General features: G+C 42.5%; 1 protein-coding gene and 1 long non-coding RNA gene across 5 annotated transcripts; both read left to right on the top strand.

The window, feature by feature from the left end:
• On the top strand, positions 20,765 to 57,859 carry DOK5 (docking protein 5). 4 transcript variants are annotated; one of them, XM_021416881.1, is made up of 9 exons: positions 20,765 to 21,036; positions 37,997 to 38,104; positions 47,241 to 47,355; positions 47,435 to 47,575; positions 48,183 to 48,372; positions 49,240 to 49,375; positions 54,377 to 54,439; positions 54,665 to 54,785; positions 57,169 to 57,859. In XM_021416881.1, the coding sequence occupies exons 1-9, from the start codon at positions 20,971 to 20,973 to the stop codon at positions 57,234 to 57,236; spliced, it is 1,008 nt and encodes a 335-aa protein (XP_021272556.1). In that variant the 5' UTR covers positions 20,765 to 20,970; the 3' UTR covers positions 57,237 to 57,859. The 4 variants fall into 4 exon arrangements, with proteins under 4 accessions (XP_021272556.1, XP_021272558.1, XP_021272559.1 ...); XM_021416883.1 differs by having other exon boundaries at positions 20,767 to 21,036; positions 47,456 to 47,575; positions 57,169 to 57,857; XM_021416884.1 differs by lacking the exon at positions 54,377 to 54,439 and having other exon boundaries at positions 20,767 to 21,036; positions 57,169 to 57,857.
• Positions 69,160 to 87,249, top strand: LOC110408289. The gene is made up of 3 exons (XR_002444276.1): positions 69,160 to 69,230; positions 79,748 to 79,875; positions 86,217 to 87,249. It is a non-coding gene; the product is annotated as an uncharacterized LOC110408289 (long non-coding RNA).

Below are 119,523 nucleotides of genomic sequence, written 5' to 3'. Positions count from 1 at the left end.
CTGAAATGTTAGCAAGGTTGTACTGCATGGGAGAAAACGTAACTAGGGTTGGTTGACTTGGGTTACAATTTCAATCAGTAACTAAATCATAGAAAACCTGACACTTTTCTAAGCGAAAAAGCCTACAACAGTGTTCTTTTCCTTCTTCCATGTGCTCCAGACAATGTTTTCCATTGTCCCCATTTTCTTCCCTTTCAAATCTATTCCTTAGTGCTTTTCGGATACGAAGTAGTTAATTTTTCTAGGGCATTTGAAAATACAATTCATTATTACCAACAGCCTCAGATTCTTCAAGCTAAAGATGGGAGAAAACTGATTATTTTTTGCTAAGCCAGTAATTGGAAAACTGATTACCTGTTAGCAGCCCCAGTTTACTCTGTTCAAGAAGAGGAAAACATTGACCTTTCTACCTGTCACCGTGAAGTGAGTCACGGCTGACAAATGCTTGAAGCCGATGTGAGCTATTTGCAAGATAAATCAGCATTGCAAGTCACCCTGCTTTATTTTTGTCTCAGTACTTCCGACGGGCCCACAGAAGAGCCTCAGGCTCCTCCTGTCTCATCCAATTACTCGCTGGGTGCAGCCACGCTGCCTCAAAATAACTTACCAGACCATTTCTTGCTCTTAAGGCAAACTGAGCTCCCACGACCGTGACCTGTGTCTCCCAGCCAGCACTCGGGTGAAGGCACTGGCTGGGCACCAGGGGAAGCTGCCGAGATGCAGCAGGAAAAGCCTCCCCAGTCAGCAGGGGTTGGGTGTGGGGCTGGCTGTGCTGTGCTGTGGCCCAGGAGCTCCTACTCGGCCTTTGCTGGGTGTCAAAATGGCGGCGGGCGGGAAAGCTGAAGGACACCAGTGCCACACACGGGTGTTTTTGCTGTCATCTCCCCTTGGGGAATGGATGTGGCTGAAAGTTTGGGAAATAACGGTGGCAGAACGTGCCTAGAGCAAGCTGCCGTAACTTGTCACCTCCAGGTGATGAAGCCACACCGTGTCTTACAAGCAGCTGATCTGAGTGGAGTGCCCTGCTCGATTTGGGGCAGGAACTTGGTTCAGAATGGGGGAACTTCCACATATGGTGCTCTGCTGAGCTCCTTTTCCCTCTCCCCACTTCCAGCCTCAGCTGTAACAGACAGTGCACCAATGCTCAAGACCTCCTTTTCTAGCCAAGGTGAAAGATTCCTTGCTTAGTTTCTTAAAATACAACTTGATTGCGAAGTATTGGCTATGACATTAAGTTTGGTTTGGAACTGATGGTACGGTAACGGTTTTAATTTTAACTCTCTGCTTGAGAAGACTGACTCGTAAACACTGGCTGACGGGCATATCTTTCATCTCACTGACAGTAAACCCATCTGTCAAAAATTCCAATTAATGTTCAGAGGGGGAGAAAAGTAATGCAATTCAAATTAGGTTAAATCATTTGAGTTAGAATTTGGAAGTTTTCCCTTTGAATATCTAAGATCTTTCTTTAAGATATTATTTTTCATAGGTGATGTCCAGTCGCAGTGAAGTGGTGGCTGTCTGAACGCTGCCTTTGTGCCTCTAGAAAGGAGTGACCGGTTCAGGACTTCTGTTTTTCATGTCCTTGTTCATGGTTCTGTCTTATCAGTCAGCAGCAATGCCTCAGGCTGGGAAGCTTCTTGTTTCTTGGGGTATGTCATTCACTGGCCTTTTTGCATTTCCCTCAGAGAAAATATATGTATTCCTTCTACACATTCCATTAGCTATAGATACTTGAGAGCTTCTTAATTACATTTTAAAAGACATGAAGTCAAATACACAGCAGGTCAGCAAGCACTTTGCACATTCTGAAGAGTGTTTTCAATGTTCACGAATGAATTTGTGTGGCCCCCACAGAAACGCCTGAATAACCACATTGCAATGCCATCTGAACGTGCAACTTTGACATGCACAATAAAAGCCAGACATTTTGCCCATAGAGATATACTAAACACATACTTGTGATGATAGTTCAGTTGAGAATCTTTCCTATTCACGTCCTCACTTGACACTTTTCAAAATCAATATTCTAGTCTTAATTTGACAGTTTAATAAATCAATAGGCAAACATCTTTGTCTCTGTTCACTTTCCTTTTGCACGAGCCATTGCTCACATGGACGTTGGAAACACCGCTGAGCTGACAGCATGAATGTGAATGGGTACATTTGTAGCTGGAAGTAGCTGGACTCAAAATGCATAGAACTCCTTTCCTCCTGCTTCTCAGTGCTCTGAGAGAAACGCAACTGCCCGATGTTTGTCAGCCCTAATTTAAGTGTTTCTGATAAGTCCTGGTTTGTAATGGGGTGTCATACCTTTGACTGTATCCATTTCAATGTCAAACGTGAAAGACTCAGTCACAAAAAACTGATATTACCAGCCAGTATTTCTCCAGTATGAGGCAGCTAATGATATGAGCTATGTGGCATTAGGTAAGAAATGACAAATGGATGCCCTTACGTTTGGATGTCTGTTATCTGCACAGTTGGAGCTTGCTTGAATGAAATTACTGTAACTGAAGAAAATGAAATGAAGTGTTTACTCCAAAGTGCATTTTATTGCCGTAGGAAAAACTGCTATAAAGTTTTCAAGTATTCTAAGGAATAGTTGTTTTTTTTTTTTTTTCCTTGAGATTTGGAGGTGTTAGGCTTAATTTAAGAAAAAAACTTTACTCTCTATACAGTATACACACAGTTGTCGTGATTCTTATATTAATATAGTGTGATGGAGGAGGATGATGTGCTAAGCACCTCGGTTTGACCTGCTTCAGACTTCAAGGATCAAAGGAAGGCTTCCTGGTGCTTTGGGAGAGGTTAAGTACTTAACAACAAAGCCAGCCCTTGTGCAAGGTTTACATATTGATTGCAGAAGTTTCTAGGCAAGAATTTTAGAAGCTCAGCTTCATTTTTTTTTTTTGCTGCTTTTTCCCTTGTAATGTTGTTCTTGGTGATCACCAAAGCTCTGCAGCCCATTACCCCCAGTCCAGACTCTGCATTACATTCTCAAACATCCTATCTGCTGTGAATGGAAGTTGGCCTTTCTAGCCCACAGACATATTGATGCAAACCCTACCTGTTCTGTGGTATGGAGTCATTCACCTTTGGGTGTGACACTGTAGCTTTGCTGTGTTTGTCAGGGATCTAATCACTTTGCCGAGCTCACATTTTTACATTTTTTTTTTTCTGAGCATATTTTCCATGCTGTCACATGGGTGAATCTTGCTCCTGTGGCATGCAAATGCCATTGGGCAGGTACCAGTCAACTTGGCCCCGAGGGCTATGCCCTGATGGGCTGCACCATCAGTCCAAGCATGGGTCCATTCTGATGCTGTGTAAAAGCCTTTTACTCTGCAGGTTTTTATAATAATGATTCTCTAGATGCCTCTTTTCTTCCCTTCTTTTTTCCATTTGATAGTGCAGCCCTGGTTCAATGCTCCTAATCAAGTGAACTCAGATTTGTTATATAATTAATTCTTCTTGCAAATTCAGAAAAAATTATACCTGGCAATGCAAGGGGAGAAGTAACAGAAATACAGTGTCCTTAGAGATATACTGGTGTGGTGATTTTCTTCACAACTGTAGCTACTGCTGATACAAAATATGAATAATGATTTAAAAAAACCCAACAAAACAAAAACAAAAAGAAACCCAGAAAATACAAACCCATTCCACTCCAGATTTTAAAACCCGAGTCTGCAATACATGAAAAAGTAAAAATGGGAACAACCAACACCTGTACTTCTGCATAATGTAGCTTCAGTAAATTCACAGAACAACTTACATAGAGCTTTCCTGTGAATCGATCTAAAATTCTGTATCTCTGCATCAGTACGCAGGTAGACTGGAAGATAAGCAAAGCTCCACTGAAAGAGGACTTTAATTTGCATGCAAATTTATTGATGAATAAAACAAAAACAAAACCCAGTAATTCTAGGTGTGAGACGAAAAGCATTTATACCTAGCTCTAGCATTAACGATGTCCAAGGTCTCCTACCGTTAGAGGGAAAAACAAGTGTGCTTCCTCTCTGTAAGGATGACCTGTTTTATTAATCATAATGGCTTCATACAAATGAAAATAGTAATTGATCTAATTTACATTATTAGTATGTAAATTATTCCTTAGTGAACTGCATAGAATGAAATTAGACTAGCCACTCGAAAGACTTGTTATTTGTCTGTGTGTGTTCCTGCCCTTGGTGTGAGATATTTGCTGTACAGCTGGCAAATTCTTAAATGATATTTAATTTCAGCAAAGAGCAGCACTCTGCAGATGACGCACATGAAAACAGCTATCCAGTGTTCTGTTTTGTTACAAAGAGCCTTCATATATTTCACAACACAACGTTCTTTGCTTTTAGCTTTCTCACACTTTATTTCTTGCTATTTTTAATTCTTATATGGAAGCTGGAAATTAACCTGTATTTAATCCTATCTCTTCTCTCATTTAGTAAGCACTTATTTTTGCTCTTCAGTGCAATGGCAGTAAAGCTGGATTGGCATTTAAGTTATTAGTCATTTGCCCTCTCAGGAGAAGCAATGTTCGACGCACCATATTTCTCACTTGTTCTCACAGACGAACATTCATCGAGGTAGGCTGGGTATATGCCTGAATAACTCTCTATTTCTCATTCATTTATCAGCTTTGCTGATGACTCAGTCCCATGGGATGATGGTTCAAATCAGTGGGAACTGAATGCCATAAGCAGTCTTCAGTAGCAGCCTGCATCCACGTGGATCTGCCCTTCTGCTCACCAGGGCTGCAGTTCCCTGCAGCTCCTCACCTGAGATCTGGGGCACTGAAAGCCAGTGGAGTACTACTGGGTGGCAGCTCCTAAAGGACATTCACAGATGAGACATATTTTAAAAGGGTGTTTTTTCCAGGGACCTTCCTATTACATCCAGTGTGCTGAGGTGTTTAAAATACACAGTAACACGGTGCTTTTCTATTGGGCTTCTCTTCCGAAGTCACAGAGGGCCTTGCATAATATTTGTATGCACCAAAAGCCTGCTGAGATAATGCCCTCCATCACCAGGTTGGGCTACAGCAGCTGTTTCACAGTGACAAGAACAGTGAAAGGTTTTGGGAAGAGAATTCAGAAGCATGTAATATTCAGCTGAAATTGTAAAGTAATTGTAGAGCAACTGAAGGCAGTGTCTGATCCAGTGCCCTGTTGTTAGTCGCCAAAATGGTGAAGAAAACCCAACGTTATGAATGCATTAACACTAAATGAAAAATGGCATTGCAAAGCAAAGTGGCGGGTGGATGCATTTGCTCATTATGTAATAAATAACCCAAGCAGTTAACGCCTTTGCTGGTTAATTGCTTTACCTTCCATTTTAGACCAGAAGTCAGATTTGAATGTAAATTGGGTTGCCATGTTCATCATGTACCATTTTTTATGACTCATTAACTTTCTTCTACATTTAAACCACCGAAGGCATTTGAATTTCAGACTTGCAAGCACAGTTCTCACCATTTAAAATTTCAGCAAGGGATCACAGATGATCTGAAATTCATTACTGGCCATTAAACCAATACTTCAGATCACTGAAGAACAAAGTGCTACTGCAAAGATTATTCGTTGTGTGAGTGCTTGCAGAGCTCTCTGCTATCTGCAGCCAGGCTAATGAAGTATGGACATGTTTACGAAGGATTGTTCATAAAAGATCATTTCAAGCACTCCAGTCAAATCTTTCTGTTTGGTACATTAATTGCGCTTTTACAGTAACAGTGGGGGTCTTAAAAGAATAATTTTGTTGTTGAAGATTCATTTCCAGATCATTTTCTCTTTTTTTTTTTCCTGTGAGTATCCACAAAGGTAGGTTGAGTTACTGCAAATGGTATAGCCTGGAGGAAAGCATGCATTTTTAACAAATTGTAATTGCAGAACACATTTCCACGACAGAGAGCTTTTGCACCATTCATCCTTTGAACCTATTTTCTTATTTAATATTTTCATAACAACTTTTTTCTGCTACAAATCCATGATGTTGAAAATCCTTTCAGGTGTACCAACAGCACATACCTTGCCACTCCTGGTGCCCGGCTTTGGTTGGCAGTGAGTTGCAGTACCTGCCAGGATAGGGAGGGCCTAATGCTCCACAGCACAGCGGTATTTGGGGGGAGGCAGCATCACCCAGGGGTCAGCAGTCAGCCTGGCCAAGCTTCCTTCTATTCTCTCATTCTCTACTGTGTTTGCTCTTGCAAATCCAGCCCCAAATAGAAGTGGCCTTAACCTGACACTTCTATTTTTCTGGCTTTCCTGGGGAAATTGAGGACATAAGGAGAAAGCAAACTCTTTTTGGTCTGTCTAGTCTGGTGCTAGCTCAATTCCATCACAATCTGTGCCAGATATTTCCAGGTGCATGGGACTCACCAACCTGCCTCGGTGTGCAGATGTTGCAGTGACTGCATGCCAACTTCCCGGGATGCTTTCCTTCTCGGAATGTGTTACTAAGACAACAGTTCCACTCAATTCTTTAATGCAAATTCATATTTTGAATGATCTTAACCAGTCCTTCTGCCACTCCTTGCATTTCTCCAGTCATTTTTAGCTCCCACATTGCCTCAGGGTAGTTGCAGGGTGCTGACTTGTTAATTATAACAGTCTTTCTATTCTCTGTAATGCCTGAGAATATGCTGGCAGATGCTGCTATACTTGTTCTCATTTAGAACTGGTATAGGATACTGGTGGGGAATGACTGCTTGATGGCCGTTTCATGGCTCAAAAGGCAAGTGCTGGGTTTCTGGTACATACTTATGTACATATTCATCAAAAGAATGTAGCATCACATTGTGGTTTCGAAGCATGATGATTCAGTTCACTGACACGCCATTCCTCATAACATGAAGGGGACTGAAAACCAAACAGTGGGATGAGAAGAATCAGATTTAAAGTGAGGAGAATTTAAGCTTACTAAAAAACCTATATATTAATGATCCTCAAAGAACCCATGAATGTAGCTCTGATGTAGCATTGCTGAAATTAAGCATTCATGTGGAATATTACCTTCCTGGGGATTTGACTATTGCTATAAATTTTGCATAGAAGGTGCTCCATGTTAACAAAGATGGTTGGCAGTAGAAAATCTTACGACAGGAAGAGAGATTAGATCAAGAAAACACCCTAATCGCATAAATCATTACTCCAGGGCAAAATGTAATGAGTATTTTTTTAAACATGAGCTGTCTGCACTGTGACATCCATTTAACACCGTACCATCACGCCACACCAATAATTTGTTAACTTTAATGAAATCCTTCTCCCCGCTCACATCATCCATGCTTTTGATTAGTCTGAAGGTATTCACAACAATACTCAGTATCGATTTCCCTATAAAGACTGTTTCTTGGGCCCTGGGGAAAGGCACGGGAGCAAGTGACACTTATTGTGACCGAACAGATTTCAGATTGATGGGCTGCTCTGCTATGACTAAAAGAAATGATAGGCACCTTGTGCTATTAATCACTTCATGACAGTCTGTCCTAATTGCACTATTTTAAAATCTGTATAGAAAATTCAGCTTTCAGGGTTAAGCCATCCTATTGCATATCATCCATCCTAGTAATGACATCTATGTTTTCAGGACAGAATGTTGAATAAAAATGGTGCAGAAGAGCAGATGCTATACTGAGGCAGTTTCCAAGTTTTGTGGCACCTTTGACTTTCGAGCAGACACAAACAAACTCCCACACAGAACATCATGACAGGAATGTCTCTGCAGTCACAGGTGAAAATCTGGAGCAAACAAAATAGCCTCATTTGAAAGAACGATTGCAAGAGAGGGATCTGTCTGAGGCACCATATTTATCCACTTGATGCATATGTGTGTTTACTTGCATCTACATAGGAAAAATAGTCTGACATATACAGCTTTTACTTCCCCATTGGGGAAATGCAAGTATCCATTTCACCAAATAAATTATGGCCATCTTTTCAACTGCTTACACCTTTTCCTCCCAGTCTCTCATTTCAAACTCAGTCCTGAACACCAAGGATGTTGATCACTGGAATTTTGCTAATTCCCCATGGGGAACCAGAGTTGCTGACTTCCAGCCTTATCAGCCCGGAGCCAAATGGAGCTCTTTGTCTTACTGTGTTCTCTTTTGTTCCATGAATTACAGGTTTGATCCAAATCTCATTTGACTCCCAGTGTGCATTGGATCATTTTCCTGTTGAAAACTGCTGTACTTCATTCTGTGAGCTGTTAGGAAGAGGTGAAAGCCTGCACCAGCTGTGGTCTGGGCTTGGTGTCATGCTCCTGATGCTCCTTAACCACTGATTAAAGGTATCTGCAGAACTGATAACACCAACATAGGGAAATCATACTAAATTTTTTTACCTGCATTTCTCTACTTGTAAATTGAAAAAGCAAACAAAGCCACAGCAATTTACCTATGTAGCAGAGGTATTACAGGGTATCACAGAATTCTTGGTGCAAAATATACTCTAGTTACTATGCAAGGCTATGTAGAATCATAGAATCATTAAGGTTGGAAAAAACCTCTAAGATCATCTAGTCCAACCGCCCGCCGTCCACCAATGTTGCCCACTAAGCCATGCTTCTTAGTACCTACATCTACACATTTCTCGAACGCTTCCAGGGACAGTGACACCCCCACATCCTTGGGCAGCCCCTTCCAGTTCCTGACCACTCTTTCAGAGAAGAGGTTTTTTCCTAATATCCAACCTGAGGCTCCCCAGGCACAACTTGAGGCCGTTCCCTCTCATCCTGTTGCTAGTTAAACATGTTATCATGTATACAGGTATGCGTTTTGCAATACAAATGGTGCTTTTAATTGCCTCGTACTCTTTTTCTGGCACTGGCAGACAATTATTCTGATACTTCTTGTAATCATACACATTCTGAAGCATAAACTAGGTATGTCTCCGTCATGTAGTGTTTCCTCTGCGCCCTCACTGTGTGCTGGAGAAAGGAAATGCACGTTCTTCCCTTGTGCAAACTCTCAGTCACCAAGAAGTTTGTTTGCTCTGTGTCTTTGTGGTGGTAGATCCCAAATGTTGACTCTGTTTCTGGCTCTCATTTTCAAACAAAGTACTGCACTGAAGCATCAAAAGGCTGTAACCTTTATAAGACCACAAAAATCAACACCTGCTTGCTAGTATTTGCACCAGTTTTAAGGTGGTGAGGTCAGGGCAAGAACCAGGATTCCTCAGTCTCATAATGATAAAAATAATGATGCAAGGGTGGTTCTGTTTTAAGGAAAGGCAGTGGGGTCTATCAAGTCTGCATGCGCGCCGTGGGGAGAGCAATCACATGTCCCCTTGGAGATCTGAGTGGCACTGGGAGATTTGAGGTGAATTTCAGAGCTGCGGGTGAACACTTCTGCTTGCTGCTTCGATGGGAAACCAAGAAAGCCGTGATAGCTGCTGATTTGCTGTTGCCACAGACTGAGTTAGTCTCATTAGCACACCATTTCATTAAGTTTTTCTCTTAATTGCTTCTTTGGGTTAAGCTTCAGTAAGCAACTAAGAATATTTTTCTCCATGCAGCAATAGAGAAAGTGGGAGATGTATAATATGCAATATTTATGTGTTGTCAACAGAATAGAGATGGGAACGTTTTTACTTTGACACAGCAGATTTTTTTTTTCTTGCTATTTATTATTAAAGAGCAACATCAATTGCTGTGACCACAACGAATGAGAGTTACAGGGACTTAATGTGAGAAAGAAATATTATTTTTGACCTTTTTTTTTCTCCTTAATTTCACCAAGGGCCCTGAAGTTTGATCACATTTGTCATACCAGGGGGAATCAAGCTGAATCACTGAAATTACAGTGGCTACATCTTAAAAAAATACTGCTTTTGGCTAACTGATTCTAAAATTCCTGCCATGGAAAGTATTAAGAGTTTTAAGCAGTAGTATAATATTTGCGCTTACCCGACTGTCATATACATTCTCACTTGCTCTGAGTTCATTTCTCACATGTATAGTAATTACTATTAACCATAAGAAATTTTCGGCTACTGAAAGGCACTGTCATTGTGGTCATTTGCAGTTATTCAGTTTCAATGAATCAAGAAGCCTAAAACCCTCCTTTAATCTCATGAGTTATTTCAGGAGCCCTCTTCAGCTTCATTGTACTGGGTTTGGCGTTGTAGTTCCTTAGCTTTGAGCAACTTTTTTTGGCCAAATATCCTTAGGAATAAATAATAAATATAATAATATTTATTATTATATATATATATGGGGAAAGCTATATATAATAATAGCTTTCCCTCTCCTGTATTTATTGGTAAAAATGCTTCCATCTTAATTCTTTCCTGACAGTACTTACAAGGTGCATGCACTTACAAGTTACTGTATGATGTTTACACGGAAAATGGCTTTGCTGGTCAGAAAGCTTTTTGTGCGTGGTATGGCTGCTCACCTCTGGAAAATGAAAGGCAGCAAGTTTTCTTGGCTTGGTGGATTTATGTTATCTCTACACGAGAACATTCCAATGTCTTTTCACCATCCTGAGCAGGTTAAAATCGCTGTCCTTGTAGCTGAGGTCTTGGACAGTATTGCCCCCAGCTCTGCCCTTCTGTCCATTATGTTTTATATATGACAGTATTTTATAGTTGCTAATGGTGCTTCTGCTGAAGTCTGGTGTTGCTAAGTACACACCAGCTCAGTTTTTCATTCTGCTTAGCTGGCAGCATTAGCTGACTGTCCTTAAACACTGTCAGAAGTCAACATAAATACATATAATAATTTTTTTGCCTGTTAAATTATTATTTTTTTCTTCTAGAACTCAAGGTTAAAGTAAAACATATTCAAAAATTACAGAAAGATAGTTGGAAAATGTTGTCTGGAATTATTAAGCTTGTCTAGGGCTGAGTTATCCATTAAGAGATGTGCAGACCTGGGTGAAAACCGAAATCAAAGCGCCAGTCATAAATCTTCTGACTCTAATCAGTAACTAAGAGATGGTGCAGAACGATCCCTGTTCTGGGTCACGTTATTACTCTGAAACTAAAAGGCCTAGAAAGGTAATTTACAAAACGAAAAAAATATTTAGTGGTGATATTAAGGAGGGAGCTGGGGCATTAAAAACCTTCAGATTCTCACAGCAGTTGCAATCCAGGCTTGAGAGGTGGCACCAGTCCCTGAACATATTTAAAATGGATTTACAGATTCCACTTGATGTGTTGTATTCCGCCAGTGTTTTCAAGGAGCTGTTTGCAAAGCTGTATAGTCAAGTTGCTTAATTTAAGATAGATACATACAGAAAAAAGCTCGCGGAGGGAAAATGCTGAAGAACTGTAGTCAACAAATTAGCAAGTGCTTACACTTTTGAAGCTAGAAATCTCACAACTGGACCTTTTAAAACAAGTAATTGGACATATGTGTTTTTCTCATGAAAATAACCAGTTGGCAAGCATATTTATGAAAACAATATGAGCAATTAGATTTGCTATTATACATTTTATTTTATTGGCAAACATTCCTTCTGCAGTTTGAAACAAAGAAGAAAATGTGATGAGTAGCTTTAGGATGACACTAAATATTACACATAAATGCTCCTTAGCGAATCTAGCCCAAGCAAATCTAATGGAAACCACTGATTTTCATAAAAGGAAATAACATTTGGTTAAAGTTTAATGTTAAGGAAATGAACTGTCACAAAGTATAAGGCTTCAACAGACTGAGAAGGGATGACAGCAACGCCTGTTCCAGGCCCAAATGCTGCTAAAATGCCATGGTAACACTCATGCATTATTTATTTCCATGACTAAATATAAGCACTTTTGTTATCCTGAACTGAACCACAATTGGGAATTAGAGGTTTTTGATTATTTTTTTCATAAAGCTCATCAGTATTACCAATCTATCAGTGTTACCAGGCAGGGCTTGCAATTCACCAAGTACTCTGACCCTCTCACGCTTCACGTTACCAGAGCTGTGCCAGGCCAGGTGATGGGGACACAAACCCATACCTGTGTTTCCACCAGGTGACAGATGCGCTGCTGGTCCTATGAGCAGTGGCAAACTCTTCCAAATAGAGGGAGCAAGCTGCCACAAAAAATTATTCGGTGGTGACACCTATCCAGATCTCTCCGAGGAACCTCCTTACAGTGAAGCTGGCAGAAAATAAGGTTGATGGCCACATGGGCTGCCCTGGCAGCTTGCAAGTCATTACTTGTGAACCTTCTGTATTCAAGTTTTAGATCTCATGTGAATTCCTGCAGTAAAAGGTTAGTTGTGGACAATTTCTTGATGTCCTAAATTTGCAGCATGAGTCGGGATTGGCAACCATGAGGACGTCTTCCAAGGCAAAATCTAAAGGCCAATGTGTCCACTAGTACAATATCATTCAGCTGAAGGGAATGGAATTCTGCCGGTTTAGATTCACTGAAACTCTAAACAAAAGCTTTTAATAAAATTACAATAAGCTGACACTGTTTCCTCCATGAAAAACTCAGAACAAGTGCTATTGATCGAGAATGAAATGGGCCTCAGAATTACTCATCTGTCATCCACAGAATTAGGCCCTGAAACAGGCACGGCCTGAGTACAGCAAGCACCACTACATGAGTCAGGCCATTAATTCATAACGTCACCATGGAGCTGCTTTACACTGAGTTCACAGACATGGCTCTTGGTGAGTCAGGGCTGTACTATCTTAGTGGTCAGGGTCAAAGGTCACCAAGAGAGGAGATTTGGAGATGTGCAAGACAGGAATGAACCCTTCCCACAAGAAAGCTCCGTGGAGGCCGAGCTGCTGTGGGGAGGTGGGGAGGGATGGGGCTGCAGTGCCTCCTTCCAGGGAAAGGGCTTCCTGGTCAGGCGGGTGCTTCCCTTTCTGCCATGCATCAGAGCCAGGCGCATTTCTGGAGCAGGGTGGTCCCTTGCCCTGCTGATGGCACCTTACAGCCCTGCCCAAAAACTCCCATGTCCACAGCAGAATGGAAAAATTCTGACTTCTCATCCTGTATGTTGCAAAAGCCTCCTTCAAAATGTAATAAACAGGCTCTTGGAGGAACCTGACAGCTAAGTACACAAATCTCACTGGAAATTCATTAAGAGTTGGCTTCCTTAATCTATTCTGGAAAGCCCAGTACATACCAACTATTTCTGAAGCATGAAAGTGATGCCCAGAAATTCTGCAGCAGCGCCCAGAGCAGAGCATGCTGCCAGGTTTTCACTCCTGCTTCAAGCTTTAGCAATCCAAAGGGACAGGTACTGTTGTTACAGCAAGATTAGACACCATTTAAAAATGACTTTTTCTCCCCCATTCATTTGACCATACCTTCTTTTGAAAGAAAAAGACTGAGGTTGAGTGTATAAATTCCTAAGGACTCACTCTGAAAGACAGCAATTTGCACTTCAATACAGTAAGACAGATGGCATGTTTAGTTTGATCATAAATTGTACATGAAATCCTTCTATCCAATTTCCTGTTGTTTACTAAAATGTATGGAAAAAGATCAATTAGGAGCTGAGTAGGTAATTATCAGGATGGTTGGTTATTGGCTAATGCATAAAATAGGGGAAGAGAGCTATAGCTGCCCAAACTACCCACGTTGTACAGGAATTCAGTAGTTAAGCTTTCAAAGAAGAAATTAATCTATTTAAAGGAAAAGTTAATGTAGTCAAAGAATGATCAAAACCAAAACATAGCAAAAGTGCATAGAGTACGTACTCTTCTTTAACTTTCAGATACTTATTTTGCAAAGCAAAGATACTTAATCTGCTGCCCCTGAACCTCTGGTTCCAAAGGTTTCTGTCCCAGCAGGTGGGAGCTGGAAGGCCATGGAACGGTGTGCCTGTGTGCTTGAGACAGCGCTCTGTGTGAGCTTAGCAAATGGTGTATTGTAACTCCTCAGTATTACGTTTTTTAATAACTCACAACCTTCTACCGTAGTGCTTTTTACCACTCAAATTCACATATTATTAATATCCACTGAACATTTTTTAATATTTTGGGAACTCCTTATTGAAAGAACGTTGAAATGAAGCAATAGATGAGTCCAGCCACAGATGCCAGAGTTAAATTTGATTTAATCTAACATTTAAATGTCAGTAAGGAAATAAATACGCTGCTGACAAGACGTGTTAATGTTGTGCATGTTTCTCAAGTTGTCTCTGTTGTTTTTGTTGATGAACGAGTGCTCTTTGTGTGCTTCTGCCTGGGCTGTTCTCCCCCTTCCTGCTCCTGCTAGTCACTGTGTATATCCCCATTTAGGAGAACAGATGAGTCCCCAGAGCCAGCTGAGCTGTGGCAAGCAAAGTCACCTGTGTTAATGAATACTCATTTGAAATAATTTACATGAGAGATGCAATTTACAATGTTTTCTGTGTAAATTGCATGAAAATCAAGGATAATTGGGCATTGAGTCATTCTCTGTTGCTCGGGGAAGTAACTGCATGAGGAAGGTCTGCGTATCCCACCCAATTCAGCCAGATGTTCAATTTATGGCAGCTGTGTTAGAAAACCTCATAAACTTTGGGCAACAGTAAACAAATTTTTTTAGTGACAGTCAAAAACCCTGACTTTTTCACATTGCTTTGGGGTGAGCTGACACATAATTGAATGTAACCCTTTGGCAGCCTTTTGTTATTTTAGACAAGCTACACCAGTGCTGGAATCTCCTCCTCAAAATCTCAAGCAACAGCAGTATCTCCAGCCCCTGGCAGTGTAAGCAGCACAATGAATTCCTGCTGTTGCTGACCCAGAGCCCAGAAACCTGTGAAGTCCTGTAGCTTTGGGAAGCTTTTCTCTTTTCTGTACCAGACTGTGGGTGCAGTTTAGGAACAGAGACTAGGAAGCATTGTGGCTCATATTGTCACTGTGTTAGGAACTGAACCCAGCCAAGTCCCCTTAAATCTTCAGCAAGGCTTTAGCTTCATTGTCAGTGCAAACGCAATTAATAAATTGTGTCTCACAAAGAAAGGTCACTAGCGATTCAGTTTGAAGCACTTGCAGTTGCTGAGCGGTTAGCAGAAATTTGCAAAATCTGTGTTCCATAAAGAACCTCTCACTGTGTGGTTATGGAGTTATGCAATAGTCTGGTGGTATTTCAGTAGTGAAAGAGAAATCCTAGATTTGTTTCTGTGTGATAAGAACAATGTGCTGTCCTGGTGTCTGCCTCGTTTGAGCTCATCTTTGTTCTGTAATGGCTGTTTTGAATTCCCATCTTCAAAGTTCATAAGGAAACCTGTAAATATGGGCTGCCCTTTCAAAGAAGTGGGAGCAGCTTCTCGTATGTGAGCTGAGGTTTCTCAGTTGCACGTGCAGGAGGGGGGTGACGCAGCCTTTTGTCTCAGCTCTCGTGGACACTCAGCACATCTTTGCAGCTAGCTGTCTTCTCCGATACTGCAGTGTAGAGCTACTGTGATTCAGCCATCATTCTTTCTTAGTAGTTTGTCTTTCTCATAAAAGGGAAGAGCTTGCTTTGACTTTTCAGCGCATCACAGAGCACAGCTCTTCTTTCACCAGCTCCATGCGAAGGGACTGACATATTGGGAGGGTGTCGCGGAGAATAGAATCCATCCCTCGTGCCTTCCCCTTTCAATAGCTCCAGCATGTATGGCTCAGCAAGAGCCCTGGCTTTTCCTACCTGCAAGTCATGCTGCAGTGCTGTATGACACTTCGTTTTGTCTTCATTCATTTTATTCAGGTGCCCGGTTCTGGTAAATGCTCACACAAATTTCACTGCATAACTGTACAACGAAATGTTAGAATCCGACCCCAAATCTACTGATTATAGAAGCCAGCACACAAAATATCAAACTCTGCATTGCAAACTGACACTACTTGGTATCTTTTCCAAATGCCATCTGCAAATACTATAATTAGAATATATAGTTATTTCTACCTCATTTAACAGCAACAAAAAGATCAAAAAAACTTTCAGGCATAAATTTTCAGTAGACATGCAGCAATAAATGCTTAAATACGCACTGAGACAAGATAAGAATTTGCCTTATAGACATGTTGTTAACATAGACATCAAATTATCTTGACATTAGCTCAGTAATTAGTATTTAGGGCAAAACAATGGAAAATAAGTTTCACTGGAATCAGTTGCTATTGGAATATCTACAAATATGTACATTGAAGTCAAATTTAGAAGCAAACAGCTCGTGTTAAAAATGTGATATAACGTAAAGAAGCTTCCATCTGAATTTTCAAGTGAAAGTCTTAATATCTGGGTTCTATCTGAAACTTGGAGGATGCTTTTCTTGCAGCAGTTTGAGTCTTGAGGAAGCCTTTCACTGTCTTGGAAAAGGCTGCCTTGTCCCAGGAGGAGTTAGTTTCCTGTCAGTGACGGCTGGGCCATTTAGAGCTTTTAGAGTGGGATTTCACCCCTTGACAGCAGAATGGGCCAAGAAATGGACCTTGGAGTTCTGAGCAGCTCAAGACCAAGCACACAGATGTGAACGAGTCTTCCCCGTGCCCATGGCACAGCCATGCCCAGTTGTGTTTTTTGGGACCTACTCTGGGAACAGCGTTCCTGTGCTGGCTGGTACAGGAAATACCAAGCAGGCAGCCAGGAAGGCTGCAATTACACAGCTCCTCCGCAGCCAAAGATCAGAGCGAGCTGTCAGGCCCAGAGCTGTGCTTTGATGCACTGCAGACTCTGATAAATTACATACAGGAACAGGAAGGATGGATGGTGACCTCGTGACCTGCCACTCTGTCCTGCTTAATCCCCCCAGCCGTGTTCTGCAGATGCAGGAAGGCCCCTTGATGTATGTCTGCAGGAAAGCGACGATGGAAAAGTTGCTTAAACGTTTGTAACTGTCACTGAAATACACAGCGAGCAAAATGAAGGTTGGTTGTTCAGTATCTAACATTGCCCTGCATTCGCTTGGCTTGCACATTCACTCCCTATATGTTTATTTCTATCTTAACATGCACTGTGTTGACAGTAATTTTGTGAGGGACAAAATATTGCAGTCAGAATCAGAGTTTCAGTAAACAGATGCATTTCATTTGCCGCTTCCCTCCTCTCGCTCTCTTTTCTGCCTCTCCCCACCTCGCTCTGCACGAAGCAGAATCACTGGAACGAATAGCACAGAGCCAAGGTACTGCCAGTGCCTGCTGCTGCACTGCTGCTATGCAAAATTACACGTTGGCCTGCTTCATGGATTATTTATTGTCATTAAATATTGATTATCAGTTGCTTATGCTGACAGGCACTTACAAAGCAAGTAGCTATACGCCCATGTTATGCCATGGTGGGGTGAACCGCTCAGTCTCATGAATGTTCGTGTTTTGGTCATTCTGCCAGCGCGTTATTTGTGCGCTGCAGGAATGCAACTTTATTCCCAATGGATTCAAGAATCCCTGTGGCCCAGAATGGCGCAGAATGGCACAGAATGGCACAGAGTTTTGTTACCCAGGCCCCCGCCCTTGGGGAGCAGGGAAGCGGCCTCAGGAAGCTCGCCCAAATTTGCTCAGGGTTCCTCCATTTGGTGGATTCCTCCTTGCTGTGCTGCCTTACTGCCCTGCTGGAAGCGAAGGCACAGAGCTGTGACAGTGCTGAAAAGTGTTGGAGACAGCTTTTAATTTCTGCAGAGTTCGCTCATTCCAAATCTGTGAGTGCAGCGATGTGCAAATGGTGGAGAATTGCGGAGCGGTTTTGTGCTGCGAGTCGGCTGCCTGGTTTCATCTTACCCCAGCAAGGGGACACGCCACAGCGAGACGACAAAACCAATCACACGTCTACATCGCAAAATACGGTCAATTCCAAATAAACCTATTTTCTTTTTTCAGAATTAAATAGGCTTAGGTTTGCTTAATGATCCAAGGCAACGCTACAAATCTTGCTTTGCATGAAAAGAAGAGGATTTCGAGGTTTGCAACAGATTAGTAAAATGAACAACAAAATCAAAACAGCAAACACTTTTTTAAGCAACTATCCCTTTTTATTTTTGCTCATTATCCGTTGCATTTCCTTGCAGCTAGAACTAGTCCAAATCCAGAATTTCAACCGCAAAACTAAAAACAAAATGTCAAAAATTTGTCTCACACCAAAGCAGAACTGGCCAAAGGAATGTCAAAATCTCTTCGGGGAGGTACTGCATGTGAAATATTGCATTCTGCTAACCTCGGAGTACTTGATAAGGTCAGAGCACTTCATTGTGACGTTATCATTTCTAAACTACTCCGAGAAATCAAAAGAATAGTGGAAAAATGTTGGCATCCTGACCTTATGGAAACAAAATGCTATGGGACCTTTTAATAATAAAAAAATATTGATGTGTGTTGTACGTTTCCAGAAAATAATCTCAGGGTGAACAAATCAGGACCTTTCTTGGTCAGACACTGCTTGGCTCGGGATGCATCCATGGCCAGGAGTACCAGAAAATGCTGCTTCCTTACAACGGCCTCTGCTGCTCCCCTCCTCCTGGTACGTCCCAGCCATGTCTGCCAGATGTCACCTTCAGGCTGATGAAACCACGTCGCGGACACAGGGGATGACATGCTGCACATACAGCAAGGTGAACGTAACTTCTTTTTCAAATGTCAGTATGGCATTTGGAAAAAACGGATCCCTTCATTTTCAGTGAAAATGCGTAACAGTGATTTCTGTTTTCAAAGCCCTCAAAGCCAAGCAGCTCATTGCAGGGCAGGACGGTGACACGTCACTGCAAGATGGGAACACAACTGTAATCCACTTAAGCTATTACCAGCAGTCTGGTACTTCAAAGTGACCCATGAAATAAGAATTATAAGTAAATAACATTGCCATTAAAAGCAAGGGAATTTACATCTCAATGAAAGCTTATTAAATAGGTTTTGTACAGTTTGGAATAAGGATAATGGGGCAGCACTTCCTTACAGGGAGTGCCCATGGTCCATAGGCCCCCAGGGAATGGGAAGGACTGCTGTCAACACAATGAGAGAACGCGATTGCATCAGTATTGAAAACCTGGTCAACAGTTTTGTTTTATAGTGATAGCAGTGGGCTAAAAAGCCGAACAATGGGATTTTCTGGCACGTTCTTGAAGCACGTTGCGCACATGGAAATTAAAATACATTTTCCCTTTGAACTATAGCATGTGCGAGGGATTTGGGTTGTTCAAAGTGGGAACATAAGTGGACACTAATATCCTAATTCATCAAAGAATGAGCACAGGATTAAGACTGCCCTTACTTAGCAGAGCTCTTAGGGATGTGTGTACCTGCAGGAGTGCACTGCAGCCGACCAGCTCGGCGGGACGCGGCTATGGGCACTGGGAGGGATTAGAAGCAAAGCCCAAACTCGCTGAAAAGACACCTCAAGTGGCTGTGTACGTTGTTTCCTGTCACAGATGACTTTGAAATCAAAATAAATGCTCTCTCTTTTCAGCATGCGCTCGATTCTTCCAGCATTATTATTTTTATGGTGCTTGAGATTGTGAAATATGTTTGCGCACTGAACGCACACTGCTCTGCAAGGAGCAGCAGGGTGGGAATCTTAACTCCTCGAGCATTCAGCCAGAGCTGCCATCCAACAGAATGGTGCCACGGGACTGATGGTATCGACGATCTTGGTTGTGTACAACATATTTTAGAAGATTACAGTGTCTGGCAAGTCTGAACTGAGGTGCATGTGTTTTGTAATATGCAATTTCTGAGTTCTTTAGGGACTCATCTCAGAATAATCTAATTTCTGGGGTATTTTGGTGCACAGATGTTGCAGTTTTTGTTGCTTCTAGCTGCGTTATTTTCTGTGCTCTGTAAATTAGTGAAAAGGAGAGCGAAGTGTAAAATGGTAAAGTAGACTTGAACAAGAACTGCAGAGTTGTCTCATTCATCCTGAGTGAATTAGCCCTTCAGCTAGAAAGACTTACACTCTATCTCCGTAACCACTTGGTCAATTAATATCTTGTAAAGCCTTGCAAAGCACAGTCTCCTCTTCAAGCAAGAGCAGAAAGCACCACACTGCTCCCACAGCAGAGCAACCAACACTGCTGTGGCTGCTTCCAAACTGAAGGAGCTGCGCGTTTAAACCAGAAAGGGGCCAGTCTTATTACAAGCGAGTTTTGTACTAATTGAGCAACCAGATCAACATGGGCATCGTTCCCACCTTGCCTGGTGCTTGGTTCAGCTGTGAGGTGCTCTCCTTGGTGAGCTCTGCTCTGCTGTGCTCTGCCTGCCTTCTCGCTGCCCAGTTTGTCATTTGCAGGACATGATAATTGTCAAAGTCATCTGGCTGACCTCCTCCTCAGCCTGCCTGTAATTGGGATGCTATTAAAAGAAGTGATGAAGAGATGAACGGTTCCTCTTTCCAGGACACAGTATTTATAGCGTACCACTAACAGGTAACCTACGGAGAGCAAGCAGGGTCACTGGAGCCCCAGCCCTTGACAATGTTAGCACGTTCCTGGAAAAGGAGAAGTGGGGCTGCAGGAGGCAACCCCCGGGCCCAGCGCCAGGAGCTCAACCATTACTGCAAGCACACACCGCCTGGAAAATGCAGCGCGTGCTCGTGTGACATTTCTAAGACATGAAGCGTGCCACGGGACACTGTCCTGAGCGCAGGACGCAGCTCCGGTTACCGGCCGTCAGGAGATGCTGGGGCTGAGCCGCTTGGCAGACTTCCAGGCATCTGAAAGACTTTCTGGGAAACCCACTTTCCTGGGGAAAACCGCAGGTCAGAGCGGTTTCCTCAGCGCAGAAGGGCAGAGCTGACCGCTGCCAGCCGACCCGCCTGCAGCCGGGCTTCCAGGGGCGCTGGGCACGGCGGAGCAGCGCGCACCACGCGGGCGCTTCAGCGCAACTCCCGAATAAAGGGACAACCCTCAGCGTTCCGCTGCCTAGAAACGAATTTGACAGCGGGGCTCAGAAGAGGAGCGAGGGAGGACGCGGGGCGGGCACTGCCGCAGCCCTGCCCCCAGCCCTGCCCGCCGTGGGGCCGGGGCGGGCGCGGTTTGCTCGGCGGCGGCTGCTGCTGCTGTTACCGGTGGGGCTGCCCGAGCCTCCCCGAACTGAGCCGCCCCGGACCCCTCCAACTTTCCCGGGGAAGGATGGCCTCCAATTTCAACGACATCGTGAAGCAGGGCTACGTGCGCATCCGGAGCAGGCGGCTGGGGGTGAGTGTTGGTCCCCTCCCGACGGCGCCTGCCTTGGGGATTTTTCCTTCTTCTTCTTTTTTCTTTTTTTTTCCCTCCCTTTTTGTGTAATTGTCTTTGTCTTGTTTTTGCAAACTGTGCTCTCCGAGTGTCTCCTCAGTGGCGGTAAAAATCTAGGGGGAGATGAATCAAGGCATCTTAAGTGCATGCATCTACGCGTCGCATACGTGCTCGTATACATACATATCTGTACGCATTTATATATGTTTCTGTTATTCCTCTCCCGGTGGGCGTGCTGCTGCCGAGGTGCCGGTACCCAGAGCCGGGCAATCGCCCGCCGCCAACTTCGGGCCGGGGCCGCTCGTGGAGGGAGCGCTGAGTGCCGGGAAGGAGGAGCAGGGGCAGCGGGAGGGGGATGGCCGAGGGAACGGGGCTGCAGGTGCCCTCAGGAACGGGACGTGCGGGGGAACTTCAGGCACGGAGGGCCAGGACTTTGCCTCGCGGTGCGATCTGCGGCTGCTGAAGTCCCGGCTTTCCTGGGATGGGGTTGCAGCAAATCGGGGTTTTAAGCTCCGATTAAAGTCTATTGCATGAGAGTTTCACGAAATGAAAAATCCCCACACCCCCATTCCTCCTTTAGTTCCTTGTTTCATTTTAAACTGAACTCTGTTCTTGTGCTTCCACGACGCGCTCCTGTGTTCAGCGCTCGCCGCCCGATAGGCGGTAGCAGCAGGTGCCCTCCGGGCATCCGCTCCATCCCTGCAGACCGGGGGCTGCTGCGAGCCACTGCCCCGGGCACAGCAGGGCTGCTCCTCAGCGCGACCTGCGGCTGCACCTCCTGCCCCTTCCTGGGGCTGCGAGGACCCAACCTGGAGGGAGGGAGGCTTTGTGCGTATCAAGTGCTGTAATGGATGAATCTGCATCTCAGGATAGGAAGGCAGCTTATATCTTGTGCTTACTGACAACTGGCGGGTTATTAGTTTGGCAGTTCTGAATTATTCGTAGCATGTGTTTTACATCCGGATTTATTATGGGGTGTGTTTGATCATCAGAAAGTTTTTGGTGATTACAAGTAAGCTTCATTCTCTTTGTGTGCCCATGATCAATAGAACTATAGAGTTCATCTCCCTGGCTTGTTTGGAAAGTGGAAAGCTTTTTAATGTGTTCCTGCAGGCAGCTCCAAAGGGAAGATGCTGCTTTTCTTGTACCTGTACTTCTGGGCATTGTTCATTCTTTAGGAACCACATGATTCAGCGACAGATGGAGATAACGTCTTTCTGAGAGAGCTTGTAGTAAATTTGGCAGGATCAGTGTACCGTGGCCATCCTTCGGCACTGAGCGTGCATTGGTATTCAGGCTGTTCCTGCGTGAATAAAAAGTAAGATTAAACTTTGACACATCCACTCATCTTTCCCTACCGTGACAGTGAAACCTAATGGGAGCGTGAACAAGGCACATCTACTCCGAGATGAGTGGAAGTCCTGTTAATGCCTCTGGCTTCCCTTTATTAAAGCTTTCCAAAGTGCTTTGAGGTGGTGGTGGTGAGCAAATGCTCAGCGTCCCCTCAGCAGAAGTACATTTATCACTTAAGTGCAAGACACTGAGGAGGAAACGGAGAAAGACATGGAGCCAGTGGAAACGGAACTAGTGTTAAGTGTTTTCTTTGCCTAGGCAACCACTTAATCTGATCTAATTTCTTCTTATTCCAGCGGTTTGTGTTATATCAATGGCTGGCATGTGTGGAAAGGGTGATGGAGAAGTGCTTTAGTGAACAAGTCCCAGAGTGACCATTACTTACAGAGCTTTTGAAATGAAGAGCCCAGAATTGGTTGTTCCAGGCTCCCCTTGGTTCTGGGCTTGCTGTGCCAGGGGCTTTCCAGCGCTGAGGGAAGCTCTCAGAAAGAAGCCAGTGGCTGTTACCTGGTGACTGAGGCTGGAGCTATGGGCGTGAGATGCCCTGTTCAGATCCTGGTGCCCCACTTGTCTGGCATTAAGTAGTTTTGTTGGCAGTAATGCTTTTTTCTCCTTGAAGTTTTCAGTTCAAAGTATTGCTCCTCTACTTACAAATAGATGTTTGAAATACAGCTGCAGACTTCCTCCTGTAACTTGCATTTCCTGTAAGCTGCTTAAGAGCCCAGTGTCCTGCTTTACGAGATCCAAGTGAAAGTAGGTACTTGGGTTAATTGTGATTAACCTGAGGTCTTCAGATACAGGATAAGCTCGTTTGCCTGAAACAGCAATGCAACTGCCAGCACCTACTTCAGAACACAGCCCCAGCTGACGTCTCCTCGCTCCTGCTGGCTTTTCCTCCTCAATCTGCTGTGGATGTGCCCAGCTGGTGCAGAAGAGGGCTGAGCTGCAGCTTGATTTTAGGGAGAGCTTGAGTTCAGTATTACTCAGTGGCAAAGGGGAGGTTGGCTCCTTCAGAGGAGAAGAAGCCGTGCAAACAGCTTGGTTTTTTGGGTAGCTACATTGGCTCTGCAACACCCATGGGCTGGAGATGGGAAACAAAAAATAGTGCAAACCTTAATCCACAAAGTAGGAAACTTTCCAACTTTCCTGTGCCCTGACAGCATCAGGAAGGACAAGCCTGCTCCAGCCCTGAGCACGGCTCCTGCTTGTTGGGAAGGGGTTTGCTGCTCTGTGTGCTGAGGTGTAAGGGGCAGTTACTAAAATGCGTTCAACGTTATGGTGGCACAGCCGCAATCAGTGCGTTGTCCTTTCAAACAGAACTCAGCTCCTGGGTTTTTCACTGTGATGTTACGGTAGTTTCATCACCAAGGGAACTAGAGCAGCACTTGTACCTACAAATTACCTCAAAACAATGACTTTTCGTATAGCAGGGGTGCAAGTGCTAGATTTGTGAAGGAAGGGGTGCAGAGAAGCAGCTTACTCAATACCGAGCCTCTTTTGAAGGAAAACTGACAATTCTGAGAGGCTCTACTTCGTAATTTCAAGTCAAATGTAGGCTAATTAGTTTTGTACCTGGACCGTTTGTGTGCGCTTCAAATATGTAAATTTAATATTATTTAATAGAATAGTTTCCATAGTAACATTTGCATCACGTGTGTCTTCCACAGAGCCAAATATATTCAGGAGAAAGAGCACTCTTCCCAATTCTTTCCATCCTTACAGGGAGAAAAATAATTCCCTCAGCCAGTGATGTCTCTCAGTTCTGTTATTAGCGCTGACATGGAGGAGATTGTGTTCTAGGAAACTGCTGACAGTGCAAAAGCACGACCTCAAGCTCTGTGCAACATAACAGATCAGCTTTGTTCTGTGGGCAGCGCTTCCACCAGTGACCGGCAGACCTGTGTTTGGGGAGAGGAGATGAGACGAGATGCTCTGCTGCACTGAGTGCTTTTGCCAGCCATTACCTTCCGCCTGATGAAGAGCTTTGTGTCTATTTGTGTGAAACACAAGTTGTTTTATGGCTTCTGAACCTGAAAAGACTTTTTTTTTTTTGTTGCTGTTGTGATTGTCGATTAAGGTCTTGTTCTGTGACACAGGTGTGGTCTTTTTGGGGGGGATTACATTATGGGGATGTTTTCTCTCTATGGCAAAAAAGCCAGTCCCCGTGTTCTCATTGTAAGGACATGTGGGTGTGCGGTGCCTGTGAATACACTTGGGCTTTCATTTTGTTTGAACTGGGTCCACTGAGCATTCAATTAACAAGTAAGACTTAGAACAGGAACGAATCTTTGAAATAAAGGACCTTTGTTGCACTGATGAGCCTGGCTTGTAGCTGCTGCTGTTCTCAGGTCTACCTGCTAGCCTGGCTTCAGCCTGTGTGCTCCCTGGGAAAGTCTTCCTCACCCCTGAGGAAGCAGACCGTGGTGCTCCAAAGATGTGGTGATGTTAGGAAGTGCAGGATATGGCAGGTGGTGCACGGGGAAGGTGTGTTGCTGGGATGAAAGCTTGCCCGAAGAGCTTTAAAAGGAAAAGGGCACTTGTTGCTCACCTCTCCCGGAGAGCCAGGAGGCTCCTGCCAGTGGTTTTGTTGCAGTCAGATGCTTTTATTGAGCACCCTGTTATTATGGCTTAAGCTGCCCTAGGGGTATCCCCTGCTGCTGCTGTCAGTGTGCAGGCAGTGGGAAGTGCTGGGGGCTCCCAGGGAGGCGGCAATGTCCCTGGAGCAGCATTGGGTGTGCCGATGGCACGGTACCAGGAGGTGCCCTCCTTCTCCTTGGGGCTTTGGAGACGATGCTGTTCCCCCTGGGAGACCCTGCAGAGCCCTCAGGCATCTGGGCTGTCCTGGCCTCGTGATGTATGGCAGACTGCTGGAGCGAGATGCCATGGGGTCAGCTGTCAGCCCCTGGATCTCGGTGTGCCAGGAGCGCACGTGGCGTGTCCTGTTGCATGAAGTGTCTGAGCTGCCTGCAGCTAGAAGTGCAATAGTGCTGATCAAACAGAAGCGCCCCAAAGGACCGGCTGAGATGTGCTGGTGGGGCACAGAGATGCCACTGATAAGGACTCATCCGTGGCCAAAACCATGCAGCATCCTGCTTGGCTCCAGTCTGTTGGCTGGAAGGCACTGGCTTTTGGAAGCCTTCCATCCTCAGGCTTTCTTGGAAGCTGCACACCTTTTTCCTAGTGGAGGGTTGTGCAGCTGTGTGTGCTGCTCCCAGGAGGGCAGTGCACCTTTCTGAGCAGCGTGTGGATCTTAAGCTGATACACGCAGGGCTGTACCTTTTCCTCCCAAGTTTTGTCTGCTAGGAATGCAGCTCACTTGTGTTTTTTATTTTATTACAACTTTGACTCCCAGGTTCCAGAAAGCACTGAAGATCGTGTGTGTCTAAAATCACAATGGAAAATACTGAAATAATTTGGGTTAGAACATTAAGATGACCCGTATTCTAAAAAGAGGATGCCATTTTATCCCCTCACAGATGCAGGGTTATTAAAATCAGGGCAGGCTGGGACAGCATATGCTGCCGAATACTACACGTACATTACTGCTGCATGACAGAAGTATTTAAAACAGTCCTCACAATTTGTGGCTTGTTGGAAAAGCCTTACGAAGTGTTTATCTTTCTAGAACACAGAATGCTGCTAAGTAGCTACGTTGGAGGTTTACCACCCGGAAAAATAATCTGCGCACTAACTTTCGAAATTGGCCGTTACTGGAAGTATTCTGATATATTTTATGGTTGCCGTGATGATATTTCCTGCTTATGGAGGTCTGGGAGTCAGCTCCACAGTTTGTATTACTATCGCATTATTACAGACTACTAAAAACGCTCATTTGGGAGGATCCATTGACTTTAATGGAGCTGTGCAAACAGCTGAGTATCTATTCCTAAAAAATGCACATCTCCAGAGAGGCATCCTGTATGTTTATCAGTGAATAAAGCTTCTGGAGAGGAAGGGAGGAGTAAAGTGGATTTTTTTAACCTAGCAATCTGTTTCTTGTACCTCAGTCTGGCAGAGAAGCGCTGCTAACAGCACAGAGTGCAGCGTCCAGTCTCAGAGGTACCCTTGCTTTGCACCAACCAGGCGTGGCTCAGAACTCTTCTTGCAGCCATATCTAATGAACAACACTTGTAATTAAATCCTCAGCCCGCTCTTGGAGCTGTGTGTAACCCCATCTGCTGGAGGCGCCTCCTGGCCATGCACGGCATGGTGAGCTTCCAGCGTCCTGCCCTGGGACCTCCATGGAAACCTGGGCCAGAGCCAGGACAAAGATCTGAGCACCATGGCAGCTTCGCTGGGTTTTAGCAGCTCAAGTCCAAAAGTGAAGTTTTGACAAACTTCTCTGTCCATGGAAGTTTCCCAAGGATGCTGGGAGCAGCCAGCGTCTCGCAGGGCTTTGCTCATGGCAAGTATGCTTTGTCCACATCTGGTGTGCTCGTGCCATCCTGTCTGGGGCTGTTCTCCTGCTGTCCTGCCATGGGAACGGATGTGTGGCCTTCCCTCCTCCGATCCTCAACCTTGCTGATGCGGCTGCGTAACCGAATCTTGCACCTTTCCAATCCACTTGGGTGTGGATAAATGATTTCTCATTACAAGGGTGGCCTTGGGCAACTGGTGAGCCTTCCCAGCAATGTGGTTGCTGGGTGGGACCTGCCTTCCAGGAGTGGAGGGGAGGGGGAAAATCAGAAGTTGTCCTTCTGAAGGCAGCGGTGTTGATGGCGTTGATCTCAGTGGTGCAAGGATCTCGTTAATGCAGGAGAAAGCATTTGTGTGGGTGCTGTGCTGAACACACTTTAATGCTGATCTAAATCAGTTTAACCAAATGCAGTGAAGTCCTAATGGTAGAGAAATTGGGGAGGTAAAACAGTGAAAGTGAAACGGGCTTTAATGAAATATGTGACTGCTGGAACTAGCGTTAACCTTGTCCAGAGAGAAACGAGACCCGTGTGCCAGTGCTTTGCTCGGTGGGTCTGACTTGTCCAGAAACTCTTAACCACATCAGTGCGAAGGAATGTGATATGAGTGAGTTCTCCAAAGCAGAACTAGGGCTCTCCTGGCGAGCCCCATAATAGGAACTTGTAATAATTTTGTTTTTAGAAGGGCAGAGAAGGGAGATGTCTGCTTCACAGCTTTTGTGACATGTTTCCTGCTTCTAGGACACAGTTGCTTAATAGCAAGCAGTCTGTACTGTGATATTCCTGGACTGGTTTGAAAACTCAGTGAAAAATAGTTTTTAGGTTTCTGCACTGCTTCTCACCTTGATTAATGCTTTACTTTTAATATTAGATACTTCTATTAATATTTAAAAAAATCAGCAAAAATTCACCTAAAATCAGGAAGGCTTTTCTCTCGTATGGACGAGTAGTGCCTGAGAAATTAGATGTTGTGTAGTGGCCATATGCTAGAGGGGAAAATGCAACAGTTTTGTCCTGTTGCACAAAAAACCCACCCACCAAGCAGCCTGCAGTCTTCATCTGGTGTAGCATGAATGCTTACAGCACGCACTTGCTGTAGAACCACAATGGGAAAACTTCTGATCGATGCTTAGAAGCTTGGAAAAACCTTATACAAAAGTTTTGTACTTTCCGTTTCTTAAAGAATTTTATCCGCAGCTGAAACTTTTGATTTTCAAAAGCTGAAAGAGATGAAGCTTTCAGCGTTCTCGTGTCTTGATTTTAATTTTGCTGATTTCTGTGGGAACTTCAATGAGAAGAGATTGGTGTTGAACACGGAAAATGACATGTACTTTTTGCTAGTTCTGCATAGTGGTGTTTCTGTGAAACCCTGTGGGAGGAGAGGTGGGACGGGGAGAGACAATCTGCAGGACTAGAACCATCTGGTTCGGAGACTGGCGCCTGGGTGAGTGTGCCAGAGAGTTAGCATGGGGGTTCAGAGAGAGAGCTGTGAAAACTGGAAACCAGAGTGATAGGGGAGTTGCAGGGGGCAGGAGAAGGAGAAGTTGTCTGCCTGTATCTGTCTGTGTTTGAAGCACATACTTTACTAATCAGACTCCTGTGTTCACCTATGTAGCTCCTATCAGTCTGGAAGCATTGAGACAGAATAAAACGAACAGATTTCAAATGCGCCAACTTCAACGTGCAAGATATTAAGCCTGTTGGATTTGTATTTTTAGAAGACTCTTAAATAAGGTGTTGGAACATATTCACAGATACGATTTCTTGCTGCTTGGAACTTGTCAGTGGTGGCAGGGATAGGATCCAGGACGTTGCTTGGAAAGTGTGAACTGCTGCCCTTGAGCTGGAAGGGAAGGAGTGCTGGCAGACCTCTGCCTGCCTGCCGGCCTTAGGCCTGGAGCCCAGGAGCAGTTCCTTTGGGTTTGGGGGCCTGGAGCATCTCCTTTATGAGGAAAGGCTGAGAGACCTGGGGCTGTTCAGCCTGGAGAAGGGAAGGCTGAGAGGGGATCTTACCAGTGCTAATCAGTATCTAAAGGACAGGTGTCAAGTGGATGGCTCTTTCTGTGATGGGCAGTGACAGGTTAAGGGGCAACGGGCTCAAACTGAACATGGGTGAAAGCTTTACTGTGAGGGTGACAGAGCACAGGAACAGCTCCCCAGAGATTGTGGAGTTTCCTTCTCTGGAGATACTGGGAACTGTTTTAGCAGGGTGTTGGACTCGATGATCTCCTGAGGTCCCTTACAATCCCTCTGATTATGTGAGGAACTTTTCCTGTGCTTTCCAGCATCTGTTTTCCACTAAGTAACTTTCCCTGTCGTTCTCTGGAAGATCACCTTAGGTTTTTAGACTTCAAACTCACTATTTTCCATAAACTGAGGTAACTGGTGAACAATGGGCTCTTACCCGTTTGCTGTCTTGTTCTGAAGATGAAGTTTTCCCTTTAACAAGCCCAGTGCAGACTGAGCGCAGTGCCCTTGTTTGCTTTTGTCTCAAACATTTCCCCCAGCTTTTGCCAGCTGTTTCCCCAGTTCTGTATCCTCACATTCGCTCCTTCATTGCTACACTGTACATTTTCTGGAGGTGATGGTGTTACTGCACACAAAGGGTATGCCAACAACAACTGTAAACGCAGCGACAGGAAAGTAAAACCCTGTTACAAACAGGGGAAGCTCTGTCCTTCCTGATTGCATTGCCTTTTCATCATCAGTCCATTACAACGTGAGGGCTCCTCTGCTGTGGGTATGGGCGTTCCTCTGAAGTTGCATCTGGTGTAAATTAACATTTTGCAGTGTTTTTGGAGACACTTGCAAGAAAGTAACAGGTGTAAGGTCCGCACCTGGGGCTGGCGCGGTAATGGGATGTTCCTGTAGTTTCAGGTATGCTCTTGAAGTTGATGGACTGTTTCCTTTATCTTCTTGTCTGACTTCATCAAGTGCTGTCAGAAATACCAGTGAAAGTTCAAGCGAGTAGAACAGGGTGGTTTTTTTTCCCTCTTTCTTTTACTGAGAATAATGTAACTCTTTCCAATTCAGGATGTCAGTACAGTGAAATCCGTGGGATTTCTTCCTGGTAACGTTAATGTAGAAGATTAAGCAGTTCCTTTCCTTACCAAGGAACATTTGTCTGGGGAACTTGTGCTGTCCTCTGATCAGCAAAGGAGAACTCCTCTTAACGCTCTCCCTAGTGGCTGTGCTGCAGTGAGGATGAACATTAGGTGATCGTGCTGCATTTACTGTGTACTGCAGAGTGGCACGCTCTTGACTCAGGGTTTATGGTGAGCTGATCTGACCTCCAGAGAGGTTGGGAGAATGAACCCCTGCTGCACAGTGTTGATGTTAGGAGTGAAAGAACAGTGTGGAACTCTACCTCATCTTGGGACTGTACGGGGGACCTTTAGGCTGAGTTGAGGTGTGTGGAGGATGTGTGTTGGGATGGGAGGTGATGCATGTTGTTTGTTGAAGCAAACCTGTGATGCTTTCTGAAGTTTGCAAGTAGATTAATTGGTGAATGGCAAAGAATGACAGCAGGCCAGAAATGGTCAGTTGTTGCTCGTTAGGGGCTTGCAGGGCATTTGTCATCCTTGGCTCTCCAAGCAGCACATAGCAGGCCTCATTAACTCCATTTCCAGGTGGGCAGGTGGCAGCAGCTACAGCTGAATTGCTCAAGTCACTCACTGATGTCCGGAAAATTAAAGCCCTTTTCTCATGTCCGGTTTTGGGTGATGGCAGCTTGCTGTTGAAGAATGTATTCTTCTGAGATAAAGGCTGCATTGGTGTGTACCTTCTGCATGTCTTCTCTCATTTTGTGCAGTCTTCAAATTGCAAGTCCAGCTGTGAAATGCAGCTCCCACAGATGACTGAGTGATATGTGAGGCTGAAGCAAAGCCTGTTGCTGGGAGTATGAGTGAGTACAGTTCATCTCCAAACATGGAACGAGTTCCCCTGTGCCTTCTGGACAGTGGAGCTCAGGAGAGCATCCCCCTAGCACTGCTTTTCAGCAGGAGCATGTTTACTAATTACAGCTCTGGGTACTTTGTAGCCTCTTTGCATCTGATGTACTAATTAGTGAGCTTCATGATCTGTTAATGAGCTATATCAATGCTATTTCCCCCTGTATTCCATGTAATTAAAGTAACCAAGCTGGATAGCGGGTTGGGGGAGGAATTCCAAATCAGAATTCACTGCAGCAATTTCAAGTTATTAAGCAGTTGTCTAATTCTGAGACCGTACTAAATGGTGTTAATTCACTGGGCTGCACTGATGGCCTGACCCAGTAAGGTGGCCTATCCAGCTTTTTCTCCCTTCAGTAGTAGAGTCCTAGGCTGATTTTTCACCTGTCCAGTCTCATGCCTAGAATTAACTGTGCTTATATATAAGCTTAGCAGATGTTAAAGGAACCAAATCAGATACTTAGCTCCAGTCTGACATTCTTAAGCTGTCGCTGGCAAGAGAGGCTTTCTGCTCTAAATGCATCTTGGCACCTGGAGGCACTCTCCTCAAATGGCCCAATGCAGCACAAAGCTGACCCCCTTTTGTGTGCTGGTGGAAATTCTAAGTCCATGAAGGAGGGCCTGGAAGGGGAAGGATGCTTTGGGTAATGCTCTCTTTCTAAAGATACTGCCTCCAACTCATGACCTCTGCAGAGAGGGCAAACTGGAAGCTGAAGTCTTGCTGTTAATATTTTTAGACTGCGAAATTCTCAATTCTCCTTAGAGAAACTTAAAAAAAAAAATCGAATGGAATCAATTTCTCTATGAAACAGCATCACTACTATTTTTTTTTTCTGCAAATTCAAGCTATTGTGTAGTGAGTAGAAATGAGAAAGAAGTCACTGCTTTGCAGAACTCTTAGGATCCTTGTGTGGGACGGGCACGTCCTAAATCACAGTCCTGACATCTTAATAGACCTTTTAAATCAGGACAGATATCACTCTTCTGTTTTGTTTCGTGCACAGGTCTTATAGCTAGTTCTGACCAGTGCCAGAGTTGGACTTTGTAACTTCAAGGGAAAAACTTTGCAATATTGAGCAATATTGTGCAGAGGGACAAGATTACTGTTTCAATCCCTATTAGCAACTGTGGATGAATTCTTACTCAAAAACATTTTTTTCTGAAGATGTATACTTAGTGTGAAGGAGTGAAATTTATCTCCAGAAATGTGTTTCTCAAGGGAAGGAGAAATCTAGATTGTTTTCTTTCATCTCCCAGAGAGGATTGCTTGATGTAAGCCAACTTTGATTTATGCAGTCATTATAACCTGATCACAATGAATAATGCAATATAGCTTACTCATAACACACTAGCGTTAAATAGGTATTCTGGGAACGGGAAATTGTCCCGTTGCCAAGTACAGCTATATCTTTACAGACAATGTGATCAATTTTACTGCTTATTTTACAAAGCCAGTGAACCAGTCTACATTTCCCTGCAGTATTTAGGTCACGCTAAGCACGCTTCAGCACAAGTTAGGTATGTTTACAGCTCTGTGGTTCTTTCTAGTAATCCATTTATTTAAATACAGGAATTAAGAGCCAGACTCTCCATACTACCTGGCTGATTTTGTGTGATCAGCTCCCTGCTGGAAGGATCTTTTATTCAGATCTATCTTCGGAAGACTCCCTGATAAAGTTGTCCCAGGATGCTCAGATGGTTTTTCCATTTGCAGCTGGAGGTGCTTTAGTGGGCGAGCTATCTGCTGCTCTTGGAAAACGTGACAGCAATTTTTTTTGTCCTATGAAAACATTCAGGAAATATTGTGAGAAACTTATTTGTTTTTGTGGTGCGCCTTTGCCAGATTCTCTATTTCTGCAGGCTATCAGTCATAAAAGACAAGTTTCCAGCAATAGCCCAGGCTTCCTGGTAGTCATCTCAAGCTGCATGATAGCACTTTCATCTACTGCTTGTAAAAAAGCTGTTTGTGTTTATCTGACAGCAAGTTCAATGTCCCTATAAATGCAGCTCATTGGAATTCTTTGGTTTAGGGCAGAGCAGAAAAACACAGCACAGGAATAAAATGGGGTAGCTTTCCCCAGAGGCTTGCTTCTTGTTTGCAAAGGAGAAATTTGCCAGATGAGACTTTGTACTACTGACTCCCTCTTAAATAACAAATGAGGGATGGGATCGTCTGCTCCAAAGGAAAATACTCTTGCTTTGCTGTAGTATATTGGATGACAAAGATAAAGGAATCTTAATTTTTTTAGTTTTAAACTGCCCTGCCCCAAGGTAAGAAAAACAGCCAAATATTTAGCAATCTGGGGGAAGGCTTTTTCCAAAAACTTGTCAAAATCTGTTGCTGAGCAAAGCGTTGAGGAGTGGCATGAAGTTACTTCGGACTGAAATGTAAATTTTAGTTGCTAAACTCAGAGGTTTGTCTCTTCTGTAGAGTAGTTTATTCTTCATGAAGAAAAAGTGCCATTTTTGGAACTCAAAACCTATCTCCACTCCTGGCTTTTCTGCTCGCTGTGGAGGCGGTGAGGTGATGCTCCTGCCTTCTTACAGCCATTCCCAGGACAGAGCAGGCTTCGGGACGCCTAGCACAGCGAGTCTCTGGTTTCAGTTTCCACCTCTGCATGAGCATATTCTCAAACTATATCTGAATCCTGAAATCAAGAAAGTCAAGACGTTTTTCCACCGCGCTTGGCCAGGTGCTGACCCCTTCCAGCTGAGGTTACTAGTGCCTGTGCCTCATGGTGCACTCAGCAGCAGGAGCATTGGGATGGCTGGGCAGACCTTCCTGGCCCCAGGGCATGGCTCTGAGGCAGGAATCCAGATACTCAGATTGCATCATTCCTTTGAAGTCACTCCTTGACTTCGGTTGTGGCAATGATTTATGTCAGCTGATCCTTAGAGCCAGAAATAGCACTGATTTGCCGTGACCTTGGGCGTGCATGTTAGATCACCTCCCTGGGTTTCAGATGATCCACTTCGTGGGCAGCCACGTTATCTCCTTCAACTTTCATGTTCCTGGCTGTTGGAAGCTGTAATTTTTAGAGACCATAGGAAGTAGATGCTAGTTTTTCTACTTGAATTAAACTTCAGGTTCGGTGTCTTGAAGATCTTGCAGGGAGAGCTTTGGGAGTTTTAGGTGTTAGCAAATGACAGCTCTTACTGTTCTCTCTCATCACATCAGTTCCTGATTTGCTGCTTGGATTATCTAATCACTGTCAGTGCAAGTGTTTGGGGTGGAAGTAATTAGAGCAGTACTTCCAACTAATTCCTATTCACGTAGTAGTAGTGTAAATGTTGATTTGAGGGATAAGTGAGCTGAGCAAGTATTCATACTGGATAGGCACCTGGGAGCGTCTGGGGCTTCTGCTTCTTGCCACTGTCAAAACAGCTCCAGCAGCGTAAACAGTTCACGTACTGTTGTCAATGTGAAGAAATGCTGGCAAGCCTCAGACCCATACTCGATCACGATGGCATCAAAGACCTAATTACTTGCTCTGTACGTGCTCCTAACAGGGTCTGTGATTAGCTCTCTGTCTTGGGCCCATCACCTGCTCTTCTGTGCACTGACTGCGTTGGAGGGCTTTCCATGCTCTGTTATTGCTTAGGGGTTGGGTTTGTGCAGCTTCTGCTCCATTAAGATGGTGTTGGCTGTTCCACTGCAAGTTATTCATGTTGTGGGATCACCAAAATGATACTGTGGTAATAGATACCCATTGCTCATGGCAGTTATCTCAGTGTTTCATTTTTGAAAGTGCTAAGCAGGTTTTAAGAGGGAGGCTGTATCCTCTTTTTGAGTTTGTTTATATAAGCTGGCAGGCAAGAGTTAACAACCACAGCACTGACGTTAATGGGATTCTAAACTATATATTCAGACAAAAAAACTCTGCGTCACCTCTAACAAAAACAAAATACTTTATACTGCTTTAACTACTATTGCAGCCCAGTGTATAAATCTTATTTGCCTGCTGCCTCTAAATGCTTTAACTTGTCTTACTGTTTCCCACACCATCCAGTAACGGTGGCTGTTTTGTTGCTGGGAGTGCTGAACAAAGCTCCAGTGAGGGATGGATCGCATCAAAGTCACTGGTGCAGAGAAGGCCTACCACAGGCTGTTGGTGTTTCTAAGGTTTCTGTAGTTGTATGGTTTTAGAGAATTGAAAACTCTTCTCGTAAGACTTAAACATCTTTCTATTCATTTATCATCCAGGAACCCTGATGGTACAACCAAATTGCACAGTCAGGTAGTACAAACATACAATTAAATTTTGCAGTCTGGAAGGAGGCAGTTGTATGACAAGTGAGTAATGGCAATTCGTTAGACCAAGTGAGTGCCTAGATAACATGCAGGAGAACTGAGGATTCGTGGTTACAGCCAATGCCTTGAAAAATGCAGGCAACCATCCAGCTGGTGTTGAGCAAGCTATGTAAGCAATACTTCATTGTTCACAAGCATTTGTAGCTCAAGTGTAACTTGGGATAAGACCCAGTAGTAGTGGTATTAATGGGGTGATGGAGCCTGTGGAATTGCACGGGTGGTTTGTTAATCTACTGGTGCAACTAATTGCAATTCAGTACTTATGAGATTAAATCTTGGCTGTGAGCTAAGTTGCTGCCCCATTCTTTGGGGAATAACCCTTCTGATGAGAATGCTGCCATTAGGTGCAAAAAGAGACTTTTCTTCTATGAATAGTAAAGGATAAACTGGAGGGAGGTGGGTCTTAGCTATGTTTATGTACTCAAGCACAGTTTATCTTAAGTGCTTTTCCTAATCAGGACAAAAACAAGCAAGCATAGTGCCTTAACCTGGCAGGACATAACCCAAAAAGCCTGGGCTTAGTTCGGCTCAGAGATGCCAAAGGAGGACAGAGCTGATGCAGAAAGAGGAGGAAGTTCAGAGGGGGGACCTTTGTGCCCTGATTTTCCTCCATTTCACTCAAATAGCATCATGAATGCCATTTGTTCTTCATAGTCATAGTTACTTGGGTTGACATGACTTTGTCCTGAAGGCAGTAATGTATTGTGTTGTGTTAGAGAACTGCTGTACTATGGGAGCAGAACCAAAACATGAAAGCTGAGTATTCATATTTGAGGCCGATTTGGCTCCTTTGCTTACATGTAACAGGTGGTTGTGGATTTTTTAATTTGTTTGTTTTTCCACTTTTTTTTCCTCTAATTCTGTTCAAATTCCAGAAATTAGTCTGTTTTAGTTGTTGTTGAGCTACAGTAACCAGTTCCAGCAGCACCAATTTACAATCACCTCCCATGCTTGCATGGAGTTGATTGCTAATGGTACTTAAGTTTCCAGCAGCATTTGGAAGGTTCCTCTCCTGCCCAGTGGCAGCATGAAGCTTTCTTTCCTTACTTTTTATAGAAGGTTGTTCTGATTTGGCCCCTAACTCTGTGTGCTACTGAGCTCAGTGTTCCATCCACAGCTTTGAGATGCATGCTGACCCAAATAAGTGCTCCTGGGTGCAAGTGATCTGAGCAGGGCTTCGTTATCGTGTTGTAGTTGTTGTCTTCCTGTCTGTGTAGTGACAAATGAATCGCTAATGGATTCTGTTCACTTCTGTGGGCCTCTAAGTGCTAAACTTCAAAACCATAGGTTTCTGGAAAACTGATCTGAATATTCCAACTTTTGGGGAACTTCATAGAGAGTTTGGGAAGCTTTTCTCCTCAGTTGTGATGAGGTTATCTGGGCACATCAAGATTGTCAGAAGGCGAATGTAGAAAATATTTTCTAGTAGAAGTGAGTGCATATTTGGATGGCTTTTTTTGATGGTAAGCTCTTATTTTGTCAGTGTCAAGTAATTCTTGAACAATTCAGTTCCAACCCCTGCATTAAACAAAACATGTTGACTAGCCAATAATCTTGAAGAACTGGAAGGGATGCTTGATAGGTTCAGCTGTTGCCTGGCATCAGAGCAGCCTGTCCATATGCTAAATGCAGCCAAGTGGGCAAGGAATAGTTGTCCACATGCAAAGCAGAATAATAAAGCTGGGAGGAATAGTACAATTCCCTGAACTAGAAAACAGTGAAAGATAGACAGCTAGTCAACTCACAGTCATTTTCATGCACAGAAAAAAATGTTACGGTTACTTAGTTATAGCTCCTTTTCATGGGCATAATTGCTCTGTGCTGAATTCGTTGGTTTAGAAACCCATCTAGGGGTCCAGGGGTGGGGCTGCCTTGTCTGTTGCTTGTTGGGTGCTGGTGTAGTGGGAGGCAGTGTGATGTTCTGAGGGGTCCCATCACTGGTCAGTCCTTTTGTGCCACCCTGGAGCTCTACCAGAGCTGTGCACTACTTGATAATGGCTGATAGGAATTTTTCTTCGAAATCACACTACTTTTAGTGGCAGTTTTTATTTCTATCTTACCAGGAGTTACTTCTGAATTACTGATTAAATGTAGGCTGTGAACAGTTGGCAAGGCTTAATTTTTTTTTATCCTCTAAGCAGACAGTATGTTATCTAAGTTTTGAATGTAATAAGATGATAGAAAGTGCAGCACAGTTGAAGACTAGGGGGGAAGGTTGCAAGAAAGGGAATGGAAGTTTGACAAATGAATTGGTGCAATGCTGCAAGTGTGGAAAGGTGTTTCTTTAGTCTCTCTGCACAGACAATCTCATCCAAGTGACTTGAATTTAAATATTTTGACCTTGAAAGCGAAAGGATAGTTGTCAGAATCCTGGATTCTACCATTAAATGATCTGTCCGGTCATTCAGTTACCCAGTAATTGAGTCCTTTTCCCTGTGTATGCACACTTACTCTTTTATATGGTATACACACATATAGCTTTGCCAATTTACTCACGTGATGGAATTTCATTCCTTGTCCGTTCAAGCTTTGTGTCTGTCTTAAGCATACAAGACTGGAACAAATAATGAATTAACATTGAAAAGAGTGTCACTTTGAGAAAGCTGTTTCCTAGAAAGTCCTGCATGTACAAGCGCGATGGCTGCAGCTTCCTTGCTTAGCACCCTTCAGGCAAGCATCCTCTCTCTTTGTAAGAATTTATGACTGTATTGTAATTCAAAAGAAATATGATGCAAGTGTCCATTAGCTGGATCTCCTTTTTTTGTCTGAGCTACCGAGAGCCATTAATTGTAGCTCCAGAGCAGAATCTGATTTATAAGTCTAACTTCTATGCAAATATTAGTGATATTGAAGTCATCGGAGATGCCAAATTTATTCTCTTGTGTTTCTAGATTTACCAGAGATGCTGGTTAGTATTCAAAAAAGCTTCAAGCAAGGGGCCAAAGAGGCTGGAGAAATTCTCAGATGAACGAGCTGCTTACTTCAGATGCTATCACAAGGTAAGGCCTGATTGCTTGTTTATAAAATTTGTTCTACATACAGTTGGGAACAAAATCTGAAGTTGTCATGTATTAATTGTCCTGAAAATGGGAACTTTCATTTTCTGCAATCAAGGTCCAAAACCCATCTGTATGTTCCTTCTGTAAAGGAAAGGAGCTGGCTGGGGCTCTGAGCAACCTGGTTTTTGCCTATGGCAGTGGTCTTGGAACAACATGGTCTCTAAAGTCCCTTCCAACTCAAATCATTCTGTGATTGATTCTACGATTCTGTGAAAGCAGAGGCAAACTGAGGGTTCACTTTCCTGTAGTAAGCATCTTGCTAAGCTCATGGAAAATGACTATTTTTTTTGGAGAATATGTCCTTTCCTGTCCTCAGAGCAGTCATTTCTCTTTTAAAATAAGGTCTGAAACACTTCCGAAGGACCAACAACTCTTTGTGTAACTACAGTAACAAACATCCATAGTAACATGTGAGATCAGAAAGCTGGGTACCTAACAGCTTGGGTCTTGTATCTGTGGGAGGGCACTAGACAGCTACAGAAATGATGGGCAACATGCAAATCTTCCTTGCAGCAGTGATGTGAAAACCTTTGCTAAATTCACTGATATGAAAATAATGTAGCTTTCCCTCTAATCGCTTCTCTGGAGTTCTGTGCACACTTCATACTCATCTGAGAATTTACATGTGTAATTCTCCTGGGCATGGAGATGAAAATGAGAAACTTTAATTTATAACCATTGTTGGCAAAAGCTTAATATATTAGAAGATTAGGATTTATGTGCATAAATTGCTAGGAGTCAGCGAGCACGGCTCAGCTCGAGGCTGATCTGCATTTATTCACTTTGACATACGTTTAGGAGGAAACCTTGAGGGAATACTGAATCTGAATTCAGAGTTGTCACTCTACATGCCGTGTAATTTGTGACTGATTGATCGTAGAACCTGTGGCTGTTTGTAGTAAGTCATGCCCATAAATACTCCATCCAAATTGTGATTAAGGAACTTTCAGAACTAATGAGCACTATGTTTTTCACTCAGTACGTGCGAGGGTAGCGCAGTGTGTACAATGTCTAGCTTTCTGTGAAACATTGCATTTATATCAGTGTGGCTCTGTCAATCACTGATGCAAATCTGTATTTCTTCTGTTGTATAAATGTAACATATCAACGGGTTCAGAATAGGTAATAGATGTGAAATCCAAAAGGAATCTAAATGAGGTTGGATTTCTCCTCTTTCAAGAGAAACTGAGGCTGTCCTCTAGTTCTAGAGCCATTGGCTATACAAGTTGATTGGCCCTGCTTGTTTATAACAAACCTTACTTGAAAGGCAGCTAATGAATATTAAATAGTGTTTTCTGGCTAAAATGTGTTGACTTACAAAGAGCACATGTGGCTTAAAATGACTCTATCCTTTTTAAAAAAGCTTTGTGAACATGTGAAATTCAAAGGTGGGGAATGATGTGACTTCCAGCAAGATTAACTGAGGTGTTCAAAGAGAACGTGCCACTGCTGCTCTGTATTGCACTGTAGCTGACCTAATTCTTGTAAAAACAAAAACCAAACACAAAAAATTAATAATTAAATGAAAACAAAAAGAAAAAAACATCTTAATGTGACAGAGTCTTCAACCAGCACTGCTTCTCACCCGCTTTTATCTATCATATTCACGGGCTTTGGTGCTCATCATATCATCCAGGGGCCTGGAATAGTCATTGCTATTGTTACACAGATCTAGTCAGCACGAGCAGCTGCTGTTGGTGATGGGTGTGCAGAGTGTTTCCTTGCAATTGTCCCCACTCCGTCACTTGGGACAGGAGGCTGCTTCTCAGTGTGTCTGACAAGGACGCTCATCCTGCAGACAAGGAGCCCAGCCACTCCTGTTAACGTGCCACGAGTCGCTGTGTCAAACACTGTGGCTAACAGGTTTAAGGATGGGTGCGACTCCAGTCTGCTAGATGATGGGGTAAAGAGGAAGAGATTACCTGCAGTTTCTCAGTGTTTCAGAAGTACTGTTGTTGAGTTCCTACCTGGGTTCTGAAGTGGTTCTCAAATGCTGTTGAAGGCAGCATCAAATCTAGAATTCAGAGGAGCCCCTGCTCACCGCATCAGTCTTTGTGGAGCTTTAATCTATCATAAAACTGTGATGGGTAGAAAATGAAAAATGATGAATGCAGCTAATGTTTTAATAGCACCGTCTCCTTCACTGGAGTGTTGTTTCTTTTTTGTGTGTGTGCGATGAATTAAAGTGCAAATATTACTTCAGTTTATGAGTGGAAAGAGCCTAGGGCACTTCTTGTGCTGGTCCTGCGGTGGTACCTCTCAGTATGAGCTGGAATGGGCTGAGGCGTACATCATCCTGCGGCTTGATCCAGCCAGGCTCCCTTATCCGTTTGGAGTCTGGGTTGGAAGTTCAGCTGTGTTTCTGTCATACTGGGGGATCCAATTTGTTCGCATTTGGGAACATGAGGGCTGTGTCCTGCTCTGCAGCCCTGTGCCAGAGGCGGAACTTTGACATCTTTGCCACTCCCATCCTGCTGATGTGAGCCCACCTCTTCTCCCTGCCCCACGTCTGATGCTTCCCCCAGCTCACTTTCCTGGGGAGAGATTTTCTTGCGTTGCTGCCATCGTTCATTGCGATACCAATAGTATGAGGGTTCCTGTGGGCAATAGCCATTAAGCCAACTAGCTAATTACTACGTTTTAGAATGAAGAACATCCATTCATTGGTCCAGGTGGTTTGGACATTCACCTCTTAGCCAACTTTACTCTGTGCTTGTCTGGCATATGTACTTTTGAAAAAATGATATGTGGCCAAGATGGAACAAATATTTTTTTATGTAAAACATTCAAATCGTTATAATTTAAGTGCATCTCTGTCTGAATCTTTTATTAAATGTGATCTCAAGGATACAGACTTGCAGTTAGTTGGCCAAGTCAACGACTAGGGAAGTTTAAAACAACAAAAGAAATAATACTTTTGTGTAATATTGACCTTTAAATACTTTTAAATCTCAATATTTTATTTAACAAGAAAAGGTTAAAGTGCACTAAAATATGTCATCTGAGAACAGTAATATGTAACATAGGAAGTGAACTGAAATTTCACATACACAAAGAAAATTACCATCTTAAACTGGGTCCACAAGGGAGAAAATAATCAGGATCCAGGGTGCAAAATCTGGGCTGAGAATTGCCTTTCAGGTAACTGTGTGGTTTTAATTTGGTAAATAAAAATAACCAACCACAAATTACCATATGCTTTAGCAAGGTGATCTTGGAGGAGTGAAGGAATTCTTGTTTCTCCAGGTGATTTTGGACTTTGCGATGTACCGGAGTAGTCCTAAATATTCCAACACAAAACCAATTAATTACGTACTGCTGACAGGAATATACTGATTCCTCGAGGGGATCTCAGTTTTTATCCAATTGTATTAATCTTGCCTTGAAACAGCAGAAGCAATTTAAACAGTCTGTCTAGTTATGGAATAATCCAGTTGCAAAATTGAATTGTGTCATTTGTAATTGTTTTCCAGGCTCGCTCATGCAAAACCGTACCGGTAGCAAATTAAATGTTTAAAGTATGAGCACTCTGTTTATTACTAGCTGTTAAGCATTTATTTTAATGAATGCTATCGCTTCATTCTGAATGAAATGTCCGCTTTGAGGCTTTAAAAGAATTAAAGCAACTCGTCGGGGTGTTTTGGTGCCTTCACCATGCAAGTACACACGCGTACCTGCAGATCTTGTATCATGAATGGAGCTGGGCTGGGATGACTGTGCCGTATTTACCAGTGAGGATCCCCTGGTGGGCCCAGGAAGCATTCTGCCCACAGCCCTCTGCTGGGTGAGTTTCCAGGCAGCTGAGACAGAAGCATAATATCCTTAATTAAGATTGAAACAAAGGATACATCCAACCCACTGAGTGTGGCAGTGGCGTAGGCAGTAAATATGATCCCTTGTGTTCTGTTCTGAAAGGCTCCCCATATTTGAGAATTATGTCCTAATTCCAGCAGTTGTTTGAATTCACAGGGCTGTTAGGGCCATTTTCAGTCAACTGTGTATTTGACACATGTTAGAGGAGGAGATAGAAGAGTGGGAGAATATTTTCCAGAGTGTTTCTGGCCATGGTGAAGCTCTGTCTGCTTGTGCTGTTGGTCGGGCAGTGAATGATTAATCCCTTATCCTGATTCAGGATTCCTACTGCACAGCTCTGCGGGTTATTTTAGTTTTTAATCAAATGTACTTCAGTTGTATGGGTTGTCACCTTGATGTAAAGGAACCCTGAAAGCAAGAAGAAGAAAGGGAGTGTGCCAGGGAAGGGCTGGAACCTTCGAGAGAATAACATTCCTCCTGTGCTTTCACTCTTAAATACTGTCCTGGGCCTGAGATCTGTGGCTCACCCAACTTCTTAGAATTAAGTTTATAGAAGTACACTGATTTTGAACAACAACAAAAAAGCAACAAAACTTATTAAACTATGAAAGCACTTTTGCAAGTCTAGCAGGAGGAGAATAGCAGCCTGGAATGCTGGCAGGTGCTTGGTGTCTGCTCCTGACTCCTTTCCAAAACCCGGGGAGGGGAAATTAGCTGTCTGCCACTTCTTCGTGTGAATTTGGTGCGTACGTGCCAGACAATTCGAACCATCTGTTGCATAAGTGAGAGCAACAGGGAGGCTCTGCAGGCAGCCTGGGTAATGAGGGTGCTTTGTAGCACCTTGCTGGGTGTCACAGCAGGTCAGGCACCAAGCGGTCTTGGACAAGCTCTCCCTGGGAGCACAGGAGCACTGCGGAGGTTTCGCAGCGGGATCTGCTCCTCAACCAATGCTGGGCTTTGCAAGAAGGGGCTGTGCCACATCGCAGCTCCTCTGAAAGGTGAGGACAGCTCCAGCAGTGCAGCCCCAAAGGGAAGAGAGAGCAGCTGCCACATTTTCACCAGCCATAAGTATCAGGTGCCACAAGGTTGTATTCAGGACCTAAAGTGTGAGCCGGAAGATTGAATTTGGGACTCTTCTGCACGCTATCGCTGCAGCCACAGACTTCAGAAGGATTCCCAGAGTGCAAGGTTTGCTCCATCTGTTATTCTACCTGTGTCCTGTACTGCAGAGTCTTGGTCTGAAACCAGCCTGGAAGAGATTGGGCAGGGTGAGAGGTCAGCCTCGGGGCTGCCTGTTCTGCACACCTGAGTGAGATGCTTTGGTCTCAGCCTGTGCAGTTCTGCAGAAACAAACGCCTTCAAGAGGCCTTCAGGTGCACAGGAAGACTTTCAGTCTGTGCTATGAAATGCCATTATTCAGGAGTGCTCCAGCAGTCAGCGCAGCACCGAATCACCTCAGAGCTGCCAGCTACTGTAGCTAGCATCTCTCCAAATACAAATACCCATTTTCCCAGCTCATGGCTAAAACATGAGTTACAAATGATTTGTCGATCAGTTCAATTAATGACACAATGCTGTCAATTTCAGTACATCCTCAAGATAGCACTCAGGGGATGCGTCACAATGTTATTTGACCAGGCTGTGCACCAGGGCTTTCAGAAGGCGTGTATTCACTGTATGTGGCAGTTGTGCTTTTCAGTACAGCCATTCAGCATTGACAGTGTATATAAGGTGTGATTCCTGGGAGCACCTGCCTGCAGTGTGCAGACTTGAGTTGCTCTCCTTTGCCTCCTCCCTAATCCTATCACAAAGCAGCTGGAGGTGGGAACAAAGTGGTGGGGAAAGGCTTCAGGTTAGAGTCTTGTAACAGCATTAAATAACGCCTCATTCGAATAAACTGCTGGCTAGTACCCTAGAAAGGAAAAATAGACCACAATGAATACTGTGAAGGCAATGGATAAAGGATAAATAATATCTCTGATAATCTGCATTGCCGGCTTCATACCACAGTGTGGTTAGAGGCAATATGGCAATAAGGAGCAAATGTAGGAGAAGGCTTAATCAAATGAAAATAAATCTTTGTGTTCAGAGGATGAACTCTGGGATTTCAAGCATGAGCTGCATCTTGGAAAATCTCTATTGGAATATATTACTCTGCCTTTGAGATTACTGTAGGAAAGTACTTTATAACTATCTGGCCTTTCAGAGAAATTTATAAGGAAAAAAATTATTGCTATTCACCCTTATAAAACAATGAAGCCCTTATACTCATGCTTATGTTTAATAATTTCTGAAGGGGAATGTGGTTGTGCGTTATGCTGCCTTCAGGTCGGGACACCTGGCCACGTGCTTCTGTTCCCCTTGGGTTTTGCATAAATCCCTTATGGCTCATTGAAGTGACTGTAGCATAGAGTGGCTGTCCTCACCCAGGAGAGGAGAAATGGCTTTTGTTACAGGCTGCAGGGTGAGGGAGGGGCTGCTGTGTAACTTCCGGTAATCTCTTCTTGACTGGGAGAACAAAAAAGAAAGGAAAAACACTGGTGTACAAGTATGGCTGTAGCTTCTGTCCTACTCTGTGTGCCGGGTGGATCTTACTGGAATGACCAAACTGGAGTGACCAGCTGCTTCTGATGTGAAGCCCTAGACCAGAGAGGATCCACAGGTGTGTGATATTTGGCAGGAGGAGATCTCAGTCCCAGTGGCTGGGCTCAGAGATGATGCAGCCCTAGAGCTGCAATGTGGATGTGGCACCGACACATAAGCATGAGCGCAGGAGGCTTTGGGTAGGCAGGGGTGGGCTGGGATTGGAGTCTTGGTAAAAGAAGGTATGATCAGAATTGCTCCTTTTATGTACAGACACAGCAAATGCTTTAATCTCATCCTTCTCATCTTTCCAGCAGTGCTTTGAACATCTGCTCCCATCTGGCCCAGAGGTGCATGACTCAGTCTGAACACAAGTCATTAGCGGTGCTGCTCGTTGGTTGGTTTGTTTGTTTGTTCCCTATCAAGAGCCAGCAGCCTCCTGTGCTGCCCAGTGCTGCATTCCCTGGTAGGGCTGCCAGGTGCTGCCCTGCAGAGCTGCGTGCCCCAGAAGCTGGCAGGGAGCTGGGGCAGCAGCCAGCAGGTCCTGAGCCTGCACCTGCCCCAGCTGCCACTGCATCCCACAGCAGCCAGGAGAGGCAGTTTTCTGTATCAGCCTTCCCTGATCTCACTGATGAGCATCTCGGGATTCATTACACTAGAGACCAATTAGCGTGCTAGCTGGCAGCAGGAGTGTTACACACCAGATTTTAGGAAATGAGCTTTCAATTAGAACAAATCCTGGATAACTAAATGATTCATTACCAAAATATATGGCCCAGTTCTGCTTCTGCCAGCTTCTGCACTCACAGGTACTTGCTCTCTCACTGGTAACAGTTTCATTAGCACATCCACTCGCAGAAAATGTGCTCGCTGTAAATGTCAGGCTAGTTGGTGCCCTGAACAAAAAGTCAAACTCTTGTTTCTTTCCTTATTGCATTTGAATACTTCCTGGCAAATGAGAGCTAAACCTGGCAGCTGGCAACTCGAGCTTGACCTGTCATGTGCTGAGTACAACGGGAATGAGCCGTGACAGATTTGTCATATTTAACAATGAGTTTGTCAGTGTCTTGTTAGCACTGGGGGATGTACTTCCATCACAGGATTTCCTGGAAGAGAGAAAAATCCTCATGCAAAATTAAGCACGATCAGGAAGTCTCGGTTTTGACACTTCTCAAAACCTTGAGCCTGGAGGCTGTAAAAACCTGACTCCTAAATCTGGCAGCTCTGCAGAAGGCTTGATGTGTTCCCTATGGATGCTTCCTTCATTTTGTTGTTCCTGTTGCTAATAGCTACAGAGTGAATTTCCAGACATTGGGTGTGTTGCTTATCTGGGGGATAGGCTGCCCACTGGCTGCCATCCCTTCCATTCATAGGTCTCCAGGGTCTTGCCTGAAAGTGTGACTTTGACTGTCCGTACTCCCTTGCTAAAAGAGAATAGGCAATAAATTGACGTTGAGGAGGTGATTTAGGGTTTGAGGCCGGGGGGATGCAGTGGGTGTGCTGGTGAACCCAGGTTGCTGTGGGGGAACAGCTTTTCTGGACCCTACCGTGCCAAGAAGTCGTGGCAGATCCTGAATCTTCCAGATAAGGCCGTTGCTGCATTTCTTCCTTGACAGCTGCAACCATAAGAGAGCACTCCACAGCGCTAATGAGACTGAAGTAATTAAGCTGTTTGGTTGCAGAGTACAGCTTTGGGAACGTTTTTGTGAAACTCCTGCTTTCTATCTCTGCAGTCCTTACCATGTAAAAGAATTAAACTATTTCTAATATTTCAGTAGAGCTTCCTGATGCATTGTCTAGGTATTAGTCTGTATGCTAAAAATAATTTAAACAGTGAAGGCTTTCTCCTCATCAAATTCAGGAACATTATTTACAGGCGTGAGCATGACAAGTGGATGCTGGAGTCACACGAAGGAACCATAGTATGCATGTCCTAACGCTGTGTGCAAGGTACCCGATATGTGTTCATTTTTGTTGGACTGGAAGACATTCCAATCAGGTTTTGGCAACCAAGCAACAGAAATCTGTGTCTGCAAGTCTGAGAATTCATTCTGCGAATCTTTAAAGTGGAAAAGCTTTCCAACTACTAAAACTGTGATCTTTTAAAAATGATTTCATTTTAATTTCTTATTGTTATTTTCTCTGTGGACCATTATAACAAATCATCATCTTTCCATAAATGCAGTTTCAGACAATGACTTTACACCATTCTTGGCTTTGTCCTTATGATGAAAGCCATGCTGGAATGGGACTCGCTCCTACAAATGGGTGAATCTTTCAGCTTTTTCTCTTCACCTCTTTTTGTTTCTGCTACAACAGGTTGGTATTCTAAATGTCCTGTGTGTAAGTATTTCTCAAACCAGACCGAGCTTCGATTCTACCTGCATCTTGGCTTAAACCCTGCTTAAGTTAGTTTGCACTGAAGCTTATATGTGGATGGGTGGGAACTGGAGAATGTCTTCTTCATCATCCAGGCTCTCCAAGTAGATTGCATAATGTGATTCATGTCAAGGCTGCGTTCCCTTAAGGGCAGTCAAATATTCTCTCTTTGTTTGTCCTTTGCAGCTTGATATAATTCTTCTTTCAGCTTCTCTGGTCAATAGTGGATATATATCTTTTGAGGTCTTAATTACATCTCCAAATTGTTGGTTTTTTTGGTGTTGTGTTTTTTTTTTTCCAGGTCACAGAGCTCAATAATGTGAAGAATATATCACGAATGCCAAAAACCACAAAGAAGCATGCTGTTGGGATTTATTTTAACGATGACACCTCTAAAACATTTGCTTGTGAGTCAGGTGGGTAAAACAGCAGTGCACATGAGAAGACATAAGAACATCAGTTGTGAAATCATAAACGTATTATACCTACACACAGATTTTCTCGGCATTTATACAGAACTTGAGGCAGATGAGTGGTGCAAGGTATTGCAAATGGAGTGCCTTGGGACACGAATTAATGACATTAGCCTTGGAGAGCCTGACTTGTTGGCATCAGGAGTGGAGAGGGAGCAGAATGGTATGTACATAACGTATTGACTTCTTAAATCTTTTGTTACTTTATTTTAAAGTCATTTGGACAGTGCCTACAAACATCAAAAATAAATTGGTACCAAAAATTTAGCTGATCTTGGAGATGGAAACTGTTTTTGTTGCGTGTTTTCTTATATTGTGTCTGTATAACATTTTCAGCCTCTGACTGAGGCTATTCATCAACATTGTTAAAGCAAATAATAAATAACAATAATTGCATGCAAAGCCTGAGCCCTCGGCTACTTCACTTTTCTATGCAAATTAACTAATTATATGCACAAAAGCACTTGCAATGTATTTATTCGTGCACACAGTTGTATTAATTGTTTGCAAATATCAGGATTATGATGGTGCAGTTCTCTTCTGCATCTCAATACATGCCCAAATGTTTGATGCCCTTTGAGTGCAGCGTTTTGATTGCTCCAAACATTGAGTTAGTTGAGTTATTAAAAGGAATTGAGTCTTTATTTTTGAAATAATTGTTCAAAGGGGAAATAAGATCATTTAATAGAGGTGGAAAATAGGAAATTCCTTTAATGACTTCGACAGTTAACGGGCAGGGATTTTAGACTAACCTTTTGTTTTTCTCCCAGAGAGATTCAATGTGTATTTGATGCCATCCCCTAACTTAGATGTGCATGGGGAATGTACCTTGCAGATAACATTTGAGAATATCTGTCTTTGGGACATCCAGAATCCCAGAGTCAAACTCATCTCTTGGCCATTAAGTGCCCTCCGACGCTACGGGCGGGACCCTTCTTGGTTCACCTTTGAAGCAGGGAGGTAGGTGTGTGTTTGCTGCAGTGCGTTGCTTTCCTCTGTCGTTCTGAAGCAGTGGAGAAGGGGCTTCTGGGTTTCATTGATTGTACTCCTGTTTTCCATCTATTATGACAAGTGGGTTTATAAGAAATTAGAATGTCTTCTAGAGATGTTGTTCCTTATCTCTTCCCGCAGCTTAAACTTAATGAACTGAAGTCTTTGTGTGGCTGAAGCTGGAGCACCTGTTGATTGAACTAAACTCCCAAATCCTTTTAGAGGGATGTGGTTGCGTTATTTCAGATAAGCACATTAAAGAATTGTGATCGTTAAAGAGAAACACATCATACAATTAACTTATCTGGAAAGAGAAGAGGCATTTAAACGTCCATCCTCTGTACTGCTGGAGAATTTAGTTCTCTCAGGAAAAGGGATATGGTTTTAGTTCTCTGATCGTGCGTTAGCTGTGGTAAGACATTGCCATTGGGATGCTGAGGATAATGTATTTAGGGTTTCAAGTGAAAGACAAAGCTCATTACAGGCAATATTAAAAACCTGAAAGGGGAAGAAGGAAAATTAATCCCCTCTTTTAAGTCTAAATCTCAAAAATCTGGGACTTGTGTGTCAACTCTCTAGAGCTCATACACTTTTGAGAGTGCTGCTCACCTTAGTCTGTGTTTGGCAAGAGTAACGCCAGTGTGGGTTAAAACAGTAAGATTGTGCTGGGGCTGTTAAAGCCCGTGTAAATAACTTTGTTCTATTCTCCAACAACCTTTGTTTCATACTCCCTGTGCAGTAACGGTTCTAGAGCTGCATGGCACAGTTACGTGCTACAGATCCCTGTGAGCAAGCGAGAATCTCACATCTGGATCCCGTCTGCTCTCACTTTGGCAGGATGTGCGACACAGGAGAAGGACTGTTCATCTTTCAGACGCGAGATGGGGAAGCAATCTATCAGAAGGTTCACTCGGCTGCTTTGGCCATAGCAGAACAACACGAGCGCCTGCTACAGAGCGTGAAAAATTCAATGGTACGGCTGCGTACTCCGCTTGCTGTTTTGCATAAGTGAACAGTGTTTCTGCAGTGTGACTTTGTTTTGATTCACAGGCAGTAAGCAGTCTGAGTATTGCTCTTATTAAATTCTGCTCAGTTGTTATATTTAGGGTAGTGTATGTGACTGGGATTGCTTTTCAAGGGTCCAAACAACAGGGAAGCATATAGTCCTTGATTTCTGTGGTTGGAAAACCGTAAGTGTGATAGAATACAGATATGATGAGCTCCCATCAATCCATAGTCTCCTTTCTTGTTAGCTTCTTCTAATTAGTCACCATCATGAGTTTGTTTAGAAACATTTCTCATCAATCTATTTGCAGAATGCGGCTCACACTCAGTCTTTTGTTCGTTAATTGATGCCTGTGTTTGAAGGATGATTTGGAAAGAGTTGTATGGCTCAGGTTAACCTGTGGGAGGCAGGACTGCATGTCTATCTGATCTCCTGGTAGATGTCTGTTTTCTGCAAGTGCTTTTTGCGTCTAAAACTTAGGACACTCATTACTACTAGAAAATATGGGAGTGTAAGATGCAAAGTTAACATACAAACTGAGAACAGATAGCGTGGGATCTCCAAGGTGCTATGTCAAAAGAAGGTAGTTTGATGGCACTCACACCTAGCGTGTTTCCAGGTCTTATTTTGTTTGTTTTCTCATGGAGTGAGAAGGAATCTTCTGCTCATCGCATGTCACAGTCAGTCTCTACATCGTAGGACTCTCTGTGTGATTGACAGCAACATCAGTGTTCTGAAGATAACAGACTTTCTGGAATGCATGAAATGTGCAGAATGAACAACTATGGAAGAGCCTGGCCATACACAACTTCTCTATTCCAGGCAGTACTAATTGGTTTGTGTAATCTGCAATGTAACCAATGTCTTTTCCTTTATATGAGAAGTGCTGCTGGTATCCACATCCATGTCTAATGCTTTCAGTAATTTCACTGATTTCCTGAACTTGAGACAGAATGGAAGTCAAATCTGTGATACGAAGCTATTTCTCCTAACAGTAAAACGAGGAGGAGCAATAGAAAATGATTTCCAAGTGTTCTGACCAACTTTGTGTACTAGACAGCTGCTACAGCCCAGCATGCAGACAGTTGGTTAATCTGCCATTGCTTGTAGAGCAGCTGGGTAAATGAATGAGAAAGCGAAGACTCAAGTCTGTTTTGGGGTAACGTGGGCCATACAGTGTCTGTTTCCAGCAGGGAAGGGACCTGTTAGCGTGGCTCTACCAGTTTCCAGTTGGTGCTAGTCTGTTAACTTCTGGCTGGAGTCACCCCACTGCAGCCACCTCAGTAAAGCCATGTCTGTGAGGACAAGTACTGACCCGAAGCATGTCTTGTTCAAGAATGTCCAAAATTTCCTAATTTGAGACAGATGGGTAGATGATGTAAGCACGCATCAGTAACTAACTGAAGCGAATTAGAATTAGCCTAGCGTAGGTCAGCCTAAGTAGCAAACATTTGTAGCACACCAGCATCGGATGGGACTGAGCAACCTGTCGAGAGCATGAATTCAGTTCAAAAAAAAAAAAAAAAATAGCAATTCATTAGCTTATGACTCCTGAAGTGAATAGGTTTTCAGGCTATTTCATATCAGTGGTTTTACATTCATGTAATAGCATCTTTAATACATGGTGTCTGACAGTATGCTGTAAAATTTCTGTTTTACAAGCACCCATACACTCAACAGATGCTCAATTGCTACAGATTTCAGTAGAGAGCAGCTGTACAACCTCAAAAGCTTTTTCATGAACACTGTGTCCAACCACAACCTCTAAATCTAGTTTTATGGACCCAAGAGCACTAAACAGGAAATAAGAACATATTCCTGTCGAACTGAAAGCCTTGTAATTTAAGATCTGAATATAATAGCTTCAGACGAGTCCATATGCACCCGAGTACAAGTCTCCCAAGTCTGTCATAGAAATGTCTGGTCCCAGAATAGCCAGACTTAGTCCCTTCTCTGGGTTCAAGGATACTCAGATTTAGGAACTTAGTCAGAAGATCGTTACATTAATGTAGAGATCAGGTGGCTGCTTTTTCAGATCACAAAATACCTTGTAAGGGTCATCTTTGTGGTTCAGGTCGATTGATTTCTCTGGTACTTTAATTCTGCTTGAACACTTCCAAGGGGAGTTTGTGTAGAGGCTTGCACTTCACGCCCAGCGGTCTGAGCCACATTAGATTGTTTCTGTCTCCAAGAATTATTAACCTCCTGTGATTTTTTTTGTATTAGTGAAGCTTAAGCTACTGTTTACAGAAAAGAGAAATAAGAGATGGGAGACACTGGTGGTGAGAAATGAAGTCTCCACTGAGTAGCTTCTGCTTTCCCCTGGCCACTGCTACAGCAGCAAGGTGACCATTGGAATCAGAGGTGCAGTGCTGAGCACCTGAGGGCTCCTGGGGGCTGAGCACTAAAGGAGAGCTGGATGTCCCATGCTAGTGGAGCAAGTAGAGCCGCTGAGAGTGTGGGCTGTGGTGTCTGACAGCTCCCCAGCAGCCACGTGCTCTAGAGCTCAGCGTGCTGGCACGGTGCGTGGCTGTAGCTGCCTGTGGCTGCTGCAAGGCTCATAGAAAGGAGCGTGGTGGGCTTCCTCAGGAGCCTCACCCTGATGCAGCCTGTGGTGTGCCGTGGTGTTCTGGTGAGGTCTGACGTGCTGACCAGGGTCTGACATGCATTCTCAGGAGGGTTTCGGTTATTTTGCTTCCCAGTAAATACAAAGATCTCCTTTTTCATTTTTAAAGAGAGGAAAGAGCAAGCCCTGCTTAGCGATGCGTGAAGCCATGCTGGTCAGTGGCAACTCTAACTGCTCCTTCCATTTCTGCACTGCCAGACAAAGAAATGAAAATACCTATTCAAATGGCAGGCATATTTTCATGAACATTTGATTGCCGTGAGAGCTGGCGGGAGTAGTGCTGTGACCTGACTGCTGTCATCTGTGCCTGCTCTCCGCCGAGTTGCTTTAGGAAAAGACATTACAACCTGACGTCTCACTGAGAAGTGACAACTTCTGCTGAACTCATCTGAGCTGCTCCGTTCTGGCTGCTGAAGCTCGGTGCTTCAGAGGGGGATGTTTGCAGGCAGCTTGCCTGCAGCGGGGCTGACTCCTCCTGGCTCTGCAGCTCAGGAGTGCTGCTGTGCTGGATCCTTGGGGTGTGTGTGTCTGGGTTACAGCCTGATGTCATCTCTGAGCGTTTCTGCAGCGGTTCATAACTAGGAGTGGAAATGGTGCTCACCAACTTCTGATGTGAAAGAATACCGTGTATTAGCATCAGGTGGATAGGAAAAGAAAAGGAGTCGAAACAGCAGCCGTTTATTTTTATTAATATTTACCATTCTGTAGCTTTGTTCTCTTGACTTTGGCAAGTGTTACTTAAGCAACTGTTCTAATAAATTCTATTAATATGAATTTGCTTCACGGAGAAGAAAATCCCCTTAAAAACACAGCAATCCTCTCCAACTGGAGACCCCAAGACAAAGATTTCTGTAATGCAAATTATTTCAAACCAATGCATTCTGCAAAATCTTGGAGAATTGCATTGTCCAGCTTGAAAGAACCCATCTATCCTGGTACATCTTGAGTTATCTTTCTTTTCTTTCCCTTTGGAGCAACCTTCAAAGCTAACTTGGAATAATTTTTCTCTTAAGCAGGCAGTGGTTTTGCCTCTTGTGTTAGTTTCACTGATTGTGAAGAAGAGAGTGAGAGGGTGTGGATTAGGTGCCCTCCAATTAACAAATTATTAGTTATATTAGTGGTATGTGGAGTTGTATGTCTTGCTTGATCCTCTGCTTGCAGCCAGTGCCCATGTGTGCTCCAGCGTGGAGTTCTGGCTGGCTTTGACCTGCTTACAGTGCCGGGTGCCTCTGTGGAATAGAGCCAGGTCGTTAGCAAGCTATTCGTGCTTCCTCGGTTGCCACAGAGATACAGTAGTCTAATAGTGAGAATGAAATCAATCATCATTAAAGCTGCTTTTGCTCGCAGTCTGAGGTGTTTTGATGAAGCGCTGTGTATTCAGGACATAACATGCCAATTCTCTTCCCCAGCTGTGGGTTTTCTAATTCTTTCCCGTGCTGACTGAGATCAGGAGGGGCAGCTCTTCTGGCCCTTCAGTGTCTTTATCTTCTTTCTCAGGTGGTGTCTTTTTCTCTGACGATGCACTCCTGGGTGTTGCTGTCCTCCTGGCAGCTGGGCTGTGGCTCAAACTGCCTGAGCCTGCTGCCCAACTCAGCCGTGAGTGCACCATTCCAGAAATGCTGTCAGTGAGGAAGCGCATCCTCCCCCTGCTCCGCCGGCTCCTGCCCCGGCCGTGGGTCCCTCGTTGTTTGTTTCCATGGAGCAGTTGTGTGTGATGACACTGCAAGTGATGTTGGGGCTTCAGTGATGGAGCTGTGATAAATACGCTGTGCAGCGGAGGTGGGAGCTGGCGTTGTGCGGTGACTCACACCCTGCTGATGTGGGGGTGGGTGTTCTAAGAGCAAAGGTTGATCTGGGTTTGCTTTTGTTTTTGTTTTGTTCAACCTTGACATCGCACGCACGGCGCCCACCGTACAGGGGGAGCTTGAGGGTTCTGGCACCTCTAAAGAACCTTGAACTGGCTCTTCAGTGACAGGCAGCTCTCTTGTAAGAGGTTCTGTCACCTCAGGTTTTGTGAAGCTATAGTGTAAGAGCTTGCTCTTTTTCTGAAAAGCATCTTTACAAATAGAAAAAAAATCAAGTGCGGGTTTGGTATCTTCAAACTGCTGTTTTCCTGAGCTTTGGAAAGGGAATGTCAGCTGTACTGTGAAGTTTATGAGAAAACCCAGGTATTATCATCAGCTGGCATATGCATATTACTGAATTCATGTGGAACACGCCTCATCAGGTTCTTGGTGTGCTGAGGTTGTATGTAGCTTTGGAAGTTGCTTACGTAGTTGCTATGTAGCTGTGACAGGAGGAGCGTTTTCCTGCCTCCCACTGAACCTCAGTTTCTGTTCCAGCTGCTTGAGTTAGACCTCCCCGCGGGGGCAGCGGTTCTCGCACAGGAGCAGGGCAGCACGAAGGTGAGCTCTGGTGTGCAAAGCAGCGTGGCCTCCTAACGTGTGGTGTGTGCCCCCAGCCTAACCCCGCGTCAGTCCCTGCTGGCTGCAGAGTGGGCAGATGGACGGAGGGAGACGCTGTGCTGAGATGCCGTTAGAAATCTTTCCAGACGGTGGCTGCGCTGTTCTCTGAAGACTTTCAATGTGCACAGCTAACTGCCTCCTTCATACCCGTTTACTGCTTTGCAGCTTCAGATGAAGATGAGCGAGCGAGCCGTGTCCCTCAGCACCATGGTGCCCCTGCCCCGCAGTGCCTACTGGCAGCACATCACGCGGCAGCACAGCACCGGCCAGCTCTACGGCCTGCAAGGTAAGGCTATGAGGGGAGGGGAGCAGGGGAGGGCCGGCGGCAGCGCTGCTGAGGCGCTTCAGCGTCTCTCCATCTCGCTGAACACGGGTGCTCGGTCTAAGCCAGTTGCCACTGCTGTCCAGTTGATGGAGGGGAAGTGCTTGTCCAACCTGAGCTAGGGAGGCTGGCATCGGAAGGATGCTCATCTCGCTTCTCAGTGGAGAGGTGACTGCATGCCACGGCTTTATCTCTGGATCTGTGTCTGTGATGGGGACAGCAGGCCCACAAGCCCACTGGCCTGAAAAGGGGCAAAGGGAATGAAAGGGGAAGAAAAAAAAAAAAACAGCAGCAACGATCTGAGGAGGAAAACAAACTTAGTTTAGTAATTATAGTAGCGAAAATGTAAGTTCATTGGGATTGAAGGTGATAAATCAAATAGATGACAGGGAGAGTTTCTGAAAACTGAAGTTCTTACTCTGATCCACCAGGGAGCAAAGAGAGAGAGACTCGTGACTTCCAGTCAGATTTATTTTTCCCTCTCCCTGGAAGATGGAAATGAAAAGCAAAGTCTTGTGGGATCTGTAGTTCACTCCTCCGAGACCGGAGCTGCAGCATTAACTCCTTAACTCCCCGTGCACTGCATGACGTTACGATGTGCAATATCGATCCTAAAGCCACGGCACTACATGATGCACTTCACTTGTAAGAGAGAAGCAGGAATATATTTGGTGATATAATGTAGGTGTCATGTAGTGATTTAACAGCAACTTAACAAGATTTGAAATGACTGGGATGCTCGATCATTTACTTCATAGAGGGTGGCAATAAACAGATGTGCACAGGAGATGCTCCCGTTAAGCCGTGAGGTTCAGAGCGGATGCCCTTGCGTTCTAAACTCCTTAAACCACGGAGGTGAGGAGCCGTGGTGAGGCTGGGTCCGCTCCCGGTCCTGGACTTGGTCAATGCTTTACGTCTAAGGGATTATATGCCCACAGTCAATCAAAGATAGGATCTTACTGAAGCTAACAAAGCCTAAAGCAATTCCTCGCTTACTGAGGGGCTGTGTCGGCGAGGCGCCTCGATGTGAAGACGTAAGGGGTCTCTGTGCGGGCACAGCCTCGAGACGGGGCCGGGGGGGGGGGGTCTCCCCGGAGGGCTCAGTCCCGGCTGCGGCTCCGCGGTGCCCGGGGGCCACCTAGCGGCACCGCGCCCCTTGGGCCGTGGGCACGGGCGGCTCGTGAGGCTGCTGGCGCTGGTGGGCTGCGGAGGGGCGGTCGGGGGGTGCACGGAAGAGGCCCCGGAGCGCGGACGGGACGCGCGGTGGGGTTGGGGCATCCCGCGTGCTGTGACTGGCCACGGCGTTCTTCTCGCAGCGGATGGAAGTGTGGAATAACGCTGTGCTTGGGGAATCTCGTGGAGGTGGTAGAGGATTGATTTATTTATGGCTTCTTCTTTTATTTTTTATTATTTATTTTTTACACCCCTCGGATGTGTGGAGGAATATTGATTCTTAGATATTTATTTTACGCTTTTAAATAAAGCAGGAGGCTGGAGGCTCCGACCTCTGCAGCGCACGAGGTGTCACCGGTTGTAGTTAAAAACCGCCAGGGCTGACACCCCCGACACACGTGGCCGCGCTCCATTCTCATCCTCTCATTTCTCAGCACCTCGCAGTAGAAGCCCATCATTTTGTCCCGTTCCTTTTTTCGAACACTAGAGGGGGCATGCAGCACGTAAAAAGCCCCAGCGAAGCCCCTGCTGTATTTCGGGCCGAGGGAGGAATAGCGCGATAGAAGCAGCACGCGAACGCCAGTTGGCACTGGTTCGTACTGGGGCGCGGGCTGGGGGCTGCTCGCGGCGCTGACCCCATCAGGGCACTGCTCTCGCTGTGCCTCGCTGTAGAGCCCGTTGTTGATGCAGTAACTCAGCGCTGTGTTGGCCCAGCGTAAACGGACTGCATGGGTACAGACCACTCGTTTTGTATTTAGAGGAACAGCTTGCTTGTTAAACTGGAAAAGGGATCCTTGGAGGTTGTAGTCATGAGAAAGTGGTAAAAGTCTTTGAAAATTCCTGGTCCCTGAGAAGAAAACATAAATAAAAGCCGTGCAGACAGCGTTGTAATTAGGAAAGACACTGAAGTCATTGCCCCTTTCAGCAGTCAGGGGGACTGTGTCAGTGGTGCTCTGAGTGTCTCTGGTTAGAGCACGTTGCCAAAAGCTTCACATGCTTCAGTTAATATTGAAAATCTGAGTGGAGATGTTTCTGAGATGGAGCAGCAGATGAGTTGTACCTATCCCTACTTAAAGGATGTGATCTGTAGTTCCCATAGGGATCTATAGAGTGCTGAGTACGACTGCTGTGCCTCACTGAGCCTTGTTCTGTTTTTCCACCCGTCGTGGACAAGATGTTTCTAGCCCCGTGAAGCTCCATCGGACAGACACGTTTCCAGTCTACAGATCAGACCATCGATGAAGGCTGCCAGGAACTTTTCAGACTCTGTCTTCTGACGAGCTGCCCCGGCAGATGACACAGATGATGCAAAGCAAGGACAGAAACACTGACAAGTGCGGGTCGGATGGAAAGTTACTGCGATACAAAGGTGGTGTGTCTTTTGTTTGTTTGTTTTTCCTTTCGAACTTTGCCGAAAGTTAAAATGATTCTGTAGAGATTGGGGGTGGGAACCAAACCATCACACCCTGCAGTGTTTCTTTTGTATCCTACAGCTGGACAGACAAGTCGCTCCCTAAATATTTCCAGCTGTTTTTGTATGATACCCATGTTGTAAATACGAGACTCTCCTGTTGTAGTGCGGTTTCATCCCGTCTGTTACAGCCGTGTTCGCTGATGTCAGCTGTCGTCCTTGTTTGTAATGCTTATCTTCAGTTCTTAACACGACTGTTCAGCATAACCCCTGACCTTTGAGATAGTGGCCAGTTTTAAGCAGCTATTGGATTCAATTTTTTCCTGTTTCAGACCCGATGGAGACTTGGTTTGTTTCTTTTAAAAGCACACTCTCTATCTTCCGTTTCCTGTATTTATTTCCATCCCTGTAAACGTTTGAAATAAAAATAATTCCCAGTTAATTTGTGGTGCAGCGCTTCTTGTTGTCACCATCAGCTCAACGAGCAGAGGCGCTGCGAAGCCACGGGGACTGGAGTGGAGTTTCAAAGCAGACTGAGGGAATGAGGTGTTGATTGTGACCCACAGACCTCACAGCTGCGCTCGTTTCAGTGGGCTGTACCCAAACGCTGTCTGTGCTGGAGGAGGAAGATGTCCAGAGCGCAGTTCTGGGTCTGCTCCCAGCCCTGCTTGATCACTTGACAGAGCAACACGCTTATTAAAACTGTGGATCTGTAGAATGGGAAGGAGGGACTCGGGAATATAAGGTAAGAATTCAAAATTGAGAGGTGCAAAAGTGTTCTGCAAAGTCATCCGAGGGAGCAGCTTTGGGCTCTGTATAGCCTCCCCCATTCACACAGCTCTGAAGCAGGCCATGCGATTTCTCAGATGGCTGCTCCTCAAAGCCTGGGCAGGAACGTTGTCCCCATGCACCCCTTTCGTCCCACAAATGACCGGTGACCAGTCTGCAAGTCGTGATAGTGGAGAAGGAAGAATGAATTTCAGGAGTAAAAGAAGGAATCTGAAAATTAAACATGGAGCTGCCTGCCCTTCTTTTCAACTCCATGCTAAGAGAAGTTGCTCCATCCTTAGTGCAGGTAAGAGCCAGCACAGTGTTAAGGGCACAGCAGGGAGATGGAGCCAGCCCGGGCTGCAGCAGAACTTGGTGGGTAATGATCTTAAAAGGCTCATCTTGGACTCAGGTGCATTAGGGGGAATGAAAAAGCACATAATGTCAAGACTTCTAATACAATTCTATTTCTTAGGAATTATTACAGGTAACATAATGCAAATGCCATTACCTAAAATAGCAGAGAGGGCATCAAGAACTCTCATATGCATTGTACTGCTGAGGGAAATGGGATGGCTGACAACCACTCTATTTTCCTCTTACAGAGGGAGACAGTGTCACTCCAGGACTTGCCAAAAGTCACTCAGGGCCTTCGAGCTAGATTAGAGAAGTCTGGTCCAGGCACCCTACAGTTCACTGTGCCCCTCATCCCTATGGCATTCTTCTCAACTTTTCCAGTCGGGGTCTCCTCAAGTATTTAGCTACTAAGAGGAGCTCTGTCTTTGAAGGATCCTTTGAAGGATCCATCCCTGTGGATGCCCCGTCCCTGGAGGTATTCAGGTCCAGGTTGGATGGGGCCCTGGGCAGCCTGGTCTAGTGTTGGATGTGGAGGTTGGTGGCCCTGCCTGCAGCAGGGGGTTGGAGCTTGATGATCCTTGTGGTCCCTTCCAACCCCAGCCGTTCTATGACTCTATGAAGGAAGACCTACTGCAAGGTAAGAGCTCTTCAAAAGTGCTAATAGCAATGTAGAAGCCCTCGAAATTAGTCAACATGCTTCCTCGAAATGGCAATGCTTATTTATATTTTTCTCCTTAGCAGCTACCTTATAATCTAGTGAAGTGCCAGAGTCTTCCTGAGCATCATCCATGCGCTGCAGCTGGAAACGGCCAGCTGTCAGACTGGGAACTCAACGTTTCCATTCCTCCTGCTCTGGGTATGCAGATCTATCAGCTTCTAGCAGCATTGTTACTGAAGGTTTCTATTCTATGAAGACCTAAAGTGGTGACCTAAACAGTTTTTCCAAAACTATTTCAGACAACTGCCCACTGAATATGCAGTAGCATGGTACGCAATGTCCAAGAGGCAGCTTGAAGCCACTGCTGAAACAAATCCCAGCTCCCGTCCTCATGTGAGGTTTCACTTGGTAGCAGTGGGCTGCTCCATATGGAGGGACACTGCCAGCAACAAGCTTTGCTTGCTTGTGGGGGGAGGTAGGGGCCTAAGTAAGTTGTTTTAGCATTTCTCTGAGTGAAACAGCTGTATTTTTGTTTTTTTTCTTCATGTTTGTACTGCTGTTGATATTCAGAATTAAAATTGTTAGCATTTAATTCTGCTTTCCTCCTTGCACCTTTCAGCGGAAAAGCGTGATTAATTAATATTTAAGCAGCTGAACAACTCTTGAAGTTTGTGACTCGCAGCCAGAATGTCGTTAATTTAAATAATCACTCAGATAAAATGAATGCAGTACGAGTTGTATCCGAGTCCTGTTGCTGAGCGGTTCTGGAAAATGCATAATAATAGTGCTGCCTCGGGCGCTGAGGTCGGGGGTCACGGTGTGGTATTTCTGTGTATTCATTAACTTTCACAAGGGCAGATTGATCTTCTGTTTCCAGGAACAGTAATGAACCATTTTCTTATTTTTAGGCAATATTCTATCACTGCTTCTAGCCACGTAGTGCTTAAAGAAAAGCTGTTTTCAAACAGAAGGCTCTAATTAGAACTTGGGCCTCAGCTGCATTGATTGCACTATGCTTCCTCAGTGGATTTACAGGTGCCAGCAAATCAGCTTGCCAGGGAGAAGGGATGTCTGTGTCTAAACCTCACAGAAGTGTTCTGGAGAGCTCTAAGTTTCCTTTGTAGAAGCAAGCAATGTGTATAAGCATACTTTGCTGAGCACTACCGATGCTGGTTTTGCAACATGCGAGCAGGACCGAGGGCACCAGAGCAAACCGATGTTCTGCAGTTTGCTGCTGACCCGGGGGAGACATTTGGGTTGTGCAGCTGAACCCTTCCTGCAGCCTTTGCACAGAGGAGGAGCGGGCAGGTGAAGCTGACCAACATCTGGATTTGCACAGATCTCTCCTTCCACTCATGTTGGTTTGAGAGAGCAGAGCTTATAAGTGAGCCCCAGCCCTCGGCTTTCAACTCCTGTCACATCTCAGCAAACGGGGCTGAGCTGGAAGGCTGTGTGTTCGCTTGCCTCTTTTCTTAAGTGATTCCTGCTTCCTGTGATTATTTTTGATGGTGATTATTTTTACCTAGGGCTGAGTGCTCGCCCTTAGCCTGGATGTGCCCTCAGAGGCAGCGTGCTTCCCCTCAGCCCTCCTGGCTGAGCTGGTTGCTGTCCTGACGCAGCCCTCGCTTACAGTCTCCCAGCTGCAGTGGTCATCCTTAAAGCCTCCAGAAGGGCACCCCCAGCAGAAGGAGCAGCACACCTCTGGGCAAACTCCTCATGCCTGAGCAGTGGAAGCAGGGGATGCAGGTGATCTACCCTTCCCTTGCATTTCAGGTATAGTTTACAACGTAAGTGAAGATTTTTATAACTGCAGGTGAGGAAAACAGCAGCATCTGAAAGGGTTTGTTTTCAGCTCAGACTCTATTTCCAGTATGACCTGGGCATCACCCTGGGGTTCCCGTCCATATGGTGACAATGGGAACACAGGTCGGCAGGCAGGAGCCCCCAGAATGGCTGCACAGGAACAGCGCAGTAGGGACTGCAAACAAGAGTGTGAAGGGTCCTCTGGTCCCGTCGGAGAAATTGTACTTTAAAGGAGGCATAAAGTAAGAGACTCTAATTACCTGCTCTCATTAAGATACTTCAGGTATCTTTTTTTTTAAAAGAATTGCGCCCTTGCCGCACTTAAACTCTGGTAACAGCCCCAATTTTCTCTCTCATTTCTCTGGGCTGCCGTTCCATGCTGTCCTGTCCTGTGCTTTTACGTTCTGCTGGGAGCTTCAATCCAGCGTGCAGTGCTGCAGAGGTGGACAGGCCAACTCCTTGTAGTGTGTGAAATCATGCTTGCGTGAAATTATAGCTTCTAGTAGGATATTGTCCACGTTTTAAGATCACTGGATAAAAGTCATTACCCAATAGAAGAGCACTGGCAATGAGTAATTCACTCGCTAATTTAATTTATCGTATCTCTTTTCTTGACTGAGCAGAGGGCTTCGTTTTACAGAATGAGATGAAATATCTGCAGACCAAATGATATAGAAAATCTTTCGTGCTGAAGGCAGTGCGTGCTTTTGGAATATATGGTCCATAAAACCGAAGCAAATAGTTGCATAAATATTTATTTCTCCATAAACATGTAATGACTCGTCTGAAAGCCACACCGTATTAATGATGTATGATCTCTATTTTTGGCACGTTTAGGAAAATTAAAGCATACCTACGTTGAGCATAAATGAAGCACATAAATATAGCTCTGCAGCATAGGAGGGGAGAAGATAGCAACGTCAGATTGATATCCCTATGCCAGCTGTGAAGGATGCAGAGCGGGGGGAACCTGTCCAGGCTGCAGCTGCTGGAGGGCTCCACTGTCCCCTTGGTGCCACTGAAACCTGACCAGCTGAAAACTGCACTTGAGTTTGGGGACGGGGTCACTTGGGTGGAGTTTTGTGCTAGGGTTAGCTGGAGTTAGTTCCCAGCTCATCTTCTTTCTGGGGCGGCTGGCACAGGCCATCCAAAAGCAGAAGCACCAATCAAGGGCAGCTATCTCTTTTGGTGTTGGTGCTGAGCCGTGCTGGCTTATGAAGATCACTGAGCAGTGGTGCGAAGCTCTGCCTGGGTCTGGAGTGAAACAAAGGGAAGGTAGGTGTTAACGTTCAAGGGTGTATTCTGACAGTAAATCTTTGCATCTGTGTCACTATCGAGAGCACTTTTGGGTTTGTGTGTTACTCAAGTTTCAGATTATTCGTTTTTAAGTTTCTCTTTATTCTTGCCAAACAAAGATAGGGTTGCCCGTTAACTTCTAAGCAATTAGGCTTGTGTTGTTTTATCATTGACAAAGACTTTTTCGTGCCAGATGAGGAAAATTTGGCCGGAAAACACTTCTTGTCTGTAAGATAACTGGGATTAAGAACCCCTTAGGTAGAGACATTTGTAGAAAATTGTTTTGTGCTTTTGCGTGTATTCGTTCCTCTGGGGATGCTCCCATGGCAGTGCGTTGTTTTACTGAGGAGCCGGTATTTAAATGGGAGCACCTAGCAGGGGACATCAGGAAGGGCTGGTTGCATTTGGTGTCGCAGCTCCTCTGGGCTCTCTCCAGGAGCTGCTGCGCAGCCCCGGTTAAAACCTGACATTTGAGCAAGCCCAGGTGATGCTGGTGTTATTTGCAAGAGTCGCTTCCTGATTCAACCTTACACTGGGAAATCAAACAACTGAGCCGCTGAAGGCAGCAGGAGCCCTTCCTGCTGATATTGCTGGGCTGGGATCAGGCAAACCTTTGTTAGCACCCTTGGGATTGCAGCAAGTCAGCGCCGAATGGCGATGGCGTTATTAGCAGCTGTCAGCGCTGATGTCAGTGTGAGCATTAGGTCTGAAACACACAAAATAAATCAAGAAATCCGAGTCCAGTAAAATAAATAAAGGGAATCCTAGTAGTGGAAGGTTCACGTTGCTATTTTTAATGTTTGAATCCACTGATAGGCTGGTAATGCTTCTTTACATATTATTTGGTGATATCACTGTGCTAGTTAATTTTTTTTTTGGTCGAGACTAGGGGATTCTGAAGAATAATGCTTGCTTTTTATTAACAGTATTTATGTATTCAGAAGAATCCTTGCCGATAAAGGCTGGGAGCGCTGCTTCTGCTGCTGGCATGTGCTCATTTGTTTGCCCCATGAGTCCAGAACACAAGCCCTGGGACTCCTGCAGGTACTTGGAGGCAGTTTCACCTGCTTTACAAAGTGTGCGAGGACTTTGTGGATTTAGAACTAAAAATGCATTCCCTGCTTTTCAGGGAAAACCACATTTACAGCATCTCCTGACTGTATCCATTTCCAGTGTTGGGCTGGGATGCTTGTGCTGTTCCCAGGAGCAACACGTCATTCAGACCAATCCAAACGAGAAGGAAGACAAAATGCACTGGCCAGAAAGTGAGATGGAAATAGCCCAAAGCACATCTAAGAAACCTGGCCATAACCAAGGACTGAAAGCAGTATAGCAAGCTGAAGACAAGTTGTTTTATCACAGAAAAACGTGAGCAGCCGATGAACAGCTGCTCTTCAAAAATCCCAAACCAACTTTGTTTCCGACACAGCGCAAAGTGCATTCTCACGTTGCTTCAGTAAAAGCATTCTGATGGGAAACGAAGAGTCCCTCTCCTTGCAAATGGAGTGGTTCATTATCAGATTTATCTGCTTTTATTTTTCCTATGTGAGCAGCTGGTCGCTGAAGCCGGGGTGTTAGTCAGTCAGATAATTGCACTGCCTTTCCGTGCAGGCAAGTTGGAGCTCTCTCGCTGCCGAATGAAGCAGAGCACACTTTTTGACATTGCAACGCATTTGAACTCAGCTTGTTTTGGTTCTTTACGTGAGGAAATATTGCTTTTACAACTCTCCTGATGCCCCCAGAAAGGGAACCATCAGCTGGGGTGGGAAGTGCTTTAATTGTCGAAGTGCTGAAGTCTGATTAGGGGAAAGAGAAATGGGCTCAAGGCAGGTGAACCACTGAGCTAACCTGGGGACCATCCCAGATCTGCTTTTCATTTAGCTGTAACTGACATGTTGAGGTGAGAGCTGCTGGCTTATTTACATGCTTTGTCTTTCATTATGGTGTACTTCTGCTGTGCGGGGGGTCACAACAGAGGCAATTAACGACAACCAAGGCAGAACCAGCCGATATTCTTACATCAGATTCTCTTCAAAATTGCTGCTAGTTACTTTTCCTCTGTAGTTGTCTCCAAAGTTGGCAGTCTGTTCTCCCAGCCATGACAGAATTTTAATGGCCTTGCAGTCTGTTGTCTATTAGGGTTTTTATTAGTATTAATACGATCTATTTTTCTAGCTGTCTGTTTCACTGTATTTAATTTCAAGATGTTTCTGAAGGACAGGCTGTAGGAGCACTCCCAAAGTACAAGTCCATTTTAAAGCCATTAATATATGCTGCCATCAAACTCTCATGCCACAGAGGCTCTAGGAGCCATTCTAAGGACACGTCTGATGGAATCCCAACTTACGAAAGATGTTTTTAAAAGATCTCAGGACTTTTGCAAATAACAAAACAACAACGAAGAAGTCATTTGACTTTACGCTGCAGTTATGGTTCCAGAGACCAGTGTCTCCATGTAGACTTCATGGAAAGCAGAGGGTTTCCACAGAGGGAAAGGCTGAGATGTGCATTCACCTTTTCCCAGATCCCCAAGAGCTCCTGGTGGGCAAAGGTAGGTGCTGTGCAGCTCCCATCCAATAATCCACCACAGGGCACATCCCTGGGAAACCCATCCCCTCTAGCTCTGTGCGGTCAGACTGTGTGTTTCACCTTGCATACCCCCTGTCCTGCAGATGAGTTAAGGAATGAAGAGAAATACAATGCTGGGGCCTGTCTGGCTGCCAGCTGCTGTGACAAGGGGAAGTTTCCTGTTGCTTTTATTAAGTAACCATTATTTGAGCCCACAGTGCTGTTATTGCCTTTGTCAGTGGCTGCCAGGCAGGCAGGGTTACAGCTGCCACTCTTCTCTGAGCAATATAAACCTGCGGAAAGCAGGACACAGTGAAAACATGACAGAAATGTGGAATTCCTGCAATGCTACCTGATATTTAAGAAGAAAAAAGGGAGTTCTGTCATAGCCCATCAGTTTCAGCAGTTGCATCTCTTACACAGAAACACGCCCGATATCAGCATTCCCATTTCCGAACACGCTGGCAGCAAAGTGCCCACTGGTTCTATGTGCTGTGATTCCTGACATCTTGAGAACTCTGCCTTCTGTTGCATCCCTTCGTCCCCAGCACACCGCTGTGCAGAGCCCGGCCATGCAGCGTGCGGTGCAGCCCCCTGCAGTGCACTTGCTTGGCTGTGACTTTGCACAACTCCATAGTAAATGAATGCCGCCTGTATCAGGTGTGCCCAGGGCCACTCCCGTTCCCTTGTCCTATGGTAAAACAGGGTACGCAGGTTGAGGTGCCAGAGAATGAGCCATGCTACATCTGTGCGCAGGCTGGAAGCCCTAGGAACAAGAATGTTGAGTTACTCGTGTTATTTTACTAGCAGCAAGCACAGAAGTCCACGGCAACACGCTGATAACTTAAATATCCATTTCTTCCCTTCACAGAACAGATCGAAGATAGAATTCATTCCATCAGGGAAGCACCCTCAGGAAATTCAGAGCTGTCGGCCCCAGCAGGGCTGTGCATAAAACACCTCTGGATCTATTTGTATGTGTGTCATTCCTGATGAGAGGCTTTAATCGTCCCCACCGGGTTCGGGGAGATAGGAATCTCTGTATTTTCTTTCTAGAATGAATGGTGCAGATTTCTATTTTTTATTCAAATTTTTACTTTATTATTTTTAATAAATGGAATCAGCACTGAGTATATCCCATATACTCTGTACCAGTATAACCAGTAACTAACTGTCCTTGCTGTAGACATAGTATGCAGTTTGTTTTTGTACATGGTTAGACATGGAATGAGGCAATTTAGCCAAGGGAAATGATGAGCAATGTAAGACATTGCTGCCCCACGGAAATCTGCAGATTGCCAGAAATTTAATAAAACATGTGCTGCCTAGATCAAATATTCCTCCCTTTGCTCTGCAAGGAAACCATGAGATCCAAGCAGAAGGAGAGCTGAGATACTGTGGTCTCTGAATCAGGAAATTGCTGAATACCTACAGTCATCAGCTGCTTCACTTATTCTTGGTAGCAGGGTGTATCTGTGTTTAAATAGATGTTATGGTTCTGACTGTAAACACGAAATGAAAAAGTAGGAAAAAAATCCCAACAACTGTGCTGGAACAGGAGAATAAAAGCAGGTGATTTCCAACCAATGTGAGACAACTGTTTAAAACTGGGATGCTGCATTTTAGAATATAAAACGGAAAGCTGCTACCAAGACCAGCTCTTGCCGGTGGCACTGCAGGATTGCTGGCTGCGGGCTGGTGGCTGGGGCACGGCAAACACAGCTGTCCTGTGTGCTGGGGGGGTATGTGTTATGAGCACCTGCAGGGTGACTTCACACAGGGAGTAAATGGGTGCAGTGCATCGCCACGTGGTACTGACACCTTTCAAATTATATAAGCCCAATAGCTCTATGTATTGGCTGCAGAATGAATGCTTCAAAACTAAATTCCCATTTTGGTTGCTACAAAAGATGCACAATTGATGGCCCTTATTCCTGTTCCCTCTCTTCCCAGCTCCAACAAAGCACAGCAGATGGTTACATTTACTGTTTCACCTCAGAGCAGGGAGGAAGGCGCTGACTCTGCCATTATGCACCGAAATCCTCATCTGACTCAAAGGACTGCGGCAGGAGCAGAGGCAAATAAGAGCCCCATTCATTAACATGATCTTTGTCATTCCCACAGGTGTGATTTTGCTGCTTCTTCCCTGGAATCTGCAAACTTTGGGTTTGTGGTAACCCATTAGTTCCCGTGTGGGAGTGGGCTGGGAGGAGTGACTTCTGGACTGTGAATTCATGAAGATTTTTCTTTCTGGGATTTATTACAGATAACGTTCAAGCAAATTTGTTATTAAGTATAATGGGTGCCTGCCATCTCCACCTGGCATTGCACAGGACTGGATGCAGGGAGAGGAAGAACAAATTTTGGAGGCAAATCTTGCAACCCATTGCATCTTCCCTGGCCTTTGTACGGATCACGGTCGCTGTTAGCTGGGAGAAGTACTGACTTCAGATAAGAAACACTTCCATCACCAGTCTAGAGGAGAATTTTTGGTCCTGGAACCCTCCTTTGATGACACTTAAGTGCACCATGCTTGTTTCCTAACTGCCAAATCTCTGTCCAGGGAACTCATTTTGAGTTCTCACATTAGAACACACTGTTACTAAGAAATAAGTGTTCTGCTGCTGAGTTCTGGGGGATCACTGCAGACAGCTGCCATACAGAGATGCTACCAACTTCAGATAAATGCATTGCAGTCCAAGAAACACACTATATGCTTTGGCTTAGGAAGCTTTTTGGCAAATATTGGTGCTCCACTAAAATTTTTCTTAACCAAGCTGTAACAATCTCCCAGAAATATTTCCTGTTACTTCAGACCGTTTAAGTATACACAGTAGAAGAGCATTTTTTTAGAGTACTCAAAATGCCTCATTGTTATACACTGAATAATGCAGAACATAACAACTTTGTTTCTTTCAAAGCAGAGTAGTGAATTTTGCCTGGAATACTTCTGACTCTTTTGAGGCCTCTGGTTGCCAACATAATGGGTCTCAATGGGGATTCATAGCTATTATGGCATCTTTCAAGCTACGGTTTAAAATTTGGAAGTCATACAACACAATATTCTCCCAGGTTTAGATGCCTCAATGAATAGTCTTAAAGTGATCAGTTGGAAACCACACAGAGACCAAAATTAACTGCAAATCCAACCAACCCACAACCTTCAGGTAAAGTAATCCTAAAATGTTTTTTGCTGTATTTCCTGAAAGTGAAGACTCCAACTCTTAGCTGTTAGACGTTAAAAAATAATGTATCTAGGAACTGGCAAGAAAGGAAGTAACTGAAGGGTTTTGTTTCATTTATTGCTTTCCTTGCCTCAGAAATGCTAAAAAGATGGAGAATGGTGATAAATTCTTGTGAATTTCATCTGGTTTTAGAGAAATCGGAGCTAGAAGTTGCAGAGTGCAGCAGGGGAGACCTGGACTCACCCAACTTTTGGTAATTTCTATTGCTATCCTGTAGTCAGCTGCATGAACTCTTGTGTGCATCAGCCCAACTAAGTGCAAACAGTGCTCCATAATTTTGCAGGCAGCACAGATACAGGAGATTTGGGCAGCTGTGTACTTAGGTGTTGAAGCCTGACGTAATGCAGTGATTCTTAACAAGCTCTAAGGTGAAGTTATCACTACCGATTCAATGCAGCCTCTGTTCTCTTCTAAACATGGTGTGTGGTACAGAAAGGGCAGGTGATTAGTGTTTCACCATGAAGTCAAATGTATTTGCCCTTTTTATTAAGTACTCTCGCAGCAACCAAGAGAAAATGACTCTCTTTGTGATTCAATTAGGTCCTTAAAGACAGTGATACTATGCAGTCATTTCATTAAGCTTTTGGTTTTTAACTTAATTAAATGTTAATGTTCCGAGCTAATTCCTCATACATGAGAGAAAACTGATCAGAGAAGGAGCTTTGTATCTTGTCTTCAGCCAGTGCTGGAAAACAGCCAGGGGACAGCTGGGTCCCTGACATAACTTAGTGCAGCAATAAGGCTGTTTTACTTTGGCCAGAGTGCTTCACTCAAAGCCATTTTGTCTGCTTCAGACGTCGAAGTTCAGCTTACCAGCTCAGTACCCTTTCGCTTTGATCGTACCCAGATGAAGAATCACTTGTTCCAGGTAACAGCAGGAGTTAAGTGCAAAACCAGGTGTATGGGAATTGCTAAGTCATGGCCTGAGCCGGTGATGGAGCACCTGGTGAAGGGACACAGCCAGCCCTGGGAGCACAGGTGGAAGCAATTCACCCGTGTAACCAGAAGGGGTGGAGCCAGGTTGCACCCCTCCCTAAGTCTCATTGAAGGGCTGGCTGCCACAGGAGAAGGGTTTTTGTCTGGAGATCTCTTCTTTTGGAGTATCCTGTGGGCCCTGATCCTTGGGATGGGTAAGCAAATCTTTTTTCTTTAACCGAGTTGTGACTGTCACCCTTTTTTGGGTAATTTAGAACTGGTTATTTGTTATTGCCTTTCCCTGTGTTAGGAAAAGAGACTTAGCGTGATGTATGAGCATGAAGTACTGCAATGCCTACTGACTTCTAATATTTTGAGTTTTTGTCTCTAGTTAACCAGCTTTAATTTGACAATCTGTAGACTTTGCTCTCCTACCTAGCGCTTCTTGCTTATTACAAGTTTCCTCATTCCCTCAGAACATAACCCCTGTCCAAGCCTAATGACTCAGCACTGTGATTATTCATTACAAGTGGAGAACTCTGTCTGGAATGGAGTAGTCCTCCCAAAGGAACTCAGCAGAGAGCTGCTTATCAGCTCATCTACCTCATGCTGCTTGCTTCTTGCTGCAGCTGTACCAACAACGTTAAGCACACTGCTACCATAGGAGGAAATCGCCTCCAATGGATCAGATTTTTTTACTGCTGTAGTCAAAGAATGAGGCACCAGTGAGTTCAGGGAGGTGAACCAGAGCCTGCTGCTTGGGTCGGTGTGTACCTAGAGGCAAAGTTCTCAGAGATTGGAGGCTATTGTTGTGTGATTGGAGACCGCCTGTCTCCCGGAGTGTTACTGATAAAAAATTTATCTCCTTGTGTTTTTTTTTTTAACTTAGAAAAGAAGCTATTTGGGGTCTTTAAGAGTGAATTCATATAAAGGGAGTTGGTGCTATAGCAACCATTCATCTGAACAAATGTTCTGCTGGGAATATGCAGGCTCTGACTTCTGTCATTTATTTTCCTGTAGCCGTTTAGCTCTAGCTCCTGCAGCTTTTGCTTTTGGAGGAAACCAGTGTTTGTCTTTAGGGAACTGCTATTCACTGGTCCTGTCTTCCCAGTTTTTAGATTTCCCAGAAGAACCTCTGTTTTCAAGGATCGTATAGCATCATCACAATATTGTTAATCTGATTGGTTAACAAATATGGTCTTTAAAAGGAAGATGGGAGGAGGGGGAGGAGGAACGAAAGTAACCCACACCAAAACCACTTGGGCTAGAGGTTGCTAAAGTACAACTTTCATTTCCATCCATAACAGCTCCTTTACCAAAAATCAAGTAATATGTGGGCAGTTTAGTGATGATTTGGCCCCAGGTGATCGTATCAGCCATGTTAAAGTGGTGGGAACATTACTATGTATGAAATAGTAAGCAGAGAGAATGACTGCTTTCTTCATTACTTAAATTAGGAGCTCACGGCTCTCTCAGAGCTTTTGGAACAGACTCTCTCATTTTCTAATACTATTTGTGAATGTTAAGAGTGTTTGTGTGTAGAATACCCCTATAAAACAAGGTTAAGGTAAAAATACTAGTGCTGGGCTGCCTTTAACTGCACAGACAGGATTCGTGCTGTTCTTCTGAATTGAAGTTGGGGTTAGCCAAGCTATCAGTGTAGTGACAACCAGAAACCTTGAGTTACATCTTAATTGTTTCTGATTTATCCAGAAGATGTTAGTTGAAGAGGTGACCAAAACATATTGCTTTGGCAGAAGTAACTCTTCTAATAAACTGAAGTATTGTGCTTGCTGCACCTGTGGCTGTCTTGGCCTCTTGAGGCTGAAAGTTCCTTAATGAGGTGGCCTATTGTACAGGCTTTGATACGCAGGCATGGTATTTCCTTTTAATCATTTTTCTTCAGTTTTCTACAGGAGAGGTTGGCAGACCAAAAGCAGAATGATGCATCAAATTGAAAAATAGTACAGTGCTTTCCTGAATGCAGCTACCTTAATCAGAAGCACATACATGTGCACTTTTATGTGCTTGTATACCCATTTGGCTTTGGCTGCTTATGCTAATTATCGCATGAGCTAGTGGTTACACAACTGATGTATGTGAATTCTGAGGGGTTGAAGAGGGATTGACAATGAAGCCCTGGAAGGAATAAAACATCATCTTCTCTCCTGTCTGATCTCATGTCAGGAATTGCTTGTACTTTGAGAATGGTCATCATTCTTTCATGGCAACTTGTTAACGTTTAGATTATCATTGTGTTTCAGTGTGCTGCTATGCCTTGCTGTTACAAAAACAGCGGAGAATTGACAGTGCAGTCAAGCTGCCACGTTTTGAACTCATAACTGACTTTCATTTAAAAACTTGAGGGGGAAAAAAAATTCCCTCTTCCTGTATTTATTAATAGATGGTTCTGAGATGTGAAAGTAATGAAGAAATAAGCTTTCATGTGTACCCTCATCTTGGAGGTCAAGGCTGGAACCAAGTGCCCAGCAATAAGCTCAAGGAGCTCACTGGGAGTGAAACAGCCAGGGTCTGTGCTTGGAGGGATGAGCATCGTCTGAACGTTCATCTTTGGTGAAAGACGTAGGCTCCCACAATGCGAGATAGTTGCTAGCTCTTCATAGGGAAATTGAGTGCCATGCCACACCTCTCTGTGTTCAGTGGCTAAAGAGAGTATCAGAATTCATATGACTACGCTATGAAACAGCCCGTGCAAGTAAGGATAAAAGAAAAGGTCAGCTGGCTTCCCTGTAGGTGAGAAGCACTGCATAGCAAGTCTCTAGCTGTTAGTCTTGTTGCCTCTGTGACCTCAACAGTTATTTATCACTCCTCCCAGTTGAAATGCTGCTTTCTCCATTAACTCCTATCGCTTCAGCTGTTACATTTGAATTAATTCATTCCTTGAAAAAAAAAAAAAAATATTCTCCTTTCTTGTGAAGTGGGAATGCAGTGATTAGCCATATAATCAGGAGATGTTGATCTTTATAGAAATTCTGTACTTCAACATGAACAGGAGTTATGCGCTCTCAAATTGTTTCAGTTACTCTCCTTAGCCAGGTACTGTGCAGAGACAGTGTTTAGCTGCCTGATCTGAAGCTAGAGGAAAGGCTTGCACTAATTTCAGTCTGCTTTGAATCAGGCCAGAAGTCTGAAGTAGTTATATCTGCAGGATTACAGCAATGAAAGTGAAGGAAGACCCCCCTTATCTTCAATCTCTTCCACTCTGATGATGCTCTGGGGTGGCACTCCTCAAAGCACGCCAACTAACAATTGGTTCTACCTTTTGGATAATAGATTAAAATGATGGATCTGATTCATTCCTGTTTCATCACTGAATACCATCATTACTGAAGATGGGACTGATCCTTGAGCTCCCACAGGACGATGTGTTACTTCATTTTTATTTCTCAGTATTGATATGATTAACTTTGTGATCACTGTTATTCTTGCACCGAAGAAAAGCCACTCAGATGTTTGACTAAGAAATCATCTTAGCAAAATGTAAATTATTCCAGAGGGTCCATCTACATAAGTACACATTAATCTACTTCTTAAATATGTAGCAGAGTCTTTCCCCTGAGGAGACTATGGAGCTGTGAAAATATGTAATGGTAATTAATTACTGCTCAAGAATAGATTAATATTGCATGGTAGGAATAATAAAACAAAATGTATATAATTAAGTGGTGTCTGTAGGGTAGTGCAAACTGAGAGGAAGTATCAGACAGTGACAGCGTTATATTTAATATCCCATCAAAAGAAAAGTGCAGTTTTTTATTTGAATGGCATTTTCTGCATAGCGCAGCCATTTATTTTCATAGCACATATTTTAGACGAACAAACATTTTATTTCTGGTTGCCCAGGAGAGATGGCTTTGCTGCTGCGGAAAAAGCCATTTCTTTTAGGAATAGCTGTTGGATGTTACCAATGTCTGTGCTGTGGTGTTAAATATCATTGCCCTGACTGTTTGTGTATAAGTTGGGGATGAGGATGTGTTCCTGAAAGTATCTGCCATGCGGTATGCTTTGCCTTTTATCATTGAGAGCTTTTGTCCCAGTCTTACAACATCTCAGCCTCCCTCTGCTGTTGTTTGTCTTAAAGTTGATGCAGTGCAAGTCTTTAAATGGTGCATAGCTGGAGGAGCTGTAGGTTTGACTCAATTATAAAACTCCATTAACAATTCTGAACTATCTTGTCATGTAGTAAGTTGAATTCAGGAGGTTTGGTTGAAATTTTGTCCTTCAGGAACAGATTTTCTAGTAGTATTTTAAGTTAAGATACTAGCACAGAACTTAAGCTCAAAGTACTCAGCATTTCCACTTTGCATTCTCATGTGACCTGGGTCACTGGATCCAATTTTTGAAGTTGCAGACGTTTACATTACACGTCCAGAGCATCCCTCTGGATCAGAACACTTCCTTGCTTTTCTGACTCTGTAAGACCTTATGCTGCAAAGCACAAAACACTGCTTCAGCAAACACAGCACTGTAACTCTTAATGTGAGAATGAACCTATTATGAGCCTCCGGAAGAGAGCAATGTTGCTAGGGGCATCAAGGAGTTCCCAAGTATCCCAGCCCCGCAGCACTTGTCCCGTGACCCTCGTGGGATGAGATAGCCCTCGGCCTGCATGGAGCAGCAACAGCCAGAGAAATCCAGGCAGCATTGCTCACTTCTCCTGCTCAGGGTGGGAGGGAGGAAGCAGAGCTTGGGTTGTGCTGAGATGCGCTGTTGTTATTGTCACATCTGTGGGACTGAGAGGTTCCTGCTGCCCAAGGAGATGGGCAACTTGCCTACAGCCACAATTCGTGTTCCTGTTTGACCACAGAGGCGTAACATTATTCTACAACAGCCATAAATCCCAGCTCACTAAATACCTGATTGAGGTTTTGCTCTGAGTATTTTTTTTTTGCTTTGTCCACGGTTTGAGATTGTCTACAACTCAAAAAAGCATTTCCTTCACAAGGTAAACACAGGATGACATGGGTTGTTTTTTTTTGGGAAACCACTTCAGGATTATTGAACAGATGAATTCCATACAATTGAAGCTATGCTGCAGGTTTTTTTATTCTCTCCTGAGTATGAAATTCACTTTTCTAATAAAGAAAACAACCCACAAACAGAAAATCCCCACGCCAAGCCATATAAATAAAAAGACAACCTAAAACAACCAGAACAAAACCCAAAAAGGGTATTTAAAAATCAGGCACACAGTGTTTCCGCTTGGCTGAGAAAGTAGGAGGATGACTAAAAAGTCTACGTTAGTTCATAATGACGGGTGTAACAAAAGAAAGTGAACAGCAAAGCACATGTCAGGAGGGGTTCGTCAGCTCTTGTAGGGTGGATGGATTTGCAGTGTGGATGAAAAGCAGGCTTCATTTCCCACTAGGGTAAACTTGACATCTGTTCATTGTGCTTGTTTCTTAAAAACAAATTTAAATTGAGTAAAATGATATCTTCTCTCAAAATTTGAGGTGAGGTTATGTATGTTCTCCACTGCAGCAGGGGAATGCATTGTGAGGTTTAAAAGCATCCTGCTTTTTTATTTCTTCGAGAGCATCTGTGGCACTTTGCCAGAGGAGATGCTCTTAAAATCTCCTTTAAGGAGAAATTGAAACCTGCTGCTCCCCTCCCCAGATGAGATGTATCAGAAAACAGCAAGTGCAGCACCAGGCTGGGGCTGCTGGGAAGCGCAAGCATTTTGCTCTGTCCTATGCAGCATCTCATGAAGGTCATTCAGAGAAGGAAGATCCCTTGGTGTGGTTTCCCTCCTGCTGTATGAACTGCTGGCACTTTGTTAGCAGATGGCTATGTGTTTGTCTGCTTTTGTAAGGCAAAGGAGATATGTGGTATGGAAAGAATGGCTGGTGAGTCACCTGTGGGGTGGTTTTAACCAGTATTCCCTAAGGCAGAATAGTTTTTCAATATTTTGTTTTCTAGCCAGTAGCATCTCAAGATGCTGACTTCCGTGTTGTGTTGTTTTTATGCATCTATAAGCTGTTGGGAGAGTGGAATGAATGTTCACTTGATTATGTAGCATCCTATTTGTGCTCCTAAGTTACCCATTTATAATAAGGGCTGGTCCTCGTGTGCACTAAATACACATTTGTGTGATTGAGTGTATCACTGTGTTTCCAAATGCCTCTCCATGCCTGCAGTTATTCACAAGCACATGATGTAGTGGCTGGAGCAGGAGGCTGCGGGTCTGCAAGCAGTAATTCTTGTCCTAGCTTCACCCTTGCTTCATCGTGTTGGGAAATGGCTGGGAGGGGGCAGAGGTATTTTGGCAGGAAAAAAAAGTTCTAGCTGTTAGAAGTAACCAGAATGCTAGCACATACATGAATACTTACCAGTGCTTCATGGCCTGTACCAGTATTTTAGTCATAAAGCAGGAGCTCAGTACAGGCTTCTCACCTTGAATGGATGGAGTGAATTTTTGAAACAAGATGTCCTGTGGCTGAAGTACATCAAAGGAGTCATGATAATTGCCACATGGGATCAAAAGGGATGGCACCTTTTAACTCTGCTTCAAAAAACAGCCCTGCATCCTGCAGACTTCACTCAAGGTCATTGAGACTGTGGCCACCTACAAGGCCACACGCTGGGGAACTTGCTGCCTTGCTAATTTTCCTTTGAAAAGTGGGGGGGAATTAATGCTAAATAGTCGCTTTGGCCTTTCTATTAGTAAGAGTACACAGAGAATTGTCTGGTGAAAGTGTGGGGTTGTTTGTCTGTTTGCTTGTTTTGCTTTTAGCACTGGTAGGTGTTGCCTGTTGCCAGATGATGCAATAGATAACTGCATTTGAGCTATGGCAGTCCTTTTCATTACAGCCTTATTTTCCTCTACTGGAAAGTTTCATGTACAACTAAGTGGAAAATGATCTTTTAACTTTGTGATTTCCTGTTCCTTCTTTATCTCTTGTAATAACATGTCACTGTGTCAAGACTTGATTAATTCAGTGAATTAAAGCAGAACTGGAGCTGCCAAGAGGTTGCCAGTATGTTTAGATTGATATTCAATTACTTTTCATGTAAACACCAGTGATTCTGGTGTCCTTGTTTTCTAAGGTTATTTATGAAAGAAATTTCCTGGAGCCCATCAGGGAAAGAGCCTGAGCCACCACTGGTGGGTTACTCACACTTGTGGTGCAGTGCTGATCAGAACGAAACATGAAACACTTTAGAGTTTGCTCACTAAAAGGATGTGGGACCTAAAACTTCCTACTGCAAAGAATGCCTTAAACTTCAGAACGTCTGAAACTTGTGTTAAGTATTCTACAGGATGAATGAAGAACGGCTGCAGTGTCTCTGCTGTAGTCTAGCAGTAAATGATTGGGATCCCTATCTGATCCCATGCGTTGTGATCTCTGCTTTACTTCCCACAGCAAAGCTAGATCTGAGCCCCCGAGCTCACTGTGGACTCCTCATTCACATCACTGAGCAATTCTCTGAATAGTTCCAACATCAGTGATGATTCCACAATGACCCTTCAAGGATTGAATTCTTTATGTACCCTTAGTGACCAATATGGTCCAAGCAATCCTTTCTCTTTTTGCAAATCCCACCCAAGGGAGATCTTTACAAATGTCAATTCAGCACCTGAGAATAAAGTTGAAGATGATCAAATCTGGTAACATTTTTTAGGTTGTCATCAAAATGTCAATATTACGAAAATAACTTTGAAAAGTGTTGTTTGACAAATTTACAGTGCTTACACAGAGGAAGCAAAAAAGATCAAAAATGCCCATGCAGTGCATTCTGCAGTCTGGAAGTGTAACTGCTGTATGTTTTGCACTTGTTGCTTTTTTCTTAATGAGAATTGTGTGTAGTGCTAACTGAGTATTGTCAGCTCTCCCACAAGTCACTGACAGAGGTTGGTTTGCTGTGAAATAACAGACCATCTGCAACAGCGCTGAAAGGACGAGGAGGAATCTTGGTGGTTATTCTGCAGACAGGATCCTCAGTCTTTAGCAATCTCAGCATTAGGTGGGAATGTCTGTAAGCTTTTGTTAAGTCTTTAGCAAAGATGATTTCACCATCTCCTTGGCAACTCCTAAACCTCCTTAGGGCGCCATTGAAAACTTTTTCTGCAGTTTGCTTCCTAAGCTCACCACCGTCTTTGTATTTCTTATGCAAAAGATGTTTGAGTACTTTGATCTGTAAATAGATTTTAAAGTATCTTCACAACTTCAGAATTAACCCACTAGTGCATTATGTGTGTATGCTGAACATCCTGAAATTCACAGTCAGAGATCTTGGAGGTTGGATCTTGGAATTGTTTTTTGGGAAGAAAAGTTGAAACACAGTTTCATTTTCAGGTAGCTCATAGCTTCCATTACAACCTGTTTTCACAAAACAAAGGGCATGTGATGCTGAGGAGATGCAGGGTACCTCCTCAACAAGGCACGTATCCAGAAATATCTCTTCTTCAGAAGGTATCATCTGCCCAATCAAATGGTTTCATTTTATTACCATATTTTATGAATTAAAAATCTCTATATAAATGTAGAATTTAATGGAAATGTAATAGCACACTCAAGGAAATGCAAATGATTTCTCAAGTACTGCATTGCATTTTCAAGTTTCTACTCAAGTAATTTAGAAACCATTAGTTTAAGTGAAAATCAAAGGTAAAGCGCATCCATGTGGTTACAGTGGTTCCTCTGAAGACTGCACTTGTAATTGTCTGAGAAAGATAAATCCCTAATTGCATTTCCCTGCATTTTGCTCCAGCTGGTGTAAGTACATTTAGTAGATAGCTGCCTGCCAGATGGGTCTAGATGGCAGAAAGCTGCATTTCTACCCTGGAACTGTCTTCTCTGAGACTTATGCTGGTAAATTTTGACAAATGCTCTAAGCAGAGGTGAACATATTGGGCAGATCGTGGCTTGCAATGAAGCAGTATGTTTTTAAAGTCCATAGAAAGCAGAGAAACTTCCAGACTGTGGAGGGCCTGCTTGCATTTGTTTTCAATAGCGCTCTGTTGGGCTGCAGGAAAAAGGATGGCTTGAACTGTTCCACGATAGCAGTTGGAAGGAAGTATTCTGGTCATTGAATAAACTGCTTTCTCTCTCTGGATTTATTCTGCAGTGCTTTGCTGCTAACAAACTCAGGTGCTTCTCCAGCACTCAGGTTCCAAGAACTCTCCCTGAAGGATCCAGTTGCTCTCTGTGGGCATGCTGTACCCCTTTGAAACAGTAGGTTTGGATATGGATGAATTTTCCTGAATTCGGTTATAATTTTAGGTAATTATATTCCTTCTATAAAATATGTAAGTAGCAGCATCGATTATTTGATTTCATATTTTCTTCTTAAATTCTATGCAAGTTGAAAGTCTCTCTGTCCCTCCAATTTCTGCCAGAAAAAAAATCCAACAAAAAATGCCTGCGAATGAGACCCTACCCCCATGGATTCTTCAGGTAGAGAACCAGTTCTGCAACTGAAGTGGGAATAGCATGCATATAAAAGACACAAAATGTTAGAAAAATCATTGCTATATCAGTTCAGTGGGCTAGATTTAATTACAAATGCTTTTTTATGTTTTTGTTAAAATAAATGGATGGCTTTTTCGAAGATGAAATTCATCTTGTTGATAAACCATCCCAGCATTTTTTTCCATTTGCTTAATTTTACTGCCCTCAGATCTATTTTTATAGACCGTAAAGGCTATAAAATATTCCATGCATGAGTGAGAGATCTGGCTGTTTATGGAATATTTATTGAGTGACGTTATAAATTATTCTTTGTTAGTGTCTGCCTTCAATCATAGGCAAAAAAAAACCATTCCATTTTTCTAAGGTGAAGCATATACACTGAGAGAGTCTTTTGCGTGCCTTTGGGAAAACAGAGGTGTATGGTAAGATAAAAGCCACCAGTGTGCAGAGGTGAATGCACCATGTGGAACCCCAGAGTCAGGGCTGAGGCTCTCATCAGATGCACCTGTCCCTGCCAGCAGCATCCTGAAAATTCCCAAGGTTGTTCTTATTCCCCAGCACATTCTTGGTGGATATTGCTGTGTGCCATTGGGTATTATAAATCCTTCTTTCCCTGGAAATAGAGAATTCTTCTCTTACTAGGGTACTTGTCCCAAGGCTAGTTACTTTTTCCAGTTATCACACATGATTTATAATTTATAAGTTAAATATTAGGCTACAGTTGTTTGTTTAAAGATTTAATTATCTCTTGTAAAGGCAGAGAGCAGAATCTTATTGGAGTTTTTTAGGTAAGAACAGAGCTACCTCTGTTTACCTGGATAGCCCGGGGTTCTGATGTGCTGAATTTTAGGGGAAAAGTATGGTTTAATATAATCACACGATTCCCTTCTCCTTGGAGTTGAGTCCTGTCTGTTGGAGCATTTGATATTGTTGAGGTTCCTGCTGGTGCTTTTCTTCAGAAGAGTTTTTGTAAGATACTGTAAAGACAGTTGGCAGATGCACGCCTTACTGAGAACAATGTAATGATGTAAAATGTAAAAATGATTTTCTAGTAACCTGCATAAGCCATTAATTTGGGAGGAACTTTTCTCTGTACTCTGATAGATGCTGATTGCCAATTCAGCCAACAACAGCATGCTTTTCTGAAAGTACGCCATTTCCTTCAAATCAACTGTTGAAGTATGACATCTTACATTAAGAAAGAAGGTTATACATAATCTCAATGTAAAGCTCTTTAATCAATGAGAAGTGTTCTGAAGGTACTCGATCCCAACAGCAAACATTGTGTTTGTACACAGGCATGTGAGCAGTAATGAGTTCTTCAGAATGGGAAGAGAACTCTGCTGGAGTGAATTCCCAGGCAGCACAGAGCAGCTCACTAAAATGCAAGGAAACAATTGCCGAACTTCCAACTTAAAAAGTGAAGGTAATGAGATTTTATAGGAGAAGAATCTTTTCTCCTTGCAAGAACCCATGACACATTCATCTCTTTCTCAGCAGCTCAGGTCTGGTCTGTGCCACTTAAACATTTGTAGCCAATGTGGCACGCATCACAGAGTATATTATAGAAGCATCTTCACATGAGCAGTTGCTGTAGTTTCAGTAGGGCTAAAAAGTACATTAATTTCTGTTATACTCTTATTGTCAATCTAAATGAGGTTAAAATACATTGGTGTAATTTTGAGGAGAAGCATTCAGTTATTTGTGGATGTTTATTTTAAATGGTTGAATGAGAATTTATAGTGCTGTCAATCTGTCACAGTTAATAGCATCTTATTCATTCACAAATTTTAAATAAAATCCCAAACAATAAGGCTAAAATGGAATATGGATACTGTAATTAAGAGTAAATATTCAACAAAATAAAAGGAATAACTAAAGGGAAAATAAATTTCAATTAGGCAGCACATAGAAGTGTTGTTAAAACTTCTTAGATCTCACTATCAGTTTAGTAGCCACTAGGTTGTCTACCAAAGAAAATCCAATTCTTTGGGAAACCAAGGTGGGAAAATTCTTCCAAATTTAACAAGAAGGAAAAAGTTTGGGTCATTTTTGAGTGTCTTGCACACAGACCTGCATATATTTTACTACTCAGCATAAAAAAATAAAGGAAAAAAGAGAAAAGCAGGCATTGCTGGTACGTTGCACGGCGAGCTCTCACTGTTCTGGGTTGGATTCTGGTCTAGGTTTCTGTTTGGTGAGTAGCTGGAGAGCCAGCCAGAGCAGGTGCGTAAGAGCTGAACCTTTTTTGTGGCAGAATCTTTGTTTGTTATGCTGAGGTTTACCAGTGCAAACTGTTACAGTGGTTATTCTCTGTGCTTTAGGGGTGTTTTGTTAATGAGCTAAGATAAATGAAGAATAACCTGACCCGTGGGACATCAGAGGCCTCTTATGTCTTTATTTGTAACTGACACACATCCATTCTGCATCTCCATTCATCGGCAATGAGATGAACACCAAGCACAGAGGTGTGGAAATGTATGCTGTCAGGAAAGGGGGTGTTGTGGCTGTCACCTCTGCTGGATGGCAGTGCTGGATCCCAGCTACGTTTTCTAGAGCCATTAACAATGGTCCTGCTGTAGAAGCTGTGTTCTTGTGCTTCTCACTGTCCCTTCTAGGGGCAGCCTTGTCTGTGTACAAAGCTATAGCAGTTTGTGAACTAGTGCCTGCATTTGAAAGAGCTTTTAATCTGTATCGAGCAATAGGAATCATTTGGATGGTGATGTGAATCATATTACACTGGAGACCTGAAGGTGTTCAGTGTGTTGCAATGGTATGGTTGGCAATTAATCTAACTTTCACAAACGCTTGGGCTCTCTGTAGAATGGTTTCCATCAGTGTCTTTGCAAACTGTAAGTAGTTACAGGATTTTGGAAAATTTAGCCCTACAGGACTTTGTCAAGGTTATGAAAAGACAAAGTGCTTTCACTGGTGGTAGTTCTTCCTGCATGTACTTACACGTCTTGGTCCCAGTACATGTGAAAAAAGTAGCTACTTACCATATGAAATTTTAAGGAGGATTCCTCCGAAATGAGAGAGAGGCAGAACAGAAATGTAAGATTTTTACTAGATACTACCAGCTGATGGGATCATGAAATACATAATTTCCTGGGTATTAAGAATCATGTCAAATGATGAGGAATGTCACATTATCAGCGGCTGAATAACCACATTTGTAGGTAAGCACGTGGGCTCCAGTCTGATCCTTATTTGCTGCAGCAGAGGAACAATGCAAAGAATGTCACCTTTGTATATCAATTCAACACATATTTTGTTGACAATTTATAGCACAGATTTCAAGTAAAATTGCTCCCCAAGGGAGCAGGAGATGAGAGGACAAAGCAGTGCATAATAAGATGGTAAGATACTTACGGAAGGAAATGTTACTGCCATAGAAATAAATGTCCTTCTTGATGAGCTTTATATTGTGCGTGACATCTATTTGCAGAGGCAGCACTGATGGTGAGGAAATGAGGAACCAAGAGCTTTGTAACTCGGAACAACAGGAATGTGCTGGGGGAGAAAACCAGAGGGACTGACACAAGGACACAGAGCTGGGGAGGGAGCAAGCAAGGGATAGTGTGGGAGGAAAAGGCAATCCAAGTCCAAATGATGTCTGCCTTGAAAATGCTTCCCATCAACTTTTTGTTATTGCTTTCCACTTCTAAGCAAGCCTTCTGCACTCTGAAATGACCTGAGTGCTCTTCCTCTCCTGCCCTACTTCCTGTTTAGAAATTGTTCCCTAAGACAATGGTGTAAGTGCCAATGAATCTGTGTCGTTTTCCATAAGAACAGAGAATTAGAAGTGTTGGTTGTGTCCTAAAACCCTTACCAAGAAGGCATTTGTTTAGATAAAATGCCAAAGCGATCACAGGAAGTGCTACAGATCAGTGTATCAGTTCACAGGTAGGAAGAAGACACAAAGATGAAGAGATTTAACCACATCAAAAATATATATATATATGGCAGAGTTATTACCTAAATGTAGGTCTTTATAGACCTTTGCTGTCCTACATTGCCTATTGGCCTTCAAAGAAAAATGATAACATATGTCTATAAAAGAGATGTTCTGGCAAAAGAAGTCCACAGTAAGACTGGGGAAGGGGGAAGTCAGATGTTAGTTATTACTTGTTGCTGCTTCAAATCTTAGGTCTGGGTCTATTTAGTCTCAATGCTGAATTGACAATGGCAGTGTCTTTAAGATTGCCTTGTCAAGTGTGACCTCCATTTGGAAAGTGCTGTTACCTTGAAGTACATGTTAGGTTGGTACGTTGTATGCAGTGGTATGTATATCTTGTTACTCAAATCGACTGTATTTCTCTCATAAATCTAGTTGAGCTACATCAAACTGAGCAAAAGAGAACACTGTCTTCCACAATTTCTATAACACACAGGTAAATAGACTTCAAAGCAGTATGTGAAAATAATAGATTATGGAGAGCAAGTTTTCTTAGTGACTTGAAAGTCTTTTCCAACTAAGGATGTGATATATAGTGCCAAAATGGATTAAAGGTTTCTGTATAAACCATTAAGCTACTGCAGAAAAATGTCAGTTTCGTAGTATCTTACAGTTTTCTGCTCTGTTCCTTTTAGTTCACTCTGAGAAACAATATAATTGCTGCTTGTAAACCACAGAGTAATTTACTCGTTGTCGGTTAAGGTCATAACAGAAACCTACGTTGCTTAACAGCTCATAAATCTACTTTTTTCCTCCTGTTGTATTTTCAAGGTAAGACCTATGTGGTAAGCCTAGAGGAGAAGGAGGAAACCCCCAAAGCAACTAACTCCATGCTGCTCCGTGTAGCTATTTTAAATTAATGCACATTCTATGATATATATTCTAAGTGCAAAATGTGACTTGCAGGAGTCTGGCCACCAATATTTAAATATAAGTAATGTATTTTCTACGCATACACACTAACACTATTTTTATGCTAAAATCTGATCCGTTTACAGCTGTCATGTTACAATGTAACGCTAGGTATTGTCAGTGGGAAGCTGGAATGCACTGATTTAAATACTTACAGCAGTCTATCTGCTTTGGGTAATGTTTGTTTCCAATGCCTAGTTATGCTCTTGATTTCATTTAAATTTAAAATTATTTTGCATAGTTAACTGGTAAAACTTAAGCTTCTGAGTGGATGAAAAAAATAATGAAAAATTAGATTTTAAATCACAAGTAATTTGAGTTTCCAATCCTATCAATTCTGTGCATGCAGTTTATTATATTCCTGGAGACAAATGCACTTAACATGCTGACACATTCAATTTCCTCACAGCTTTATTACACAAATTACTTATTACAAGGCAAAAATGTCAAATGCCATCTCCTCTAAACTATGAGCAAAGCCACAAGGCTATTAGTAGGAAAATCTTGTGGTTTGGTTTTGATGCTGGCACCAGCAATGCTATGGCTGCTCTTTTCCTTCCCCTGTTTGTCTTGCTCCTCCAGTCATTCGATGCAATCACTCTTTCCTCTTTGCTTGTTTAGAATTTATTGTGACAGTTCTATTCTTTTCTGGATTTTTCTTTGCCCATCAATATCCTTCAGAAATTTGCCTTAATAGCCATCTGTCAAATATAACAAGCAAAATTCATGAAGGCATGCAAGAGTTGCAGGAAATATGTATTGTGTCATGTTCAGTTGACATCACTAGATAACTTCTCTGGTCACCTAACAGAAGTCAAGAAAATATCAAATATTTTTTCAAGTGTAAATGTGGTTTATACAGGCTGAATAGTGTATTGCTTTGGAATTATGATTTGCCAGAGTTGTTTGGGTTCATTGTGGTGCTGTAAATTGATTTTCATCTTTAGTGAGAACTCAAACTGATTTACTGGGAATGCTGGATTTGAGCCACAATCAGGTATTGGATGTTACTGGCCTGGGCTTATTCTGTCTGAACTACACCTGAAAGTGTATCATTAGGTACTTTCCATTAATAGAAGATTTCACACTTAATCATCTCCTGTTTTGTTGGTTTGCTACTCTAATATGACAGAAAAAAACACTCCTACATGGAATCACAGAAGGCTTGGGTTGGAAGGGACCCCAAGTATCATCAAGTTCCAACCCCCTGCCACAGGCAGGGCCATCAGCATCCACATCTGGCCCAGGGCCCCATACATAAATGGCGTAGAAACTAAAACAGTATTTTACATGTGCGAATTGAAAGAGAGCTCTGAATTCATAAAAAAACCTCAGATTTGGATTTCTCCTTGTTTTGTCTTATTTACATATGCGTAGCCTAGCTGCTGGTGAATGGGTGCTTTATCATCTAAAGAGGGTAAGTCTCATTTAGTGATGTTTTAGTTAAAATGGACAAGCTCTCAGATCTCAGAGCTGGGAACCAGTTTTCAGGAGTGTGGGTTTCATGAGGGCTTCTTAATGGCACCACAGTTATTCAAAATGGAAGCTCCTTGACTTGTAACACTTCTGCCTGACATTTCTAAGAAGTCATCTGTCTTCTGAAAAGTTGATTTAATTTTCTGATGCCTCAGTGGGAATTCGGTCCCTAACAACCTTGTTCATAATCACTCTGGAAAGAAAACAACAAAAACAAGAGGAGAACTTGATTAGAACTAGCAAAGGGTGATTAAAGTTTCAGGTAATATTCTAGTTTTGTAAGGATGGAAAATCATAAATAACTAAAGGAATATTTTATTATTTGATCTATTTCTATTGCAGCTTGTAGCTGGACAAGTTTCAGACATTCATTAATTGAAATATAACCTTTTTGCTACAATCAGCTGGCCTTTCATTAGCAGTAAGAAATTTGTCCTGCAGACTTCAAGAAAAATTTGAAAATGAATAAAATATTCATTTTAGATCCAGGGTTTTCAGTTGTACAACTGTTATATTTAACTGGATGGTTACTGCAGTATCCAAATATACTTATTTCTATTTAATTGCATTTCGGTTTTTTCCTTTTTTGTTTTAGACCTTTTTTCCTAGTTTATAATATGGATGAATGCATGGTAAGAATTGAACTGCTGTGCTCTGGTAAGCATGATTTAGAAGATATTAGAAGCTCAAATTACAGAGAATTATCTGTCCTTTGATCCTAACACTGGCTCCCCCCAAGTAAGTTGCCTTCAAAAATGAGCTTTTGTTGTTCAGATTGCCAGCAGCAAGAGCAGCCAGCACAGAAGCTTGAATACGTCGTAATTGTTCTGATTATTCTCTCCTGATTTAAGAAACTCCTGTTCTGTTTAATGTGGCAGAGAAACATCTTATGAGTGCTTTAAAGCATGGAAGCAATGCTGTTGCTGGACTTCATGTCCCTAGTTTGGGTCTTTCATGACTGATGCTTGACAGTGGAGGCTACTCAGGGCAAGTAAGTTAAAATGTGCGTTTGCAGCTACAAGCATGTTCAAAACTCTCTTGTCTTTGAGCAGGTATGAGACAGCAGACAGCAGCCTTGCTTGAGGCACTGATTGCCTGGATGTCACTAGGGGAGTTCCAGCAGAGAGTATAACTACCCTGAACCTCCAGCCTCCCCTTTGAACACCTATCGTCGTACAGAAATGGCTAAAAAAGGGAACATCATGGTTCCCTTAAAAGTCACTGTTTTAAATCTCCAGAGAGGTCCCTTTGCTCACTTAGAGCTTTCAAGACCTATTCTAGATACAAAGATTTTTATTGATGGTAATTTTCAGGCAAACTCCTGGTTCTCTTGTCTCACTCTCTCTGCTTTTTAGATTCAACTTGTAGAAGAAAATGAGTGTGTTCAAGCCCTAAGTCTGTTTGGCCTTTTGGTGTTGCAGACCCAGAGCTGTTGGCATTCAATGAAGTTGAAGGAGACTGACTCCATGCCCTGCAAATAGGTGCATTCAGGTGGTGACTGATGAATATGGAAAGGTTGGAAGTGGCTGCGGATTGAAGCAAGCTGCATTTTCTCCTAGTGCTTGCATTGACCTTCTGGGGCAAAACTGTCCCTTCCATGTTCTGTAATTGTTCTGTTTATGTAGCAGTTTTCACTTTCTCTTTTTTTATTTCCTTTTCTTTTTCTCTTTTCTGTTGAGTTTCTTATACTGGTTCCACTTCTCAGGTCATACAAAGACATTCAATCACCACACACTGAAATATGGAAAATATGATTTAAGAACTGTTTTATCTAATGCCACCTTTCAAAAACGTGGTTGCCTTGATATTTCTGACTTCCTCTTCTTTGGAGAAATTTATGAGGTGATACTGTGAAACATTTTTTTCCTTTTTGTTTTAAGTGTTTCCTTCTTATCACATATTTCAGAAAGGATTTTGAAACATTTCCCTGTAAGACTGACCTTTCTGAGCAGTGGCTGGCAGATAGCGTTCTTTGATATCTTCTAACCTAATAATCCAGCTGCCCAAGGTGGGTTTAAAATGAAATCCTTGTTCCAATAATAGAATTGCTACTTTAAAATATACATGAATGGGACATGGAGTCAGCCTGGAATACCACAAACCCAGTACAGAATTTCTTCTTGTCCCCTGCGTTACATTACTCCTCTCACCTCCTTTTCCTTCTGTATTTGACTGTGTGCTCTAATAGAACCCAAACAGCAGTGGTAATGTAATGCCATGGAGCAGTTTCTTTATAGGCTTATGTACCATTTGTGCTCATTGATTAAATTGTCTAGAAAGTTGAGAAATTTCAGGAAAAATTCTCAAGTTAACATCACCAGGGCATAATTGAAAAATTGCCTGAGAATCATGGATTTATAGTAATTTTGTTGGGGTTTGTGCTTGGTGAACCATGTACACTTATGTTCTTTCATGCTTTTCTTCAAATAATCACAAAAATGTACAAAGGTTTAACTCGGGATCCAAAATAAAAATTTAGCTATGGTAGCTATGATGGTAAAAACCTCTTGTTAAAATTGTATTTTCATTTAATGTGCTGTTTCTTTTCAGTAATTGAAAGTTTATCAGAGATGGATGAGCTTTCTGTGATGTTTAAATAAGCAGATTAGACAGCAATGTTTGGGAGAACATTTGAGTTAAGGTGTCTTTATTCGTATGCTTCTGGGGCTGCATTTCCTGAATCATTCTGTGATCTGGAGGCCAAAGGTGGCCTTCTTCCATTTCTCCGTGGTTGCAAGCTGGTATCAAAAACAAACAGCATCCATTGTGCCATCACATGGTGTGATACTGCCTTGGCAGTCTGTGTTGCTCTATCCAAATCTGTTTGGGTGCTGTCGTTTGCTCAGACTTCTGCAGTCATCTCAGGATGCCAAGGCATGTGTGAGCAGGTTACCACGTCTCAGCCAGGTTTCAGTACTGACCTTTGAGGGTATAAATGAACCCATGTGGCTCATGTTGCCTTTCTGTCATTGCAGTGCAGCAGTTACTGATAAACAGCTTTGTGGAAACCCCTTGGGAGGTGGTTTCTGTGTCCCTCCTCATGTGAGATTTACCCACCTTTGTTGGCAGCTCATTGTTTTCTAGGTCACCGGAATTTCTAGCATAGTCTGTTATAATTCAGCCTTTAGGGTTTCCATTACCTTCCTCCTTTCTTCCTAGCCCTTAAAGTGTTTTTTTGTCAGGTTTTGTGCAGAATTGTAGACAACTGGTCCAGAGACTTCTGGTTTGTTGCTGATAGGAATTTGAGGTTTTACTTGAGGTGGTTGATGGTGTTGTTTGTTTACCATATTAGAAAAAAATAAAGTCAAGAGCTTTCAAAGTGCTTTTTCTTTTACATGTATTAAAACAGCATGTAAAACCCCCAACAGAAAACAGTTTCTTACAGAAATTGGTGGACAAGTCCTCTTACAGAGTGGTAACTGGCACTGATGATGTGGCAGGAAGAAGGACTCTTCCTCCCTTATTCCAGGCATTGGGATAAAGGGAGTGAAAACTTTATTTTTAAATTTCAGATGGCTTTTCCAAGGATGACATCTGTTCCCACCCTTTTCTGGCAAAACACATGGGGCACTGGAGAATTCTATAAGTACAAATTACTGCAATATGCTTATTCTACAGTCACTGATATAAGTGAGAGTTTGTGTCTGTCTCTCTGGAAGAAGGACCAGACACCTAATCAGCTAATTGGCAGCTTGCTTAATGTTCTGCCTGCTTAACTCCATTATTAGGGAAAGGATCCCTTGCGGTGAATATTGATGTGTCTAAACAATCAATGAATGAAACATTTAATTTTTTGAAAATCCATTTATATGGCACACAGAGATTTAATTAATTGTACTTAAGAAGTTATTGGGATTGATTAGTGCTCATTGCACTTAATGCTATTTTCTCTTGTTATTACTCAGTAACATTGTTGAAAAAGGAAAAAGGGAAAAACTTTTGTTTTAGAAGTCTTTCCAATAAGTAACAATACATGTCAGAACTCTGAAGAGATTAATAATTCCCTGTACAGCATTTCTATAAAATGTTCAAAAGTGCTATTTGTAAGAGTTCATACAAAACTTGGTTATAGACTTCTTCAACAGCTTAAATTTGTTTATTCATCAGTCAGCAATCCAAAAGTAAATAGGGATATAAGGGAAATCTAGATTATAAGATGTATTTTAGAATTGCTGCTGTGTTAATGCAGCATAATTCACGTCACAAGTATGTATAATGCATAGCATTCCAGTGACAATTTCAGGTGGCCAAACTAGATTTTCATTCAGGTTTGTGGAACCTCTAGGTGGAATGCATTTGTCCAGATTTCCTAACATTTACTGGAGAAGCCTAGTAAGGTGTCAGAATATATTTCTAGATACATCCATATTTCTAGATATAGCTGTTGTTTACAACAGTCCATTGAGAGTACTCTAGTAGCTTTGCTACTTTTTAAATTTTGAATTCAATTATTTTTAATTGAATAATACACAAGAATACCAGAATATCTCGGTTATATTTCTGCTAGAGCATTGTCTTTTCTTGCTGGATATTGAGTTTCCAATTGAAGTGTTTCCTTGGTCCTGTAAGAAAAGGAAAATGCTTGGGTGGGGGGATTATCATCCCTGTTCTTAAAGATAAGAATTGATGCAATACAGAAAAACAGCAGCTATGAAATTTCTCTCGGGTAACTGGAGAGGCTCCAAAATTGAAATGAGAGAGAAATTCCAGAAAATGACTAAGTGGAAACTGATGTGATAATCAGAACTACATCATCTACAAGCATCGTGGACCTGCTGTGTGCATAGGAGTTGCCACGCTGATTCAAGTGCTCTTGTGGCAATATTTAGCAGATAATAGAATTGAAGTTGGTAAGAAGAGGTATCTCACTTTCTTAAATTCCGTGACAACAATTTTAAGTATAAATAAATGTAAAGGATGGGCTTCCTGGGTATATTTATAATTCACAATTACAAACCTAGTTTAAATAAAGAATATTTTTGTTCTTTACCATAAGGTTAATATTATATATTGCTTTGATTCCAAAGCAAATTACTTATTCAGGCTTTGATTTCAAGCATGGTCTGTTCCAGTAACATTTATTGTGCTTTATTTAAGACTACCTTTAAAAGATATATAGTGCTCTAATGATATCTATTTTAATGTTCTTTAAATTCCCATTGCTATAATTTACTTGAAAGAAAACCAAGTGTATATTCAAGTCAGAAAAGAGAAGCATTAGGCTTACTAGCTCTTATTCATATCTTTGAAGCACCAATCTATTTGTTCAGCTTTCCCAGCCAAGCCATGCTCAACATTGTAGATCATGTATTAAATGCTCATTTAAGATCCCTGCTGCTTAAATACAGATCCCTGATTTTATCTTACTATGCTACTACACTATGTTGATATTCTCATTGTTTGATAATAGCAGATTGAGCAGACATGATTATGCATATCTTCATCTTTTATAGGCTTGGGGAATGAATAGAAAAATTCACTACCTGTTACAATATATACTGTAATCAGACACTGGAAAAATATGGTTGTCTTTTTTAGTACTCTCTAGAGAGATAGGAGGAAATAATTGTTCACAACAATTTCTATAGAATTCCCGTATCTTATTTTTTAAATCTATGATATAAATCAAGGAATTAATAATGAAAAACTATTGATGGTCTGTAATATCTCAGTGTTGTCTTGGTACAGAGTGGAAGCTTTCACCAGTAAAACTGTGTATCTGACTAAGAATTTGGAGAAGAATAAAGCAGTGGATATCTTTGGGATGTGTATCAGATTCTTAGTTCATTGGGTACAGCTGGTATCTCTAGACAGCTTCAATACTTGCACCATCTATCACTACATTGGGGAGGACTACATAACTTTTTCTTTGAAATGTTTTACAAAGGTCTCAGAAGGTCTCATGTGTGCCCTTTTGTGGCCTTGCAGGGTTTTTATAGGAGCGAAAGGAGTTTTCCACTTCAAAGCCATTAATTTTAATTGCATGAGATAATTGAGCTATAAAATAATACCCACATAGGATTGATTTTCCTCAACAACACAGAGGGAACAAAGAGTTTCTTCATATTCACTGTTAACAAGTTAAATCCTTTTGCAAAGTAGAAACTTCTTCAGTGTGTGTTGCAGTGTGACATTGTGAAGGATGCAAACTTTTTGTTATGGTTAGAAAAAGACTGCATTTGAAAATAAGCAGTTTTCTAGAGAGATACTTTCAAAATTGATTTATATTTCTCCTGTAGACTATCTCAAAAGAACAGTTTTTGATGTTGGGTACCCATTATCACTGCTGATTTTTAAAAGCAAAATTTTAATAGGAGTTGGGTTATTTTGCTATCTCTGAAGGGCACTGAGTGTTTACAGTAGAGCGATGTGTAACTGGTTCTTAATAATCACATTTAGCGTTTTAAAGCATGCTGAAGATAGAAAAGATATAATGAAAATATCTTTGATTACAGTGTCCCTTTCTTATGGAGCGGTTCAGCGAAATATACTGGAAGATGCTTTATTGAATTTTCCATTAAAATTTTTAGTACATGCATTAAAGGTAGAAAAGAAAGCCTTATTGAAATGTGTAAATTTTCTACTGAATGCTGGCAAGTATAGTGACATTCCTGCAGGAAAGCCTTTCATCTTGAATAAATTTACTTTCAGGATGATAGACCTTAAATAGTTGGGCATTTTGAATTTTATTTTTTAGAATGCATCACTGCACCTGTACATATCAAATTACAGCAGTGGTATATCCCCAGTAGGGTTTGAATTCATTAGCAATTGATTTTGGTACTTGGCACAAAACCCAGCTCAGCCACCACAAGTTACAGACATGGGGCACATGGTCCTAAAGGGGAACCACCAACCAAAACCTGCCAAAATAATTCTGCAGCTGGAGTGGTTCTGTCTGTTTAATGTAAATAGCTGTGTAGAATACAGAAGAGGACAGCTGCCTCACTGCTCAGGGCTGGCTGGAGTTGTGATGAACTGCCAGGCCCTGAAACCACAGACTCCAGGTACTAACATTGATCTACAAATGTTGATGGATGAAAAGGGTAACCATGAAGGAACAGGGTGCTCTGCGTTGCCTGCTCACCAATTTTCTCTGAGTTGGTATTTCTTTTGCTGGATTACCGCAGCACGAAGGAGGCCGCATCTGGGGTGAGGCCTGCATGTGCTGCCACATCAGGTAGATATGGAAGTACTTTTAATGTAACTTTCAAGTAAAGGTAGAAGGATATGAGCATGTTTAAGAAAAAAAAAATGATACTAAACGCTATCAACAAGGTATTACTCTTCCATGTTGCTCTATACCCTGCTTGATATTTTCGCTGCATGTGTTGCACAAATGAGCTGTGGTCCAGCTGCTCCCTGTTCCTGGCTGGGAGCTGGTCTTTAACTCCTCTCTGTTTTTTCCCCCCTTTCTGTGGCTTTTGGTTTTTATTATAAGCTGGGTTCTACTGACACTGAATTCATCAGCAAATCTGACTTCAGAGACTTTAGGAATATAGCCTTATGTTCTTCCGTTAGGAAAGTGCTTGCTCACCTTATTGCCTTCAAAATGCTGTGGCAGAAGGAGTCTGCTCAGCATTTCCCTACCTCCCAAAATGATATTTTTATTTTCCATTAGCCTGCTGCTTTCCCCCCAGCCCAGGAGATGTGTTTAAATGATGAATCAGTTTGACATTTGCCAGAAGAGGGTTTCTCCTTATGTCTCTTACTGGGCAGGAGCTGGTTCTGGGCCAGCTGCTTAGTGAGGTTGTACAGCAAATAATAGTAAGAAGTGTAGAATGGGTAGATACGTTTCTGAGTGTAAAATTATCAGTTCAGGAGTGTAACACTCAGTAGGGCCTGAAAATTGATAAGAAAATATTTCCACAGGTATTGCATCCATTAGAAATTTTGGGGTTTTTTTGTGAATAGATTAAGTATTTGTTCTTTGTGTTTAAAAGGTAACAGAAAGGGAAACGAGTACAACAAACATGCCAATTTACAATGAAGAGAAAGCATAGGAACAAGGATGCTAAATTTTTTCCAAAAGGTGGCAATTTTTGGTTAAAATCCTTTTAAATGGTTGCATCATCCGTTTCTTCCTGCTTTCTTGATGTAATGATAGTGTCTAAAATCAGAATCATTTTTGGTTTATTTTCAGTGGCATTTTAATACAATTATTACCTTCAAGGAATGGGAAATACAGAATTGATACAGTGCTAAACAGGACTTGAGCTACTAAATCCTTGGACCAGTAAACCCATGCCAATAGAGTGCGTACATATTTTAGTCTTGTATTATTTACATTAAAAAGTAAGTTGGAAGAGTTAGGTGGAAAATGTGAAATAAAGTTTGTATTTTAATACTTTCTCCTTTTCAACTTAGCTGCTGGCTTTTTTTTTAGAAGGAGAATACTAGTTTTACAATGTCTTTAAAAGATATTAAAGATGTGTATGAGCTCTATCTTCTTGGGGGAGCCAAAGTTTAGCTGAGTTGGAGCTGCTCTTGTTAAAGAGAGGATGTCGTCACAATATATCAGAAGTCAAGACTAGACAAAAGTGGGGGAAAAGAGTAGATTTGAGGCACATCTTGCTCTTATTTTCCTACTCATCCTGGGGCAGGGCATAGTCAATGTCTTCCTTTCCATTTCTTCTATGTGTAGCAGATGGAACATACATACACACACTTGCTTTGAGTTGTTCCTGTTGTGCACTAAAATCCACCCACCTTGGGAATGAAAACACAGCAGATGTTCCTCCCCAGAATTGCTACTGGATCATTTTGGAGCAAAGGCAGGCTTGGGGCTTATACTGTAGCGTTCATGTAGCTCTTCCTACTCTATCTCTGCATAAAAAGAGGATAATCCTTTTTCAGAATTAGTTGGGTTTGAGTGAATGCATTTTTATTGCCACATTTCAGATTATGCCAGTGTAACATCAAATTTTTCAAAGTATTTATTTTCTTTATGGAAATCTTGACATCACATTTCGAATAGACATCTTTTTATTGAAGGATGGCAGATGTATCATGCATACCTCTCAGGTCATCCATTTTACTTGATGTTCTGAGTATGTCTAATTCGTTCTGCAGCAACTTACTGCACTGCAGCCCTGATCCTCCTAGAGGAGCAATCGGTTTCGCAATGTAAGCACTGCCACTTTTGTTTCTTAAACCATCTGTGAGTACTTTTCCTTCAGCCTTCAGACAGATGGTTTGTATACTGCATAGGAGAAATATCTTTGAGCTGAGTAAGTAGAGGGATGATTGTATTTAAGAGAGAATGTTTTACTTGAAGGCAAGATAAGGAAAAGGGTCGATAACCTCAGGCAAGGAGGGCTGTGTAGAGAGCACTTCTTTGGAGAGAAAGCAGGATGGAAGCTGTTTAACTTGGCAGGAAGCCTTGGCCTCAAATGAAAGACAAAATGTGATTGTGGAAGAGTGTTTGAAAAACCTAACTATCAGCTGTCTGGTCTAGGTATCCTGCTGAGCTTCTTTCAAGCCCAAATGATTGCCATGTTTCTTGGGCTCATTTTATACAGTAAAAGATGAAGCGATTAATACTACCGTTTAAGCATTCCCAGTTCCTCTTGGGCTTGCCTGAATTGTTCATTTTTTTGAGTATTGCACTGTGCTTCTGTTGAACTCAACACAAGTATTACTTTTTCCTTAAAGCTGTCAGCACCATGCATTTTCTGAATCTGTCCTTTGCAGGCCGAGGTTTACTACTGAGAGCAAAGTAGGATTTTTGTTCACTCCTCTTCCAGATTAGCAGTAAGTGGTGCAGAGTACACTTCTGTCATGCTGTCTGGCTGCAGGAGTGTGCAGAGCCCTTTTTAGGACAACCTCTCCAATTAAGTCCTCTTTTGGGATATCCTTGCAAAAATGAGGTAGCATCAACTGGTGACAGAGTAAGCCCTGTGTGCTGTAACGCGTTTTTTAAATTATTTAAATACCTACATTTTATGGGGGGGGGAGAGGAAAAAAGGTATAATCACACTGAACACTTTTTATCCAAATGCAGAATGGCAAGCCAATGTGAGATATCACATGCAGTTAACTTTACCTTGAGTATGTGCTTGATTTCATACCGATTAAAATGCTGATTTTAAAAAGGGAATTATTTTGACAGGCTCTGATTGAAGAAATGTGCTTTGGAGACCATGATAGAAACGAAGTGAACTAACTTGACACATTCCCTAAATGTCACCCAGAGACCCTTAATAGAGCTTTGACACCCTGAGATCTTTAACAGAGCTGAGAAATAAGTGAGGGAGAAAATGATGTGAGCGTAACATGCAGGTTATTTTACACCCTATTGCTGTGTGGTACTGATGACTGTCTTGTGTTGTGGAGCCAAACACTGGGGGCTTGAGACAGGACATGGACTTTACTGCTCTACAGGTGGGTTTTGATTAGTGGCAGAACTTGTTCTGCATAGGTATTGAGGTATAAACTGGCAGGGGGCTTTTACATTAGTGTCTTGTGTATCCTTTTCTTTCCATAAACTATCTTGCCCACAGCCTGTAGCACAGTTGCATGTGATGCTGTACTGGATGGCTGTGCAGTAACATTCCATGTCTGTCCTGTTTTTCTATTATGTGCATTCATTTTTATACAAAATCCAATGAGCCCTCTAGTTTACTATTATTTAGTCCAGTATTGTTCTTGAGGATCATTCCAAGTGGTTGTTTCCATGACCACCTCTCTTGCTTTGAGACTGTCAATATATTCTAACATTCTTTAATGGATCGTTATGCTTGAAAACCTAGTTAAGCCCAGACCAGTTTAAATATACATAGACAACTAGTTTAAAATTATTTTACTTGTTGATTATCTGGAAGTCAAGACGCATGAACAGCTTAAGTAGCTTTTGTGTGTCATCGTGGAAGGATTAATGTCTGATGTTGGACCAGAGCTGTGGCATCTTTCCCGGCTAGCTTTGATCTCCCCACCTTTCCTTCTGCTGTAACTTATAACTTCTGTCTAGAATCACTTTGTGCCACCTGTATGTAGCTACAGTGTTTGTGGAGGTCTTACAAATCTTCAGAGCTCTTTTGAAATTAAAGGCGCTGTAAAAAGCTGCCTATAAAGTGGTGCTGCCCTTAGACTCAGTTTGTAGATCCTTCTTCGTCCTTCTTGATAATTTTCCTTTCTTCCTCTCTTCCACTAAGCTGTCCTGCCCAGGCAATATTGAACCAAAAGCCACTTCAGACTGCTGGAAACGAATACCTAACTTCACTGTTTTCTGTCTTTCCATTACATACTCTAATATTACAAGTAGCGAGACTTGAGACATTTGTTTCTGGAAGGACAATTGTTGCAGCAGGGTTGGATACAATTGTGCAAGGGTTGAAAAAGTTTCTCCGCTGCGCCCTAATGTCCAGTGGGTTGATACAAACAGGCAATTCCTCATTGTAGCCATCAGTAAAGTTCAGTGTGAGTTTTTGTATCTCTAGAAGAGCTACGGTTACGGCAGGAGCGGCTAGTGTGTGCTTGAGGCATACTAGAACCAATTACTGTTTGGAAATTAACGGGCATGTAGTACGAAGGGATAAAATACAGAAACTCTTCTGTGGGATAAATTAATAACAAATTTAGTGATATACAAGGAGCTCATGTTTTATGATATACTTCAATCAGTTTCCCTCTTGAATTTCTAGATTCCTAGACTATCTTCTACAACTTTGTCAATTTCTTCAGAGTTTTATCAGAGTTGTGGAGTGTAACTCAGGTGCTCTTGCACTGCCATGTTGTACAAAATGTACTTTCTTGTCTCAGCTGGACTAATTCTGCGTTCAGAGGCCATGCTTGCTTTGTTCATCACACGGCCCTTAAACAAATCTAACATCCATGCTATTCATGGAAGAAGCACCTAAATCCCACTAATATCCTCCATATTACCATTGCTTGAACACCTTATTCAATGAATACTTTGTGGAGCTCCTATGTATGTGCATCATATTACTTTAAGGAAATACCTATGTAACAATCTTGATATGGTTGTCAAATGTCACATTCCTAATTCAGTTCTCACAATGGCACTATATTGGGAAAGCTGTCAAAGAAACGACTGACTGTGGCATAGATAAAGCCACAGGAAGAAGTTCCTGCTCTAAGCAAATAAATGAGCATTTTTGAGATTGATTTAAAAATTGCATTTTTAATTATTATGACATTGTTTTGTACGGTATATGGGTCTAGGAGGAAGAATTCTGTATGTTGTTTCTTAAATGTTTAATTAAATATGATGAGACTAACAGCTTATTCCCACAGACGTTTCCCTGGATGGCTGTTTTGCAGAAAGCAAACAACATTTAAGAGAGAAACTGAATCATAGCTGTTGCTGTGATTCCCTGATGGATCGCTATGTAGATGAACCCTAAATACATGTATGATTGCTCAGTAGCAAAGGGCACACACTTAGAAGGCAATGGGGGGTGTTGTGTGCACGTTCAGAATGGCAGATGAGTTAACTGAGTGCTTCTGGCTACAGGCAGAGAATAGATGAGGATTTAAATAGAGTAATGCAGTCTACAACCACGAAAGCATAAAGGTAGAGAAGCAAATCACGGAGAAACACACAACTCTAACTCATCTCTCTGCATGCAGGAAGAAATAACCCAAAGCTGAGTGATGGCATGGAGTTGATTTTTCAAAGAGTAATGCCGAAGTGTAGGAATGGTTTCTTCCCCCTTTTCTTTTTTACCATTTCTTATTGCTCTTGTGATGGATATGAGCTTAGCTTAGTTTGCACTGAAGACAAATTGCAGCAGATGTGAATTTTTTTTAAAAGGTCCATAAGTTGGATAACTACTGAATGCTATTGCTTATTCTCAGCTATTCTCAGCTTTTGTCCTCTGCCCCACAAGTTAAAAATCCTGCTGTTCGCTTACATTCCCATTAACAAAACAAAATAAAAAAAAAAAATAAGAATTAAGTTCTAAAGTTCAACATTAAATTGTCTCATTAGCTCTAGTGGGCCTGCACGTGATTCACTGAGCTGCTGTTGCAGATGCGTTTCTTCCCCTAGAAAAGCCAGATCAGGTCCTCTGCTGTAGCTTTATGGCAGCTTTGCATAGAGTCCCTTCCACTGGTGGCTGTGGGATGGATTCTGAGCCTCCACTGCTGCCCACTCTTTCACCACAATGATGCATTTCAGTGTTCAAAGACAACTGCAGTTATATTGAATTCAATATGTATTCAAACCTAGGAAAAAAACTTAAAATAGTGAAAATATCCATTGTACAATCAAATTATTCATCAGGACACACCATTTAAAGGTAACGGTGTCTACAGCTGTGGTCTGAAAAGCAGTGTGAATATGTACAGTTATCAATAGGGTTTTTTTAAAGATCCAGCACTTCAGCTGGACATGAAAGTGAGATAATTCAACTGTACGTCAGGTAGCTGATGTACCAGGCAGCTGTGCCCTCAGTGGTAGAATGAAACTGGGTTTATAAAGCTCTACCTGTGGCTTTTCCTTAGCAGCACTGAGTAAAAGGAAGTTAATGACTCAGTGGAGAAGCTGACAGGTGCTCAGGGATTTCATGCTCTGCTTAGCAGGGGGACACAAGATTTACTACTGCAAACTTGTTTAAATGTTAGGGATTGTGTTCAGTTAGTTAATGTGAGCTTAGCAAATCTCTCCTGGGACTGACAAAGAGATCATAATGTGAGCAAATGTCCCAATTAGAGGTCCCTTGCCACCTGTGCCATTAGAATCATGCTGAATAGATGCTCTGAGAGTGGATGTTTTCATAACGAGCCAGTAGTTACAGTAAGAATTTTGTATGTTTAATAACACATCTAATTATGAGGTGAAATTGTTAGGACAAATGGCATCCAGGCAGCACCTGCAAGGTTGTGCGGTTCTCTCTGGTGTCTCAGGAGACTCAAAAACCTTTTTAAGGCTTGAATACACTTGAGTTTGTGAAGGAGCTATTGGAAAATGGCAGTGTTTGCTCTGGGTCATGGAATCATCATGTTGTTGGTACACTCGAAACAAAACAAACAAGTTTGAAACGTAGCAAGCTGTAAATGGCCAAAAAGATGTGAAATAGTTCATCTTCAGGACTAAGAAAGATTTTTCTTTTTAGGAGTCAACTATTTTTCTGATCCAGTTTACATATGTCATGGATTTGTCTGTGCATGTGCACTCACTTAGGTAACTGCTGTTCTCTTGAAAACTTTACCCTTGGGAACATCAATCACAGTATTTTTTTTTTATATACAGAAATACTTGATTTGATTTGAGCCCTTGCTGTCAAGGCAGCTTTGGCACTTCTAGTCCCCGTCTTGCTTACGCCCACACATGCACCCACACAAACTCAGGATGCCTCTGATGGCAGAGTTTGTTTCTAGGACTCCAGTTTAGCCAGGCACAGTGGGGCTGTTTCAAGCTCCAGTGGGCAGCAGCCTATCTTTGCTGTAGCAGTACATGCTGCAGGCCCTGAATGCAAGAGAAACCAGGAGGAGGAATCTATTGTATCTATTTGCTTCCTCCCAATGGTCATTTTTCTTTTTTAACATGCAGGAGCACTATAGCCAGAAGCCACTGTGTGAGAGAGATTTCCTTATTGGAAGGAGCCCTTTTCTTACATCACTCTCCCCACTGTCTTCAGAATCAATATAGACTCTAATTTTTTCTTTTGCCCAAGTATTTTTATGAAAAGAGCTATAGCTCATATTTCATAGCCTGAACTCTCCTATGATCAGCAATTGCTCCAACAAGATGTTAAAAATGTTATGTGAAGGTCCCACTATATGCTGATCTTCACTTGTGTGAACTGCAGTGCTGCAGAGGTGAAGTGTTTCCTAGAGAAAATGAACTGTATTTCCAACTCAAATTTCAACCATTTAACAACATATAGTACAAACTCCCTTTTAAGGTTCTGGACTGGTTGCTAACCTGCTGCTGGACATTTGCCAGCGCTGGCACCTGCATTACTTCCCTGCTAATACATCAAAGTGTCAGCTCAAGTGGCCTGAGAACTGCCTGTGGAAGTGGTGTAATTGCTGAGATGTGCTAAGTCCAGCTGTGATAATAAAACACAGGGTTGGACTGGTTTTAAAAAAGATAACAGTTGGGATTTATGCTTCCAAGATTTAAAACAAAGCTTCTCCATGAGTTTGAAGACAGAGAGAATGGTAGTGAGTACCACCAAAAGAGGAGGGCAGTCTGAAGGCAGTGAAAACACAGGAGTGCATCTGCATGGTAGGGCTGCAGGCCAGGGTTATGCAGGAGCCTTGGAGAAGTTACCTTCCCTCAGCTGCATCCTAGCACTGTGATACCCCACAAACTGTTCATCTTCCTCTTCTCAGGATGCAAGGGCAACTAAAGTTGTTTTTACCTCCAAATCTGCATGGTTTTTTTTTAAGAATTTCAGACTTTTCTAGACAGATATTCAGTATCAAAATGATGGATCAGTGTAACGCAGAAACTAACTTTACATTGAACACTTAAAGAACAACACTGAATAAAATCTGATGAGATGCAGCAGTGGAAAAGCAAGGTTACATCCCCAGTGAACAAACAGAGCATAAACTGAGAGGAAAATGCAAATTACATTCTTACTAGCGAGAGGATAAGATGCTTCTTAGCACTCCTATTGGCTGTTCGTATTAACTGGCCTTTTATTTCATAATACAATACTTTGCTTTTTGTTTCTCCAGAATGTTTGCATTCTTATAAATTCAAATAGTGAGATGCATTGATTTTCATTTCTTTAGCATGCTCTTTAAGCGTGTCTGGCATCTCAGCCATGTGACAGATTAGCAAGTTTAGAGCAGTCAGGTGTAGAGCATAGCGGGTTAGGAGTGAGACTTCCTCTGTTGCTTTGATTTATCAATGAAATTCCACCAAAGGAAATTACTCATCAGCTCGTTCAAAATCTCACTACTGCATATCCGCACAGGGAAAACTCATGATGCTCCAGTTAGTTTAAAAAAAAAAACCTAATAATTTCACAGTCTTGTATCTTCTTTGTATAAGAACTGAGAAATACAGATGCTGGGCTGAAGTAGCTGTGAATGCACTTTCTGCAGACTTGAGCAGCCTTCCGAGCTCCTAGAAGGGTGAGGGACACCAGCAACTTTTCTCCACCTTTCTGCATATCCCATTGCAGAAAGCACGGTGTGAAAGCAGCTGCTTTCCTTCTTGTAGCTTGCTCTGCTGGCTGATGCTGCGGAAGCAGGTTTTGCTGTGTTCCCTCCCTGTGACATGCAGTGATGTGTTAATCAAGAAGCAGAAGTGATTTGCACCGTTTGCCTTGGTTTGGATTGCTGCCAGGAATACAACACAGCATTTAATATTTCTAATGTGAAGAGCTCATAAAAATATACTTTTTGAAAGGGAGTTTTCTATGATTATGAATAATCGTAAGTCATTGTTATTTACGTGCAGAAGTGTTTTTCAGCAGAGGATCTGTCAGATGTCAGTATCTTCCCAGCAAAGCAGGTGGTGAATTAAGTATGGGAAAACTATCATAAAAGAGTGCATCACTAAGTAAATCTTTGACAATCTGTCTAGTATCTTAATTTTGAAAAACTTGAAAAATACTGAACTTTACCATGTAGGCAAATGAAATCGAGTCTAATTTACATCACTCATTTGGTTACAGGTGTTGAGAAGATTTAATGCATCTTAAAACTGTCCAAATGCCCTTAGAAGTGATCCACCAGCTGCAGCTTATTTGTTTCTAACATCAAACTAAATCCTAAATCATTGTAGCAGCAAAGAAATGCACTTAATTTTAGGCATATGAGTAGTTTATTTCTTTCTCAAAATGTATAAGGTTTGAACACAAATTTTCCTATGTTCCCCACACAGAGAAATGAATATCTATTCTATTGATGGCGTGTTGTTGACAGATGGAGAAGATGGCATTGCAAAGCATCTGGAAGCAATTAATGTCTCCATTAAGCAGTGTGTAGCTTTCCAAGGGTCACAATTAATCTGTTGCTCCTTTTTTCTTCCCAATGTTATATCCTTCAAGAAGATGAATAATAACTTTTCCAGATGCTTTGCCAAAGGGAAGATAGAGGGGTCATATGTAGCTTGAATCCTTAAATATATGAATTTTATAAATCAGTGTTTTCCTTACTTTCTATTTTCACTGTGTATAAGGGATTAGGAAATTCAAGAATTGAATCAAAAATTTTGTGAGCTGTCTTCTGTTTTATGTAGATGAGCACATAATTGTATCTGTGGAACTCATGGTGATGGTGGAGCATGGGTTGAAGGAAATTTCTCTAATTAAAAATAGACTCTACATATTCATGGTAAATTGTTTATTGGTAGTGATTAAAAAAACAAAGGTCAGGGTACACTCTCCAGCTTAGGTGGTCCTTAAAGTAAAGAGAGGGTGAAAAGGAAAGTGTAATATTGAAGTATTCATATTTATTATACATCTACTTTAAGTGTATCTGGTTGTTCTCCATCCGATGTGCCCACATCACAGGAATGCGTGAACACAGTTGACTCTAAACTCTTTCAAGCTCAGGCCAATAGACAGCACAAAGGTTTTTAGGTGATGATATTGATTAGGTCATCCATCCAAATTCCTGCGATTAGAGAACTGTGAATCTCCGGTCAGCTGGGTTTGAAATGCTCTGCTTCGGAATAGGAAATCTCCTGACCTCATTCAGTTCTGGAAAATAAGGAAAACAAAAGTTCATGACAACAAAAAGAGTTGCATCTTCAAGCGAACTATTCATTCACTTGATTCAATAATTATAAAAAATAAATCACGTGATCTTTCCATGCCTTGTCGGCCTCTTTATGACAGTTTGCCCTTTATTATGACAGATGTTATGATTTTTATTGACGACCAGTTATGAGGGGAAAGAATGTTTAATGCACTGACATCTAATTTTATTATCTCTGATACCTATTCATTTTCTCAAAGAATTTCTTTGACTCAGTGCCAGCTGAGGCTGTTGTACTTTGAAAGCTGAGCCGTGACAGGACCGAGAACAAATCTAGTGCATCAATAAGAGAGCAAAAGACTGATCATACAGAATATTGCATAGTTCTCTGCTGACAGTAGCAATGTGCAGAGCCTAGCCAGGCCATTTTTCTCTTTCTTACTCAATTTTATTTTTCTAAAATAAAATGATTTTCCAGATTCCCTAAATATATGCTCCAACTGATCCTGAAAACCATCTTTTCCTCCTTTACCTCCTCCTCACCTTTTTTTCCTGACTTTCCCTGCTGATTTACATGCAGTTGAGTGGCCACATTTGCCTTTTTTTGCCATGTGCTTGATACGACATGATCTAAAAGGAGCTTATTTAATGGAGGGTATTTATTAAGGGTGCTGAGTCCTGATTAGAGAGATAATGAAACTATTTCAACTTCTGTCACAAATCCAGGTGCAGCACATTTCAGTATTTGCCCCTGTTCTAAAGAAATGCATATCCAGCTTTGGAGACAGAGGTAACCCAGAGATGCTTCCCATTGGCATCTCAAGGTCAATTAAAGGAACCCTGTGCTGTGGATATGATTGCCATTCATGGTTACATTGCCTTTGTCGCATAGATGTTGTCCATATGAGTTCTGAGAAAAAGAAAATAAGTTGAATGGATGAACTTTCTGTACAGCAGGACCCATTTCTCAGCCTTTCCAGTCTCAGTAGCATATGAGCACAATAAGGTGGTGGCCATGTGTCTGTAAAAACTAGGATGCTCTTTTTATGCTGATTAATTCAAAATCTCCTGCTACTGTTTCTGTGCTCCACGTAACAAAACTAATTTCACAAGAGCAAATGTAGCTCTGGATGCTAGAGGACGTGTAATTAAACTGCAGTAACGCCACGCAGCTATTGCAGGTTAATGACAAGCAGGTGGAATGTAGTTGAAATGTCACTTACATCAGATCTGCAAACGTTGTCTAGAGCAGAAATGAAATTATATCATTTTAATATGAGTGGGAAAGGTTAAGATGTGAAAACTCTGGGTGCAGACTTCATCCTTCATGGCATAGAATAGCAAATGGCAACAGGAAAAAAAGGTTCATAGATGGAAAATAACTCTTCAAAGAGTTGTGCAGAGCGAGAGTAGAACTTATCCTAGCAAATTCTGGTAGGCCAAGGTGTATATTGTTGTGGACTTTCTTCTGTTTTCTTTATGTTGATATCTGTTTTAAAGAACATAAATCCTATATTTTCACCTGAGCATAGCCATGAACGAAGAAGATTACTTCCTTTTTGCATTTTTTTAAAGCATTTTTCACTAAGAACTTTACTCTGGCCATAAGTTTTAGCTAGGGTACATATGTAGATGTAGGTGTAAAACTCATAAGATGGGGATTTACTAAATAAATGCCAGTCAGCTCCTCTAATATATTCATGCACTTTGCAAGTGCAGTCAAATTAATTAGAGAACAATGCATCTATTTACAAACAAATATTTCAGTAACCAGGAGAGAAAGCACAGGATTAAGGTGGCCAGTTCTCTTAATTATCTTCCCAGGAATAAATCTGTTCCTTCTCAGGAGCTAATTCCCTGAGCTACTGGTGTATTTTCAAGCCTATGAGAAGAACTTGGACAGTTCAGTTGTATATTTTCCCTGGGATGTTCAGAGTTCAACTTGAGAATAACCTCAGTTCCTTTGGTGCTCCATTCCCACAGCTGTGCGTCCTTCACTCTGCATTAACCTATAGCTTTATTCTCCCTTGATACTTCAGTACATTTTCAAGGACCACAGAGGCAGGTGTATTTTACAAGCCTTCTGCAGGGACATCTTAAAATGGAACACTGTAAACTTTTATTCTTTTTCTCTCTTGAAAACAGCTCCTTGCCAAGTGTTGCCATCAAAATGGACTAGCCTAGTAGATGCTAGCAGCAATGACAGTGTATTTTAAATTCACATCTTTAAGTGCTGTGGTACTAATTATTTTGGCATTTTCTCTCAGACCAGCCTCATCAAAATACAAAGCACTGGAATGCTTCTGGATAGCTTAACAAAAATTGTTCCTCTGCCATTTTAGCACTCTGGGAATCTTTCCTAAGTCTCACAACACCATTCTTGATGGGGTGTTATTCTTAATTTAAACTTTACATATATATGTAAATATGATTGACTGTGGTTTTGCTATAAGGCAGTGCCAAAAGCATAGTAACAAGTGAGTGGTGCTAAGGATCTGGAGGCGATTCTGTGATGCTCCCAAGGTTAAAACAACTTTTGCTGTAGATAAGAGCACCCCCAGCAGCTTTCTGATATAAAGCGTTCTGATTTACAGCAGCTTCCTGCAGGCTGCCTGTGGGCTACTCTGTGGTCTGGAAAATACCCAGATTTCCATAATATTTTAACAAAAAAGACAAAGATATCCAGGGGAGACCAGCGAGAGGCCATTCACCATGCTGTTGTGCACTCTGCTGCAGGACAGCTGCTTGCCCCAAGCAATGGCAGTACCAGGCCCATTCTCCTCTTCTTGCAGATCGCCAGCATTTCCCTAGTCCTGCACCACTGCAGGCATTATACACGTGAAGTTAAAGAATGTTTATTTCAAAAGCACATTGTTTTGTCCTGTATCCTTCAGCTAAGAAATCATAAACTTGTTTAAATGAAAGAGCTGTGTTGGACCCCTCAAAAGCCAAGCAGGGGAGACCTTAGCTAAGGAACGAGTGGCATTTTGTGGCAGATTTGAATATTCAGTGGCAGGCTTATTAGTAACTTTAAAAATGTTTTGTTTTTGATTGTTTTTGTTTTTGTTTTTTGTTTGTTTAAAGATGCTTAGAAATCTTCCCTGTTCAACCCAAATGGGAATCAAGACTGCATAGGGCTGAAGAAAGGTTGATGCTTATTTGTGTGAAATAATGATTTCAAATATGGCTAAAGGCAGAAGTTAAAGGTTTCTCTCATTACTGTTCCACCCCAGCAGCAAGGATCCAGGAGTGCATATGCTAACAAGGAACTGGCCAGGTCTAGGAATTCCCTGAAACATTATTTTACACTCTTACTACAAATCAAATAGCGCTAGATAAATGTGGTCCAGGGAGTGGTGCTGTGCCAGGATTGTTGAAGGAAGGGCTCCTGGCTGCATTTACAGTCACTATGTTTTGTAACCCTTCACACTGATCCACAGCTTCCTTTCTGAACAAGCATACACTCCAAAGAGGCTAAATGTAACAGATTGTATTCTCTCTTTCGGTCTTTGCCATTTGTCTGGACTTCAGGTCTGTGCACAACACTCCACGTCTGTTGGAATCCGCATCCCATTGTAATTAACCCAGTGCTGGACAAATTAAGGTCAACTGTTATAGTATTCAAGCACTAGGTTTATCACTGCCTCTTATTTTTGAGAGGTGCCTTCGTGGCAAACAAGTCTTTGTTCAAGGAAGGGCGCTTACGTCAGCGGGAGTTGTTTGTATGAATCATTTTACATTTATATGGCATCTTTTATTCACTGTTAATGTAGAATTAATTACACCAGGGAATCCCAAAGGGTTTACTGAAGTATGGCTTCTGGTGAGTGCAGTGCCCAAAGCAGCCTCTAGCTGCAGGCCTTGGCGTACATCGCTCCCCAGTGACAAGTAGGATGCCAGTCTGAGGGCTGGTGACTTTCAGCCACTCTGGTTAAAACCTAAATCTTGCATGCCTAAGGAGAGCCACTTTAAAACTGCAATTCAAAATCACACCCCTCAGTAATATGCCCTAAGATATACAGAAAATCACTAGGGGATTGCAAAATAGGTAAAACTGTGAGTCAGTGACTTTGAGATTCTTCATAATGGCTATGCAGCTGTTCAGGATATATTTTGAATTAAATGAAGCTTGACATTTACATCATATAAATATTTGTTTTGTGCACAGAACAAGAAAAGCTGAAACATTCCAATCTTCTGTGAACCAACAATTTGGAATTATTTATGAGAAAAAATGTAATATTTCATTTTCATCCTTTCAATTAAACCAGATTGAAAACAAAGTTGTCCAAATCAATTCAGTAAAAAGAAATATTCTGACTTGAATTAAAATAGCCCTGAAATAAAACCTTCCATTTATTCTATTCCTTTTTGTGTGTCATTGGTATTATTTTTTCTCTAGTAGAAAGTACAAACAAGGCACAAAAATCAATGTTTTCAGTGATTTTTTTTTTCCCCAGAAATTGAATTCTTAGTAAAACTACTCCACTGAAAATATTTACCATCTCTAGCTCAGTCCATCTAAAGATAATGATTCTCTGTAGGGTTTGGGGATGTAAAAGAGAGTGTTATGCAGTTATCTGCTGCCTGCCTGATGCTGCCTGTGTGGAAGAGAAGCAGCTCAGCAAACTTGTGCCCATCCACCAGCTATCTTTGGCTTATCAGTAGGTTTTTTCCTGCTTGGGTTACACTTTTTAATGAAAAAAAAGTGTGGTATTTTGAACAATATGTTATTTGCTTGACTTGGGGAGTTCTGGACGTGCACTCAAATGTCAGGGAGTTGAGATTAGTGTTTGAGTTCTGTATTCCTTTGCATATGTAAGTCCCATTACGGCTCCCTTTCAGAGGTGTACTTTAGGTATATTCTTCACGTACCATTTTTTCAAAGAAACTATTTTCCATTGTCCCTGCAGATAAAAACTCCTGGCATAGTTTCATCTCCTCTAACAGGAGCTGCTGATACTGGATTTAAATTTTTTCCTGCTGTGAGTTGCCAGGCAACTGCCACACAAATTCACCTGCAGGCAGCTGGCTTCGTCCATTGTCCCCTTCCAGGGCGAAGAAGTAAAAACTCCATCCACACATCTTGGTTCTTCCAAGCTGAGTGGGTTGGGATGGAAAATGTCAGCCTGCCCACCCTGCAGATGGGTAACGTTCACCAGTACTGATCTGGCCTAGCTCAGTTTGATGATGATTTGAGTTTGGCTTTGTGTGCTTTTGGTGTAGTTTGTCTCTTTATGTGCTTCACTACATATTGAAGTTCTAGAGAAAGTTTAGAATGCCTGTCTATAATCACTGTAAATCAGCCCAAGTATGCTAGTACATTTTTTGAAGGTTAAAAGTGCCTATAGTTAAACCGAAAAAAGGTTTAACTATAAGGTTTAACTGGCAGCAATGGCATACCTTCCTTGAAGTATTTGACTGGTGTCAGTGAAGTCAATGAGAGGAACTGGACATGCAGTTAAAGATGTGATGATGTGTTTGCTGAATCGAGGCCTTAAATTTCCAGGGAAGAGCCTCTCTTGGGAAACAAAAAGACAAAACTTGCGACAAATTTCTGAGAGATGAATACCTTATCTTGTGTCTGCTCTAAGTAGCCCTTCCTGAGTCTGTAACTTCTCATCAATTGCAAAGGCAGCCCAGTGTGAGCAGAACATTGTGCCTTTAGGAGTGAGAGTGCCAGTGAACTGTCTTCTATGTATTTGGTTTAGAAAAAAATGAGGTATAGGTGACAGAACCTTTTTTTTGGTGAGGAATATTAGCTTTTCCAGCATAAATTATTTATGACAAAATATTATAAAGCACTTGGAGTTAATTACATGAAAAACATAGGAGCCATTCCATGAAGACATCTAGGTGGGAACTTGTAATTAAACCAAAAAGAGGTCACAGGCAACGATAATGTGCATTGTTCTGATTAGGTTTTGTTTCTGCTTCTGCTGAACAAATAATTATGACTCTGAACTTGTATGTCTGCAAGTCTTTGCTCCTTGTGTTTTCATCTCCCTTAGAAAATGGTGTGGGCACAAGGAAGCGGTGAGATGGGAGAGCAGCAGGTAAACTCTGCAAAGACAGGATTTGGGGGGGGGGGGGGTGCCACAGGCAAACATGTTTAAATACTCAATTCATCTTTCAGAAGTCTGCACCTTTAGTGAGTTTGTTTTGTCATTCATTAAGGTGCAGCAGAGAGGCACACAGGTTAGACACTTTCTCTATCAAAGGGGTATTTATGAGCTTTTAAGTAAAAGGAGAGAAAAATATTTTATTAGAGAGAGGCTGCCAAAAGGGAAATTGATTCCCTGGCTCTATCTGAGAAAGGAAATATGTCCCTTTCACCCTAAATTGCTGCATCAGGCTCTGAAAAGTCCAATTATTTGACAAAGATGATTTAACAAATACCCGAACAATAGCAATGAAAGGGAGGAGGTGAGAGGCTCTGGAGGTGGGCAAAGTTACTGCAGGGACTGGGCCTTAGGCAGCAAGTGATGAAAAACTCAGAGGTGGAGCAGAAGACGGTCCTGGAGGACTTTGTACTTCTGGAGATTTATTTGGCAGTAGAATCCCTGCGTTTCACATTTAATAATAAGATGTATTGTTACAGTCTCTGGCTTAGAAATGAATTCTAAACCAGTTCTGAAGTATAGCTGAAGGCTTTATCTGCACATTTTTAAAAAGAAACTGTTATTTTTCTTAAGCTTTATTGAAGTTACAGTCTTGCCAAATTGTCCTTAAACTCCCCAACCTGAAATGGTGATTAACGAGCTGAGAACAAGAGAGGCTGTAAGCGTTGCCAACGCTGACTGCTTCTCTGCTTTTATTTACAATTCTCTGGCTTGAAAGCTAGGCATGCAGTTGGCCTAATTGGACTGGTAATTTAATGATGTTTGCTTAATGAAGTCACCCAGAAGAACAGTGGATGAGCTGAGGAATGTAACAGTGAGGGCTAGCTTGTGGTGCTTGTCAAGAGGGACTGTGCTGCATCGAGATGACTGGGGGCACCTGGTGGCTTGGCCAGAGCCATGCTGGAGCCAGGTGCTGCCTGCGTGGCTTCATCTTGTCCTGGAGGGAAATGTGAGTTTGAGGAAGGAAAAGGACACGCATAGTGTTCTCCTTGGTTTTTGTTTTTTTTTTTTTGGTTAAACTGCTCAAATTCAGGTTGTTATTTGCAGGGGGCTTCAGTTTGCTTCCTGCTTCCAGGTATTTCTGACCACAAAGCTGCTGTTTTGGAATCAGGTGGGGCATCTGGGCTGGTGTGTGTGCAGGTGGGTGCGCCCAGAGTTGCCTTGTTCCTTTCCATATTCTACAAAGTGATCTGCCAGAATAAATTAATAAAACGGGCATGATAAGCTTTTAGAGAACTTGACTTACAGAGGTGAAAAATGCCTCGGACAAGTTTTACCTCCTAGATGACGAGTCCTTTCCCTACTCTCAGTGGCTGTGAATTTACTGTTCATAAAAATGCTGTGATCAGTCTTAAAAGCTCAGTTAGGTTTCCCATTCCCACTCCTCCTACCAGTGAGCTTCTCCACAATTTTGCTACTCCGACTAGAAATCAATTTATTCATTGGCAATTTGTGAGCAATGTAATAAAATAGAGACGCTGCAATGGCCAGCAGTATGGCATTTTTCTAAGGCTGTGCAATTGTAAAAGGCATCCTGAGGTTCAAGACTCTTTCTTTATTTCTAATGTCTCATTTTCCTATATGGCTACAAAGAAGTAAACTTCTCCTTATCAAAAGATGTTCTTTCCTAGGATTGAAGCTCCTTGGAAAAATATACTCATTATGCAAAATAACGTGTATTCTAAAATCTGAAAGTTATTGCTAGAATGAAGGTCTTCCCTTCCTAATTAATTTTTTATGTTAATACAGTTTTCTGAACTTCTACCCGGCCTCCGCGGACTTTGTTATAAATCTAGCTGCAAGCCCATTTTATTGCTCCCCAGCCTCCTGTGCAATTCCAATAGCTCAGCCATATTTTACCATATATTAGAATAGCAGAGAATTCCTCCTGTGTTTTTTTTTGTAGTTCTGTGATTGTCAACATACTAGTGCATGAAAATTAGCATTTTGCATTTAGTAATATGAACAACCTGCCTGTAGAATAAATGCACGTTATACACTGCACGTTGATTCCACAGTATCAGCAGGGCACAAGTACTGAAGTTTCTCCCCTTAGATCTGTTTCATGCCAGTTTGCTCTTCACTTGCATTTTAAATGAATCTTTTTATGATTTTTCCTTAAGTTAGCGTTTTAGTGAACTATACCCCTATGCCAAAATTGCCCCAACACTCAGGCAGCGTGTGTGTCAGCTCAGTCTGACTGAGGAGCCAGTGAAAGTCACCAGTAAATCTAGTAGGCCCAGCTCTCAGGAAAGCTGAAACAGCATAATTGTGGAATATAGTCAATCAAGTCTAGTTATATGGCAAAACAGCAAACTCGGGCTTGCACTTGAAGTAGAGGTACAAAGTCCCCGAGAGCAATGTATCTTTTCTAATAAACAAGAAATTAATCAGGAGCTTTTCTGACATTAATTTTTTTCTCTTGGTTTGCCCACACTTAATCTTGCTTGTTTCTGCTAGGTATTGTCTGTGTGATGGTTCTGAGATGGGGAAACAAAGCTACCCACAGTACTGCTGGTCTGCAGGAGAATTCAGAGCTGCTGCTGGGGTAGGTGTGATGCCCTCGGTATCCTCTAGATGTGCTGATCAGAGAGGTGGTGCCCTGAGTGGGAGGAGGTTGGGTGACGTGAATGCTTCATCTTTGTAATGAAGGTGAAATCCCTTCTCCTTCCAGTGTGAATATTGTATTTATAAAAGATACTTATACGCTGTTGTTCCCTGCAGAGGGAACTGTGAGTTAACAGAGCATTTGTCTTGCCTGTATGCTAGGAGTTTATTGTCTGCTATTGTATCTGCTTGGCTTTCTGGTGCTGTTCAACTTGAACGAATACGCAGAATTTAATATTTTCTACATAAAATTGCTCTTGGAGAAAAGAATTTATAGCATTTCTGAGAAATGGGGATTTTTTAATTTGCTTTGTTTTATTCTTCAGAATTCTTCTACGTTTACAATAACTCCATAAACTATTAATAGAAACTAGTGGTAAGCCTGAAAATTCTGGAATAAAAGAAACAGCTAGGGGGTTTTGATGCTCATCATAATTTGATGGAAAATCTCTCTGAAATATGGGCTGCGAATACTGAAAGTTAATTTTGTTGTTCTCATGGTGGCAGTTACAGAATCAAATATTCTTAAGTGCTTTTTTGCTGTTTCGTGTTTCTTGCCTGACATGAGACTGGTTTACAAGGGTGAAAATATTCAGAGAGTGAATTTCCATTGGCAAAGTTGGAAATACAGGCACACCGTTCTAGTCCCCGTGGTTTTTGAAAGCCCAACTGGAGATGTAAATTTTTGTGTTTCAAAGTATGGCCTGTATGCCTTTCAGAATTTCTGTGCCTTCCTCTGATCTTAAACTAAGATTTAGTTGTGATGTTTCACACTCTTTCCTAATGGGTCCTTGTATCTCCCACCAAATTCAGTGGGATGTTTTCTCTAAGCAAAGCAGTGCTGTGCTGCCGTGTCAGAGTGGCTTTGTCAAGTTAAACTAAGCATGAATGTGCCACTGAGCAAGTGCTTGTAAAACAAGTGGCTCTTCCCTTTATTTTTAGGTGTGGACTTGTGTGCTCATGGAGAAAGGGGAATAAAATTTCTTGGAATGGGGGATACCTTGGTCCTGACTTCTAGTAGCTGTCTTGCCAAAATGTGCAGCCATTGACTGAGGAGATTCCCTTGTCCCACATGTGCACCCACAGTCATCCTGCAATAGAGACTGGAAAGAGAGGAAAGAGATTAAAAACATAGCCAGGAAAAAGCTTGAGAAGAGGAAGAGTAATTTGCTTTGACCTAGGCCATAAATCTACAAGGCAATAATGACCATCTCTTGACGCTTACCGTGACATTGATCAAGTGCTCTGCCCCAAACTTTTCCCCCTCTGAACCCTGAAGGGTTCTCTGGGTGTCTCAGCCATGACTTGAGCCGTGTTGTCAAATATCTGCTGTGAATAGGTAACTGGAAGGTATCTTCTATCTTGATGTGATTGCTTATCATGCTAATTAGGAATGCCATCCTTATTTCTCTAACACAAAGGTATACAATCCTTAGATCACACACAGAACGTGAGGCTCAGCTAACCTCAGCAATTTGATCTGAACAAATAAGCAAGGAGGGACGCAGGGATTCAGTGAATGAAATTCTGACCTCAGCTCACATGTTCAGGACTGAGTTCGACAGCAAATATTGATCACCACACGGAGAACTTAAAGTGAGAGAGGAAAAGCCAAGGAGAGCTGGCACCTGACCTACATGAGTGCTGGGAACTTTTCTTCTCTCTGCACAGTGCAATAAAACGTTTTGCTTTTGTGAAGAAACAGGGTGGGGTTTTTTTTAAGGTCACAAAGATATTTTAAGCTAAGGGATTATTTGAGAGGGGAAAAAAACTTATTCAGCATGCTGAAACATCAGACTGTTAGTTCTCACTCCTGTAGTTTGTGAACAAGGTGGATTTCAAGATTTCAGGGTACAATGGTTTGTTAATGGCTGAAGTATTCAAAAGCTTCAGTTAGTTGTGTTTCCAAATGTTTGTAAAAATAAATAAAATTTAGCTTTGACATTTCAACATAGATGTATACCACCTGGAGCCCAGATGCAAACTTCTTTCCAGAAATGGCCGGCCAGGGCAGAGGGAGATGCAGGGCAGCCTCTTGGCTGTACTGCTCGGCTCCATGCCCACCTCTGTCTCCTCTCTCGGAAGGAGGTGGATGTTCTTGAGCTTCCCCCAGGTCTAGAAGACATTTTCTCCTCTTTATGAGGTCCTAGAAATGAACCAGCATTCGAACTTTCAGCTCAGCCTGGGTGGGAAGTCCGCAGCCTGTGTGTGCAGAGTGAGTCCTGGACTTTTCTCTCTTTTTTTCTTTTTATTTTTTATTTCCACTTGAATGAGTTTCTCCTGCAAACTGAGATTCTGGCAGGACATCCAACTTAAACATATAGAATGGAACTGTATCATTTAACTGTGCAAATTCCACGTAGAACTAGAGGAACTGTTTCCCAAGTCAAGCAGCACACCAAATATTAAGCAGTGCTTTTGGTATTCCAGTCTCTCTTAGAAAGATGTTCAGATAAACAGGGTTACTTTTCTTTAATATCTGTTGAATGATTTTCTCCCAGCTCTGCCCTGTCCTCCTTCCCATCACAATGCTTTCAGAGCATGCTGTAGCCCTGTGCAGATAATGTTTTATCACAAAATGCTGACAGACCCTTCATGCTGGCTCTGCTCATCTCTGCTGCTGCACTCCGAAATGCTGCTGTTATTAAAGCTGCAGCAGGAATGCATAATTATCCTCTAAAACAATCCTACCCTGCAATGATATCATCTTCCTGGAAAACATGAAGTAGAAAGAATTTGTCCCTCTGTAGGTGGTGTCTCAGAAAAAAAATGGCAACAAAACCCGAGGTGTTTTACATGCACACAGGCCATGAGTTTTGATGTTAGCCCTTCTAATGAAATACTTGAAAGTGGCACCTTATTAGCATCCTGGTGAAAAACAAGTTGAGTCTGAATCAAAGAACACAAATCTAATGCAAGTTTTGCTTTTGGGCATGTCAGGCTGAGGCATCAGCAAGCAAAATTAAAGCTTGTCTGCTGGTCCTCTGTGTGCATGGGTGTGCAGGCAGGGTTCCTCCTCAGATGCATAAACAGAAACTTGTTTGCTGAGGAGCTAGCAAGGGAAAATCCTTGCTGCGGGGTCCGGAGGTCTGACCACTTGTTCTGAGCTCCACAGCCCTTCTTTCATGATCACTGCAAGCTCAGATTGGTCTCCCCCAGCTCGTTCGCAATGCAGGTGCTGTGCATTTCCCTGTTAGAGCCAGCGCTATCGGAGTGAGGCTCAGGGAGCGCAGGGTGACTGTGCTTTCTAGCAATAATAAAGAGAAACTGGTCAAGAGTTATACACATTTGTTATTTAATTGTGCTATTTAATGCTAGTTTCCTGCGTTGCCTTGGCGTGATGAAAAGGCGTCCTGAAAGGCTGTAGAGTTTGATTCACAAATAGCATCACTGTGATGTAGGAATGTGTGCAGGGGGAAGGCATTGCATTATGCCTTTGTTTTGTTCTGAGATCAAAATAATGCTGCTGTGAAATGCTGAGCAACTTCTCTGAAGCTGCTCGAGTGGATTTCAAAGAGCTGTAATGGGTACATCTTGATAGCCTTCGTTATCATCAACACAAGACAAATCTGTCCTGAAATAAGGCTTTGGAATGAAAGAACTGTCCTTCAGAACTATGTTAATAGCCAGACAGTGCTCTGTAGACTTGATTACAAGACTTCTGAAGATGCTCATAAAGTTTAAGCAGTAGCTTGTCAAAGTGAATTTTCCTCTGCGGGTATTACAGGTAAAAGCTTATTGTTTCCATATGGAAATGTTATTTTCTTCATCTCCACTAATGTTTCTGTTCTGGTGGGATGAAACTTGGGAAGTGGAACTACATCCTGTGGGCTAGGCAGAGTGATAATGAAGAATTCAGGATGATGGATGGATGAAATGATGGACAGAGAGAGCTGAAATTGTTAAGATGTTTTACCTGCCTTTGCAACGTATTTAAAACAGATGTTTCTGGTGCTAAGTGGGATAACAAGTGCTGTCAAGCACTGCAGTTTCCTTGATCAGAGCTCAAAGCTACACTGGGCTTTGGTTTTTAATTTTCCTCTCTGTGCTGTTCAGTCTCTTCCCATTCCTTTGCATTTGACACAAATGAGGACATACTTCGGTTACAGGACACAGGCCTACGTGCCTGAGTTCTTGCACTTTTTTTGCTCCATAGCACTGAACAAAAATGGGTGCACACCCATCACAAAACCCACAGAGATATTTCTCAGTTTTTTAAGGTGAGAGGAGAGTAGCACCCAGTGGCTCAGGCCTTGCTAGTGACATGCCTGTGCTAGCTGAGTTGCTGTTTTAGGGGGACCTCATTGTAACAGAATCTTTAAACTTCTGTAAGGGGAGAGAGCATTTATTACGGTTAAGAACTTCCCACACATCAAACTTAACAGTGTATACTTTTAAAATTCTTTTTATCCGTCAGTCTTCTCTACTTTCTTAAAACTCTCTTTCCAACACGGATGGAGAGAACACCTGTATAAAGTTACGGATCTCTCAGAACAATCAGATATGGCAGGAATGGGACTTCCCAAGATGTGCAGGCCAAAGCAGGCACTGAACCTCAGCCTGTGAGTCCACGAGCAGCTTGCTTTGTGGCTGGTCACAGCAGGCTTCACTTCGGTTCTGTTTTCCTGTAAGCGATACCTTGCCATCGTGATGCTGAAAGCTTCCTCACTGACTAAAAAGGATTAGTGGAATTTATTTAATCTTACATCGAGGTCCCATTCTGCATCTATAAGAACTGATGTGTCAAAGGAGCAGTGGGAAGATAGATTTCCTTATTTGACGTCTCTGTGAGGTAGTTGCCGAATATATGAGTTTCTGATCTCGCTCGGTTGGCTGATCAGTGCTTGCTCCTTGGTTTTCATCAATATGAATGACAGATTTTTCTTCAGATAATCTCTAAACCATTTTATTTTTCTGCTATGTGCACTCTCATGACTTTTTTCACGCACAACTTTTTTCACAGTATAAATTTCAGCAGTGTAATTTATAAAACAATTTTTTAGCTGTCTGAAGTATAAAACCCTTCCCTTTCAAAACATTTCCAACTTGATGCTCGTTCAGATGGAGGAACAGAAAAGCAGAATATGACCAGAAAAAAAAGAAAATAAATCTGAATATTTGCAGCCTGTTCTTCAAAAAGAAGCATCAATAACACTTCCAGGCTTTGCGCCACAATAAATCATTTTGAAAGGAGCATTATTGAGGAAATTGTGATCAGTCACAACAGGAAAAAGCAGAGATTCTCTGTGTAAATGTTTGTCTTGTGCTATTTATTTCCCTAGACTCTTATTTCTGTGATTCGTGCTTGCTGTTAATAGGATTTCTGAACATTTAATAGAAGATATTTTTATAGTTCTGCTACCCTTCTGCACTGAGTAGTGCCTAATCTGTGCATGTTCCCAGTGAGACTGTAGAGTGAAACTGTATTCACCATGGCACGGCAAAGCAGATTTTTTCTTACTGAACTTACCAGTACCTTGGCTACAGGAATAATTTTATTATGGCATTTACTTCAGAAGAATACAGAATAAAGTACATCTTTTTAATTAAGCTTATACTCAATTTAACAGCAGAAAGTAATCTTTGCAACATCATTATTGCCACCGAACCAACCAAATAAATATTTTGCGTGTTGCAGGCAGCATGGCTGGGTAAGCTTTGCCTTTCCAGGAATGCTGGCTCTCTCCCCAGATGCAGCTGAAGGTCAAAAAGCCTTGAAGAACATCAGCAAAGCAGCCATTCCTAGAAAGCATTCCCAGAGCTCCTTGGTATGGCTCTGGAGTAAGACTCTGGAGTAAGCTTAGTAAGCCATGAATTCAGGGAGAGAGCCATCAGGGGATTCAACTTGTAGCCGAAGCCTAAAAGGCTTCCCAGACTTTTAAGCGTAACTTCAGGTTATCTTTGAAATCTGAAACACTCATGTAATGTCACTGACTTTGAGTTATGGCAAAAAGCTCTCTGGGAACAGTCACGTGATGCCCCTGTTGCATTAGGATCACCAAAGATCAGGACTAGTAACATCGTTCTGAAGTCATAAAAAAAACACAACTAAAAGCAAAGAAATTATAGAGTTTATGGCATTCATAAAGTTCTGAAGAGAAAAGCAAGCTGCATGAAGTGCATGCAGGACAGAAAACACGTCTGTCTCAGATGCTTTGTGAAATTAATGGTCAAAACATATTTATTTTTAACTCATTCAAAATAGCATAGTCTGATAATTCTTCCCCAGGCCTGATTGGAATAGCTGCCTATGTTACATGTTCACTTTACGTATCCTGAGCAACAAACAAGAATAAAACCTGCTGAAGAATCAAATTCAGCTCAGCAAAAATGTTGCTAGATGAAGGAACCTGTCATAATGTTGTTGTCATTGTCTCAGCCCAAGAAAAGATGCTCACTTCTTCCTTTGATCATCAAATGTTTTCTGCAAAACCTGCACAGCGACACATTGAGGGAAAACAAGCCACATTTGTATTCTCTAATGAAACATGAATGGAAGGAACAAGCTCCTTTTGGTCTGTTCTAACAGTTAAAATAATCAAAAAGTTCACATTTGCTTTGAAAAACAGTGTATACTCTGCGTTGGGCAACTGAAGGTTTCTAAGCAGGATGCTGCAGAGGGAATGTCGGTGCTTATGACTGAGGTGGGACGGTGCATGCTTCCCCAGTGCCAGGTTATTTGATTCCAACTGAAGACATGTATGCCACTTGTTGCTGCCTATTGCTTTTCCCCAGCTCCACATGGATCTTGCCCCCATTTCTTCCTGGTAACTATAGGGAACTGCTTGGCAGGACAATTGTTTCATTCTGATGTACTGCTGCTGATCAAAACCACTTGCATTTTACTAATTGAAGCCACACAAACCATCAAGTAGATTGCATTTTATCCATCTGAAATCTTGGAGGATTTGTGGTGGCAGATATTAAACCTGCTGAAGATTAATTCTACAGCTAATAAAAACAAACAAAAAGAGAAACATCAGCTTAGGGCTCCCATACACCTGCATTAATAAACAATACGAGGTCTTCACGTCTGTGGGAAGATGTCTGTTAATATTAGATGTGTGTACAGATGGCTAGGGGCCGTGCTGCTGAAGCCCTCTGAAGGGGCTGCATTCCTCTTCTAAGGCACTGGCACCCAGCTGAGTACGGCGTGAAGCGAGCAGAAGGATGCTGCTCTCTGCCAGGCAGGAGAATTTGCATTCCTTAACAGACTGCCTATGGATGATGCCCTAACTTGATTCTGAGGGGCTGAGTTTTCTTATTTTCATTTTTTCAATGAACAGTGGGAGCTGAGTGAAGCAACTTCCTGCTGTACTTTTGCAGAATGAGATGTGAAAAGAGGGCCAGAAGCAAGGGGAGCAGAGAGGGAAGAGAGGGTGGGGCCAGGAACATCAGAGCAGAGAGAAGGAAAGGTTCCTGGAGGCAGCAGCAGGGGAGGAAGGATGTTGATTGTCAATGTGGTTTGACCAAAGGATGCAGAGAGAATGCAGGGAAAAAAACCTCTCATAGAAAGGTGCTAAGAATCATGCTGGACTGGAAAATAAATGAGAGATTTCACAGAGCCTGGTGAATGGTTGAGATGTAGCTGGGATAGGGAGCCAAGAGACAGGAAGGCCACGTGGTGACACAGGACGGGCAGGGAGATGCCTCCCTGGTGCTTGTGCAATGAGCTGGAGCCAGCACAGGGCAGAAAATATCTAGAAACCAAGGGGTGTGTGGGGACCACGACAGCTTGAGAAGGGAAGTGAGTCCTGCTCAGAAAGAGCAGCGGGTTAGGGGCAGCTGGTGCGTGGCCTGGGGCAAGGTGAGGCTTGAAAGATGGAAGTATTAAAAATCAGAAAGCAAGGCAGGAAGCACGATGAACTTCCATAGGATGCTTATTTCTGAGATATTTACAGGTCATTTCCTCGCCCTTGCATTGACGTAGATATTTTGGGTGTTTTTTTGTTTTCCCATTTGTTCAGCCCCATATGCAGGAGCAGACACAGAAGAAAGAAATGCTTGCTGCAAGCAGAGTTAATCTGTGGCAGGAAGAAAGAGGCTTCAAAAGTCATTGATCAGGGAAAGTAGAGGGTTTTGTTTTTCCATCATACTCAAAAGAAAAAAAGAAAAAGAAAAAGAAAGTACTTGAGCAATTCTTTTGCTTTCTGAGGAAATCTGGGGAGAAATAACAGGCTCAAATGTGCAATGGTGAATTTTTTATTTGCCTGACTTGCATAGATAGAACTCACTGTGGTTTACAATTCCTTTTATGGCCACTCAGATATTGTTAAGAGAAGTAATTTCAGGGTAAGTGGTCAGTTACGAAGAGACAGTGTTTAGAGTTCTGCGCAATGCAGATGAAACTTTACTGCTCAGTAGGAGTGAT

This window comes from Numida meleagris, chromosome 19 (assembly GCF_002078875.1).
Source record: "Numida meleagris isolate 19003 breed g44 Domestic line chromosome 19, NumMel1.0, whole genome shotgun sequence".
Classification (NCBI taxonomy): Eukaryota; Metazoa; Chordata; class Aves; order Galliformes; family Numididae; genus Numida; species Numida meleagris.
Note: the sequence above shows the minus strand (reverse complement) of the source record. Positions and strands in the feature narration are given on the sequence as shown.

Excerpts from the sequence above, each read along its gene's own strand:
- DOK5 (XM_021416881.1), top strand. The coding sequence starts at position 20,971 with ATGGCCTCCAATTTCAACGACATCGTGAAGCAGGGCTACGTGCGCATC. Across the intron at positions 38,105-47,240 it reads ACTTCAGATGCTATCACAAG|GTCACAGAGCTCAATAATGT; the intron begins GTAAGGCCTGAT and ends TTTTTTTTCCAG. Across the intron at positions 47,576-48,182 it reads AGTGGAGAGGGAGCAGAATG|AGAGATTCAATGTGTATTTG; the intron begins GTATGTACATAA and ends TTTTTCTCCCAG.